Source organism: Neopsephotus bourkii, unplaced genomic scaffold (assembly GCF_033783945.1).
Source record: "Neopsephotus bourkii isolate Nb327-2 ecotype Australia unplaced genomic scaffold, CSIRO-AGI_Nbou_v1 NB_678, whole genome shotgun sequence".
NCBI lineage: Eukaryota > Metazoa > Chordata > Aves > Psittaciformes > Psittacidae > Neopsephotus > Neopsephotus bourkii.
In genome coordinates this window covers 671635-815813 of record NW_026901177.1, presented here as the reverse complement: position 1 = coordinate 815813, position 144179 = coordinate 671635, and the positions used below count along the sequence as shown (strand labels likewise).

General features: G+C 39.1%; 3 protein-coding genes and 2 long non-coding RNA genes across 14 annotated transcripts; 3 read left to right on the top strand and 2 right to left on the bottom strand.

Annotated features, from left to right (window-relative positions):
- The first annotated feature begins 45342 nt into the window (after window positions 1–45342).
- Window positions 45343–118114, top strand: ATP11B (ATPase phospholipid transporting 11B (putative)). 8 transcript variants are annotated; one of them, XM_061353492.1, is made up of 31 exons: window positions 45343–45612; window positions 61591–61707; window positions 62534–62623; window positions 64852–64932; window positions 69396–69503; window positions 69675–69803; window positions 69950–70053; window positions 71500–71547; window positions 73540–73604; window positions 74167–74248; window positions 75513–75663; window positions 78258–78455; window positions 78721–78879; window positions 79173–79345; window positions 79743–79811; window positions 80627–80700; window positions 80783–80886; window positions 81029–81210; window positions 81922–82125; window positions 82394–82547; window positions 88090–88192; window positions 89815–89960; window positions 91106–91165; window positions 91464–91591; window positions 92399–92537; window positions 95924–95989; window positions 96263–96366; window positions 97008–97173; window positions 101171–101256; window positions 108937–109070; window positions 112723–118114. In XM_061353492.1, the coding sequence occupies exons 1-30, from the start codon at window positions 45586–45588 to the stop codon at window positions 109037–109039; spliced, it is 3420 nt and encodes a 1139-aa protein (XP_061209476.1). In that variant the 5' UTR covers window positions 45343–45585; the 3' UTR covers window positions 109040–109070; window positions 112723–118114. The 8 variants fall into 8 exon arrangements, with proteins under 8 accessions (XP_061209476.1, XP_061209477.1, XP_061209478.1 ...); XM_061353493.1 differs by having other exon boundaries at window positions 112656–112788; XM_061353494.1 differs by lacking the exon at window positions 112723–118114 and adding an exon at window positions 105681–105803 and having other exon boundaries at window positions 108937–109064.
- On the top strand, window positions 84486–85289 carry LOC133212272 (uncharacterized). Its single transcript, XM_061353471.1, has one exon. The coding sequence runs from the start codon at window positions 84588–84590 to the stop codon at window positions 85287–85289; it is 702 nt and encodes a 233-aa protein (XP_061209455.1). The 5' UTR covers window positions 84486–84587.
- A 1330-nt stretch (window positions 118115–119444) lies between the features above and the next one.
- On the bottom strand, window positions 119445–121036 carry LOC133212276 (uncharacterized). The gene is made up of 2 exons (XR_009725442.1): window positions 119962–121036; window positions 119445–119930 (listed from the first exon to the last, which is right to left on the bottom strand). It is a non-coding gene; the product is annotated as an uncharacterized LOC133212276 (long non-coding RNA).
- A 656-nt stretch (window positions 121037–121692) lies between these two features.
- On the bottom strand, window positions 121693–140188 carry DCUN1D1 (defective in cullin neddylation 1 domain containing 1). 3 transcript variants are annotated; one of them, XM_061353478.1, is made up of 8 exons: window positions 140040–140148; window positions 130521–130584; window positions 130173–130389; window positions 128743–128911; window positions 128045–128175; window positions 124024–124106; window positions 123687–123783; window positions 121693–122258 (listed from the first exon to the last, which is right to left on the bottom strand). In XM_061353478.1, exons 3-8 carry the CDS (start codon window positions 130345–130347, stop codon window positions 122179–122181), a joined length of 735 nt encoding a protein of 244 aa, XP_061209462.1. In that variant the 5' UTR covers window positions 130348–130389; window positions 130521–130584; window positions 140040–140148; the 3' UTR covers window positions 121693–122178. The 3 variants fall into 3 exon arrangements, with proteins under 3 accessions (XP_061209462.1, XP_061209460.1, XP_061209461.1); XM_061353476.1 differs by having other exon boundaries at window positions 130526–130584; window positions 140040–140147; XM_061353477.1 differs by lacking the exon at window positions 130521–130584 and having other exon boundaries at window positions 140040–140188.
- A 326-nt stretch (window positions 140189–140514) lies between these two features.
- LOC133212274 (uncharacterized) lies at window positions 140515–142575 on the top strand. Its single transcript, XR_009725441.1, has 2 exons — window positions 140515–140892; window positions 141593–142575. It is a non-coding gene; the product is annotated as an uncharacterized LOC133212274 (long non-coding RNA).
- The last annotated feature ends 1604 nt before the right edge of the window (window positions 142576–144179 follow it).

Genomic DNA, 144179 nt, shown 5'->3' with positions numbered 1-144179 from the left:
AAACTGGACTTTTTTGTTTCAAATAATAAGAAACGGTGAAGACCATGCTCCTTAATGTTCATATATGCCTGCAGCTAAGCAGTAACAGAGAATTCTCCTATTTCTCCAGATCCTTGGCCCATTTTCTAGTGTGTTAGAGAATAAAGCCACCTGGATATTTATTAAGTGACTGTGCTCCTGTGACGAGCAAAGCAATGTGATTTTTATTATTTTTTTTCCTCTTTTCTGCAGTTACTTTTCACAATTTGCACATGTACAAACACTGAGCTGCCATGTGCTACAAGCTATCACGTTAACTCTGCCTGCAGGCTTTCATTACAACTCTTCACAAACCTTTCTGTATGCAGTCTCCTTCTGCAAACACTGAGCAGTCGATAAGAAAAATGTTTCACTTTTATTGATGGGGTTGTTGAAACAATGGAGCTTGTGTAGATAAAAAAAATGGTGCCCTGACATGGTGTGTAGTCTGAGTGACACAGCTCCAGTAACAGTGAGATGGCTGTTTGTGTAGAGGTGAGGATGTATACCTTTAGCTTTGCTTCTCTTTTTTTGGCAGCTGTGCTGCTTTGCAAATCCTACAAGTGCTTCACAACAGAGTACTTTATGTATTAGTATACCTTGGGCAGGACATTTTCTTTTAAGAGCTCACTGTTGTCCTATCAATGTTTGATTTCATGCCAGGGATGAATGGTTTTGAAAATCCCCCTCTGAACGCATATGGCTGTTCTCTATAACATGGATGTAAAAATTTCTACTTCTTATACCAGAAGGCTAAATTTTTCTCAAAGCAGAACAGCAAGGATCACATTGGTCTCGTCAAAATAGCAGCAATTACAACGTGCAACTGTTAAGTAGGTTACTTATGTGAATGGGATACTCTATAAGTACCATGTTTACCACAAAAGACTCAGGAGCCAGTCCCCTATGGTGGACATATAAAAGTCTGCTGGTCTGCTTCAGTTCCCACAGAAAAGACCTTGGTTTAAATGGAGACAGATCAAGGCATATGCATCATGTATTAACTATGGATGTGTCTTTTTCCACAAGGGCTTACTGAAGTAACTGGGGCTGTCACGAAAGTCCAAAATTAATTGTGTAAGTTCGCTTTCAATCTTCACAAGCCATCTGAATGATCCAGACATAGCTCTCCAGAAACTGCAGGGGAGGGGAAGAATGCATGTGGCATCATTAGCCCGGGACATTGCTAACTGTTCAAATCTTTCAGGTGACCTGACTCTGACCGTCTTAGCAACTTTTAAGGGACACAATTGTTTTTTATGTTTCTGTCTTCATTCTCCTCTGGCTTTGGCAGGTCTGCTCAAAGTTACAGGGAAGATGATAAAGATAAAATTCCTAACTAAAGCAAAGAAATACTGGAAGTTGTGCTGGAGAGGCTGTAATTTGGGCAATTGTCTGCTGACTGCTTTTGCTAATGGAGCACATTGCAACCAACAGCCCCACACCGGGAAAGGAGCCACAAATCTGGGCCCGGGAACTGCTAAGCTTCTCTTCCAGTGCTGTGCATTTTGGCAGCACTGGAGAATCTCCCCCCCATGTGCAGTGAAATTCCATCTAGGGAAGGGTATGACCCAACATGTTTAAGTTCAGATTTGACATGGCATATTTGAGGTAACCTTTGACTACAAGGACACAGGAAAGTGCTTGCTGGAGGAGTCATCCAGCTGAAATCCCAGCACTGAATTTGCTTTCCTGTGAGTTTTGAAGACTGTGACTATCATTAGGAAGTGCCTTTGGTTTCCACAAACACCTCTTCTCCAAGAGGATAGAAGTCAGGCTTGGGTGGCTAGTCAGAGATCAACTGTGAAAGCAAAGACTCCAACTGTATTTCTTTGGAAAACCATAAAGGAGACAGTGTCATCGTTAGTTGAAAATCATTTACAGTGCTGATAACATGACACAGAGAAAGGATTGGCACTGAGAAAAGATTGTTCTTCAGGGACAAGTTCTTCTACAGTTCTCATTAAGAAATTGCCTTGTTCTGGAGAAATGTTATTCAACAGTAAAGTACAACATTTTCAAGTGATTAGGGAAAAAAAAAAACAACAAACAACAAACACCAGAAAAAAAAAACATCCCTCTTTGCATTTTGTATAATTGCATCTCTTACAGTCTGGTCAGTCAATCTAAGGTAGAAATGTTCAGCAATTAACAGAACTGAACATGTCCAAACTGCCTGGCACTCTGCAACTATTACATTTTTAAGGGGCAGGAGTTGCATGTGGATTTATCCCCCTGAATACCCAGAGTTATCTCATTTCAACCTACATTAAAAGGAAGAAAAATTATGTGCCTTATTAGGTGCTCTGTATATGCCTTCCTGACTAGATCCTTACTTATCATTTAGTTGTAGCTCTCCCTACTAGCAGTACAGGTTTCATATAGGTCTACCTTTTGACCTTGCTCTTCGCATAGTGCTGAAAAATCGTTCTGGTTAAGGTGTAAATTAATTGTGATTTTATTCCCCTTGGCTGGATCAAGATACTTCACTTCAAGAAGCACCCTTTAAATCTGTGTATGGGAATCCTGGGTGCCATCACCACAAATACTGTGTGTGGTGCGTTATAGAGCAGGAAAGGGTGACCAAGACCTTCATTAGATGGCAGATTTCCACATGAAAATGAATATTAGCAATTTCAGCCTCAAAAATGCTTCTTCTGAGAACAGTTAAAAGGCACTGAGAGCAATAAAATATTAATCATTGGCAGTTTTAAGAAGGTAAAAGCATTTCCCAGGGGGCATCTTGTGGTGCTACAGCCTTGCCTTATGCATGGTTTCCTACCTCTCACTTCCTTCCTCATTAGGTTGGCATTGGGATAAAAGAGCAGAATGGGTCAGGAGGTCCCGTTCCAAGTAATTAGAGAGTTGCTTCTTTTATCTAAGTGTACCTTGTTAAAGTATATCAGTGTCAGACAGGTTAATTGGAACTTTAATACATAATTGATGCTAATTTATGGCCTTTTTTGTTCCAGGATGCTCATGCGGACCCCAAAGTCAGGATACAGTTTTCTTGTTATTAATCATATACTGAAAACCAATATCCTGTAGGGAGGAGACCCACAACTTATTACAGTTGCGTAGCTTTTCTGCCCCTAAACCCCTTGGTTCACTAGTGCTTCATGTTTTTTTAAAAAGCTCCTGCTTAGCCTCAACATAAAATAAATGTAAATGTTTATTTTTGCTTTCACCAGTCAGCCTGCCCAGCTCAATGGAAATGTGCTGCTGTGAGATGGGTAGGACTCCAGCTCTGTAGCTGGCATTATTGTTCCCACAGAATGCTCTTCCTCCTCAAATTGACAAAAATACCCAGGAAGAGAGAAGTAAATGCTATCACTGCCTTTTAATGAATGTAAAGGGTGATCTCAGGACTGTGCATTACTTTTCCAGGAAGAAAAGCACTCCTGAGAAGAAAACACCTAGGAAAGGCAAATGAGGGCTGACTACTTGTGTACCCTTGGGGCATGTTGTTTTCACTCTCTGAGGTTTTGACTGCTGGACGCAGATGGGGTGGGGCTGGGGATGATAGGGTAGCAGCTTTCCCTGAACAGCAGTATTTATTGTAGTTGGAGAATTGAGCTTCTCATGGTGACGTTTCATCTGAGGCACCTGGAAGCCTGAAACTTTTTCCTTCAACCCACAGTGACCAAGAAGTGTGGGTTGATCTGTAGTTACCATGTAAGACTGGGAGCTGCTTAAGAAAATCACAGAAGATCTAGGATGGCTAGACCATTTCCCGTATGGTCTGCACATCTCGAATACAGTGTCTATGGGCTTTTAGTGCTTGTGCAGAAAAATCTGAGGAATACTTTTACTGCTAGTCAGTTTAGCTGAGATTTTAGTCAGATTGCCTTTTAAAAGGGTTCTTCTAGCACTTAAGTATAGTAGGTGTTGCACAGATAATACAGTGTTACAAGATGTCCCTGCTTAGACATATCTAAAAGTAATGCCATTTCTGGGGTTATTGATGGTCCTACATGTACATTGGAAGCTCGCTTGCTCCTGTACAATTACCATATATTTGAACTGCTTCCAGTGTACTGGTTCCTCCTTTAATTTGCCCCAGGTTCATTTTGTTCTCTGGAAACCAGATGTGCCATAACATTATAACATACCTGTAGTAAGTTATGCTGGAACATGACACAACATGTGTCAAGTTTCTTTTGAACCTTTCTGAGATCAGGTATCAGTCAAAAGGAGGTCATTTTAATTATCAATGATTAATTAATTAGATGATTGTTGGACAGACGAATCCAAAGATTATATAGCACTCTTGATCAGTGTCTGTAACAAAAAAAAAAAAAAAAAAAAAATTTAAGTTGAATGAATGGAAAGATTGGTGCTCAAAATTTCAGCTACTCATGTGACACTTGTGTAGCATTTCAAAGGGTTGAAAGTGATGAGGTTTAGTAGCAGCTCTCAGTACAATCTCGTGAACAGTGGCAAATAATTAGGGAACACTCTGCATTTTAGAAATTACTTCTTGATTGAAATATATTCCTGCCCCATTTTGGTTTTAAGGTGGCCAAACTGAAGTATTTTTATTCATACTGCTATTTATGGATTGAGTGCTGTGCAAGGCTGGGATGTGCTAGCAGTACTTGCCCAGTTATTTTGCTGCTTGCAGGATTCTCCTGATGAAGCTGCTAGCCAGTTTGGCTAGGGACCTGTAGGACAGAGTGATCCTGATCAAATCAAAGGAAGCACTGATCACAGAAGGCAAGGCATGGGCATTGGAATGGGGATGTTTTGGCAGCAGAAAAATTCTTTTGGTCAGATCTGCTGTTTTTGACAATGCATTGTGTATTCTGCAGTTCTGTATATGACAGGGCCCTGAAGGCCACCAATGGTCCTTGCTGGTCCTGAGCAGGCCAGTAACCCCATTTCAGCTCACCTGTGTGTGCACAACTCACGTGCTCATGCACCAAATATTGTACACAACTAAAGGGTGGCCAAATTTTGATATAAGATCAGTGTCTTTGATAGGACAGCCTTTTGGAGACCAGTTTACGCAGGGAGGAGCTAAGGTGATGATAACAATTTGCTTTCTTCAATATTTTAGAACATGAAACATTCATGTTAGATGAAGGTCCACTACTGCCACAGGTGCAGTGCAGTTCATGATGAAAGGCAGAGTGAGAAAAGCCTGGAGGTCAATCTGTGGATCCCATCAGGTACAGAGAAATATAGAGGTACCAGTGAGCTCTAGCTGCTGCAAAGTGACAATGAGTTTGGGCCTTTCAGTACAACTGTATTTGCCAGTGCCCACTCAACAGAAATTGTGTTGGCAACTGTGGGAAAGAGGAAAGAGGGTTTGGCAAGCTGATCAGGCCTATTGTTGCCTGAATGGCTCCATGGGCCAGAGCTTAACACATGAGTCTCCATGTGACTATAACCACTTGAACTAGCTTCCTTGCACTTGATGCATTTTTGGGTATCAGGCTCTACAAGACAAATCTCTTCACAAAATTTTGGGAGCTCTAGGTAAGATAACATCTCAAGCAGTTCTGGTAACTGACATGATGTTACACTGATATGATATTGCATGTATTTTGCTATATAGCTTTTCGAATGTGGCACAGATTGGGTGGTCTTGGTAAATTAAAGATGCAGCTCAATAATCATGGGTTGCTTGGGGTTTTTTTGTATTATATAAGGAATAGTATGAGTATCTAGAAGCATATTTTCCAAGGAGGGTGAGACTGAGACAAACACCATAAAAACTGAAGCAATCTTGAGGCTATAGGAACTGCATTAAAATCTCCCTTGGCTTTTTTTCTCCTTATTCTTTCCTGTCCAAGGACTTCACAAGAGGGCTGAGTGGAATCGATTAACCTCACAGAAACTCCAGCAAGACTTAATATTCTCAAAGGAAGGTCACCAGGTTTCAGTCTGTGCCAGCACTCACTGTCCTGAGGTATTGAAGGCTGGGGAGCTGGAAGTGAACCTTGGTCTCCAGCAAAGGAACTAGGGAAATCTGCCAAGAGATTTGAATAGAAATTGATGTGGCAGTAATTTTTTCTTTTTTTGGAAGTTGCTTCTGTTTTCAGGACTGTGCTCACCTCAGAAAGGAGGCTGGGGAATAATACTTCACACAGCTGATTGCTACGGCTCTGGTGGCACAAAATAAACAGAATGGGGAAGGCAGCAAGTGCATTAGGGCAGGGGAAATAAAGAAGCATTTCTAACCTTTCGCAGCAATAGGCAGCAGGGCACATAATGAGCTCTGCACTAGTGTGAACTAAAGAAGTTTTTTCTTTCCCCACTTCCCTCCTGATGCCGCATCAACCCATGCCCCATGCGGATCAGTCAGCCAGGGTTAGCAGCAGATAACCCTATCTTATTAAGTGCAGGGTCTGTGATTTTGGGGGCTTTATTGGATTTGATTGGAGGATTTTATTCTTCCTAATGGGTGGCTGAGAAACCTGCAGGCCACCAACTTGAGTGGAGTTGACTGGGTTTTTGTCAAAGTTGGGAGAGAAACTGTCCCTTATCTTCATTGTAGCTGTAGCATTGCTTCTCAGGTGAGGAGCCAGTGCTAGAGTAAATAGCCCTTAAGAGAAACAAAGTCCCTGTTTTCCTGTAAATATCTGCAGGAGCTAAAAGCAAGTGAATCATGAGTTGTCTGGCATACTCACAAATTTGTGTCTATACGGTCACGGGCTTGGCATAACAGACAGGCTTGTGAGGGGAATTTCCATCCTCTCAGACATTTCTCAGCTCTTGTTGAGACTTCCTCCTTGTTTCTACTGCTTTGTGCACTGTACATACTTCTTTGCATTAAATGAATAAGGATAATGAAAATATTATTGACTCATGAGCCACTTTCAGACAAAGAATGTGCAAAAAGTACCTCAAGGCAACCTGTTTCTGACCAACACTTCCAAGTCCATGGATTTTTATTTTTATTTTAGAAGAAAATGTAGAAAATGGGATTTTCATTTTTAATAAACAGTTGACTCCAGCAGTGACAGAAAAAGACTGGCTAACCAGAGCTCCCTCAGAAGAGCCAGCAAAATCTGGGAAGGGCACCACTGTTGGTATCACGAAAGCAGCTTCTTCTATAGTTTTATCCCCCACTAGAAACACTTCAACAACATGTAGAATACTCTCCTGCCTGGTCCCCAGCCCTGGATGCAGCCTTTCTCAATTGTTGCACTGCCTGTGGAGATCCTTAAATGTTTTGATTTTTTTTTTTTCCATCAGGGATACTTAAATTATGAGGCTGTGGTTGCCACATACAGTAGAAGCTCCTTGAATTTTAAATTACACTGCTGTTACAAACCAACTAGGGCTTTTTGAGGGGGCTTGGGGGGCTTTTTTGGTTTAGGTTGGTTTTTGGTTGTTTTGGTTTGGGGTTTTTTTGGCATTTTTTTCCTGGTCACAATCCAGTGGATGTTTCTGTTTGAACTGTCCTATTTATCTGTTGCAATATATTAGTTCTGATGGGCCCTGATTGCATTGACAATGCTACAGGCATATGAAACTCTTTTTTGCTTTAGTGTGAAACTGTGATTTGCGACTCAGCTTTGTAACTCCAAAATATTCAGGTGTAATACATCACCCCTTCAAAGATGTTCACATTAAATCAGTAGAGATGTACTTTATTGCAGACTTGCATGTTTCTGTTTTAGGTATTGTTGCGTGTGCTTCATAGCAGTGGTTTTAAAATCTTACTCATCACAAAGAGATGAATGGGATTGGGGCTTATTGAGTCTATATTGACAAGCTTAGGCTATAAGTACTTTAGGCTATATGTACCTATGACTGTTCAGTTCCAAAATAAAACGTATCTTGAAGACATTCCCAGGATACCTAGTGATACGCTATAGAAGCCTCATGCTCTCTCAAGGTGCTAAGTTCCCAAAAGAGTTTGTAGCTCCTGTATTGCAAACCTAAAGTTAAGGAGTAGAATTACATTTCACAAATGTCCCTGTAAATGCATCATTAAGTCTATGTACTTAGTTACTGCAAGAGGATAGAAAACGTTTTTAGTGACATTTGCTTAAACGGGAGCCAGTGCCAGGCTCTGAGCCTGGAGCTCCCTTTAGCGGACCGACGCGTGTAGTGCACCGCATCTTGTTCTTTGGCTCCTGGCGGCTTTACATCGCAGCAGCTTAGAGAATATGAAATACTGCTGTCCAACCCATTTCCCCGTCAGTGTAGAACTGCTAACACAAATCTCGTTTTTCAGCAGTGTTGACATGAATCTTGTCTTGGTTAAAGATAGGGATAGATGCTAGCTCTCCCAACTTCCACCTCATAACCAAAACACCAACCTTTCCTTCATTTGCAATAGTCTCCTGAGCAAAAAGCTAAACTCCTTTGTTGATTGCAAGTCTGTACTTGAACCCCACAGCTGAGCTGGTTCTCCTGACTGGAAAGCAAGTTCTTCTTTAAAGCTAAGCTAATAGAGCTGGGACTGCAGAGACTTGAAACAGCTCTTTCCTTCCTTGGTCAAGTGGGGTACAAAATCAAATGTGCTCTGTTACTGTGTGCCTCCAGCCCAGAATAATGGGACACCTCAAGACCCAAGTATTTATCTGTGGAGAGTAAAAAAGGCCACCTGAGGAGGTCATGGGTGGAAGGGAAGGAATTGTCTCCACTCTCACTGGGTGTGAATTACTCAGTCACTACAAGGACACACTGTAGGCCTCTTACATCTCAAGTGCCAAGTGTGTGACTTGCTTGTTTCACCTTCCCTCTCCCTGCTTACTGCAGTGGCTGCATCTTGGGCATTTGCAGCACTGTATCATGTGGTCTCTCTCCAACTTCTTGACCTCATGGGCAGACTGTACTGAGTTCTCTGGAAAAGCAGGACGGGATGTAGGGCAGTAATGTCAATGATGAGTCCTTGGAAATATATAGGCTATCGCTGGCACATGACCTATGCTGTCCTGAGCCTATGCTTTGGAAGCAGATGTTATTCAAACCTCTCCTGCACACCACAGCTGTTTGTGGTGAGGTGCAGTGGTGCAGATAGCAAGTTTGTACGTCAGCCTATTCCCAGCAACTTGTTTATGCTGTCACCAAGTCCTTGATTTGATGATGTCCTTTTTTTTTTTTTTTCATACAGCTGAATACTGGGGGGAAACTGTGACAAGCCTGATCCTTGGTAACTTACCCTGCCTACTGAGGGCACTTAGAAGCTCCCAAGTAGTCCCCTGCTGCTGCAAAGCTTTAACATACAACTTACAAACCATGATACAATTCAGGAACTAAAAGTGCATGTTAAGAGCTATGTGAATGACCAGAGCAACTGTGAATGGAAATATTGACAATGAAAACCTGACTGAGCTACGCTACAGCAGGTAAAAAGCTTGATTTTCAAAATCTTGGATTAACTTTTTCAGGTTATGATAAAAAATGTCCTTCTAAGATTCTTCCCCCTTCCCCCCCCCCAAAAAAAAAAACCTCAAACAAATTTTAGATTTGCATCCATTACTCATGGGAACTTTGAAGTTCAGATTCCCCATTAACCAGTAAAAAACACTTCAGTGTATGGCATCATAGATTTTTAAGGAAGTAACCTATACCACTTACAATAAATATTCCAAGGCCACTGATAAGTCATTTCCCTGAAAGTATGTCTTCATAATGAGATTGTAAGCCTAGTCTCTATATCTATTCAGTACACATGAACAGAAACCAGTGGTCTGAGTCACTGGCAGCCTATATCGAGTTTGGGCTAGTGGCCTGTGTGCAAAATGTTTGATTTCAGCATCAACTGCTTTGGCTCTCTGGCCTCCAAAAGGTTTTCTTTGCCATTCTTCACTGTGGTGTGGTGGAAAAATCCTGATAACACATAGGCGTATTACAGTAAACGTGAATTTGAACACCCCATATTATAGAATTTGTTGCATTTTAGAAGCAGATAAAGAATTTATGGCTTCCTTGGAAGCAGAAGCCAGCGTCTGTCTTTAAAGGAGAATCAAAATTTCCTAAGTTCCAGGAGTGATCAGGTCTTGTGTCAGAGCTTTCAGCTTCCAGTGTGTCACAGCTTTTTGGCTTTCAGTTAGTCTTTGGGGAAGACTGTGTGCAGTAGCACATTCAACAAATGTGCAGAAAATCTGTAGCAACTGTAATTGGTGACTTTATAGGATGGGTGAGCTGGAAGGACAGAGCAGAGGATAAGATCTTGACAACGTTGCAGCTTTCCATAAACTTGTTTTGTTTAATTCCATGGTTTTGAGCATATGGTCTATCGAGTCCTCATGAGCATTTAAATTACATTTCCTAGTGACACTGAGGGATATGTTATTCATGCAGGATGGTGGGAGGTGTGTTCACAAATCCGTTTATCAGATAATGGGATTAACACGCATACCTCCTGAGTGCTGCTTTAAAAAAATTACTTTTAAATCTACATATTCAGAGACTCCAGCAGCCACATTACAGCACAACAAATGAAAGTGCTGGACAAGAGTTTTGAAGGCCTTCCCTCGCAGTTCTGATAACATGACAGTGGCCCAAAAGGGGGAACAAGCTCTCATGTTACCAAGTCCATCGAAGGATGTGAGCTCCTAAGCTACTGATAAAGTGAAACAAAAGCAGAGGAGACTGCAGCTGTGTTGGAAGCAGAAAAATGAAGCACCTAAACACTGAAGCATACTGTCCTGGCTGTACCAGCATCTCCTTTGCTTTTGAATCCAGCAGGAGACAGAATGGGCCCAGGCAGAGAGGGTGAAATAACAAGAGGATCACAACTCTGCAGTTAACTTTTGCCATGTTCTATATAGGTCTGCCCATGCCAGAGCTGATATGCTTTCATAAACTGGTATATTATGGCGTTTTGTGGTTTAATTTCCTATCACACCTAAATTCTGTACTTTTCTCCTACTTTCTCCTGTATTCTTTATAAAGGTAACTGCTTTTTTAATATGTACATTTTGTTTTGATGTGTTCTTTTCCTGCAAAGTCTTCTGTCTCAAAAAGGTTCTTTGAGTTTAGAATACAATCAACCACTGCATTTTTATTATTACAAGCATTTTACTTTTAATATAAAATGAAAGTGCAGGAAAATGCATCACAGACAGGTTCTCTATGCAAATTAGCAGAACAATATTCTGTTTTCTACAGGGACATGTACCTTACTTAGCATGAACTTCTGCTTTGTATTGGGCCAACCACAAAGATTACTGAAAAGTTATTTCCATAGACAAATACAATTTAATTTAAACTTTATAATTTTTCTCTTTAAAAAAAAAAAAAAAGTCCTTAAAGAGTAAAAAGTATGGGTTGGTTTAGGGGTTGGTGTTTCGGGAGCTGGTTTTTTTTGTGGGGGGAGGGGATTTTTTTTCAGGAAAAGAATGTCAAGTTTATCTTTGCTGGTAGAGACGTGAACAAAACTCACTCTGTCACTGCTGAATCTGTAAGTGTTGTAAACAGAGCCTGTGGCATTGTAGAACCAGCCTTTCTAGTTCTCTCTCTGTTTCATTCTTGTAAAGCAGACACAAAGGAGCATTTTCAATATGCAGAGAACATCCCACTATTTGCAGAATTAGCTGGTTTCTAAGACATGCTGGTCTCTGTAACCGTAACAACCTGGCTTTAGCAGGAAAGCCTTGCTAAAAATTCCCATTCCCCACACAACCTGCTCCATCTTCTTACTCCCCTGCTGCAGTTCCTACCCCAGTGGTGCTGGTGGGGTCAGCATGGGTGGAGGAGATACGTCTTACCCTGAGTTTACTGCTGAAGCTAACACATCCAGCATACTCTTTAATACTCTCACAGTGCATGTGTTAATGTCCACCTACTGAAGAACATGCACAAATTTAAAGATTAGCAATAACACAGCAAAGTATATTGTGAGATAGGATAGGGAGTTTTATGGAGGAAAAGGATTAGTAGATATTGTAAAAAGCTGCTCCAGTAAAAGAAGTGCTGAGATTTTAATAACCTAAGGTATTAAGTTTTTATCTTCATTTTTCTAAAGCTCTGCATCACAGGGTTTTTTTGAGCCATAGAGAGGATTTACACACACACATCATCTATTAATGAAATCTGGAAGCCAAGCAAAAACTTGCAGCATCTTGAGACAAGGCAGGTCAAAACTTAGTGGTGGTTCTCATCATACAAGTCCAGGGTATCAGCTGGGCCATGGCTTTATTAGGAGTCAGTGTTCTGTCGGCTCCTAAACTTCAAATGGCAAGGTAGACTGGATCTCAGAGTTCAGCACATGCATTTCCCCCTTTGGACCAAGCACAACATCAAACAGCAGACAGCATTTATTCTTGCTGCTGTGAGGCCAAAATAGGAAAGAATCAGCCTGGCATCAGTATGGGATCCAGAAGAAAACATCTTTGTTGCAAGCTCTCACCTTGGCTGTGGCACTTGAAGTGTGTGACTCTGTTTCCCTTCCATAACTCTTCAGGGATCTCTACCTTAAAAAAAAATCTGATGTTGGCACTAAAAAGGTGCAGCCACTGGTGTACACTGACCTGCTGTTGTCCATGTTAGTGATAAGACTTCCCTTGCTGACTTGTCCTCAGGAAAAGCCTGTACACAAAGTAAGAGAAACATGTTAAAAGACTACAGTTTCATGACCCAGTGCTGAAGAAAACTGCTCTGACTTCAGGAGTAAAAGATATGTAGGATCTGTGACACTAAAATACAGTAACCTACAGATTAATTTGTTAATCACTGGTTTATTCCCTGGTACACATGCATTCTGTGTCCAAATAAACCAATAAGAAACATTTCTGGGGAAAATATTCTTGTTTGATTGGATTTTTTAATTGAAGGTAGACTCTCTGAACTAAGACAAGTAATTGAGATTCTTAGGTGTGTAACTGGGCCCAGTGAAATAAACAGTGCAGTAGTAAGCAGAGGTAACAATAGATGAATAAACAGGGACATGAATATTGGCTATGACTCTGTTGGATTGGCTCTCCACATCTCCCTAGTACAGCCAGGTGCTCCCAATGCCATCCAGCAGCATCCTCAGAGATTTCCATCTAAGACTCTGTTCTGCCAGCCGAGCAATGTGCTAGCTGCCATCCTGACTGTGTCTACTGAAAAACCCAATGCTTGCTTATAGACCTTTGTACCACCCTCAGAGGAGAAGGACTGTTCAATTCACGTTGTCCTTGCTGGAAGAGCCCTGGCTATAAAGTGACACATTCAAAGAGCCAGTGGGACCCCAGTGCTGTTGGACTCTGTGTGTGCTGGGAGAACAAAGCTTGCAGAGACTGCATCACTGCATATGATGAAAGGGTGGTTTACCACCCTGTTACGATATGGTAGCATGGAGCTAAACTAATAAAATCTTTTCCTTAAACCCCCTTGGTTCTGCTTGCATGGTCAGTCTGTGCCAGCCAGTACATGCCCTCTGATGCGGGATGAGTGTAAACAGCAGTGAGAGCATATGAGAAGCTCAAGATGGATATGGCAGAAGCAATGGAGAGTGAAATACACAGGCAGGGAATTTAAATCCTTAAATCCTAATAGGATTTTTTTCTTTTTTTATTTATTAGCTCCAACTTGTTTACTCAGTTATGATTGTACCCTGACTCCCTCCCAGAGGGAAATGAGAACATTTCTTCACAGGGAATCAAGCCCATACCCGGGTTTGTTTCTTTTTCCTTAGGGCATATCACTCCCAACAATCCGTGGGGTCTGTATAAATCTGACCTTACACAGATTTATTTTTCTTTTTTCCCACTAGATGGTGCCTGAGCACCTCCTGACTGCACGGCCCTGCTGGTGCAGCAATTCTGCCCTGGTGATCTGCTCTCTGCCCAGGTGTGCTCAACTCGGGATTGGAAGCAGAAGCATACAGCAGTGCAGGTTTGGCTCTTGGCCTGCACTGTTGGCATCGTGTTTGCCAGGCCATATCATTAATAATACATTTCTTTTCCTCTGCTGAAAAAAACAGCGACAACAAATAATTGCTTAGTGAAAAGCCAGAGATCCTGTGAGCTACTTTCTTGTGAGAGGATTCCTGAAGTCACACACCTGTTTGCAGAGCATCATCATGTCGTATATATAATGGAGCAATTTGCATGTCTTCGAGTGTTTTGATTTTGGAAGTTTGCAGTGTAGCTGTGTTCAAACATAAGCTTTGGACTTATGGGAAAGGGTTTGGGAAAGTAACATCCAAAATATGGCTGAACCTGTTCTGGTACAATGCCATCAGATGGTGGATAGTCTGAATCTACAGACCTTTAGAGATAATAGTGTTGGGAGAAGGAACAACACCTGCTAGTCAGGCTGTGGTGCATGTTAGCTCTGAAGCTCAGTTACAGTATGGTGCATGTCAGTAGTAAAATTCACTGCAAACTGTTCTAGATGGATATGAAACCTGCTCTGTAAGAGGCTCTGTGAAGATCAAACAGATGGTCATTGATATTTCACTGGAGCCGGAAATTAGAAGTTCAACAGCATTTCCTGGGGAGAATAAATGAATAAACAAACAAACAAATAAATAAATAAATAAACTGATTTTGCTGTCCAAGAAGAAAAATAAATTTTAAAACATCCCTTTTCCCGTATCTTCTGAAAATCAGCAGTAGGCCAACTGTGTATTTTTTCTGAGTTTTTAATACTGCGTTTGTGTCCTTCTCAACCTTGGCATATGCTAATTTCAACTGCTTTTATACTGTGCATTTGGACTTCCATGAGTGAAAACTTAAAGTGAAACCGCTCATTTTCCCAGGCCTGGGCCTCTCTATATTGCTGAGGAAACAATAAATCTCTTAAACAAGCTTACACAGGAGAAAAAATGTGACTGCTTCCTTCTTATATAGGTAAAAGCTGAGAATTTATTATTTAGCTGAAATAGTTCTCTCCTTAACATTGTTTCCCCAATACAGTTAGGAAAAACTGTGATATTAATCTATTAAATCTGTGATGTAATGGTAAGAGAAAGTGAACCTTCTCTAATTTTCAACAATTCAGACTATAGAATTGAACACCCACAGCAGGACTGAGCCCACCTGGATGCTTCCTGTAAATCTGTACAGAATCCAGCTCAGCCTGAATAGACCAAAATGTCTTGTAAATCACAGTAATACTAATGGGGAACGTGCATAACTGCAGGTTGCACTAATCAAACATGACTCCTTAGGGAAAAATCAGATAGTAAATGTTATTTTCAGACAATTTTGTTCTAAATCAAAGCTTTAGATGCCAGACAATCTATCAGCTTATAAATTCAAAAAGCTCCTCAAGCAGAATTTTACTCATCATCAAACTCTGTAGAAGAGGTATTTTCCCTTCTCCTAAACAGGAGCTTTGGAAACTTGCTGTTGACATAGCAGTTATTCTGCTGCAAGTGAAGACTTCTGCCAAAACTGCATCAGACATCCTTGCAAGCACAAGCATATCTGCAAGCTTGACAAGCTGCTCACCTCTGAGCTTTCAGTAGTCACCAGCACAGCTCTGACTCCACTTGCAAAGTGCTTAATTGTGACTGAGCCCAAAATGATCAGCCTATGGTGCACTGTCCTCCCCAGCTCCTGTTACCTTAGCTCCCGCAATGTACTGATTACAGGGATAAATAATATATGTTAGGAACTACCCAAAGTGATGGGTGAGCTTTTTAGAGCCTGCCTCTGTCGCAGGCTTCAGTCACAAAAGGCATTGCCGTTTTTAATCTCTTGTTCTTTGGTTATTTTGAAAGCGCATTTGGTTTCCAAAGCTAATGGCAATATTGTTTGCTTGCCAGTCAGCTGATTGGCCATTGTTCTTTTAAATCAGAGGGATTTAAACTAATGCTCCTTAACTGTTCTGGAAAAAAATCTAACTTTAGAACTGGACTCAAAAAGATAATGGCAGTGAGAAATCTAACTTGGTGTTGCAGTATGGCTGCTTTTAAAATGGTCTGTGGATGCAGTGGAAAAGAAGGACTGACTGGCAGCTGGTAATGTACTGATCCACCTGATGTTTTGATTATGCTGGTTTGCCAAGGGCACCTGAAGAGTCAGCTATTGCACTGGAAAAGCAAGAGAAAAGTCATCCTGCAAATGCTCAGAAACAAACTTATCACCCTTTCAGGGTCACATCTTCCTTCCCCTCCCCCGTGTTGCTTGTATTTCCAAGACTCATTTCTGAGGGAGAAAGTAATTGGATGATATTGCTCAACTTTGGTGTTTCCAAAGGCACCTCAGTGGGTGAGGTCAACAAGACTGAGGCTGGCCCCGTATGAGTTAAGCATCTTTAAGTCCTGCCTGAAAGTTGGGGACACAAAGCACATTTAGAACAGAAAAAGTCCAAGATTTGTTCAAAGGGAGGTAAGAAATCTATCACATACCCAGAACACATCCTCCCCACAGAGTGCAGGAGCTGTCAGACATCTCCGATGGGACTACATAAAGCATCCTCACACTCACATTTGTATGCTGGAGAGGGACAGAGAACGGTGTTTCTGTTTTCAAATAAGGTTGGATCTAGAGAGTAGTGTGTCTAGTGCTTCCAAACCCTTTTTATTTTCCATCTTTTCATATGCCTGCCTTTTCACCTGCAGTAATGATAATATCCACAGGGATTTGCACCTCCAAGCATGGGGGGGAGGAGGAGGCACACAATTTCAGAAAATACCACAAATATAACTGCCAGGCTCAGGGGAGCACAGGTTGGAGATGCTGATTTGGAGGTAGAAGGTGAGGAGCAATTCAGCTCAGCTACAGGCCAACAGCAGTGCTAAGGATGAATGTGGAAGCTGGAAACAGTGTAGAACTTGTAGCCAAAGCCACACAGAAGGTTCTTGGGTGCTGGGTATGTTTTTTTCAAAGACTGATATTTCCTCTGGAGGAGAGCACTTCATCTTGCAATCCTTACGATATTTTGTTACCCACCTTGACACCTTGCCCTCCCACGCTCAGTAGTGACCTTCTGAACCCTCTGATGCTCCTGTTTTCAAAGGTATTTCCTTATTATTTTCCCCAGAGATGAATCTCTCTTGTCACTTCACTTCAGGTTATGCTATAAGTAGTTTTTCTGTTCTGTTATTCTCTGTAAGTGCTGGTGTGTAAGTAACTGAGCTGTCACAACAACAAAACCACAAAAAAATTACTTGTGATGGGGTATTCACATCATGTAACTGCCAGTGTCTGGCAGAGATATTTAAACTACCCAGAAAAACTGCTCTGAATCACAGAAAGGCCTTGATTTTTTAATGTGTCATAGATTTTGTCATAGATTTAGTTACCTCCCCACATCTTGTCTTGCCCTCAAGGTGCCACTCCTAACGCCCCCCCCAAGTTTGGAGGCAGGTTTTGCATTGCTGCTGTGTCCAACCTGGAATATTTACTGAATCGGTGAAAGATGGAAAAGAAATCGTGACAACTGTCTCAAAACAAGCCTTCCTCTGTTCACTACCCATGGCCCTGCTTAGTGGTTCTAATTCACACCTGGGGACAGGGTTAAAGATTTGATTTAGGGGTAGAGTTACAGCTGCTGGCTGTCCACTCACCCGTGTTGCCTGGAAGCTGGGATGGGTTGTGGGTTAGCTTCAGTCGAGCTGCAGTGCCCAGCTCAGCAATTCAAAGCCATGCAGAACTGGTAACACTGAGAAAGATGTGAGAAGCTGCACTTCTCACGTGGGCATCTTAGGCACAAAAATTAGGCTGATTACATGCTAGCTTGTAATTTGTCCTGTTCTTTCTCCCTTCACTTTCATCATAGAAAGACTGAATTTTATGAAGTGTGTTCAAGTATTTAACTATGCAATTAGACAATCTGAAAGTCCCACTAATTGCCTGTCTGCACCATTAGCCATTTAAATAGTTTAAAAATCTATCGCCTCAGTACTTGACCATTTCATAGAGTAACTTCTACTTGGGCACCCAGTCAGTGCTCTGAGTGTGAAGGCAAACGAATAAGATGGTGCAGGGGATTCTGCCTTTAAGAAAGCAGAGTTTCTTTTGTGCCACAGGGTTTCTTTCTCCTCCCATTTCATCTGCAGCCACTGCATCCTCACTTTATCCTGTTACAGACAGACTGACATGAGTGAAGGAAATACGTGGCAGTAACACAGAGTATACCTGTACTGGAAGGGATGGTTAGGAAATAGAAGCCCTGAGGTTCCTTTCACCCCCAGCTTGCCAAGTTCAGTTTCAAAACTACTGCTCTGCAGAATATCCAATAATGACATAACTACAATGTCCTCACACACTGCCTAAAACTGTCATCAGATTATAAGGAGGATTCCCTTACTGTGTCCCTTATTGTTAGTCTCCTTTCCTAATCTAGTCCTGGCTATTTTGAAAGACTGATTCAGGCCAGCTGTTCATATGTATGTATTTATATACACAAATATATTTATATGTGATAGCTTTATGGCTATCCTAATTAGATTCAAGAAAGCCATCAACCTCAGAAAAAGTTTATTAAAGGTTTTCCATTAGCAATTTTGTTTAAATAACATAATTGCTGTTAATAGTATATATTGATGAGGAGAGAATTGTACCCAAGGCTCATGTATAAAGACATGCAATTTCAGAGCAGCTCAAAATTTGTTGTTAATATCATGTATAAAGAGAACGAAAGATTTGTGATCTTAGGTAGACTTTAGCACTAGAAAACTGCAAGGTACTAGCTAATTATCACTCATTAAATGTCTGTCTTAGTGCAGAATACAGCTTATGAGCTTTAAAGTTTACACTAATCAAGAAGTAAGATCAACCACTGATGTAGGTCACTTACAGCTCAGCTGATATGTAGCTGCTCCTCATTAATATTACCACTTAATCATTTATATTGATGGAATAAAAAGTTACAGTTCTAAAATCTGAAATACGGGAATAATTACATTGTAATTATTGAGGATTCAGTCACTTGTCCCATTTGCACAAACACTCAAGCAGATGAAAGGACAAAAAACTAAATGTATTCAATGATACATCATCTGAATTGTATCACATAAAAAGTATTGAAGCTTCCATGTAAATGTCTTAATTGATGTAATATTGTAATTTTAACCATAGTTATTGATTTATATTGCAGAAGTACTTAGAGGCATGTAGTCACTGGGCTGTGGGCTAGAGAGGGAATCCTAAATCTCTCATTTGTTTATGAAATGCAAAGATGGTCCAACACTTTTATGTAATAAGGACCTGGACACAAATCTCAAGTGAGTGTCCTAACCACCATGTGGTGTAAATCAGCCTCTTTCTGTCCCAGTGATTATTTTTTTCATTCACTAAGAAAATGTTTCAGCAGGCAGGCTGCATCCCACAGGACACTGTTGCTTGACAGTCAGAGCTTTCATCTAGAAGTGATGTAGATTTGGGTCTGCATTTCAGTCCCGGATCAGGTTTCTAAGGATATCTCCTGTGAGGTACTTAACATGCTTAGAAGAGAGACCTTGGATTGAGGCATGGAAATGAGTTAGAAATTGGAGTGTGTCAGCCAACTTTAGGGTAACTTTACATCCTTCTGTGAGCTACTAAACTGCTAATTCCTACTTATATTGGTTTCCAGAAAATGCAACTGCATTATTTTTATGTACTCTTCATATTATGAAAACTGTTGCCTTAGAAGTTTACAAACTTTTATACATTAGTCATAACTAGTAGTTGGTATTTATATCTTTGTTTGCCTTTCATTTACACTGGTGTAATTGAGGAGTGGTTTGGTAAGAGCTGATCCAGTATGGATGTAGATCAGTACAACACTACTGATTTATAACAGTGCTTCATATCTCATAGTAACTGTGGTTCTTCCCCAGTAGAGTTATACCAAAGTAAAGCACTACAATGCAGTTCTTGAATTCAACACCATAAAGGAGAGATAAGTACCCCACAGCTGTGAGGCCTAGAGTTACTTAGTATAGCTGTAGAATGAGAATATCACAGGAAAAATATAAAAGGATTGAGAGTTTATTAAAGCTTAGGAAGTCATTCACACTCTCTCCTTGGATTACTGGGGCATGTGTTTTAATTCTTTCTCCTTTCTAGTTTAATGTTCAGGTCATGAACCAAAGTAGCAAAAGCAAGAAAGTTCACAGTTAATGAAGACATTGTCCGTAACTTACCCAAGAGCTGGGAAGGTGTCCTCAGAGCACAGCAATGTGCTCTGAGGACACAGCTGCAAACTCAACACATTTTGCCTCTGGCAGTATACAACACAACTGTAAAATAACTTAAAATAACTTGTTTTCAGCTGAGAAGCAGGACCAGTGAACAAATGTCTGACATGAGTTACGTTTGCCTAAGTGAGTAGCTCCAGAGAGGATCCTTCAGCACCGGAGCGAGGGGAAACACCACGCCCAGGAGCCTCAGCTCTGAGAGGCGAGAGCTCGCGAGGAAGCCTCAAGCACTCGCCACTTCTTGCCCAGCGGCCGACAGCTCCGCTGAGGCGAGCAGCAATCACAGGGGGCGGTGCCAGGGGGGGCACGGCCCCGCCCTGAGCTGGTAAAACCCGCCCCAGGGAGTGGGAGCTATCAGGAGTACTGCGAGCCGGGTGCGGTGAGCCGGTTGGCGCTGGCAGCTGGAGCGGGCAGGTAGGGTGTATTGCGCGCGCGCGCGCCTCAGAGGCAGGGCCCGGTCTGGGAGCTCTGCTCTGACTGCCCCGGCGGTGGCAGCGTCGGCACCAGAGCTGATGAGAGAGGAGGCTGCAGCGCAGAGTTCGGGGTGTAGAGAGTGCCTGCACTGCTCTCTTGAAGCGAGGGTGCACAATGGGCAGGGCTGCACTCGGTGCGCCCTGGTGGAGGTCCTGCTGCAGCAACCGCTGAGCTGCGGGGCGCTGTCAGAAGGCTCAGAGATGTCAGGGAAGCTGAGGGAGCTAGGCTGCTTGCTCCAGGCCCAAACTGTGTAGGGGCCACAGGTGCCCACCATGACGCATACAGAAAAGGAAGCTGGGAGCTAGTAAAAAAAAAAAAAGGGAACCAAACAAAACCAAACAAACAAAAAACCCAAACAAACCCCAAAACAACCAAAACAAAACAACAAAACACACACAAAACCAAAAAAAAAAAAAAAAACAAAAAAAAAACAAAGAAGAAACATCCCCCCACTGGATGTCAAAACAGATGCAGATGGAAAGGACAATTAAAACCAAGGGGCTTCCTCCAAAATCCAACCTCCCCACTCAGAACTGCTTCACAGTTCTGCAGGGGGTTAATGCGGAAACACCACACCAAATGAACAACCTGCTGATGCACCAGTAAAGAGGATTAGTACTAGTACCTCCAGGAAAAAGCAGTGGGTCATAGTAGTAGGTGACTCTACTTTGAAAGGCACAGAGGCACCCATCTGTTGGCCTGACCCAGTCTCAGGGGAGGTATGTTACCTACCAAGGGCTCCAATCAGGGATGTTGCTGAGACACTGCCTGGTTTAGTAAGTCCTGCTGACTATTACGTGCTTCTTGTGGTCCATGTGGGTGCTAGTGATATTGATAGCAATAGTCTGGGAATCATCTAGAAGCACTGGGAAAGGCAGATAGGAGCTCTGGGGCTTAGATAGTTTTTCCACCAATCCTCCAGGTCAAAGGGGAGGACCTTGAGAAGGCTAGGTGGATTTGGCAGGTTAATAAATAGCCATAGTCAGGGGTTTGGTTATTTAGAACATGGGACTCAATCTGGGAGGCCAGGTCTCTTGGAAGCTGGTGGAGCTGGTCTGACAAAAGATGGTAAAGAGCTGTGTTGGTAGGAGACTTGCCAGGCTTGTCAAGGCAGCTTTAAACTAGATGTGGTGGGGGAGGGGGGCATCGATCCATCCCAGTGCTCCCAGTCAGTTGCCAGCACCTGTAATAAATAGAGTGATGCAGAGCTGTTTCAGCCACTCCAGCCAATGGGCTGGCTTCGTTTGGAGCTTGGCTCAGATGCGTCTCTACAAATGCCAGTAGTATGGGCAATAAACGAGGAATTAGAGATGTGTGTATGGCTACAGGGATGCAATATCATAGGCATCACAGAAACATGGTGGGTCGGCTTCTGTGACTGGAGTGTTGGAATGGAATGTTATAGGCTCTTTAGGAAAGACAGGCCAGGCACACAAGGAGAGGAAGTAGCTATTTATGTCAGTGATAGGCTGGAGAGTATGGACCTCTGTCTGGGGACAGGTGATCAGTCAGCAGAGAACTTGTGGGCCAGAGTCAAAGGGAGAACAACAATGGGGGACATTACTGTGGGGATCTGTTACAGACCATCCGATCAGAGTGACTCTGTGGATGAAGCACTCTATAGACAGATAGGAGCAGACTCATGCTCACAGGCCCTTGTTCTCATGAGGGACTTCAGCCATCCTGGTATCTGCTGGAGGGATAGTGCAGCCCAGCACAAGCAATCCAGGAGGTTCCTCAACTGTGTGGAAGACGACTTCCTTCTGCAAGTAATATTGGAGCTGACAAGGAGGGGTGCCATGCTTGACCTCATGCTTACCAATAGGGTGGGGCTGCGTGGGAATGTGGCTGGTTGGGAATGCTCCAGGCCAGGCTTGGCTGTAGCAATCATGAGATGCTCAAGTTTGAGATCCCCAGGACAGTGAGAAGGGCACGCAGCAAGCTCACTGCCCTGGACTTCAAGAGAGCAGACTTTGGCCTCTTCAGGAACTTACTTAGTAAGGTTCCATGGGATAAAGCCCTAAAGAGCAGGGTGGCCCAAGACTGCTGGTTGATATTCAAGGATCACCTGCTCCAAGCTCTGGAGTATTGAGTCCCAACTAGAAGGAAATACAGCAGGAGGGCCAGGAGATGTCCATGGATGGATAAGGAACTGCTGAGGAAACTTAGAGGGAAAAAAAGAAGCTTACAATAGATGGAAGCAAGGACAGAAGCAAGGACAGGCAGCCTGGGAAGAATACAGGGACATTGTCTGGGAAACTAGGGACCAGGTCAGGAAAACTAAGGCTCAGTTTGAGTTAAATCTGGCAAGGGATATGAAAGATAACAGGAAGGGATTCTCTAGGTATGTAGCAAATAAAAGGCAGACTAGGGATAATGTGGGCCATCTCCAGAAGCTATCAGGAGAACTGGCTACACAGGATTTGGAGAAGGCTGAGGTCCTCAATGACTTCTTTGCCTCAGTCTTCACTGGCAAGCACTCTGACCACAGCACACAGACCTTGGAATGCAGATGCAGGGACTGTGAGAATGAATACCTTAGGGCCACTGTAGGAGAGGATCAGGTGCGAGATCATCTTAAGAACCTGAATGTGCACAAGTCCATCAAATCTGATGAAATCCATCTGCGGGTCCTGAAGGATCTGGTGAATGAAGTTGCTAAGCCACTGTCTATCATATTTGAAAAATTGTGGCAGTCAGGTGGCATTCCTGACAACTGGAAAAAGGGAAAAGTAACGCCCATTTTCAAGAAGGGGAAAATGGATGACACAGGTTACTACAGACCTGACTATGCCTGTCAAAATCTTGGAGAAGATTCTACTGGAAAACATGCTAAGGCACATGAAAAACAACAAGGTGGTCGGTGACAGCCAGCATGGCTTCACTAAGGGGAAATCCTGCCTGACCAATTTGGTGACCTCCTATGATGGGGCTACAGAACTGATAGATAGGGGCAAAGCTGTTGACGTCATCTACTTGGACTTCTTCAAAGCATTCGACACTGTCCCACACAAAATCCTTGTCTCTAAATTGGAGAGACATCAATTTGATGGATGGACCACTCTGTGCATAAAGAATTGACTGGATGGCTGCATACAGACAGTTGTGGTCAAGTGCTTAATGTCCAGTTGGAGACCAATAACCAATGGTGTCCCTCAGAGGTCAGTGTTGGGACTCATTCAACATCTTTGTCCGTGACATGACAGTGGGATTGAATGCGCCCTTAGCAAGTTTGCTGGTGACACTAAGTAATGTGGTGCGGTCGTTATGCTGGAGGGAAGGGATGTCATCCAGACAGACCTGGATACACTTCAGAGGTGAGCCAATGCCAACCTCATGAAGGTCAACAATGCAAAGTGCAAGGTCCTACACCTGGGTCGGAGCAATCCCAGGCACAGCTACAGGTTGGGCAGAGAAGAGATTCAGAGCAGCCCTGAGGAGAAGGACTTGGGGGTGTTGGCTGACAAGAAACTTAACATGAGCCGGCAGAGTGCGCTTGCAGCCCAGAAAGCCAACTGTATTTTGGGCTGCATCAAAAGGAGCATGACCAGCAGGTCGAAGGAGGTGATCCTATCCCTCTGCTCTCGTGGGACCTCACTTGGAGCATTGTGTAGAATTCTGGTGTCCTCAACGTAAGAAGGACATGGAGCTGTTGGAACAAGTCTAGAGGAGCACCACAAGGATGATCAGGGGACTGGAGCACCTCCCATATGAAGACCGGTTGAGAAAGCTGGGGCTGTTCAGCCTGGAGAAGAGAAGCTGCATGGAGACCCCATAGCAGCCTTCTGATATCTGAATGGGGCCTACAAGGATGCAAGAGAGGGGCTCTTCATCAGGGACTGTAGTGATAGGACAAGGGGCAATTGGTTAAAACTAAAACAGGGGAAGTTCAGGTTAGATATAAGCAGGAAGTTCTTTACTGTAAGGGTGGTGAGGCACTGGAACAGGTTGCCCAAGAAGTCATGAATGCTCCATCCCTGGCAGAAGTTGTGAATGCTCCAGCCAGGTTGGATGACATGGTTTAGTGTGTGGTGTCCCTGCCCATGGCAGGGGGCTTAGAACTAGATGATATTAAGGTCCTCCTGTCCAACCCTAACAATTCTATGAGCTGCTAGAGACAGAGTCAGCTTCTGATCCTCAGTTCTTTACTTGGTGGTGTTATCATGGATTTGCATTTCTGTAATAATTTGGCCAGGGTTAAAGAATCATGTGAACGCTTGGTCTGCCATTCTTTGTGCTTACCATTGATGGTTTTCCATGGAGTGCAGCGAGTGCTGGGTTACACCCAAAACTAATTAATTTTCCAATAGCTTGTTCTAGAAGTTATTTTTACTCATATCCTGACCTAGCTACATTGCTAAGAGCACTTCGATAAAGTAATTCAATCGAATGTACTACTACACAGCAGAATTCATAAAGCAACGTCTTGTGTAACAAGAGAGATGTAACAAGAGTTATCAGGTAGGAGCTAGCATTTTCATCTGTGGTTTTCAGCTCCGTGTATGAGATTCTGGCTAACATTAAATGATCATGTTTTATGAGTTGAAACAATCCATCAATGTGAAATTAAACATTCACCAACGATGATAAACCTTAATTCTTGCTCTTAGTTGTCTCTGGTGTAAGGGCATGTTTCCATCTTGGAAAGCCCTGCCCCATTTTCCAAGCCTCTAGACCAGCAGATTTGCAAAGCAGTGGCTGCCTGAAGATCTTGCCATGTGGCAAACAGCCTTTTCTTTTTCACAGCTCTGTTCTTGGAAGTGGTTGCAGTTGTTTAGAGAGAGGTCTTTCATTTTTTTTTCTCCCCACAGTACTTTCCAGATATGGAAAGTTACACCAAAAGTTTTAAGGTGGAAATTTCAGTATTACTTATCTTAATGATTTAAGCCACAATTTTCAAATCAGACTGCCTAGATGTAGCTCTCTAACATATGCCCTTTGAATTCATCTACAAGGTTTTAAAAAATTGATATATATTTTAATACTCTCTCTTTTCTAGTTTAAGTAACACTGAGGTCATAAACCAAAGGAGAAAACCCACTAAATTTTATAGTTAATGGTGACATTGTCCTTAACTTGCCCCAAGCTGGGAAGGTTCCTGCATGACACAGCAGAGTACTCTGAGGAGACAGCACCAAATTGAATCATGTTTCACCTCTGGCAGTGTACAGCACAAGTCTAAAATAACTTGCATAAAATAATAATAAGGGCCCAGGTGTAGATGTGGGCTCTCTGACAGGAGATACCATATATCAAGGAGGGCACAAGCCCCCAGTTCAGGGGCTCCATTTTATGCTGTCATACCAACGTAGGCAATCTAAACTGATTTCTGTTGGATTAGCAGCAGGAATAACAGAGCTTGAAGTTAAGCATCTACTTGAAGTTATGCATGATACCAAATCGGACCCTTAAATCTGCTCTGAGACCTCTTAGCATAAAGCTGAGTCCCTTGGCAAGCTTATGTCCACATTAATAAAAAATCCTAGTGACACAACCTCTTTAAGAAGACGAGTGAGAGCTGAAGCCTCCTTAGCAGAAGCAAGCTGCTTTGTACTGTTTCCATGCAGCCAGAACACTTAGAAAATCTATTTTATTCTGTGCTCTCTATTATCAGAGTTTCTAAAAACAGTATAGATCAGTCAATATTCATTTAACTAACTTGTTACTTTGTCTGGTTACTAATTTTTAAGAACTATCCACTTTCCTAGGGAAGTCTGTGTGTTTTGATTTTATTTTTATTCTGAATGACTTCAGTCATCTGGCTGTTTACATGAATGATTAAAGCCTTTAAAAGCCCTGATGGAATTTTTTACTCCCTTGCTTTCACTACATACCAGCTTTCTGCAAATGCAGACACATGTGTTACTTTGTTAAAACAAAGGCTATTATTAAACAGCAAATAAACTAAACTTAACTGGACTTCTGTTATAATGGCAGAATAATGATCCAAGTAATTTGAGTGGTATGAATAAGGAATGGCCAGAAAGCGAGGGAGGCTATAAGACAATCCCTTCTAATAAGAGACCGAGTTTACTGACACCTTTCAGAGCAGTGATTATTTTCTAAAGAGCCTTATAAGCAAAGGTCCTAGGCTTGTACTGCTTGTACCTCTCTATTGCTCCTAACAGGTGGACCCTGTAATTTTCAGTGGGGCCTGGTTCTCCTGCATTCCATTAGAACCAGAAGGAAATCTGCTCACGCCACTCCCTGGTGCTGTCTTTTGACCTGGACTCAGGATGATTTAATGTGAAAGAACCATCACAGAAGTTAAATGGCTCAGACCCTGGCAGTGGAGATAGCAGTAGTGGAAAGGGACTCCCAGTTTGAAGCTGTACTGCAGGACAAAAGCACCACTTTAATGTGAGAAGGTAACACAGGATTCAGGGGAGTACCAAGATGTAACTGGAAGTGGGAGGCTTGGTGGAAAGACTGTATCAAACTACCTTGTCTCTAAAATGATGCAATATGTTGCATTTATTATATGTGTATATACATCAGTTTTACAGAGCTTGCTGATAGATTTTGGAGCATCATTATAGGAAATAAATGGTAATACACACTGGAAATGACACTGAGGGTATAGTAACAGATGAGCAGGACACATTAGGGATTTCTGTCTATTATTTGAAGAAATGAATGGATCTCATTCCACAGTGCCAAGCCCTTTACAAACATATTCCCGGACAGAGAAATGTTTCTATTGCATCGGCTTTGGTAACAAACAGATAGAATTTGTTTATGGATATCTTTAAGACAGTGCCTTTCTTGCAGAGTAGCGTGATGTGATGTGAGACACTGACCAAACTGGGAAATCCTGCGAAGGTGCGGATATATCTAGAATTTCTACGCACATAGACCGAGCTGAAGATGTGCTGGTAAAGAGTAGTTGCTGCTATCCCCACATGAGCTCTTCCTCACCCAATGTTAAATATTTTTGTAGTATATTGGCTGCCAACAAATGGCAAAAGATACTGTACTTTTCACTCCTGTCTTATGCTTTGCCAATGATAATTTTTGACTGTCCTTACTTGTGTCTGTGTTGAAAGACGACAGTGTAAATCAGAGAGTTTTAGCTGTTCCGCTGTATAGTACTGTATTCAGTTTTTAAATTATTGTAAGCTCATGCTTAAGTGTAATTTCTGTCATGAACATTTGGCTTCCAAGCTACCGAAATTTACAAATATTGTGCAGCTTACAGATGCTTTATGGAGATTTTTGAGGAACTGTGTTCTCCACAGGCTTTGAAACTGAGACTGTATTTCAGTGGAAGGGGTGTTCATGGACCAGAAACAAACAACAGGGAGAGTAAAAGCAGTTTCTTGTGAGCGGAATGGCTGGAACTTTAAAGCCATCTAAAAAATGGTGGAAGAGTCTCCTCAATTATTGCAGACATTGCAGACTAAATGATCATGTTCCATTTGTACAGTATATGACATGGCAAGAACAGAAATTCATCACCTCAATCCCAAGGTGTCCTTCATCAGGTTGATGCCATTAACATTCGTATTACCTTTTCTGTGTGCCACTAAGGGCCATGAATCATACAGTGATAGTGAGAATGGTCCACAGAGAAGGACCAGTAAATGTCAAACTTAAAGCAAATGTTTCTTTGGGTTTTGCTTTCCCCCAAAGCTGAATATTGTGTCATCCTCTTTTACTTAGATGGCAAATGCCACTAAGCAACGGTGTCCGCTGCACGCAGGAAGTAGACTGTCTTCCCATGACATTTCTGAGTTCTCAGAAATGACCAGAGAGCTCTTGGGACCTTGTTGGGGCAAGCAAATAGGCATCAATGCTTTTACAAAAATACATATGACTGGCATTTCTTTGTTTCTGATTCTTCATTGTGTTTTAAACTAAAAAAGAAAAAAAAAATCCTTGTAATATCTTTCAAATATTTGTAGCAAATATCTGAAAATGTAGTTTGAGAAATGCTGATAATGCTGATTAGTCCAGCCAGTAGTACCACCATGTTTGTACTTCACAAATACTGACCACTTTTCTCTGGAGTGGTTCAGCTTGGTTTTGATTCTGTTTTCCAGCCACATTGAATTTTTCCCTGTAGCAGGTGCAGATGAGTATGAGAACTGAAACAGAGAGCAGTAGTGTGCTTCTTGGGGAAATGGCAAGTGACTATATAATTTACTCAGCAGTGTATTTCTACTTATAATTATTGCTAATTAAAAAAAATCAGCAGAAATTGCATGACAGTACTGTGTAAGATGACTGTAGAGATAAAACATGAATACAACCCATGCCTTGTAGGATGACAAATTAAGTGTAAAATGCTACTGTTTATTTACTGACTGCCTAAGCATGTGATGAAGGATTCTGTCTGCCTCAAGAGGTAGCCCAGGGTTTCCAGTGGTATCAATCTTCTTGTTTGTCATTCATCTGGGCACCCAGTGGAAAGCTGAGCATATAGTCATGAAGGCAATTACCAATTACTTCTCTGCCCTCTAAAAATTGTGTTGCATTCCCCTTCAAAACTCGGGGTTGCACTTGAGTGAGCCCAGGAGGGTGAGCCCCCCTCCAGCCTGAACAGAACAGGGCAGGTCCAGAGTCAGTCATGCCTGTAAACCTCTCTCCTGGGACTTGCTACTTCCTGGCAGCAATAGTTTTCTAATGAGCTCAGGGGCAGTGGGAGGAGAGCTAGATTTACTGTGGTGCATCCAGGGCTGCCAAGGGCAGAAGCAACCTGTTGTCCTCTCTGGCAAAGGTTGCATTTATGTATGCATCAGGAGACTGTTGCACAGGGTTGGTTTTAGGGTGTGACATTCTTCTTCTGAGTCCTGCACAGAGGCATAAGAAGCTGCAGGTGGTGAGGCTTTGCCCGAGCTCGTACAACGGCTGCAAAGGCACCTCTGAAAAAAGTGAGGCCTTGGGCCTGCTCTTGAGTCTCCATATAATATGGAAGCTGGTCTCAGCAACAAAACTAACCAAACAAAAAAAGGCAGGTGTGAGCCTAATGGGTGTCTGAGTCCTCTTCCAGCCCGGTGGAAGGTGAGTGCAAAGCAGCAGTGCGTCGGGGCAGCTCCTGCTATTTTAACCCAGCTGCAAAACCACTGCACTATGCTCATCCCCAGGGGCTCAGTTTACAGCACTTCAGCTGGCCACTTTGGGAAGAGTCTCTCTCTCTCTGTATACCATGCAGCACCCTGAAAGACTATTTCACCTCTGAAGTGTTTTGGTGTGAGATCTCTGGAAAACCCCCGTGGCAGCATGTGCTGCATGGAAGCTGGGTCTCGGCAGCATGAAATCCCTGGGTTTGTTGGGATGTGCCAGGTAACATTCCCATTTTCCCACACCAAGCAATTCTGCTCAAGCATAGTTGTCTTCACTGGTGCTTCTTTCTGATTTTTATCTGTAATATTTTATTCATTCTGCTTCTGACCATCCGATTCTCCATGAAGCACTGCCTGTCTGCAAACTAAGTTTGGGAAGTGGACTGACCACTGGAAAATAAACAGAACTCACAGTGAAAATCAGGGGAAGCTCAATCTGTTTAGTGGATTAACGCAAAGGTGAAGTAGCAACTAGACAGAAGTTTGTAAACATTTACATCAATAAGACATCTGAGAGTATTGGACTCTCTAGACCTTAATGTACAAGGGACTTCTAAATCAAGTGGGTACCTTAAATCGGATTCAGGGTAAAGCCTTGCCTCCATTTTTAACATAGGTGATTGGATAGTGCAACAGCTTTGTAAGGAAAGGCTGGACTCTTCCTCATTTGAAGTCATTAAATAAACAATTGGTTCTTTTTATCTATTAAAGACTAAAAATACCCTATTTCATCAAAAAGTAGGATCTGCTATATGGGAGTGAAACTGCCTGGCCTGTGGGAGGAGAAAGTTTAGACTAAAACATCTGACTGGCCTGTGAATCTACACTATTGTTAAACATTAAAATAAATGCTCTAAAACTAACTTAGCAATTCCCCAGCAGCTCTTGAAGAGCTGTGAACTATGGAAATGTAATCAGAACAGCACTACAAGAAGGCATAAAGCCCTGTTCTCCCAACTCACCAGGCTGTTGAAGACTCCAAGGAGAAGACTGGAACAGATAATTTTCTTACAACCTGCAAAATGATCAGTCACTTCTTGATGTATGAGAAGTACCTCAGAAAAGCATCTCTATGTGGCAGATATGTTCACTGGGGCAAATAAAACACCAGCGATTTAAAAGTTTATTCTGTATGGTCTGTATCAAGCGTTGTTAGTTCTTGTCAGACCAGAGTTAAATTTTATCTGCTATTTGAAAAAAAGTGGAAAGCTGTAGGCATAGGTGACAATAAAATCATAGAGTATTTTGAAGCCAGGTTGTGACATTTATAGGAACATTCTGCCTTTACTGTAATCAGAGCACTGGAAAGGTGGGGACTAGTTGTCCCTTGGGAAACACGTTGGTGCAGCCAGCTCACAGCCCTGTGGACTAAATATGAACAAAAAATACAAACAAATACAAGTAATTATTTGACCATACTAGCTTTCTTCTGGAACTTGGTTTGGGTACTAACATAATGTGTACCACATTAACTTCAATTACACTCCTGTTTGACAAATCCTTGCTTGTGTTGCTGAGTGCCTGCAGGAGCATCACTGGAGCCTGAGGATGATGGAAAGAGGTTAATTTCCATGGACCTGGTAGGGCTGGCTGTCTGTACCCACATATCAGTTCCTTCCTTTTCTCTCTCCAATTCAAACACTGTTGTTCAGCCTGCATTAAAATGAAAAAAAAATAAAAAATGAATTATTCTCCAGGAAATAGGGATCTCTTGTGGGACTTCTTCTTTGGTTTGTTTGTTTTTTAATATTACTCTTAACCTAGCAGCATCATTACCTTGCTACCAGAGTGGAAATGTATACACTACAGGCTGCAACCTTAGCTAACTGATCTTACATAGTACAGTCTATTCATGTACCAATTTGTAACATGTCCAAAGCCTTGTGATAGCATCCTCACGTGTAGAATTACATTTGTGTCATATTTATTTAATGATAGATTTGCTAATACAGCACCTGCTAAACAGAATAGCAGACTACGTTGAAACCGATCACTGTCTGCAAACTGCTTCTGGCAAATGGGATAGGATATCAGCTCAGATTATTTCTAGTCCGTTAACTATAGTTTTAACTATGCATATCTGTGTGCGTTTACTCATCTTTTTTAACATAGCTAAGGATCTTGAGTCTAAGACTTTTTGGACATATGGTAAATGTTTTTCTGCTTCTACTACATTTAACTAAATGAAAACTGGTACCCTCTCTATATTTAGAACTAAGCTATTGGGAAGTCAGTGAGTGTCAGCAGTCAGGGCCTCTACGTAATTAAGGAGAAAATTCAGTTTTCAGCTAGACCTCTAGCTAAGCCTAGAGTTTCTTCTAAGTCTTTCTGTACATATCCTTGGAGATGGATTTAGAGAGGTTTCAGCTTGAAAAGGCCATGTTGAGGTTACCGCCTTCTGGCAGTGACTATCTGGGATGCTTGTGGCAACTATGAATTATTGCGGCTCTGACCCTCTGTCAGACTGGGGTGCATTCTTCTCACCCTCTGCATCAGATATGCCTTTGGGCACATGCCTAAGAGAAGGAAATCCATTTCCTCAGTGGTGTGTTGGCCTAAAACAGCTCCTGGGGAGGGATGCATGTCTGGGAACCCAAGGGCATCATTCTCATCCCATTTACGTTCCTATTGTAACCCCACTGGCTTACCTTGACTTCTTCCTGGATGACTGCCACTCCTAAATACCTCCAAAATATATAAATAAGCGTTTGTCTCTATAAACTTCAATAGTTTACTTGCTCTGGAAAACTGTTTTATTTGATTTGGTTTTTTTAAATACTGACTTGGAAGCTGGAAGTACTTGAGCTATAAAAGAACCTTTGTGCGCTTGATGCAGCTGACTTGATTTCCATCATGAAAAATACACTAATCACCAGTTGCAGGAGTATGCCTTGAATATTTCTGATTAAAGTGTCCCCCAGATAGATGTGCTAATAGTTCAGGTAACCAAAAGAAATATCTTTTGTTTTTTAAGGCACTGGTATGAATTATAATGTTACATTAAATTAACAATGGTAATAAATGATTAATTATTTATTTGGTAAAAAAACTAAAGCTTCTTTATACTATCAGTGACTGACATGGGGCTAATTTTGGCCATCATTGGACATGGCTATCTAGCCATGGTTAATACTAATGCCTTTTCTTCACAGTTCTGGATGAAAAATAAAGTGGGCATAAAACCTGAGAATGTTTCTTTAGTTTCAGAGGTAACTTTCATATTGGTGTTACAGGCCCTTGCCATCATAAATCAAACAAGATGGTACATCAGTTTCTTTATGAATACAGTTCTTGTTTTTTTGGTTAAAAGACTATTTTTAAGACCTGCCAAGACAGAAAGCTTTAGCTACTCAAATACTGGAGAGCTTTAATAACTGGAGATACCAAGAGAAAAAATGTTGCTCAGCTGTATGCCATAATTGTCACTATAAATGGCACTGGCAACTGAAAAATATCTGACAAATTGACAACTTGACAGGGACACGAGATGGTGAATTTATCTACCTTGGCAGAAGGCTGTTGGTGAATATTTAAATAGGTTAATAGTCAACATTAGAACCCTGAAACCAAATACAGGGTGGCAGCAGAAGACAACAGGTAAATCTGACACCTAAATAACACTGTTGTTTGCTTCAATCTCAGAATGAAAATCAGAGTCTCAAATATGAAATAAAAGAGTTGATAATTTTTCCTTACAGTTTCTTTTCTAAGCAACAGCCTTTTCTATCAAAAGAAGGATTTTTTTCCTTTAATTTATGTGTACCTTTACACAAGCAAACTCCCAGTTCTTTATCCAGCTCAAAGATACATGTGTTCCTAATAGGAAGATAGGTAAGTTCAAGAAAGAAAAATCTATTAAGAGTAAATAAACCTTACCTGGATTGGTCTCCATGCATTTTTAACATGTCCATGAGTCCCTCAGTTTCCCTCGGCTTCCTCCCAGAACATCATGAATAAAGTGGATAAAGAACTGGCTGGATGGCCGCATGCAAAGAGTTGTAGTTAATGGCTCAATGTCCAGCTGGAGACCAGTAATGAGCGGTGTCCCTCAGGGATCAGTGTTGGGACCGGTCTTGTTCAACATCTTTGTCAGTGACACAGACAGTGGGATTAAGTGCGCCCTCAGCAAGTTTGCCGATGACACCAAGATGTGTGGTTTGATTGATACGCAGGAGGGAAGGAATGCCATCCAGAGGGACCTTGACATGCTTGTGAGGTGGGGTGACACCAACCTTATGGAGTTTAACCATGAGAAGTGCAAGGTCCTACACCTGTATTGGAGCAATCCCATTCACAGCTACAGGCTGGGCAGAGAAGAGATTCAGAGCAGGCCTGAGGAAAAGCACTTGGGGGTGTTGGCTGACAAGAAACTTAACATGAGCCAGGAGTTTGCACTCACAGCCCAGAAAGCCAACCGTATTTTGGGCTGCATCAAAAGGAGCATGACCAGCAGGTTGAAGGATGCAATCCTGTCCCTCTGCTCTCATGAGACCTCACTTGGAATATTGTGTAGAATTCTGGTGTCCTCAACGTAAGAAGGACATGGAGCTATTGGAACAAGTCTAGAGGAGTGCCACAAGGACGATCAGGGGACTGGAGCACCTCCCGTATTAGGACAGGCTGAGAAAGCTGGGGCTGTTCAGCCTGGAGAAGAGAAGGCTGCATGGAGACCTCATAGCAGCCTTCCAGTATCTGAAGGGGGTCTATAAGGATGCAAGAGAGGGACTCTTCATCAGGGGATGTAGTGGTAGAACAAGGGGTAACATATTAAAACTTAAACAGGGGAAGTTTAGATTGGATATAAGGAGGAAGTTCTTTACTGTAAGGGTGGTGAGGCACTGGAACAGGTTGCCCAAGAAGTCATGAATGCTCCATCCCTGGCCGTCTCCAAGGCCAGGTTGGATGAGGCCTTGGGTGATATGGTTTAGTGTGTGGTGTCCCTGCCCATGGCAGGGGGGGTTAGAACTTGATGATCTTAAGGTCCTTTCCAGCCCTAATTATTCTGTGATTTTATGAAAAATGACTGCTGGTCTGACCATGTGTGACAGACAGACCAGAACACGTCTCTTTGGGGTGGCTTTCATGGTGGTTTTACAGCTGAGATTTGTATTCTGGAGGGTAGTATAAACCTAACACCAGAGCTGGAAATGCAATAAAATGATAAGAAGTGAAAAACTAGCATAAGGAAGCTTAGCAATTGTGTAGATGATCTAACCTCAGCTGTAAACTGCTGTACTTTCTGGGTCACCTGCAGTATTTTTTTTTGGAAGTATGCATATGGGCTAACTCAGTTGGCACACTGTACATTTATCTTGCAGAATATTGTTAAAAATGTACAAGGTGGACTTGCACTTTACCCATATCATTTTCACGTACTTTCAGGTGGCATTTCTCCAAAGGGCTAACACAGTTCAATAACAACTGTTTTAGCCATCTGTGTGCTCTGTAACGAATTCTTAGACTAATCCAGAATCCTGTTTATCTCAAGAAAGGCTCCAGGGTGCACTGTTTTCTAGGGATAACTCAAGTCTAGGTTAATAATAATAGCTAATGATGGTCAAAAGCATTTTTATTGTGAAAATGGAAGCATGGTTCTTCTGGGAATCTGTTCTGGGTTCAATAATAATCAGTATTTTCCTTAATCATTCAGATTTTGAATACTCTGTTATTATATTTGCAGATGATACCAAGCTGGGAGGCAATTTGAAGGAAGTCAAATCCAAAATAATCTTTGTAAACCAGGTGAACAGTCTGAGTGGTGCTAAAAAATGAGCGACAAAAAAAAACAGGAATTACTTAAGAATAATAAATTTCATGATTATTAGTTACAAAATGACTGATTTGGCCTGCGGGAATAAAAGTTAAAAATGTCACAGCAGAGCATACCCTGACAGTAGTCAACAGTAATAGTGATAGCTATGAGGGAGAGGGAGTAATGCTGTTTGGGGTATAAAATTTATGCAAGACAAGTAAAATGATTTTTCCACTCTGTGCAGCACAGATAAGGTCTCAGTTAAAGTACTGGCTTTTGGTACTTGGGAATTTGTAAAGGAGGTGACCAAATGGTTAAAGTCCAGATAAGCACAACAAAACTAACCACAGATTTTATGGACAGAACATGGGTAAACTGGGTGTTCTTCAGGTAAAGGAAGGTCTGTTCTCAGTACAAAGATATTGCTCACTATAGTTCCTCATATTTGGGGTAGGATAAGAAGCAAAAAATTTACCTTCTGGTGAAGGAGATCTAGGTTAGAGATTCAGGAAAATTTAATGCTTTGGGGAATGCTGAGCCTTTGTAATTGATTTTTAGGAGCAGCTGGATGACCAGGATTGGCTGGTGCAGCAGGTCCCGCCTTGGGCAGGAGTGTGGGGGTGGAAGACCACTGCCCATTTTATTTTCTAGAAAACAGTTACTTAAATCACCACTGATGTAAGAGATACTGAAAAATCTAAATATATTTTTGTGGAATGAGCAAAACTGGGGATGAGCAAAGCAAAAGGAAATACAGTTACTTGAAAAACGCGCAGTGCTATTGTTTTGCTTGCTGTTGCTTGTCGTCTAATAACACACTTAAGGACTATTTGCTGAGCTGTTGGCTTACATTTTAGGATGGGATTGTAGTACCTTGTGGAAGTAGAAAGAGCAGTAATTAAACCAATCAATATAACTGGAAAAGAAGACAGGCACCTGAGCTCTTATTTCCATTGACAGGCACTAAGTTTTTTACTGCATGTGTTCTTTTAGCCTCTGTACAGGTAATATGTAACCAAAGGTTAGTTATGCAACTTTACTTAAACAGAAATAATTACTATAAGTTTTAATTTGTAAATACATTTACAGTGATTGTGTTGGGTATCTTCTACATATACTTTAGAAAACACATTCATGGGCAGGCATGATAGTAAAAAAATAATAATTAAAATTGGAGAATATTTGCAGGATTCACCAACACACCGATTTATAAATGTGCATATTCTCTACTTAAGGATGATTTCTGTTACAGCAAGCAAGAAATAGAAGGAATAATTCATCAAATGTCAAACAGCTCATACTTTCAGTACTCCCAAAGAATAACTTTGGTAACATTTACAGAATAGAAATACATCTCCAGTGGCCTAGCACTATTGCCACTCAGGTCAATGAAAAGCCTGCTCTTTATTTCAGCTGGACGATCTCACAGCTCTTTTAGCAATTAAGTTTATGTAATGAATTAGTTACATAAAATTATAAGCAATTTGTACATGAATACAAAGAAATTAAATTAACTGGATAAATTATATGCTTTAAGACACTCAACTTTAATAGTTATCATTTGCTATTGTTCACCTTTAGACATATTCTAAATAAAAGATACAGTTCAATAAAATCTACTTTTTGTAAAAAATAAGAAATGTAATTGTCATAAAATTATTTAATTGATATGTGAATTATTTCATAAAGTTTTTGGTGAATTTTATGAAGCTGGTAAATTCCAAAACATCTCCTAGAAATATATCACAAAACAATCACTAGCACACTCTCCCTTGTTTTTCTGAGTCCAGCATTTAAATCTGTACAGGATCCTGGCCCTTTTTCACTGAGCCAGTGAAATAATTTCATATTATACCAGTGGCACAAATTCTAGGGTAAAATCAGAAACAGGTTGCTGTTTGCAGCAACAGGTTGCCCACAGAGAATTTATTCCTCAAAATTTAGAACTGATTTATTACCAAACTAGATTGTTTATAGCTATCTTTGATACATTCTGGCTACTTTGAATTATTGCTGTTGACATACCTTCAGCCAACTGATACTAATAAAACACTGAAAACAACAGATACCCAACTAAGGACAGAGTAAAAAAATGGTTAAAGACCTCTAGATTTTTTTCCAATAGCTGCTTCAATAGGGTGAAGCTTAGCATTTTATAAGATAGTATAGCAGTAGCATCAGTAAAGTGCCTTTGCTGTGATCAAATGTACAATAAGAAAACTGGTAGAAGACTGAAAACCAAAACTCTCATTCCATTAGAACCAATATTAACTAAAACTATATGCTTTCAGAAAAAGACAGGAGATTGGGAAACAAAAAAGTATGCAGTAAAATCATGAAATATGGGAGATTTATAGATTTACAGATGCAGTAGGCATAGATGGGGAAAGTGAGACATCAGAAAAGGGATTAGGATTAGGATTGCTTATGTACTTATATAACATTTGTTCTAAATTTGATTACAGTACTCAGTAAAATGAGAACTCGGTATTCATCAAGCACAGTAAAAAATTTCCCATGTCAGCATCATCATTTACATTTGCAAGAATAATTAGGAATCATTTGTAAAAATGCTTTAATTATGTTAATCAGCCAATGTTTGCTACATTTTGAAGTCATAAATCATTGTAGGAATTTCAGATGGAGCAGCCATATGTTTCTTTATCTCATATTGCTGCAGGAACATCTTCTGTCATGTTCACAGCTATGTATTTTGTGTGCAGAGACCATGGACATGCCCTACATGGTAGATTATTGCATCCTACTTCCAGAATACTAAGCCACAAATGGATTTTTAAATTAAATAAGTAAATAAATGCATATATGAAGAGAGACACCCAAATATTGAGTATCCACCTTAGATTTATAAAACTTGAGTTTAAGAAGTGCTGAACAGTTCCTGTGATTTTAGTAATTCCTGTGATTTTATTAATTCCTGTAGTTAGTTCTGAAGTTTGACTGAAATTATAAACAGGTTTTTGAGCCTATGTGACTTTTTGAAGTTTAGCGAAGTGAAATGTCGAACTGTTGTGGTATCAGTAGTACCATGATCTGTCGTTTAGACTATATACACTCATGCTACATGATATACAACTTGTGCTAAAGAATCATCTTTTAGTTGTGCTACTCTATCCTAAAGGCCAGTAAAATCTCATTCCCCAAGAGTAGTGTATATATAACCCTCCTTTACTCTGTTTACCTGAAAATAAATAGGGGTCAAAAAAACCCAACCAAAAAGGTTTTTGTAATTGCTATTCAAAACTATCAGTGCTAGCCTAACCTAAACTACAACGTGCTGGGTCTGGGGGTGAGGAAAGCATTACTGATGTGCATAAACCAGCAAAGAGTGCAGCATGGGACAGGGGCTCACAGGGGACCAGGGAGCAGTGGGGGATCCCCTCACAGGCTAGGATCTATCCCACCACCCTAGTGAGGAAGCAGGGCCAAGCCTGGCCACATTCAGTCAAGAGACCAGCTCACCATTTGAAGGTGACGGAACTGAAATGAGGGCAGGGTCTGAACCAAAAGGTCCATGGCCGAACTGGACTGGAGACTGGCATTCCAGGGTGCAGCTGGGGCAGGATGGGCAGCAGGTGGAGTCTGTTATTAGCACAAATGTTAGGATTTGCTTTAGGTAGGAAGGATGGTGCAAGTTTATTTGGTTTGGCAAATGCTTTTGCTACACCCATTTGCTGCATAAAATGCATCTCTGTTAGAAAAAAAAATGCTTTACAGCTTGTGCTAACGAACAGCCTCAACAGTAAGTGCAAGCTACTGGGTTTGTCTTGATCTGTGGGACCTTCTCATACTCATTGATACATCTGAAACCTGTATTCATGGCCAATGTTGGCAAAGTTCTCTTATTTTGCCCTTTACAGCCCAAGGTGGCTGTATCAGTTTTAGATGAGGCACTGAAATTTTCTTTACCATTCCAAGGTGTCTGTCTTGGCCCTCCAAGCTGTCTGTGCCTTGTTTGCTGAGGCATTTCTGTAACCCAGACACACTGGAGCCCTGTGGTTTGTCATGGGCATACTTGTTCAGGGGAGTAACCATTACTGTTTAAAATACCTGTAAAAAGCAGGTACAGAGGTGGAATCACCATCCACCAGTTTATTCTCTTACACTCTTGAGAAAGGTGCAAATTCACCAATATGGATAATATCTTGTCAGTTACTATTGATGCACATGTTTAAATGGCGAAGAGTTGACTGAGTGCTGCTGAATTAAGGCACTCCTAAATTGTTTTACTTTTATCCTTAGATGAGTTGAGAGAAAGGAAGACCCTCGAAAAGGAGCTCATTGTTACTCAAAGTGGTAAGATCCATAGACACCCAAGTTAGGTTTTCAGCATTCAAGCTAGCTACAACCCAGCCAATAGCACAGGAAGGGACACCCTGAGGAATATCTACTTTGTAATTTAAGTGCAGTATAGGAATATCTAAACTAGCTTTATATGAGCTAGCCTAAATATTAGAAAGCTGAGCCCTGGAAACAAAAGGTAGTTATACACTTAGTTATGACAAGCTTACTTCATATCTAAATCCACTGAAATTGAGTAACAAAGTTTTTTCCTGCTTACATAACTTGTAAAGTCTGTACTAGAAGGTGCTCTCAGAAAACCTCTATCAAATTCAGTAGTTTGTCATACAAGACATGGGAAATGGAGGCTCTACACGAGGCTGTTTGAAACCCTACCTCCCCCTACCTGAAGAATATCCCATATAATACATGTTACGCTATTTTGAAACAAACTATTAAGCCAAGAGAGAGTGCATACCGCAAAGAACCAAATTACTATGCTTATTTCCCACACAGATCTCGAACTCCTTTCCAAAGTAACATACATCATTATAAGTCTGTGTTACAGTTGTCATGGTAGTGTCCTGGGAGACTTAATGTCAACAGACCTAGATATTAGTCCCTGTGTTTATTCTCCAGAATTCAATCTTTCATTATCTATTCAGTTGCCTTAACTGAGGTGCTACAAAGTACAAAACCCTTCCCTGTAGAATACATTAGGAGATGAGCATCTATCAAGAAATCCCAACATCCTTTTCTGCCTGGCAAATTTTTACAATGGCTTGTCATGGTTTAAGCACAGCTGGTAACTCAGAACCATGAAGCTGCTTGCTTACTCCCTACCCTTCTGCCTCCCCGCACTCCTGGAGGGAGAACCCAGGACATGGCTAACAATTAGGTGTTTTATGACTATGTCCAGTAATCACTTGAGCATATAAATTAGAAAAACAAACTGTAATAACGGGGTGAGTATAAGTGAAATAGTTGGAAAAGTATATTTTTATAAATCATTTGTAGATAGGCTGAGAAAGTTGGGGCTGTTCAGCCTGGAGAAGAGAAGCTGTGTAGAGACCTCATAGCAGCCTTCCAGTATCTGAAGGGGGCCTACAAGGATGCTGGAGAGTGACTCTTCATCAGGGAATGTAATGATAGGACAATTGGTTTAAACTAAAACAAGAGAAGTTCAGGTTAGATAAAAGAAAGATACTTTTTACTGTGAGGGTGGTGAGGCAGGGGAACAAGTTGCCCAGGAAGTTGTAAATGCTCCATCCCTGGCAGTGTTCAAGCCCAGGCTGGGCAGAGGTTTGGGTGACATGGCATATTGCGAGGAGTCCCTGCCCATGGCAGGGGGTTGGAACTTGATGATCTTAGGGTTCTTTCCATTCTATGATTCAGTAAAGAGTCTGGAGAAAAATTCACATTTTATAAGATATCCATATTTAAAATGCAGAATAGCAAAATTATGTCACTGTCGAGGATATAATAGCAATTAACTGACTAATCTTAACACATTTCCTGACAAAATCCTGTTTTGAAAGATTATGAGTCCAGTTTCCATCAAACAAGGGGCCACTGGAGATGTTCCAAACCTTATGAGCTATGGGTTCAAAATTTAGTTCTTCTGTTATAAAGAAGGAAAAGCAAAAGAGGAAAAAATGGGAAAAAAGGGAAGAAAGGGAAGGGGCAGGAACAAGCAGAGTTTTATTCTTCATCTTGGTTATACTCAACTTCATGAAGATAAAGAATGGCTTTGAAACATTTCCTGTTTCCTCTAATCTTGGACTGCTTTCCTAGGGAGAAAAAAGCAGTTCTAGAGAAACTCACAAGCCAAACATTTTGGCTTACAGGCAACACATAACTAAAAAGTCAATAGTGAGGCTGAAAGGGAGGATGAACTGTTTTTTCCAAAGCTCACCGTTTTCCTGGGGCTTTGCAAACTGGGTAGCACTGACCATAAACTCTCTGACTTGCATTTAGCCCACCAGGCTATTCCACAGCCAGGTTGCCCAGAGAGGTGGTAGATGTGCCATCCCTGGAGACATTCAAGGCTGGGCTGGATGTGGTTCTGAGCAACCAGGTCTTGTTGAAAATATCCCTGCTCATTGCAGAAAGGTTGGACTAGATGACCTTTGTAGGTCCCTTCCACACCAAACTGTTTTATGGTTCTATGATTCTAAGTGCAGAACTGTTTTTTGTGGAGTGTGGTGCAGTGCAAAATCCACCATGTGGGTGCAAGGAACCTCATAGGTTGGCCTTCCAATTGGTGCTCTGGGATCTGACTCTATTGAGCTTAATGTGTTAGGTAGAAGTTGAATCTCTACACTGTAAACAAAGCCTTCAAGTGAAAAGAAAAAAAAACAGCAATAAAAAGGGGAGGTTTTACATCACAATCCAGGTTTAGCAACTGAGGGAATGGGTAAGAAGAAGAAATATATGCACTATTGTGTAGATCCAGTAAGTGTCTTGGACATGTCACCTTGTGCATCCTCTAATTTAATCTCATCTTTCTTCTTGCAGGGCACAAGAAAAGAAAAAAAAATACAAACTACACACAAGGTTTTCCTTTAAAAAGCTCAGTACATTTTCCAGGTCTCTTACTTTTTCCCTGAAGACTGCTTGCTCTAGGCAAGAATCCACATGTGTGGTTAGATGAAGCGCCTTGTGACTGAAAATCAGCCACTGATTATCTATATATAATTGGTGCTTCAACCAGTAATTGAATGCCTGTGGAATAAGATGCCTTGAAGAAACCCTGTGTCTTGCAGGCAGCTTTCTCTCTATGAATTAGAGAAAAAACAGGCATTTTTATAGTTTATGTATATTTTCAATTAGCACCGTAGTTACTTAAATAAATAAGGCATAGATTAAAATACTAATTTAAAGAAATTACAACATATTTAATTATAAACAAAATAGTAAGTGAGAGGAATTATTCACCAGGAAAACAGTGTACTGTAAGGACCTATTAGTAGTCCTTTGCTACACAAACCTACATTGCTGCTCCACTCCTCTTAGGCTCTGCTGTTTTTCTGCTTGGCCTCGAAGGACAGAGGTGCTTACTAGATGCAGCACAAGACCTGGGCTGCCTCACTGCCAGTGCATCAGAGTGCACCAGCCCTCTTTGCTGTCACATGCCTTGTTTACACTGCAGCAGCAGCCTGTGATGTAGCCGGTGCACCCAGGGATGTGGCAGGTGAAAAGATTCAGCTACCAAGTGTCCCAAAGTTTCAAAGGCAGGAATGCTGGAGGCAGCCCACCCTCTGCAATCAGTGACACACTTCCATCTCATCTTATCATAGATTACATGTGGCCATACAGCATGACAACACTTCACCAGCTCCTGCTGAAGAATGCCCCCCAAAAATTATTCCAAGAATAATGGAAATGCTTAGGGCGTAACACCAGGAGCCCCAGTGTCAATGTGACGTTACATGTTCAGGCAATGATTTTATAAACCTAAAAGTAGTAGCATTGATTACATAAGAATTACTGATGCACATATAATTAAAAGCTTGCTGGACCTAACATTTACATGTGTGCTTTTATGTTTGTGTACATATTTTTATATCAGACATTTGTGTCCTCATCTTCCTAAACAAACATCTGAAGTCATTGCTCTCATACATACTTAACTGGAAAGCTTGGAGTCTCATCAACAAAGCCTCGGTGATGGGCTAAATCTAGTATTCCTATCAGCAGGGGACTTTTTTCTTCAGCTTTTTCCATACAAGCCAGCTGTGCAAATTCAGGTGGGGCTTCAGGGCAGTATTTTAAAATGGGATCTCTGATATGGGCATCTTCATTCTTAATACAGTTGATCTTTGATTTCAGAAGTGCTGGAGTTTCATTGGCTAATCAATATCTAGATTGGCTGCTCAGCTTCAACTTTTCTCTTCTGAAAACTATTTATCCTTCAAGGGTGAAATAAAACTTCACAGATGTCTAGCATGGGCTTTTGAGCAATTTAAAAGGTGCAAAGTTTTACCAGCCAGAATGCTAGGTAAGGATGTTATTCTGGTGGAATTTTTATGTATACTGGCAAACTAATGCAGCCAGAGCCTTCTGCCACACATGGCAAAATAATTTCATCCTATCAATGTACTTTCATCCACTAAAATACATACTTTCTAAAACTGAAAAATATAAACTGCAGCGTTCAAGAAACTTGTAAATTGCTTACAAATTTTTGTCTGGTGAAATAGTATCATTACAGCAATGTGGAACACAAACTGTAAAGTAGCTTTACATAACGCAACTGCAAGCCATGCAAATAGAGGCTTGCAGGAAGTGCAACTCATACTTGAATTCGACAGGGTCACTGCAACAGATACACTTGCACTTCAGAGAAATGGCATATGACTTTATCCTGTAGTGGTCAGGACCCTGGTTTACATCTGGTGATAAAGGAGGAACAGAAGAATATTGAGTGCATCAGTTAAGTTTCTGGCTTAAGGCCACTCTCCAGGCAACATGCCATAGCTATGAAATCACTGTTATTTTAGACTTCATATTAGATGAATAGGGTAGTGCAAGCTGTTTGAAACTCAGCTTTGATGTATTTAAATATTTTAAAATAATGCCTAGCATTTAATAGTTGCGCTAACATTAGCTTTCCTAAGTGCTTGATAAAAATAGTTTTATTCCCTACTGTTTTAAACTTATTTTTTTTATTAAATGGAGATGCCTAAACCGTCGGTATTCACCAGAAGATTCAGTTATTCAAATATTGTATCATCCATCTTAAGTCCTGAATTATGTTCTACATTTCTGATTGAAAACTACATTAGCTCTATAGCAAACACAATTATGATTTGTTGCCATGTATCATATTTACCTGAGAACTAATAGGAATGGCAGGAATAGTCCTCTGCTCTCCACATGCAAAAAGCCTTCTTTTTAAGTCAGTGTCAAAGTTGTCATTGACTTTACTGACAACACTATTTGGTCACAAATACCCAGGTCTTTACTGCTTAAAATAATCTCCTTTAGTTCTTATCCACACAGGCCCAGGAGCTGCAGAGTTGTATTGGTGTGCCTATGCTTGAAGCTGAATACTGTTTTGTTTTCATAAGCAGCAGCTGTTTTCAGAGCAAAGTAGAAGATTTCAAAGAGATCATCGGCTGACATCAACACATTTCACCACCCAATTGTAACCAAAAAGCAGTTTAGCACCATACCGCCAGTAGCAGGAAAAGAGAATGGTACCAGATATCCCAACATGTGTACCTTACTTTGGGATACCTGTGGGCTGTGCACTTGCTTTTTAAGTTTAAATCAGTAGTTATCAGGCCTCTTTTCTAAGTCTTTATTCCAACGTGCATGTTCTGCAGCTTTTTACAAGAAAACAAAGGTAAAAACAATTAAGTTGTGAAGTCGCTTCACTTCAATAGAAAAGGCGAGTCTCAAGAGCCGCAGACGCCCCCGTTCACAGGCTGCGGCTGAGGCTCCGGTATGGAGGCTGGCACCTTTTTTGGCCAACCCTGCCCAAGACTCTGTAGGGGCTACCTAGACTCAGGTTACTAGGCAGAAGCAGCACCTCGGGACAATGAAGAAAGGGGGACCAGCGATCCACCCCACTCACACAGCTCGGGCGGATCACTGGCCTGACCGCACGCCCCCCCCCCCCCTTCACCCTGACCCCTGGGCTCCCAACATCTCTTCCTACCTCCCCTCGCCCTAATACGTCACTTCCTGGGGGCGGGCCGGAGCGCCGCCAGCCGCGGGGTGTCAGCGGCAGCCCAGTGATGGCGGCTCTGGGGCGCTGGCAGTCGCGGCGCCTGGGGGCGCCGGGGGGGCTGTGCTGCTCCTAATCGGCGTCGGGCCCCTGCGCCATGGGGAGGAGCCGCGGCTGGCGGCTGGCCTGAGTCGGCGGTGGCGGCGACAGCGACAGCGGAGGGCGCGGCATTGCCAAGGGAGACCCGCCGCGGGGGCCGCGACCTGTGCCTCCGGGGATGTTGCGGTGGGTCCGGCAGCAGCTGGTAGGTGCTTCCCGCCGCCGCGAGGTGGGGAGGGCCCGGGGCCGGGATCTGGCTGGGTGCTCATTCTCCTCGTTCCGGCCTTCCAGGATGGCCACGTCCTGACGTCTCTGGCCGGGCCGCTGCCGCCGATGGGGATCCCTAGAGAAAGTGGGGTTGCGGGCTGGTGGACGGATTGAGGGGGCACAGGGCCGGAGCGTGCGTGGGAGGAGAGGTCTTCTCCCGCCGGGAGCGGGGAGGTGGAGGCTGGAGAGGCCTGCAGTTTTCATTTGGATCTTGGGATCACGGAGTGGGTTGGGTTCGAAAGGACATTAAAGATTATGCATTTCCAAACCGTCTGCTACGGGCAGGAGCATCTTCTACTAGACCAGATTGCTCCAAGCCCCGTCCAGCCTGGCTTTGAGCACTGTCGGGGATGGAGCGGCCACAGTTTCTCTGGGGAACATGTTCCAGTGTTTAAGTTTCCTTTTTAACATGTATTGGAATTTTCGGGGTGTTCTGTGTTTGTCTTTGTGGTGGTGTTTTGGTTTTTGGTTCGTTGTTTTGTTGTGGTTTTTTTTTGTTATTTTCTTTTTCCCTTGAAGCCATGTTGACACAGAAAAGGGCATTCCCTTACCTCTGGCCTCCGTTGGGAGAGGCACCCCAACTTTTTTGCACGGAGCAGTGACGGTGCCGTTCTGTGGACGGACACTTAGATTTGCTGGCCTCTCTTCCTCCTTCACGTTGCGAAATCTCTTAAGGCTTTCTCACCCGATACACGCCCGTCTCGTGTATTTCCCTGTACCTGAGAGCTTTGCAGATGTTGTCTCTATCTGTCTGTTAGGGCTTTGAAAGTGACGAGAAATTGAATAAAAACATCTGTGAAATGCTTTTCGCGGAGGAAACCAGTTGAAAAAAGGCTGCAGTTAAGAGTGTCTGTCGCCTGTTAAAAAGGCGCTGCTTGTAGTGCTTGTGTTACAACGTGCAAGGGAACTAAGCCGTCTGTGACTGCAGTGTCTGTGGTACTGTAACCCAGAATTACAGTAGGTTTGGCTATTGTGATTTGAAGTGGTGGCACACTTCCTGCCCTTTCAGAATTATTTATCTTGCCTTTTCTGAAACGGAAAAATTCCTTCTAAGTGATGTGTTTGCAAATTTACTTTTCCCATTCGTTGGAGTTACCTTGCATCACAGATGTCCAGATTGATACAAGAGCTTACATTAGTTAAAGGTTTTTATATTTTAATGATTTAAGCTTCTGGCTTAGTAATGATTTGTTTAATTTGTTACATCACTTTTTACAAAAAATTATAAGCTTTTCTTCCCCTACCTCCTTTCCCATGGCCTGTAGATTTTCCCATATCTGTGTCTGAAGTACAGAGCTTGCGTTGATAGTCTCAATGCCAGCTTTCACTGTGCTCACTAGTTGGTTTTGACACCAAGAATTACTGACCTGGGAATTAATTGCTCTGTCCAAGCTCTGACTGTACTCTTCAGTTCTGTTTGTCATGCATATCTTTTTTAGAATAAAGCATGTTTGGTGTAATGTAGCTATCATTTTTATCCCTTGAAGGTGGCTTGAGATTTGTGTATGTGTTTTTTAAAGCAGCATTAAGTTGTCTTCTGCAGAATCTAGATTAGGACTATATCAGTGGTAGGAATTCACGTGTCAAACACGATTGCTTCTCTCCCTGTAAGTACACTGACCAGTTTGTCAGAAATCTGTTTGCCATTAATAGAAAGTAAAAGCTTACTGTAACAAGATGCGCAATAAATCTAGCACTAAGTGGTTTTTGTTCTTTTAAAGGAAACTGTTTGATGGCAAAATAACTGTTGAAAACTTGCACTAATTTTGCCAGGCAAGGATTACTGTAGTAGAAGAATGGAATAATAAATAGTCAAGGTGATTGAACAGACATTTAAATATGGAATTAAGGAAAAAATACTGCAATTCTATATGTTTTGTGCTTTCTATAAACCTCACTGCTGTTAATGGATTAGTAGTTTCACAGCTCATAAAGATGAAAAATGGCTTGACAGGTATCACACAGCATGTGTCTTCCAGGGACACTCAGACAACTCATCCTTTGCGTAATAGTTTGTTAAACGTAGATCCCACCATAAGTTTACTTCTTCATATGTCCATGATGTTAAGTGTCTGAAAGAATGTCCAAGGGCCAAAAACCTGGGAAAAGATGCTGAGAAACATTTAGAGAGAGTGGGAAGAGTGGGGTGGCAGCAATATGTGAATCAAAGGGTGGCAAAATCTGTGTCTGATTTATTTCTGATAGGAGAAGACAATAATGTGCGGTTGGATGCCTTTAGAGTGTGTATTTGTACTAGAGGTTGATGTTGCAATAGGTTTTGAAAACAGTGTTCTTATCCATACAGGAGGGTTGGAATCAGGCAAATATGTAGGACTGATTTAAGCGGGATGTTTTTGTACTACTAATACAAAAGAAAAATGTTGATGTGCAGAAATGTTGGAAACTAGTTATTGGGGAAAGGGGGGACAGACTGACTGGTACTTTGCTGAAGGTGCTTTTAGGTAATTATTAAGTACTCTCTGTATGAAACCTACAAATATTTTGCAACTTCTTGTTTGTCTAAGAGGGCAGTATTTTATACACCAGTTAATGAGGTCATATGGTCTTGAGAACTTGCATTCTCAAGAGTTGTTAAAGGGGCAGTGAAAATGAATTAGGTGGTCTTAGAGGTAAGTAATAAGAGGGTCTGGTAGGGAATTCAAACTATTTCAGCTCAGCTCTTTTTAAGAACAGGAGACATGCTGAAAATGTAGTACTTTCTTCGTCTTTATCATGGTCGTACAGGCCCCAAATGTTTTTCTAACTGAGGTATTATTTGTTTTTTCCATGATATAACAGAAACTGGTGGTAGTGCTAATGTTACTCAGTCTTCAGTGCCTATGTGGGACTCTGAAAAACTGTCAGTTTGGTTTGGTATCTTGGCCTTCAGTCTGCTTTGTTTGCGCAGAAACAAGTAGCACCACCCTACACAAACAGTTTTTCAGTTTTCCTTCATCTAATGCTGCCCCATGCAAAGTAAGCTGCATATCAGGTCATTGACAGTGTGCATCTATGAAGTTAATATAATTAGTTAATAGTTGGAAGTACTGAAGTTTTAGTTATATCATCATGATGGTAGAGTTTTATATATTTTGTATCTTATTGTATGAGATATGAGATCTGTGATAAAGTTTTATAGTTGTATCTCACTATCATGAGATAGTTTTACCAAGTTTTAGTTGTAACTCCTTTTGTCCCTATGGTTTTTTTAATGAGTCATTGTTTTTAGTAAAATGCCCTGATGTATTTCAGAGAAAAGCTTTAAGCAGGAAAGATGCCTGCTTTCCAGTTCCAGCTCTGTTACCTTGAGATCTCAGGGATCAGTAGGCATGTGGATTTGCTGAGGGTTGCATAACACCACAGGCACAGCCAGCTCTGCTTGAAAAAAGCAACCGGGTAAATAATAGTTGATAGGAAGAATCATTAATATTCAGGAATAGTACAGTGCATTTTATTTGCGTTTCCAGATATGAAGGCTTAGACAACATAGCTCTGTGTACAGCAGAGTGCTGTTGTGGCCCTCCTGGTCAAGTGTGTGCAGTGCTAACACGAACAAGAGTACAGAGTGGCATTTGTAATGCTCAGTGACTTTCTGTACCACTTCTAGTTTAATAGATTTATGACACTGTTTGGACTGTGCTAATGTCCTGATGGTGGACATGGAGTGTTAGGAGCTGTTGCAGTGGTATTAAAAGAAAGTACTGACAGCTTCAGTTGTTTGGCAAGGAGGTCTCCCAAAATTGTGATTGAACACCATTGTATGTATGATCTTAGCTGCATAATTTTGAAGTGTTAGTCCTGTCAAGTGAAGAAGGGTCTCTGGATTTCCATTCTAGTTGCTGTTATGTAGAGTTTGAGCACTTTGATCTGTTATCTAACAGTTCAGTGATGTACAATGATATAAAAAACCTAAGAGCTGTCTAGTCTCTCTTTGTTTTGTTTTTTTTATGATAGTTCAAGAGAAGCAGAATTATGCTATATTTGGCAGAGTATCTTCTTCCTAAAATTTAAGAATCCAAGTGCTCTTGTGCACTGACAACAACTTTTACGCTACGCAGAGCAAGGTATTCAGGCGCTTGCAGCTTTGCTGTTTAACTGGAAGTAGAAGACAGAATATACGAATCAATTCCTAAGGTCCAGTTAGAATTAAACTTGGCTAGGAATGTTAAGGATAACAGGAAGGGATTCTATAGGTACATAGCAAATAAAAAACAGACTAGGGACAACGTAGGCCCCCTCCGGAAGCTATCGGGAGAACGGGCTATGGAGGATTTGGAGAAGGCTGAGGTCCTCAATGACTTCTTTGCCTCAGTCTTCACTGGCAAAGGCTCTGACCACACCACCCAAGTCTTGGAAGGCAGATGCAGGGACTGTGAGAATGAAGACCTTGGGCCCACTGTAGGAGAGGATCTGGTTCGAGACCATCTTAAAAATTTGAACATACACATGTCCATGGGACCTGAATGAAATCCATCCGCAGGTCCTGAAAGAGCTGGCTTCCAAATGAAGTTGCTAAGCCACTGTCCATTATATTTGAAAAATCATGGCAGTTAAGTGAAGTTCCTGAGAACTGGAAAAAGGGAAATATAACCCCCATTTTCAAGAAGAAGAAAATGGATGACTCAGGTTACTACAGACCAGTCAGTCTCACCTCCGTGCCTGGCAAAATCTTGGAGCAGATTCTCCTGGAAGGCATGCTAAGGCACATGAAAAACAACAAGGTGCTTGGTGACAGCCAGCATGGCTTCACTAAGGGGAAATCCTGCCTGACCAATTTGGTGACCTTCTATGATGGGGCTGCGGAACTGATGGACAGGGTAGAGCGGTTGATGTCATCTACCTGGACTTGTGCCTAGCGTTCGACGCTCTCCCACATGACATCCTTGTCTCTAAATTGGAGAGACATCAATTTGATAGGTGGGCCACTCGGTGAATAAAGAACTGGCTGGATGGCCACATGCAAACAGTTGTGGTCAATGGCTCAATGTCCACCTGGAGACCAGTAACGAGTGGTGTCCCTCAAGGATCGGTCTTGGGACCAGTCCTGTTCAACATCTTTGTTGGTGACATGGACAGTGGAATTGAGTGCGCCCTCAGCAAGTTTGCCGATGACGCCAAGCTGTGTGGTGCGGTTGATATGCTGGAGGGAAGGAATGCCATCCAGAGGGACCTTGACAGGCTTGTAAGGTGTGCTGATGCCAACCTCATGAAGTTTAACCATGAGAAGTGCAAGGTCCTACACCTGGGTCGGAGCAATCCCAATCACAGCTACAGGTTGGGCAGAGAAGAGATTCAGAGCAGCCCTGTGGAGAAGGACTTGGGGGTGTTGGTCGATGAGAAAATGAACATGAGACAGCAGTGTGTGTTTGCAGCCCAGAAAGCCAACTGTATTTTGGGCTGCATCAAAAGGAGCATGACCAGCAGGTCAAAGGAGGTAATCCTGTCCCTCTACTCTGCTCTTGTGGGCCCTCACTTGGAGTATTGTGTAGAATTTTGGTGTCCTCAACATAAGAAGGACATGGAGCTGTTGGAACAAGTCCAGAGAAGGGCCACGAGGATGATCAGGGGACTGGAGCACCTCCCATATGAAGACAGGCTGAGAAAGCTGGGGCTGTTCAGCCTGGAGAAGTCTGCTTGGGGACCTCATAGCAGCCTTCCAGTATCTGAAGAGGGACTGTAGTGTCAGGACAAGGGATAATGGGTTGAAACTTAAACAGGGGAAGTTTAGATTGGATATAAGGAAGAAATTTTTTACTGTAAGGGTGGTGAGGCACTGGAATGGGTTGCCCAAGGAGGTTGTGAATGCTCCATCCCTGTCAGTGTTCAAGGCCAGGTTGGATGAAGCCTTGGGTGGCATGGTTTAGTGTGAGGTGTCCCTGCCCATGGCAGTGGGGTTGGAACTAGATGATCTTAAGGTCCTTTCCAGCTCTAACTGTTCTATGATTCTAATTCCTTAATTCATTTAATCAGTTTCTTCTGACTGAAGAACCTAGTTGCTATCCTTTTCCATATAATGGTTATAGGAAGGTTCGGGTTGTGAGGAGCAGAAAGGGTTCATCTAGTCCAGAAGCTGTATACAGCCTACATTGAGAGGTGACCACAGGGAATGTTTTCAGCTGCTTTGTGTTGGTTGTCCCTGTCACACCCCATGCATCAATAGCCCCCAGGGCAGTATCACAGCATTGTTAGGGTTGGAAGGGACCTTTGAAGATCATCTCATCCTGCCAATATTTGTAATAGTGTTCTTCATTTTTCATTCTAATAAAAGTTTTTTCGACTAATAAGGGAAATGTCCTCAAATAGATTAGCACTAGAGGACTGTATGTTTGGGATGTTCTTCCCTTTCCTTTCAGGTGTTGGTGTCTGTTAAGGTGTTCTGAGAGGGCAGATGCTGTTCTGTGATAGCTTATAGTGATTGGTGTTCTGAACAAGGTGGACAGTGTTTGATCTCATTATTTGCATGGATGTGTTTTATTTTCACTTAAACATTTCATAGAATTGAGCCAATGCAGTTACTACTACCTCTCCTACATCCCTCCCAAAGTATTCTCTGTTTTCTTTGAATGTTGCAAGTACTTTGAACTGATCCAGACAGAGAGTCCTAGTCTTGAAATCACATTGCTTTTCTGGTGTACAACCTCCCCTTCTTTCTTAGTGGTCATTGAAGTCTATTCCCCTTTTTGGCTAAAATTGGGTATTTCTTACTGTATACTGGATAAATACATGCATATTTGCTCAGAAGAGGTCCTCTCGTTCAGACTACCCAGCTCATACATTCTGTATTGTCCCAGAAGGATTAGTGAGATGTGTGTTAGAACAAATGAAACTACTTTGGTTAGAGTAATTTGAGAACTGGGGGTTAATGACTCCCCTCTTGTAACTTCATACAGGAGAGAGTGTGGCCTGATTTTTTATTTTTTGTTAGAGATACTCTCTGATATGCTGGACTAGTCCTTCTATTGTGTTTGGGTCTTCTAACCTTATTTTCTTCTTATATTCTGCGACTGCTGAAGGGTAATATATTTGTAGCACAATGTGTTCCAAAGCATGCAGAACCTGGCCCTGTCTTCAGCCAGCTGTCTGTTCCAAATGGAGACATCCATTCTGTCCTGTCTAATTTTTAAAATCTTATCATCTCATAAAAAGTTAAATTGTAAATTTATAAATTGCCTACCAAAACCTAATCAAATCAGTCATAACACTGTTTCTTTTAAAGATCATTTTAAAAATTGGAAGATCAGCTGTCTTGCTGTGAGGCTTGGATGCTTGACCTATATCTTGTCCTATTCTTTTCTTCTTTTTTTTTCTTTTTTTCCTGGCCATGAATTTTTGCAGCAGCAGTTTTTTATTGTGCCAGATTTCTACTCGTCATGCAACAATATGACCATTTAATTGACTGTATGATATTCCTGCAATAACAGTATCCTGCTCCCTTAATACCTACTGCCTATTTATGTTTTATGTGACTGAGTGAGAAAAATACTACTTTCTTGACAAAGAGCAAAAGCTTTAAGTGTTCTGGTTGGTAGGTAGATGGTCAGGGTAGAAGCTTCTATTTATTACTAAGAGGTTGCCTGTGAACTCTTCATCGGGAGGTAAAAATAATCTAAGGCAAGTAAAGATGTGCTGAATTTAATAACATTCAACATGTGTTTTGGATATCATTGGAATTGTTTTTCTTGTTTGGATGGGTTGGTTAAATTCATTAAAATTTGCTTGCTTTCTTCTGCAGTGGAGAGATAGTAGTTACGAGAGAAAAAAATCTGCGTTTGAATTTAATTAAAAACATGACTTTTGCCTTTCACTAGTGATGTCATTTGGTTTTCTTTATTGTATTGTCGTGTCCTCGGTAGTTATAACTGGTTTTGTAACTGGAGAAGAGTTTCAGAGCAGCCCTGCGGAAAAGGACTTGGGGGTGCTGGTCGATGAGAAAATGAACATGAGCCAGCAGTGTGCACCTGCAGCCCAGAAAGCCAACTGTATCCTGGGCTGCATCAAAAGGAGCCTGACCAGCAGGTTGAAGGAGGTGATCCTGCCCCTTTATTCTGCTCTCGTGAGACATCATTTGGAGTATTGTGTACAGTTCTGGTGTCCTCAACATAAAAAGGACATGGATGTGTTGGAACAAGTCCAGAGGAGGGCCACGAGAATGATCAGGGGACTGGAGCACCTCCCATATGAAGACAGCCTGAGAAAGTTGGGGCTGTTCAGCCTGGAGAAGAGAAGGCTGCGTGGAGACCTCATAGAAGCCTTCCATTATCTTAAAGGAGCCTATAGGGATGCTGGGGATGGACTCTTCATTAGGGACTGTAGTGGTAGGAGAAGGGGTAATGGGTTAAAACTTAAACAGGGGAAGTTTAGATTGGATATAAGGAGGAAATTCTTTCCTGTTAGGGTAGTGAGGCACTGGAATAGGTTGTCCAGGGAGGTTGTGAAATGCTTCATCCCTGGTAGTGTTCAAGGCTAGGTTGGACGAGGCCTTGGGTGATATGGTTTAGAGCGAGTTGTCCCTGCCCATGGCAGGGGGGTTGGAACTTGATGATCTTAAGGTCCTTTCCAACCCTAACTATTCTATGATTCTATGAAAAAGGTATCTACAGTACACCTCTAGAAAAACTCCTTGAATTTCTAGCACAAAATCTGTTTGTAAGAGCAAATAAGAGCTGCAGCAAAATAGATCTGACAAAGTGCCTCTGTAAACACAAGGTCGTATTTTCCATCAAAATACAGGTGACATTTGCAGCTAGGCTTTTTTTTTTTTTTTTCTTTTATATAAACCTTTTTTCAACTGCTGTTGTAAAAAAACACTTAGCAACAGTACAGACCATGGTAGAAAAGAGATACAGTAGGACTGACAACTACACCAGGTTTTAAAAAACAAACCTCTGCAATTCCCTGACTTTCCGCATGCTGTGATTTAAATGGAATTTTTTCTTGTTTACTTTGAGTAAAATAAGAATGGGAATGGAGAGGCTTCCTGTAAATGGGAAGGAGAGGTAATGATGGAGGCAAAGGCAAGCTGTTTTCATCCTGAAATATTTTGCCAGGGAAAGAACTCTTATAAGGTTTATACCTAAAAATATGCGTTGTTACATTTTGTTACCTGTTTCCTCTCCCTTTTGCCCCTTTTTGGTCTGGTTTTACGTGTGACTCTGGTAATTTTTTCCAGATCTTTAGATTGCAACAAAATAGAAAGGAAGCTTAAGATTTAGCAAGCTTTGAGGATAAACTGGTTTGTAGACATGTCTGAAAGCAGAGCATTAAACTGATACTTAATTCATAAATCATGTTTGTAATGGGATTAAACAGTAAAGTGATATTTGCATGGATTAGACTAAAAACTGCAATGTTATTTTTACAGAACATGCTTTATCAAAGCATATTAAAAGGAAGAGCTAGACAATTCTTGCTATAACTAACTAAATTATCTTCCTGGGAAATTTGTTGAGCACCAAAAGTCAGGGCAACTGTCAGTATAATTTTGTCACGTATTTTGAAAAAGCCTTAAGATTTATTATCTAGGAGTGCTTTGGGGGAAGAATTTTTTGAGAAGTGTTTGTTTATTGGGTTTTTTTTCATTCTGAAGGTAAATGTGAACTAACATAAGTAGCTATAGCCTGCTGGAACCAATATAAATATGGTGGGTTTCAATATTCCGATGGGATAATTGTCACGCAAGTAGCCCAAAACAGGAGTCCTTCACACTTGCAGAAAATAGTTTTATAAATGACTCAAAGCAGCCGGTAAAGAGCATTTTGTTTTAAGGTAATATCACATTGTATGCAAGCACATGAAGAAATACATAATTCCTTTGAATTTGTCCTTTCATGGACTTGACATGTATATGGTGAAATTACTAGCTACAAAGTTGAAATTGCTTTCTAATTTTAAATGAAAGTTCATAACCTGTCACAGATTTGAATGTCGTATTTAATACTGAGAATCAAAGAAAAGTATTTCTGCTATAAAATAACTTAAATGAATCCAGGGGCTATGCAGAAAGGATACAGTTAGGGGTTGTATTTTTGACATAGTGTGTTTTTTCAAGGTATGGGATATGTGTGTTGAACGTTTCATTTACTGTATTGGTTCTGTATTTCTTAGTGTAATTTTGTTTAGTAACTGCTATTTCTGTGTGATTGATTATTGCAGAATTGTAGCACATTCCATGCTCAAGTACCTCATATATTTTGAGCAGCTTTCTTTATAGTGGCTGTTGATTTTTGAGATCTCAATTCTTATTTTATCAAATACAGTTCTCATGGGTGTCTATATAGTTACGTTCTCATGGGTGTCTAAAGTCACCCTTCAGCTTTGAAAATCTTGCGTATGCTCTGTTTGTGTGTGTCTGAGAGGGAGATGATGTACATAAGGATAACTAATTGCTGGAGCCCACAGAGGAAAATTGTTAGTTGTGAAATTAAAGCTGTGTGGTTTGAACTTCAAAGGCATCTTCATTCCCCCTTCTTTAGAGCAGTGGGCTACTTTGGGAGTCATGGCAAAAGACCAAATGTTTCAGATGCAGATACAGTCAAACTTCAAGTTCTCTTAGACCACTTGTGCTTCATCATAATGCTTTTTTAAATCTCTCTCTCTTAGGAAAAAAATTAGAGAGCACTGAATGGCCTTGCAAAGTAGTTTGGGAGCCACTAGCCCTTACTTTGAGGCTAGCTTCCGTAAAATCTGAATGTTAATTAAATTTGTTTTCTTAATTGAGTTGAAGACACATTTATTGTAAAGTCTGTTTTATGTCAAAAAGCATCTGAGAAAAAGTATCACAGGATCTGTTCATTATTGTTAATTTTCATAATCTGTGTGTCTGAGTATGAACGAGAGCATCCTGAAATAAAGCAACGAGTGAGGAAGGAATGTATTATTGGCATTTAGTTGATTAAATACATTGAATGCAAGAGGTTAAGAGTTCTAATAATCCTGTGGCAAAAGTGCGAAGCTTGAAATTCTGTTGAAGACAGCCACAAAAGAATAGGTTTGTTTTATCATATGAAGTCCAAAATGGATTATGCTTTGTAAATACTGTGATTTGGTTTGTAGAGGAGGATAAGAAAGATAGTTCCTTAATTAATGCAAAGGTGGACTATTTTAAAATTAAGCAGTATACCTAAATCTCTTAAAATTCTTAACTACTAAGAAAAACTGGATATGTCAGAACCATTTTTGAGAGTGTTATGTTAGAAAGCCTAACTTGCCTGCTCAGCTTGCTTTTGCTTTCTGATTTTATTGATGTTACAAGACCAGTATGTTTGGGATCAGTCACCTAAGTAGAAAAACTGGCACAGGGAAGTATGGTAGCAGTGGATGAGGCCAGTTTAGCTTGCTTGTTATTTATGCAGAAAATAAAGAGAAGATAGATGTTGTTTTGTTGTGTTTTTTTAATAGGGATTTTCCCATGTTATTTTTTGTTGGCATTTTGGTAAAATAAGGTAAAATCAGAACAACTTGAGCTGTATATATCTAGGATTTTATTCCAAGCACCAGTATGACTGTTCTAATTACAGTACTAAGCATATTTTTACCTTTGTAAAAGGAAGGATTATTGCTTCATGATTTCTTAGCCCTTATTTCCTTGAGTGCTTGTTTTCACAAAATAATGTAGTTTGGTCATGAGTCTTTTAGGAGGTTGCAATATAATTTGTTGTCAGGTATTTAAAAATGACTGTAGATACAGTAAGATGGAAGAGGAAGTTGCATGGTGTACTGTTTTGTACTGTTTTATCTATTTACTGCAGTGATATTTCAAAGAGGAGGAACAAATTGCATGGCACTATGTAAACCTCAGGATGCTTCAGCTGATTCACTGCTTTAATTGTTAGAGCAGTGTTTAAAATCGCTGTGAGAGGCTGTTTCTTCTTTCACACTAACCTTTGATACGACAAATTCAGTTTGACTACTGCCCAGTTACATGATTGAAAGAATTATTGGCTACCTGTTCTGAGTACAAACTTACACAGACTTCTGAAAATGGGTATGGAGTGTGGCTAGATAACACAGGAAAAGTATTCCATGCCTTTGGGGAAGCTGATACTTTCTTTAGCAGTGTTCAGTGTGGTGTTTGAAAGGAGGAAGAGGATGTAATTGAGGCTTCCTTCTTTCAAATGCCATTTCACTGAAAAATGGTCACATAACAGAAGTTCTTTTAGCAAATGTAATTTTGCCCCCCCCCCCCCGAAACTGTGAATGATAAAAACATTTGGGAGATCATGTTAAAATATACTAGCTTTATGCAAATCAGAAGCAAAATCTGCTTGTCACATGATTTGTAATTATCAATGCATATCTTGTAAAGCTTGAAGCACTAACTGATTCGTTGTATGCTGGTCTCATGTTGCTAATTGTAGCTGAAAGACTTGTGGATTTTTTCTGTCTTACTTAACAGTGTTGAAGTGTGGGGAGGGTATATGTACATGCATGCTGCCATAAGTTAATAATGGTATTAAAGAAATAAGGAGTCTGTAGTAGATGGGATATATTACATCAATGAGTTGAGTATTCTGGGATTCTGGAGTTCTGTGGGATTCCGTGAACAGGGTATACACGGGCGTGGAAGGGAAGTTCAGCTTGGATACAAGGAAGAAGTTCTTTACTGTGAGGATGCTGGAGCACTGGAACAAGTTGCCCAAAGAAGTGGTGAATGCTCCCTCCCTGGCAGGTTCAAGGCCAGGTTGGACAGAGCGTTGGGCGACATGGTCTAGGGTTAGCCATCCTTGCCCATGGCAGGGGGGTTGGAACTAGATGATCTTAAGGTCCTTTCCAACCCTAACCATTCTATGATTCTATGATTCATAGTTACAGACTTGAAACTTAGGAAATCTGGGTTCTGTTCCCATCTCTGACTCAATTCCTGCTGTGATTACAGTCAAGTGACTAAGGTTGTTATGGATGTGTCCTTTTCCACACACAGCTCTGATAAATGAAGAGGTTTTTGTCCCCAGCCTGCCTGGCTTGTGCATTGCCATCTCCATAGATCTGCTGACTGCACAGCTTCTGTGCTTACTCTGTGGTAAATTTCAGCAAAACAGAGGTCAGTGTGTCTAGACTGAAATTTTAAGCTGTTTTAACTGCACAGCTGCACCTGTAAACTCATATGACCAGAGATGTGATTTGGAAAATAGCTTCCTTGTTTTTAATCAATTGAGTGTGCTTCAGCAGAGATATTCCACTGATAGAAGTTCTTCTGCAGTTAGGCTTGAGTTGTATGGAGCTCTACACTATTCATAACAAAAATGTCACTAAACTCATCAACTTTCAGGTATATAAAAAGTTCAGTGATACACTAGTCACTCTGAAAGTGATGTGGAGATTAGTATTTATCACAAGTGACTGCCTGTTGCTTTCTTTGCTTTGTATGGTTTGGTTGTGTTTTTTTTGTTGTTGGTTGCTTTGTTTTGGTTTTTTCCTTGCTTTACGTGCGATTTAGAGTAGAGGGTTTTCAGGCTGTAGAATATGACTTTCCAAAGTGAGGATGTCTAGCAATTTGTGAGTGAGACATTTTCTGAGAGAAGAAAGAGCTGTGTATGTAGCCTTATTAATTAAGCACATTTTTTCTTGCATGCAAAACACTTTTGTTGTGGCATCATTTGGAAATAATGTGTCACTAATGTCAAATATCCAAAATTTTAAAATTTTGTGTCAGCATTTAATAGATACTTTAAAAAAAAAACCACCTTATTTTCATTCTTGCATCTCTTCTTTTAAAGTCATGAGCAGTTCTTTTCTTCCTGTGTCTGATGTCTATGTATATTTTTCCCTTCCTTTTCCATATCTACTTTTTGTCTCCTTGCTCCACTCTTATCTTTAAACAAGCTTTCACATTGGAGCATGTGACCAGAGCAGCCTTCCACAGCTTGTCATCTAAAGTTTATTCTCCTTCAAATCTCTTTGAAAAATCTCCTTTCCTTTCTTTCTCCCTTCTTTCTTCTGGACCTCTTCCTTTCTGAAGGAGAATGTTTCTGTAGTAATGATGCAAATAAAAAAACAAAGTATTTGAGAGGATTTTATGATTAGTCATTTGCTTTAAAATGACACCATCCTGAATGTGACCATACTTAACAACCTGTATTAGAGATAGTCATGAATTAAAGGAAATTCATGGTTGGTTAAACCAACCATTTTTTATGTAGCTCATTGTGCTTGCTGTTCATCATCCTCTGTAGTTAACTGGTACAGAAGTATCTTCCGTTGGAGTTCTGCAAAGTGTCAGTTTTTATTTGATACAGATCAGGGTCTGAGCCTGGTTTCACAAGTGGAGCAACACAACTGCAAACGTAATTTCCTCACCTCTAGCAATGAAATTGGTGATGTCCATTCACTTGGCATCGAAGAACAAGGAAATTGTATACAGTACAGAGTTGGTTCTAAGATTAGGAATGCGTGATGCTCACACTGAAATTCACCACTTTCTGGACAATCGTTGATTCCTTATCAAATAACTTAATTTCACTAGTTTGTTACATGTCTTATAGCTTTTTTTTTTTTTTTTTTTAGTTTTAGTAGCTTTTTTTTGGCCTGCATTATTACTGGTTTACTGTCTTGCTTATTGTATTTTGCCATCACCTGCTTCTCCAGGTCAGTACACTAGAGCTTGGAAGAGTTCTGGTGAGTCATGTAGCCCCAGGAAAGGCTCAATTAAAGATAGACTTGAATGACCTAGATAGAAGCCCTTGTGTTACAGAGACATTGCAACCTTCCCATGTGACTTATTTTGGTTTTTAATTGTTTCTATAAGGAAGGATTTTTTTTCTGTTTTTTTCAATATCCAATCTTAAGTTTTCCTAGCTTCAACTTAAGCCTAGTTCTTCTTTCTTCAGATCACCCCTTTTCTCAGTGGAACACTCTTTTATATATCAGAAGATGTGCTAGTATATCCCAAGTTTCCTCTCCTCTAGGGCTAAATGATCCAATTTGATTGCACTTGTCTTTTTAGATTGTTCAGCCTTGCATTATGTGTCATGTTTTTAGACTCTCCTGCGGATCATGGTCCACTCCTCTGGATACTGTCCAGTTGGTTCGCAGTGCTTCAGTTGTGGCTCCCACTCCTCCTCCAGCCTCCTTAGTACCAAAGACCTTCTTCTTAATGGGATGACATTACTGACTCACATTAAGCCTGTAATCAGCTGTAGCCTTTTGATTGCCATCTTCAGAACTGTTTATACAGGCTTCTACTCTCTTTTTGTAGATAAAGTCAGTTGTATCTAACTGCTGCATCTTTCAATGTTCTGTGTGTGTGGTTGGTCAAGGTGATTTTGAAATTTTTCTTTTCATTTGGAGTTCTTGCAGTCCTGAGGTGGTGTCATCTGCAGATTTAACACCTGTATTCCCCTTTCCCCCACAGAGTTGATGAAAATACTAACTAGTAGACCTGAAACAGGGCTTTGGTTCCACGGGATCGTCTGTTTTGGCAAGAAACTATTGATCAGTATTTGTGAGGTGTTTTTTTTTTGTTGTTGTTAGGGTGTGTTTTTTTTGGTGGGGTTTTTTTGTGGTTTGGGTTTTTTTTAATGTGTCTTCTGGTGGTGATGTTAGGAAATCACATTTGACATTAGACAAAATATTAGTTCTTGGAGATAGAACTTGTTTGGAAAAATACTGTTGTCTAGGCACATGCAAATGCTTTTTTGATTTTAAGCTGGTGGGAATCTTCAAAATCCAGTTACTGCAGCATACTAGTATGACTTTTTTCTTAATCTTTTATTTTTATCATAATCTGTTTCATTAGGGTTATCAGGAGCATGGCTGTGAGGACAGTGATTTACATGTTAATTTTGTTTCCTATTCAGAAGCCACTATTCTAAAACTGCTGCTTGGTATCTGGATGTCATTTTTCAGGACAAAGATAATTTTATAAAACTACAGTTAATAAAACAGGTTTGGTGTTGTTTTTTTTAAATTTGTGTTTTAGGGTTTTGACCCACCGCATCAAAGCGATACAAGAACTATATATATAGCTAATCGTTTTCCCCAGCATGGCCATTATGTTCCTCAGAAGTTTGTGGACAACAGAATAGTATCATCCAAGGTAAGGAATAAGTTTGGCATGGGAAAGCCGCTTGTAATTAAGAAGTTGTGTGGTGAATGTGTGCATGTGTGTATTATGTCTCATAATGCATTGACAATATTAAAAATGAAAGAAACTAACCTTTTTTGAGGAAAAAGCTAGGTTGTTTCCTGTTTAGTTTTTCTGCTGCTCTTGTGCCTGTTTCCTCAGACTTTCACTAAGTACAGAACAATTAAGCATGTTGGTCAGAATTTTGTAAGAAAAGTAGGTTTTAAACCATTGTTAATTGTGTCTGGATGTGATGCACAGAACCACTTTTAGAAGGAAAGATGAAGCTGGTTGCGAAGATTTATAAAATAGCCAAAATGTAAGCTAGTACTCTGCATAAAATAAATCAGCAATGGACTGCAATTGCAGATTCCCTCCTAGTGTGACTTTGGATTGAAATCAATAGAACTGATGGTGGGGATGTGTGTTGTCACTGTGGTGTAGGACAAAGTTACAGATACAAGAATTAATTTGTCCTCTGCTAGCCAGGATGCAAGCAGACAAATAACTCCAGCTGCTCCTGTCCTAGTTGGTAGGAAAATATTGAAAACTTGTGACTGTAAAGGCAGTTGCTACCCCTACTTCCCTGCTACCTGTATTTTGAACAAAAAAACAACCAACCAACCGAAAGAAAACAACCTACCCAGAACCCAAAGGGTATAGTAGTTTTCTGTGAGAGTAGAGCAAGACCAGATGGTTTGAGGGAGGGGATATGGAAAATGAAAAGATTTAGCTGAATTTCACTGAAAAATTGTTCAGTATGTCATAACTGTTCTCTCTCTCCCTTTCTCCCCTTCAGTATACGGTGTGGAATTTTGTTCCAAAAAACTTATTTGAGCAGTTCAGAAGAGTAGCTAACTTTTATTTTCTGATTATATTTTTGGTTCAGGTAAGTTAAATAATACTCCGGAAATTGCAATTTATGTTGTAAATTCTGCTATTGATTTTTGTTCTGTGAATTTAACTTCTCTACTTATGCATTCTGTCTCTAAAAAAAACCAGCACATTTGCAGTTTCCTTTGGAAAAAAGCGTAATTTAAAAAAAAAGTATGTCCAAAATTATGTACTGTCTTTAGGTTTTATCTTCATGAATGCTAATGTTTTTAAGTGTGCAGCTTCTAAGTCCATTGCATGCCAGCTAGGAACTCAACTGTCTGCAGTTTTTAATCCTGTGTCCCTTGCTCTTTCATGTTTAGAAAGAATTAACTTTATAACAGGCTGAAAATTCCTGTGTTGGGAGTTACTAAAATCATACAGTTCTAACTTAGTTGAACAGAATGTGTTGCCCATTCCATCCTCCTAGTTAAAAATACTGACTTTGTCATTCCTGTTACGATGTTTCGTGCTGTTTAATATTATAACTTGAGGAAGATGGGGGTATGCTGGAGATGAAACATAAATGTTACTTAAAGTAACTATGGACAGTGTTGCGTTTTTCAGGCTTTTATTTCTTTTCAGTACAAATTTACCACTTTAGTTGATTTTTGAGTCATATTCTCTTCAAGCTGTTAGACTTCAGTAATTTCTAAATGATGCCCATGAAAAATTCAGATCTAAAGGCAGAACTACTCAGAGTGTAATCCTTTTATAGCAGTTTGTAACTCAAGTGAGTGCCCTAATTTGTGTGGGAAATGTGTATATGTCTGTATTCTTGGAAATTAAATGGGAGAAAAGCTGTGTTTTTGTTCATTTGTTAGGGTGGAATTCTGGTTTTATTGAAATCCTGTTTGGAAGTTCATTAGCATCTAATATTCTTTTCTTTTTATGAGGCAAATGTACCTTTAAAAGTTGATCACCATGGTATCTTCTCTGTCATACGAATCTCATGTGACCAGGATGCAGTGTTTGTCATTACCACTGTATTCCACTGTGGATGACAGACCTGAGGCAGGTTTTCATTATATGATTTAAACATGCAGCACAATTCAGTCCACGTTATTTACCACACTGATGCATGCCAGAAGCATGGTGACAGACTGCATTTTGGTCCTCTGAGGCTCCACACCAGTTGTGTGGTGGATGTGTGTCCAGCTATGTAGCAGACAAATGGCCATGGTGTTCTGGTGAAAGAGGCAAAAGGAGCAAGCTGCCATGACAATTCCACTAGCACAAAACTTGTTCCATTTTCATATATTAGCCTCCCTTGAGAAAGGAGGAGAGTGTAGATGGCAAAAATGGCATGGGAACCCTATCCAGCCAAAAATCAGATGCTTTTGGCATGGATTTTCTTGGACAACATGCTGCCAAGCTAAAATTGCAATGCTACAGTTGAAGAACAGACAATATTGCAGGCTAGATCTGATTTTTTTGCTGTGTTCTATAAACAGTCTCAGTGAAGAAAAAAACAAGCTCATTTGCATGGTCAGATGGCATAATCTGTGTTCTCTCTGAGGTTCTTGGCTCTTAACAGAGTAAACTTCATGTATGACTGTTGTGTTTTTTTTTCTTTAATGGTTCCCAAAGCAATGCCACAAGTCTCAGGTAAAGTGGATCAAATTGATGTCTGTGGTTTTGAATTGTTATTGTGTATATTTTCTTTACAGCACTTGACCATGTTGGTTTCTATCTGCAGCAGAGGCAAACCACTAACCTCCCCCCCGCATACAGAATTTTAGTGTACACAATGCACTTTTGGCATGCCATCAGTAATAGCACAAATTGAAAAACTGCATGTTAATTTGGTGGAACCGGACAGGAGCAGTCTAAGAAAGTGTTTTCTAATAGCTAAGCTGTTGTAAATTACTATTTTAAACTATTTTCATTTCTGAAGTGGATGTTGTTATACTCTACATTGCTCTTAATCAGTAGATTGTATAGAATATTGAAACAGCTTCACAAAATCTAGGTTTCCTTCCTTTGTAATATAATTTTGAATTCATCTTTGTAGGACGAAAACATGCTAAGGACTCTTAAAATTGGCACATGTGCTATAAATGTGACCAAGCGTTCTCTGCCTTAAAACCTTTGTTTGCATCATTATTAACATCATCAGGAACTGAGTTTTGCTCCAGAAATACTGCAGAACATGCAGTAAAAATAATCATAATGAGGAGTTTGAAAAAATTACAATTATAAAAATAAAACTGAGTCTAATTTTTATATTTTCCTCTCTTCTAGCTCATGATAGATACCCCTACCAGTCCTATTACCAGTGGATTGCCATTATTCTTTGTCATAACTGTGACAGCCATAAAACAGGTAAAGGGAAAAAAAACTTGTAGCACAAAGACTTTCTAAGGTAAAATTAGTTAACAAAGTTTGACCAACGTATTGTTTAGATACTAAAAATAAATAAAAAATGTGTCATTTTTACAAAGGGTTTTGTATTTTATGTTTCTTGTTAGATGCTTGAACTTGAGCATTTTTTTAGTTGTCAAGCACTCAGTGACTGGTACCCTTAAATGGACAGTGAATGACTTGTCAGACAGCATTTTTGTCTAAGCGACGTTGTAAGACCTTTTCTGAAAGCTTGTCACTTATTCTTTTGGCACAACTCGCTACGTATTAAAACCAGTCCTCACACACTGAAAGCTTGGGTAGATTAAGCAACCCGTGTTTGTCAGTAGTTAAAAGGCAAATTTTGCCCAAGGAGTATGTTTCATGATATGAAATGTATATTAAGTGTAATCCTGTACCAGGTAAAAATCCAGTTTAGAAAGCTTCTGATTTTGTTTTCTTTTTCTTTGATTACATAAAACATTTTGGAGTGCTTTATAGCACTTGAAATAACAATAATCTGCTGACTTTAATAGAAATCTGATTCAAGCACCATACCATATCCTACTAAGACCTAGGTGCCCCGGAAAGAGAATGTTAAAAAGAAAAACAAAAAGGAAGAAAAAACCAGAAAAAGAAAAATCTTCTGTTTTCTTTAAACCCTTAGAGCAAGAAGAGAAAGAAACAAGCACATAAATAAAGAGGTGATGTGGGTAAAACTATAACTTATTCTGCAGGGAGGTAATTTTCAGGAATTATCCCTTTCCAAGGGTTTGACATTGCTGTCTGGGGAAAAGATGCAGTCATAGCAACTGAAAAGTAAGCAGGAGACTGTTAAAGACCTGCAGCTGGAATTTCAATTTGGTTTGTGCCAGTAAGACCCAAAGACAACCTGAAATAGGGCAAGGTAAAAATAACTCTAGCTTTCAAGTGGATAGAATGATGTTTGGGGAAGAGGGAATCTTAATGCTGGAGTAATACTTGAATTAACATTTCCTCTTGTTTCTGTGCAGTTTGTATGTATAGAGTGCCCTAATCCTGTTCAGTTGCATCATCACCCCCAAAAGTCACATGTTCAAGAGCTGTGGCAATAAGTAGGCAGTAGAAAATATCCATTAAAGCTGTGTGAACTGAAAGGTTGTGCAACTTAGTCAAAAGGGTTTGGTGGTTTTTTTTCCAGAAAGAGGTTGGACTTGTGTGAGTCTAAAATAGTCCAAAATAAGCTTATCATTACCTTGTTTCCAGATGTGCACTCTTGTGTTTAGGTATCTTACTGTTGACTGTAAAGAGCAGATTCTGACATTTTTTCTAGAAGTTTCAAATCATTCATGACTTCCTAAGCATCACAGGTTTTTCTGACTGTCTTAATGTCTCTGCAAGGATTATTGGAACCACCTAAATTGGTATAATGGACTCTAACCTTTATCCTACCTGCTACAAAGTAGGCAAACAGTATTCACAAGCTATTATCTTGGAAAGACACTTCACTGTGCTATTTCCAACAGGCTGTCCTGAGAAAATGAAGAAAGGTAAATCTGCTGTTGGAATGCAGGAGGGAAAACACCCAGTATGGTCTCAAAACCAGCTCCCAATTCGTCAGACCAGAAGTGGAATAGGAAACAGATCTTTAGGGGAAGAAACTCCTTCTGAAAGCTGCGGTGCACTGGTTCTGTATAAAGTTTCAGCAAGATAAATGTTAACTATAACCTTTTAGTATCTTAAAAGATGAAGGGGGAAAAATAGAAGCGTTAACTGTATGCAGGTTTGAGAAGCTTAGTAGTGGATATAAAAACTCTCCTGTTTCCAGAAGGCTAGTTAATGTGGCACCTCTAGGAAATCTCAGCTTTACTTTAATCTCAGCCAAGGTGATTGAACTTTCTCTTCTTATCAGTGTAATTGCACCTTGGACAGAAGGACATACAAGACTGCAAAGTGGTGCAATTCATGCTGTGTCATTTTGTCGATCTTGTCAGCCAGAGCACTTTCCTCCTTACACTTGTGAAGATGCCTGTGCAGTCCTCAGAGGAGTCCAAAATTAGAAAATAAATAAAACAAAAATGAAAGTTGAAAATAAAACCACAAAACAAAATTGAACAAAATAAAGGTATTTCCTAAGGAACTTTTGAAAACTTAGTCCATTTCAATAGTTTCATAGGCATTTAGCAAATAAGCTGATTGGGCATAGATGTTTACACAAATGTCAGGTAAACTGCAAGTTTTGATTAAATATAGACCTAACTGAGAATGAAAAACCTGCTAATATAATATGCAGGCCTGTTTGTTTTTTTGTTTTGTTTGTTTTCCTCTAAGTACATTGAAGCAGTTATTCAAGTAGGAGTTAAGAATATAACATAATTGAGGGTTTTAAATCTTTTGTTTCTGTTCATGCAATTAACCAGCATTCCCTGTACTCCAATTGAATATTTCTTTTTCACAGTGTTTTTGCAGTATTTGCCAGTGAGGATAAAACTCTCAAAAATGCTGCAGTAGGTAATTTTGGGGGAGATTGAAACTGACCAGAGTAAGTTAAGAATTCCCTGGTGTGAGGTGTCACACTTGTGTTTTAGACAATAGGGGTCATATGGAGAAAGCACTGGAATCTGTACTTTCTAAAGAAGATTAATTTCAGTTCTTTGCCAAATGCCCATATTGTGCAGCTGTTCAGGTTTATGAGACAAATGCCTCAAGGTTACTGGATGTTAGTTAAATCCTTGTTTTCTTCTGTCAGTCACCTTTAACAAGGAGCTGTAGGTAATGACTCTTGCTTTTTCATATTGATCAGGAAAGATTCTGGAAAGAGTGGTAGGGGTTTGAGGATTCTGACTTCCCAGTATCTCTCTGTGTGACTGCTGTTCCTACACACTTAATTATTTATTTTTAAGCAGTTTGCTTATAAAGCTTAAAAACACAAAGCTAGAATTGCAAAACTATACTGTTAACATGCTAAATTCATCATACAACTTTCCTACAAATTCCAGTCAACTGCAGGATTCTGTAAACTCCATCTGCATTAGTACTCTATGTGTTGCAACATTAACATAATGTTTGTAACATTCTAGGATGAATTTGAATTATGCACACTTCCAAGGAAGTGGTTTTAACTCTTTCATGTGTTTTTATACCTGCAGAAAAGCATCTTGGAAAATGTCTTTATAACTGCAAACATGTTGCAGGACCCTTGACAGGATGTAAAAGTAGTTAACTTCCTGCATAGGCTGATCCACTTTTTGTACTTCCTCATGGGGCTTTCTAAGCAGTACCGAGATTATTACTGACAATCAAGCTACTAGATTAAATAAGCAATGTATTGTTTAGGAAAATTGGAGAGGAATAATATTCCTGGATTCACTCATAAATGTTTGCATGTGTGTGAATGGGGAAAAGGGTGTTTAAAGACATGCTGGCTATTGGGTAAAGGAAAACTGCTTAACTTATCCCTTGAAAAACTCACTTGCTAAGAACTGTTGCGTTAGGACTCAAAAGAACTGAAGCCTTTTCAGTCATTGTCTCTTGCTGTACATCATGTTGTACAAGATTAAGAAATCTTAAGATTTCATGCATAGGCCATGGCAGTAACTATAGCATTATATGGTATGATGTGAGGAAATAATTTCAGTCTGTTATTTCTGTTAAAAAAAACCCAAAACACCACAAAAAAACCCTTAAAAGTCACTATTGCCAGTTTTGTATTGTATTGATCCATACAGATAAAAGATTGAATTAATGCCTGTTCATCTTGTCTACAGAAGATGTTACTGCCTATTTGTTTTGACAGAACATGGGACTGTTAATTTTTTTCACTACTTTTGCTACTTTATTTGCCTTTACTTGTGTAAAGTGAGTGAAAACTCACAGTATCACAGTATCACAGTATGTTAGAGATTGGAAGGGACCTCAAAAGATCATCTAGTCCAATCCCCCTGCCGGAGCAGAACACCTAGATAAGGTTACACAGGAACGTGTCCATGCGGGTCTTGAATGTCTCCAGAGAAGGAGACTCCACAACCCCCCTGGGCAGCCTGTTCCAGTGTTCCGTCACCCTCACTGAGAAGAAGTTTCTTCTCAAGTTTAAGTGGAACCTCTTGTGTTCCAGTTTGTACCCATTTCCCCTTGTCCTATCATTGTTTGCCACTGAGAAGAGCCTGGCTCCATCCTCGTGACACTCCCCCTTTATATATTTATATACACTAATAAGGTCACCCCTCAGTCTCCTTTTCTCCAAACTATAGAGACCCAGCTCCCTCAGTCTTTCCTCATAAGGGAGATGCTCCAGCAGGTCCTAAGAGGTTTCCCATATTCTTGAGTAACTAGTAGAAGCTCAACAGAAATGAGTAACTGTATTCAGGCTGTCCAGGAACTACTTTGAAGAACATTTGTTTAGAAGATACTTCTTATTCTTCATAGGTTTCTTGTTTAAAAAGTAAATTTGTGTGTGTTTTCCACAGGGTTATGAAGACTGGCTACGACACAAAGCAGACAATGAAGTGAACGGTGCTCCAGTTTATGTTGTTCGAAGTGGTGGCCTTGTAAAAACTAGATCTAAAAACATTCGGGTATGTGCCTAAGGACAAATTGAAAATTGTGTTTCTGTTGCATAGCTAATGTTCTTCTTCCATTACTAGTCGTGGCCTGTTTCATCATGATTCAGTAATGATGCTGAAATGACTTATCTTTTAAAACTCTATTTGTATTAAAACCCTTCTTTTTTGTATTCACTTTATTAGGTGGGGGACATTGTCAGAGTAGCCAAAGATGAGACTTTTCCTGTTGATCTGGTGCTTCTGTCATCTGATCGAGTGGATGGTTCATGCCATGTTACTACTGCAAGTTTGGATGGAGAGACCAATCTTAAGGTCTGGGTTACCATTGTGAAATAGAATGTAGTTAATTTCCTATGCCATTTTTATTTCAGACTGTTGAAATAACTGCCCGCTCACACACACCACCCCTTCCAGCCCCATGGTCGTTTATATTTAATTTAATGGACACTGTTTTACAGACACATGTTGCAGTCCCAGAAACAGCAGTGTTACAATCTGTTGCCAACCTGGACAAACTTGTAGCTGTTATAGAATGTCAGCAGCCAGAAGCGGATCTATACAGGTATCACCTTATTAGTAAATATTTTGAAATTAAATCAAAATGAGGTGTTTAACAGTAGAAATATTATGTGTCTTGCTGGGATTAAAATAGCTTTGTATACCTGCTTAAATTTTAGATTTTAATAATTAGCATGTTTATACATATGTACTTGGTGAAAATTGCAACTGAGAAGTTAAATTTGAGGATTTCAATAGTAAATCAAAATCATGGGATAATATTTACCTTTTGTATTTTAATCATGACACTTAGGTACATTTCTGTTCTAACCAGTAAACTTGTTTCCAGATCTTAAAAAAATAAATGGCATATGAATCTGAGCAGGTTAGAGAAAGAGCTGTATAAGGTTCTGCCTAAGCAGTATGTTTTTCTTAATAGAATTCAGCCAAACTGTAGCAAATTCTTGTAAGCTTATGTTAATTCTAAGGATATGTGTTTGTCACATTTATTTTGCTTATGGTTTTCAGCAGCAAAACTTTAGATTAAAAACAGTGGTATCTGACTGTGCTACATTCCGCCTTTTAACATCAGCAAGCAATGACCTAGACTCAATAAAAGAGTGTTATAGGTAAAGAAGTTACATTCCCATCGAAATTTCTCCTGAATTGTATAACAGAAAATGGTAGAAGTCAAGTAGCAGTTTTCAAGATCCAAGTATACCACAGCAGCAGTTCTTAAGTAAGCTTTCAGATCTTTGAGAAGTATTAAATTCTTAAAAGCCAGGATACTTAATTTGAACAGCTGTTCAAAATTTGAGGGGTTCAATTTTTGATAACACCAAGTTAAGGTACGGTGACTATAGAAGCTGGGGTCATGCTAATGTGCAAGTGTCAGATTTTAAAAGCAAGTAGGTTAGCTTTGTTAAATGAAAAATTACTATTTCTGATGGCTAATATGCTGACTTGTATTTGTTGAAGAAGTTCAGGTTAGATATAAGGAGAAAGCTCTTTGAGGGTGGTGAGGCACTAGAATGGGTTGCCCAAGGATGTTGTGAATGCTCCATCCCTGGCAGTGTTCAAGGCCAGGTTGGACAGAGCTTGGGTAACATGGTCTAGCATGAGGTGCCCCTGCCCATAGCACAGGGGTTGGAACTAGATGATCTTAAGGTACTTTCCAACCCTAACTGTTCTATGATTCTATGATTATTTGTTATTGAAACATGAAGAAGTCACAATGTGTTTTAGCAAATAAATGTAATCTTTTGTGGCTTTATTAATGAAACCTAATCGGCTTCTCAAATGGTGGTTCTTTTGAGGGATAAATGTTTTTGTTGTTAAATATCTTTTGTAAAATTACTGCCAGTGTTGCCATATTGTTTTAGTTTGATTGTTAATAAAAGTTGATTGTTTTGTACTTGTGAACCACTAATGACTTTTTTGTAACAGAGGAGGTTTTTATATTTTTTGAGTCTTTGTGTAGGTATTTCTAATGCATGGCCATCTTTCATAGGTTTGTTGGAAGAATAACTGTAAGTCAACAAACTGAAGAAATTGTAAGGTAATTAAAATTTTGTAAGATTAATGCTTAGAACTGATGGAGTTGATTAAAATGACCATCATAAGAAAGAATTACTATTGAATATATGAAAGGAGGGCTATTTTTACTGTAAGTATCAACTGTAGCTGCATACTTAAATGGAGATGAAAAAAAATTAGTCAAGGAAAGTCCATTACTACATTTTGTGCAAAACTGTTGTTTATCAGAGTCACTGAGCAGATTTTTTGCAGTTGAAATTCCTAAAAATGTATTTTAACTAAATTTCTGAAAGTGTTTTAAGAAAGTCTCTACTACAGATGTCTAACTTTTAGTATATATTTCACACTACCATACTAACTGGACTGTACAGTTAAGTCCTTACATCTGTAATAGTCAACACATAACTGCATGGATTTAATCATATGCTCACAACCTTTCCCTGTCAGTCATAGCAAGTAGCATACACCTAAACACATGTGAAAATATAAAATACAAAAAAAGATGTGAAGCCACTTACAGATCCATTTATGGGCTTCCTCAAACATTGCTAATTGTGGTGGGTTGGCTCCAGCTAGCAGCCAAGTATCCACACAGCTGTTCATTCACTTCCCACCATCACAATAGAACAGGAGAGAAAACAGGAAGAACAGGAGTAAGAAAGGTCATGGTTTAAAATAAAGACACTGAAATCACTTGGAAGAAATGACCAGACTTTCAGGAATATTTAGCATTCAAGTTAATTAATTGTTTTGTATATTGGGTTTTTCAGGCTGTTTTTACAAACTCAAAAATACTTGAATCCAAAAATACACATATAGTCCCTTTTAGTTCAGATTTTTAGTTAAAGTTTGAGTCTTGCCTAAACTGTTCACATACATGCGTGTAATTTAAATAGCCTGTGATAACCTGTGTGCAGAATTGATGCACACAGTATTTGTAGTGGTAACTGTCCCATTTGTGGTGATGCTTAAGTTAAATATTTAACTGTGGGGGGTGAAGTGTGGGTTTGGGTTATTTTTAGTAACTCTGGGTTATGCTTTCGAAGAAAATTCAAATAAAAGTGCTTTGTTAAGATAATCATGGACTGCTTGTGGTACAGCTAATGGAAAAGTAAGACAAACCCAAGGGCTTGTATGCTGTAGCACGTGGTATATGAACTTGAATTCTTTTGCTTATACCCAGTATGTCACCCTGGCAACCGCAGTTCAATTTCTGCTTTCATTTGAAACCCTGGCAAAAATACTGATTTTTTTTTTATTATTTTTTTAATTATTTAAAACTGTCAGTTTCCTAAAGATGATACAGCCACTGGAGTACAACAAATCACTCTAACCTAGTATGAGCCTGATTCTACCTGGACCTTTATTTTCACATGATTGTTTACAGCTAACTTGGCAAATGGAATGAATGTAGATTATGATAAAATTGTGTTGTGGTAGATCCCCCCGATTCGCCCCCCTCCCCCCCGCCATGTTTAAGAAATTTTACTCTTGTATTCTAAAGCAGCACTGTTGTGGTGGTTTAGTGTCCATCTAGTTGTTTCTCTGGTATGAACAACTTTTTTAACTTGTTAGATCATTTCAGTTTGACAAAGGGGTAAAAGTAAGATAGATAAATTAACCAAACCTAAAACAGCACTCCTGCACTGTGAGCATGAATTTTATTTTATTTTTTTTTTAATTCGGCTGGCTTCTCAAGTAACTTTCAGGTCTCTCTAACCCAGCCATTCGTTATATTTAGCTCAATCACTAATTATGGGATACTGAACAGTGGTGGGAGAGGATGGCACTGACCAAAGGAGGCATGAAAGGAAACAGAGAACACTGTGGAGATATGTGGGTGAGATATGGTAAAAGGGGTAAGAGCATCGAAGATAGACCTAAATGAGTGTGAGGTTATAGTTGTTACAGTGGAAATTCATAGAGGATATAAGACAAATTTGCATAGGAAACTGGATTTCATGTAATGTAGAACAACTGATTTTTAAGTGCTGATATTTCTACTTCTTTTTAGACCTCTTGGGCCTGAAAGTCTCTTACTTCGTGGAGCAAGATTAAAAAACACTAAAGAAATATTTGGTTTGTAGACATCTAACTATTTAAAGAGTATTCTCTTTTTAAAACATACTGATGAACTGTGGTTTAATTCTACTTGCACTGAAAAAATTGCCATAATCTTGCTGTTACCTGAAGGGATATGATTATAGATGAAAGTAATGATACTACGCTGAAGTATCGCTAAGGATATAAAGTTCTGGCTTTGCTCTGTGAAAATACTTGATGTGGTTTGGTAAAGGAATAACTTAACTACAATGTGTAAATGACTGTTTTTACTGTTACCTATTTTTCAACACTTTCTCCTGAGACTTGCCATTCTGATTTCCATAAAATACAAATTGAAGAGCAGTACAGTCATAATAATGAACAGCATTTTTGTAGGTGTTAAAAATAGTTCAGTAGTACTCTTTTACTATAATAGAGCATTGCAAATACTTAATACTGTATCACTATTGTACTGAAGTAAACACAAAAGTAGTATCACCTCTTGATTTTATCCTATGTTCCTTAAAATGAAAAATTAAGCAAACTGTATATATGCAGAAAATAAGGTATAACTCTTTCCCCTCCCATTCCTTCCCAGGTGTTGCAGTGTATACAGGTATGGAGACAAAGATGGCATTAAATTACAAGAGTAAATCTCAGAAACGGTCAGCAGTAGAAAAGTATGTTTATGTTCTAATATCTTTCTTATTTGTAGAGTTTAACTTAGATTTTGCTTGGTAACTTTAAAACCCTGATGATCTTGTCATTGGGTTGTAAGCAAGGGAAGAGAAGCTAATTGCCTTCAGGAAGCTCTAAAGAGCTTCTTGATTTTTCATCCTTTATTGATTCTTTCACTAGCATATGAAGTTGAAATACCCATACTTAAAGGAGGACTAAAGTGGGAAAAGTTCTGGTTTATTTTTTAGATGTGGAGATTATTTAATGATTGGTGAAATGCTTTTTGAACTAGATGCTTAGAGATAGTTTTCACAGCAGGTCCCAGCCTCCGCTCTTCTCTGCATCCTTTACTGTAAAACTGCATCATGCCTTTGAAGAGGATGGATTGAAATTAAGTCTTAATTACTTAAAAATCTTTGTTCTGAATTGTAGTGTTTGATATAATGGAAAATAGCTTTGTTTCATATAGTCCAAAGGATATATAGCCTAGCCAGATACATTTTGCAATGAATCTTGCTTCTAACCACAAGTTGAGGGTTCGGTTTAAAATATCTTTGTGTGTAGTTATGGGATAGGTGTTATTATAATAGAGATTTATATATTGAACCTCATGAAGTATGTTAAGAGGAAAATGGAATTCTGGTGTGTTGCTTTTATTCCAATTATTGAAAAAACTGAGATAGCCCTCCAGCATTCTTTTGCAAACACAGTATTGAACTATAGAATGCACAGGAAAAGTTAAGTCATCAAAGCAAGGAGTGGAAATGTGGTCTGGCTAGCACTACAGAATATAGAGGCAAGTTTGACTATATCCTGGTATAGTAGTGCCTGGGTTAAATAGTCAGATGCACATGGCAGTACTTTTCTAACTGAAGAAAAAGGTGCAGCCTTGGACTTGCAGTGTGTTGTTTGACCTGCCTTCACAGCCTTGCTAGATACTTGTGGAAGAAGAGAAGGATAAGTTACTCACGAAACTCTTGGACAAGTGTGACACAAGTCAGCTGCTGGGGTATTCTTGCACCTTAATCTAGTCTACATATTGCTGTGTGTAGACTATACCTTAGTCGAATGTAGGATTTCTTTTTCACTTCTGTCGCTTGCTTGTGGTGCAGAAACTATCCATATTGAACACAGGGTACTTATTAATATTTTTTTAATTGTCCAGTTAACCACAGTATGTCAACAGATTAAGTAAAATAAACTGAAATTGTTTGGTTTTGCGTTTGTTTTTTGTTGTTGTTTTTGTTGTTTTTTGCTTCTTTGTAGGTCCATGAATTCCTTTTTGATTATTTATCTAATAATCCTCCTCTTTGAAGCCATTCTGAGCACTATTTTAAAGTATGCATGGCAAGCTGAAGAAAAATGGGATGAGCCTTGGTATAATGAAAAAACGGAGCATGAAAGAAACAGCAGTAAGGTAATGTAGTTCTAACCAGTTGCATATCGCAGGAACCCTCAACCACTATATACTCAATGCGATATTATATCTCTGTTCCTGGATTTAGACATAACTGCCACATAATCCACTTGCAAATTTGTGTCCTGTTGTCTCAGTGTTTTTGAGAGAGTTAGTCTTATGTAGCCTCACTCTTGTGTAGAAATATCTTACCTGTGTTAATGGTTGGACTTTTTCTTTCTTTATGAAAAGATCAAGCTTTTTGAAAATTTTGGGTCTTACTAGGGCATATTTCTGATGTTCTTATTATAGATACGTTCTTTTGGGTATCTCCTGCCATTCCTTAAATAAAAAGAAGGTGGTTGTTCTTGTGCGCATTCCATTGCAGTGATTTCACAGTCCAGACTTTCTGTGATGTTGAGCTTGTTCAGACAATTTTGTAAGGCAATTTTATTCAAGCCTCTTCTTGCCTTCTCACTTTTCTGTAAAGACTGGAGGGACACTTTGAAGAGTTCCATTAAGTCTGCAGTTCTGAGAAGTGTCCTTTTTTTTTTTTTTTTAATTTTTTAATTTTTTTAAAATCGTTCTGTATTTTCCTGTATTCTGCATTATTTTTTATTTCTGTATAAGTCTACCTTCTTCCAAAGCAGTTCTTGAGCTGGCTGGAGCAAATTCTAGGAAGTAGAGAGGATTTTCAAAGCACAGAATAATGGGAAATCCAGTTTCAACATGTGATGTAGTTTCAAATATTTTAATACCCACACCTTCTTCTTCTCCAAGAGAATGGAGAATTGAGTGTGCTCACTAGGTGCCATGTGTGCAGAGAGGTCCAAATCCCAAGTCAGGAGAGTTCTGTTCTGCTTCCCAAGTAGAGTGCAATTTACAGTTAGTACATAGTGGTCCAGGAAGGAATAAAGTAATTTGAGAATGTATTTGATTCGAGGAGAGTTAAAAGTTTACTGGCATTTTTGTAAAACATGCAACTTTCTCAGAAGCTTTGTCATGCAGAGTGTTTTGTGATTAAACCACAGCATTGAGATGTTTTTCCAGTTAATTTAGAATTACTAATTCAGGTCATCACTACAGTTACCAAGTACTTTTCAATAGAGTCTAAAATTATATTGTCTGAAAGGGTCACTGTTGAAAAGTACTAAATCAATTTAGAAGTTTTCAAATTGTTTAGTGACTTTATTTTTAGTACCTCCACCCATCTAACACGTTCAACTACTGAAGTGGTCAGTAAAGTAAATTCTTGGTTTCTCTTGATTTGAAGTAGTTTCTATGTAAGTTAGACTAGCCTGTGTAGCTTTTTCAGTTCTGAATAGAATGGGATATACTCAGTCTTTCCATTCCTTTACCTTTGCCTTTAGGAGCACGCAGAGCCATCTGTGTTTCTGCAGTGTCACTCTCCTTCTACCATGTCTTTGTTTTTCTCCCTTCCCTTGTTCACTTCCACAATCTGCTTTGCATTTCTCAATATGCTGACATCCTCACTTGGAGTGCTTTCTCTGTTCATCTCTCCTGTATCTTACAGATTGCTGTTTAAAAGATGGTGCTTGAAGAAACTTGCTAACCTTAGTAATTGTCCTTTCTTCTCTGTTTATCTTATCTTAAATGAATAACTGCTCTTTGTTTGTCTTTTTTATTTAATTTGGAAGATCTCTCAAGGCACAAAACTTCCTTAGTTTTTGTCAGACACCTTAATTACCGGTACTGACTTTTACTAAGTAATTATAGCAGTGTTTTAACTCAGAAGAGCAGACATTATTTAGCTTTGCAGACTGCTGACTACCTTTATGCACCCTTTCTTCAAAATGTTCTCCTACACTAGTATAAATCTCTTCCCAAAGTACAATTTAGATAGAGTTTTCTTTGCAAACCAGAGACTTCAAATAGATTAATATTGCATTTCAGAGTTTTTTGAAATTATCGTACCTAATAAATAGAAATTTCTATCCTATTATGGAGCCTTTTACTTGAAACATCTATGTTGTACACAACGATTTGAAGAGGCATAAAAGAAGACTGTGCCATTGAAATCCAGTCTTTTTCTTGTCATGTAGTCTGGATCACCCACGTCACTGGGAAATGCTAGTAGACGGGAATCCTCTCATCTCTTTGCTGTCTCAAACCAGTACAGATACTTGCGGGTTCCTCTGACAACATGAAATGATAGTTGTTTGCCTTCACCAGTTATGGTTACTTAGAAAAGCCTGTGAAAGGTGCTGTTTGATGGAATGGGGAACACATGAGTTTTTTCAGACTGAACTCTTTCTAGATACCTGTCTCAAAACAGAATCACCATGACAGGTAATATTAATCAGCAGCCTTCCTGACAGATTGAGTAGGAAGGACAAAAATTAATGAACTTGAGAATTGAAACATCCAGTCATAGCTTAAAGCAGTCTTCCTGCATCAGTCTGAAGGCACAATACTGGGGCAACCTTGTCACTGTGTGCTGTCTTTCTCATGTATATATGGCAGTTGGTCTCCTCCAGCTCTGTTAATTTGTCATTTTTCATGCATATTGAAACTTAACTAAATAACCATGTTGCACCACATCACTTTAGTGATGCAGTCTTTACATTTTCTCTTTTTTTTTTTTTTCCTTCTAGATTCTTAGATTTATTTCAGATTTTCTTGCTTTTCTGGTACTTTACAATTTTATCATACCTATTTCACTTTATGTGACTGTTGAGATGCAGAAATTTCTTGGATCTTTTTTTATTGGCTGGGATCTTGACCTCTATCATGAAGAAACAAACCAGAGAGCACAAGTAAATACTTCAGACCTCAATGAGGAACTGGGACAGGTAGAGTAAACAATAAACTGTTTCTTTTTTTTTTCTTCCTTCTATTTTCTACTTTCTTAAAATTTGTTACTGAAAACTTTTTAATGGTTGCACTTTGATTTCAGATTAATTTTAAAATAAGGGATAAACATCTGATGGCAGAAATAAAAGATTTTAAATGATCAGAAAAAGGTGTCTTGTGGAGACTGTGAGTTGAGATATTTACTTTTTCCTTCTAATACATGCATGCAACTCAAAGTCTGTTTTTTGTTTTATTTTACAAAAGGTAGAGTATGTGTTTACAGACAAAACCGGTACATTAACTGAAAATGAGATGCAGTTTCGGGAGTGCTCCATTAATGGCATAAAGTACCAAGAGGTCAATGGTAAACTAACTCCAGAGGGGTTTTCTGAAGATTCACCAGATGGAAATATACATAGTTTGGTAAGACTTTTTTTGTTTGTTTGTTTTTCCCCCATTAGAAATCCTAGACAGAAAGTGGTTTATTTCAGAGAAATACTCTTCTAGCGTCAGCATTCTAAGAAAAAAAAAAAAAAATTAGAACTTATCAACAGTTTCAAGCACTTAAGTATTACCAAAAAAATATCTATTAAACATGTTGAAATGTGATTATTTAACACGGAATACTTGGCAGATTTTAAAGTAAAAACATTTTTTAAAGTATATTGAAAACTGGGTTGATAGGTGTTACAAATTAACTTTCATCTTTTTTATAGATGAAAGAGGAGGAGCTCTTCTTGAAAGCGGTTTGTCTTTGTCATACAGTTCAGATCAATGCAGATCAGACAGATGGTGCTGATGCCCCCTGGCATGCCAATGGAATAGCATCTCCGTTGGAGTATTATGCTTCTTCACCAGATGAGAAAGCTTTAGTTGAAGCTGCAAGCCGGTGAGTTGTAGTGACAAATCTATCTAAGGTAGAAAATGCCTACTAGGGCAGGCAATTCATGGTAAAAGCAACCTTAAAAATTGCTCAGAAAGACCTGTAAAGCCCAGAGCCTGGCAATGTCAGTTCTTCACTATGAAATCTTAGAAAAATGAAATGCACAAAACCCTAGGCATATTAAAAAGTGAAGATTTAAAATATTTATGGAAATTCTTTATTATTATAGTGAATTAACAGTCCCAATAATGGAGAAATTATAGTTTCTGTTTAAATAGTGCAGAAAGTGTGCATTTTTAATTGTCTTGAAGTAAAGAGCAGTAATGGGTTCTCTCCTTTTTTCCCCTCCTCATCAACAGACATTATGTTTGATGATTAAATATATATTTTCTTTTAATTTTAGGGTTGGAGTTGTATTTACTGGAACTACTGGGGACAGTATGGAAGTAAAAAGTCTTGGAAAACCAGAAAGGTAGTCATTTTGATTGTTTCTTTTGAAGGACAGAACAGTAGCGAAAATTAATGTTCTCTTAATCCTCTCTGTTTATAAGAAAACTTTGCCAGTGCACAGCTTGCTGTTTTTAATGCTTTTCCCTTAATATCTTCACGACAGCTCACATGTTATTTCTTACCAATTGAGACTGAGATGCAAGAATTTTGTATGCATTAGTTGCTCTGTGTAGATGTGTATTTAGCAGTTTACCTTTGCCCATTCCTCAAAGGTTGAGACCGTAGTAGAACTGGAAAACTGGATTGCATATTCAGGTCTTATTATTTGTGCTTTCAGCTCCAGAAGTTCTCAGAATCAGTCTCATACATGCATACTCTAATTACATATTTTAAAATTTCCCCAAATTAGTAAAAATATTATTGATAACTGTATAGCTGCAGTATGTCATAACACCTTGTATCCGTTGGATCTGTTTCAGTTAGTTGGCAGTACTTTAAACTTAAATGTCTGAAGTTAATTTTCGAAATTAGTGGTAACATAACAAAAAGTAGTCGAGTTATAAGGGAACATACACTCTCCTTTGGCTGTGTAGGTTGTTAACAAGTGTAAGAAACAAATTGTAGTTTGCAAAGTTACAGCTGAAGGAATGATAGAAGGGTAAAGGAATAGATGGGAAGTGATGTAATCTCCAGATGCAAAGCTCATGTTCAGAAAACTATTCCTGTTGGTGGAAGAACCTTACAGTATAGAGTATATTTATGAGTAACTGACTCTGGAAGTTTACTTCTAAAAGTGTTTTATTCCTTTTCCCCCTTCTGTTGAAACACAAAATGCAGGTATAAATTACTTCATGTTTTGGAGTTTGACCCAAATCGCAGACGAATGAGTGTCATTGTAGAGAGTCCCTCAGGTAAGTGATCAGAAGTTGCACAAACTGCAGTGGAGAACTTCTTAAATAGTATTCTTGATTTCTGTTCCATTTTACTTTTTAGGGGAAAAGCTTTTATTCACAAAAGGAGCAGAATCTTCCATTCTTCCTCGTAGTAAGAGTGGAGAAATAGACAAAACAAGGATACATGTGGATGAATTTGCTTTGGTAAGTGTAAATGCTTGCCCAGCTGATCAGAAGAAAATTCTGGTGAAAGTTCTCTGACTTGAAGTGAAGAAATGGCAGGTGGCACCTTTTTGTTAGATCAGAATCTTATCTACTCTGAATGTGTTCTTATATTTTCTCACAGAAAGGACTAAGAACTTTATGCGTAGCCTACAGAAAATTCACACCTGAAGAGTATCAAGAAATTGGCAAACGGCTCCACGAGGCTAGGACTGCCTTACAACAACGGGAAGAAAGATTAGCAGATGTATTCAACTTCATAGAAAGGGATCTGGAATTACTTGGGGCTACAGGAGTAGAAGACAAGTATGCAATGGAGTTTCTGCTAATTACATTCAAAGCCATATTGAATTTAGGTTTTATAACTGATATATGATGTACAGCGTGAAAAACTCTTCCACAACAACTGGAAGTTCTGTGCTATTCTTGTTTAGTATGTTTACCGCTCTTTGGATTGAGGAACATTCAAAACACATGTTGTACTACCTGTTCATTGGCTTAATAATGATGTCATACAGTAGTATTCATCAGGAAAGATTAAATGTATGTGAAATAGAATAGTTGCAGTAAATATTTAGAGTAATTGCTAACTTCTTGGAAAAACTTATGCATAGCTACTTTACAAAGCATTCTGCTTGCATAGTATGTATTCTGTAAGTCAGAGGGTGTATTGTACACTGGAACATACAGATGAAACACTTAAAAGCTTTTCATGTACTACAGAAGATAGTAATTATTGTGGGCTGTTTAAAAACTTCTCAAATGCAGCAGTGGTGCCTAGTTTAAGATACAAATTTTTGATCACTTAGCAGTATTGAAGTTCAGTTTTATTTCATCAAAGCCTTCATTTTATTGCTGGTAACAGAATGTCATCTGCCAGACTGTGATTCTCTGAAAAGCAATGTAACACTGGAAATGCAGTCTCAAATCATCATGACAGGAGTAACATGGAGTTACAGCATGAGCTCTGTTTTTGTAAAGTCTTTGATAAGTTATTTAAGATTTTCTTCTTTCTAGACTGCAAGATAAAGTCCAAGAAACTATAGAAGCACTCAGGTTGGCTGGTATCAAAGTGTGGGTACTCACTGGAGATAAGCATGAAACAGCTGTTAGTGTCAGCTTATCATGTGGACACTTTCATAGAACCATGAACATCCTTGAGCTTGTGCAACACAAGTCAGACAGTACATGCGCAGAACAACTGAGGCAGCTAGCCAAGAGGTAAAATACCTGAGATGTCATTATCTCAGTGGTGATCTTAGCTTTGTTTTCTTTTATGCTCAGACTTTATGACAATCTCTTTGATGTATGTGCCAAACACATGAAGTTACCTTTTTAAAATATTTAGTAGTATAATACCAGATCTGAAGAAGCAGTCTTTCTGACAGGCTAACTTCTTTATCTGTTGTATGGGCAACTGCATAGTTCATAAGAAAACTTAAACTTTTCCGTCTCAGTGATACAAAGCCAACTTTTTTGTTGCCAATAGAATAAAGGAAGACCATGTTATCCAGCATGGACTTGTTGTGGATGGGACCAGCCTCTCTCTTGCACTCAGGGAACATGAAAAACTGTTCATGGAAGTTTGCAAAAACTGTTCTGCAGTGTTGTGCTGTCGCATGGCACCCCTTCAGAAAGCAAAAGTAAGTGAGAATATAATCAGGGTTGTCTTGTATTTTTATAATGCTTTGCAAGAGGCAACGACATCAGGAACTGCTTTGTTTCTCTGCCCTTTTGTGTGACTTTTTGAATTCTTTTAAATTCTGTTGCTCTATAGTAGTTTGCTACTAAGTTTCTAAGTGCATTTGTGAAAATTTGCAGGTGAATCGAGGAGATAGTCAAAATACTGCTACTCTGCAACAAAAAGGCTAATCTTTAATCATCCTCTTAAGTTTTCTGTAAGGTGGTAGTTATCCTGATCACCTGCATGCTTTGGCATTGCCTGTTCCATCACTACTCCAAACCATAATTGAAAATTCATGAAGCTATATGGAAAACTGTGCTTCTTTAAAGATTTAAAAAAATACCCAAGTTTGAGGAGGAAGTAGAAGGGAAGGGAAAAGAAGCTGGGGCCTAGTCTCCAGGAGGTTTGCTTTAATGCTGTCCTCTGAGGCCATTTTTTCTTCACGGGTGCTTAATTTTACTTAAATACAGGTCAGATAAAATTCAAATTTAGATTGTGATTTTTTTCATTTTTATTAACTCTAAAAAGCTAAGCTCTGAACAGCTATAATATTCTTTTTTATAATTTTAAGATTAATATTATAATATTAATATTATACCTTTAGCTTATCTATATGCTTTAAAGGCTTTTTGCATGTAATTCCAGTAATATTAAGACTGTGAAAAGGCACTATTGTCTACTCTATTTTTACACCTTGTCAAAATGAAAAGGAAAAAAGACATCTCTTCACCTTAAAGACGTAGGAGATGTGAGGTACTAGATTTGCAAAAGAGGCTGTTTTACTGTAGTACGAGTAACCTGTTTTGAGGTTGGTCTTCCTTCTTCCAGCGTCTAGTCAGGCACTTAATGCAGTCTTCAGAATCACTTCATTATAAAACTATTCAGTGGTATATAAAACTTGGTATGATAGTAGTTTTGGTAAAATGTTAAAAAGAAGTTGTTTGTAACTACAGTAAGAAAAATCGCTTGTTGGCTATGTCCACTCTATATACACTCTCTTAGGTGAAATTTTTGCCGTCCTCTCTCTTTAAGGTATAGTTATTTGCCTATGTTGTGTCCTTGTTCTTACTTTGTCATTTAACTTGATTTATAATGTGTTTTTGTACTGCTAAATTTGTCAGAACAGCAAATAGTGCTTTCCTTAATTCTTCCCCTGTCCATCAGATAATCTCAGTTATTTCCTGTTTTGTTGTAAAGTACAACAAAACCTAATTTTGATGGTAGTGGCTTTAAACACTGAAGTAGATAAAGCACTGAGGTAAATGCTGCACAACATAGGAGGGAAGGGTAGGGAGGGAACTGTACAGCTATTTAGTCCTTGGTTTTGATTTTGTACTTGTCTTGGATTCAGCAGTAGCAGTCAATTTTTTTCTCCTTCTTAGTAGTTGGTGCAGCACTGTTTTTGACTTTCGGCCTGGGGACAGCGTTCATAACACCAATGTTGTTAGTTGCTGCTCAGATGTTTAGTCTGACCAAGGACTTTCTGAGCCTCTGTCAGGGAGAAGGGGAAGCTGGGAGGAACCGGAGACAGGACATCTGACCCAAACTAGCCGAAGAGGTATTCCATACCACAGTACATCATGCCCAGGAGGTAACTGAGAGTTACCCAGAAGGGCTAGTGCACTGCTGGGTTGGGCTAGGTATTGGTCGACGGGTGTTATTGTATTCTCTTCCCTTGTTATTTCCCTTATCATTATTATTATTGGTGGTAGCAGCAGTGACTTGTGTTATACCTTAGTTACTAAACTGTTCTTACCTCAACCCGTGGGAGTTCCATTCTTTCAGTTCTCCTTCCCATCCCTCCTGGAGCGGGGGGAAGAAAGCGGGGTGGAGTAGACTGCGTGGTTCTGATTTACAGCCTGGGCTTAAACTACAACAGTTCGTTTTGGTGCCCAACATGGGGCACAAAGGGTTGAGATAACGACATATCTGACGGGAGTGTGTCTAACTGTATTTGTGATAAGCATTCATTGTTTCGGATTAGTAGTCACTCGTCAGAATGCTGATTTATTGGCTCTCAATTTTGTTGCTCTTGATCTCACAGTTTCAGCACGTTGTGCCTTACTTGCAGCCAGTATTTTCTGTGTTAGTGTTTATTGGCTGGGGTCCTCTGGCTAAGGTTCCTGTCTCATTGTACTTTATGTTAATCACTTGTAATACGGGCGGGCTACGGCAGCAGGGCAGGATGGATGTGGCTGTGGACTTGTACCTGGCCGTCCCGCTGCTCTTCACCGTCCTGGCCCTCATCCTCACCTCCATCTTTATGAGGCTGCGGGGACCCAAGGGGGAGCAGCCCTGGGAGGTGGCGGCGGCCAAAGGGGCCCGGGAGAGTGGCTCCAGCGACCACGTGGCGGCAGGAGCGGGGCCAGAGGCTGGGAGGGTATGGCTGCCGGTGGAGGAGCTTGGGGCGGTCAAGGAAGGGGAGAAGGCCGCTGCCAAGCAGCGGAAAGAGGCAGCAGAGGAGCCTAGCCTCACGGCCGAACCCAGTCCCACAGCAGCCGAGAGCATCCCTCGGCAGCCACCTGCCAAGCCCTGTGAGCCTGAGCCCCAGGAGGATGCGGAGAGCAAGATACCACCTTTGGGAGCCTCAGCTGGGTCCAGCCTCGGGCACCTGGAACAAGTGGAGGATGCAGGAGACCACACAGCATTTACCAGCAAGGCAGAAGAGAAAGATCTGGACTCAGAAAAGAGAAGCTGGTGATGAGAGAGCTGGCAAGAACAGCAGCTACACCAGCCCCAGTGACAAGTGCAGCAGCATGATTTGAGAGTTCTGAAGATTTTGAATGGCCTTTGGTTGCCCTTGGGACCTGCCTGCTGATTGTGATGGGGATCAGCATGTTGGTACACATACAGAGTGTGTTCTACCCACGACCATTTTGTCTGATCTCGAAAGTTAAGCAGAGTCAGGTTTGGGTCTTTTCTAGGGTTAGATGATGATATAGGAGGACTAAGAGGCTTTCCCCAAGGCTGGACAGTCATGAGTGGGAGGGTGTGTGGGACAGTATGGGCAAGTATCTAGTCCACTGGGCCCCTCCAGTGCTTTGGAAGCATCAGAGATGAAAGGTAGCTATATGGAGTCCCAGACGACAAGTTGCAGAAACTACTGAAGGGTAGGGTGAATTATTCTGAGCCTGGTGGGCCCATGACACTTCAGGCCATCAGAGCAGAGATGTGACATACAGATGGGCTTGTGATCGAGGGGTGGACTTAACAATGGACACTATTACCTAGGTTATTCATGAGTGTGAACGCTGCACACAGCCTCTCCTGCTCTGAAAGACTGTTACGAGAGATGGAGCCTGACATCATGGACCGGATGGACTCAGCAGCTTTATAGGGATTGGTCCATGCACTAAGGAATGATCTCTCTTTCTCTCTCTCTCTATGTGGGTATATATGTATATATATATGAGTGATGGTATATTGAAAATGTGGGATCTGAGCATGACATGAATGGTATGGAATAAGGGGTGGATACTGTCCTGGGTTCAGCAGTAGCAGTCAGTTTTTTTCTCCTTCTTAGTAGTTGGTGCAGCGCTGTTTTTGACTTTAGGCCTGGGGACAGTGCTCATAACACCGATGTTCTTAGTTACTGCTCAAATGTTTAGTCTGACCAAGGACTTTCTGAGCCTCTGTCAGGGAGAAGGGGAAGCTGGGAGGAACCAGAGACAGGACACCTGACCCAAACTAGCTGAAGAGGTATTCCATACCACAGTACATCATGCCCAGGAGGTAACTGAGAGTTACTCGGAAGGGCTAGTTCACTGCTGGGTTGGGCTAGGTATCGGTCGACGGGTGGTATTGTATTCTCTTCCCTTGTTATTTCCCTTATCATTATTATTATTGGTGGTAGCAGCAGTGACTTGTGTTATACCTTAGTTACTAAACTGTTCTTACCTCAACCCGTGGGAGTTCCATTCTTTCAGTTCTCCTTCCCATCCCTCCTGGAGCGGGGGGAAGAAAGGGGGGGGGTGGGGGGGTGGAGTGGGCTGCGTGGTTCTGATTTACAGCCTGGGCTTAAACCGTGACACTGCTGTAGGCACCCTTTTTGTGAGGTGTATTCCAAGGTTAAGATGGAACTCAGCTTAATATTTCCCACATATTTTCCTGTAATTTTAATCCTTGTCAATATATGGCTAGCAGTCTCACTACTTATTTTTCTATGTTTTATGGCTCAGAAACCTTTTCAAGCATCTTTCATGTCAGTAATTCAGAGTTGCTGCTGTTAATATTTGCCAGAGGATTTATCTTGACACTTTTGTGTAGATGTTTGTCTAAATTACCACAGTGTTATCTCATGAGGAACTGATCTGGGTGACATACTGCAGCCATGCAGTAAGGCTGCTTAATAAGATCTAATGCTAAATTTACTTGGAATAATTACCCTCAGGAATGGGGAGTTTTAAAACTTGAATAATACCTTTAATTAAGGAATGTGTTCCCACAATGAGGTGGATTTAGCTGAATTGTGGACTGTGTTTAATCACTGTTGTGTTCCTTGTGTGAAGCATTACTGGTCCTATGAATGAACACAGTGACATACTAGCTAGAACTCAATTGTTTGAACTGTTCATCTACCTCATGCAGTTGTTGCTCTGTTGATTGTTTCCACTTTGAGTTTTCTGGAATTTGGGGGGGAATATGCAGTATTTTTTTTTTACATAAATATTCTTTGTTTTTAGAAAGCCTTGTGTATCTTCATTCTCACCTTTATCTCTTCAGCCTGTTTATGACTGAATTAGTGAAGCCTTTACCTTTAGTTAGAGCTCTGGGAGGTTAATGAATTACTAACTAAATCCTTACCTAAAAGCCTCATCTAACTAACTCCTCTCTATTAAGAATGTTGTTGGCACTTACATTAAAGATTTGTCTCCTTTCTGCAAAGAGCAGATATAACTGCTCTTCTTTTGAGTATTTTAGAGACTTGGTATGTAAACAGTTTTTTACTCCATCTGTCATATCTTCTTTGTGAATTTTCCAACTGAGAATACCCATTGTTGATAATGGAGTTGCTTTAAAAAGAAGTTATTTTTCTGAATAACAGTATGTATTGATCTTTGATCTAATATATTAGTGTTTTTTTTCAGATTCCTCTTGTACAATGCTTAGTTTCATTAATTGAAAATGTGAACTATCTGGGCACATCTAGTCAAGGATGTTAAATCTGGATCGCTTCCTAACTAAATTTTCAGTTCTGACTTTTACTTGACTGTCTTGTATTATAAACCACCAAATTAAGAGTTGTAAAAGTACATCTAAATAAGAATGCAAAATAAGCTGAAGGCAGTCATAATATTTAAATAAGGCTTGTGCCCCAAAGAGGGAGCTTTTCTAAAGGAGCAGTGAATTTGCACATGTCATGTGCCAAAGATGTGTTTTACCCATGTGCATATTCATAGAACATATTAATTATATTTACAGGTAGGTAACTAAAGTACTTGGGAATTAGTGGCATGCTTTGTTGGTAGACTGTCTAATCTGTAAAATTTCTTTTTCTCCAGGTAGTGCGACTGTTAAAAACATCTCCAGAGAAACCTATAACATTAGCGATTGGTGATGGGGCTAATGATGTGAGCATGATACAAGAAGCACATGTTGGCATAGGTAATTTTCTTTTGTAATAAAAAATAAAGGCAAATAACATGCAAATTTCAGTAGAGTATTAGATCACAAATAGTGTTTATAAACAGGTAAACTTATAAAGCTTTTGCAGCTGTGAGTGACAGGGTGTTTATCTGAGTCATTCATTGTAGCAGAGTTTTAATGAATATTAAAATCTAAGGCTGTTTGCTTTCAGAAATCTTAGGTTTATTGTGTAGTCCACCAATAATCAGAGGTCCTGTTTTGTGCTGAGGTAAAAACACCAAAGATTCTTTCTAACTAGAATCCCAGAAGTACCCCATGTCAGGTGTTGGAAGTGGTTATGTCTAACTTCAAACATCGTCAGGTTCTAAGTTCCTGTGTAAACTTGACCTTTAAACCTTTCTTTGTGCTCAAGTGACACTGTCTGCATGACGTCTGTATTACTGTAGAAATGCCATTTGTGTCTAGTTTGGCTTTGAGGAGAAGAATATCTTTCTTGAGAGACTGTTACTGATTCTGGTAAGCTTGGTAGATTTCTGTTATTTGGCCAGGACTTTATTCAAACTTTTTTTTTCTGTGTTGCATAACTGAATTAACAAAAACCAAACATACATAAAACTGAATTATTACCCATTATGAAGTGTTTTGATATTTCCTTTACTAACTTTGTTGGATGGTGTTTGTTACAGTAGTAAATCTGAAGGTATTACCTAAGGTGTTAGTACATAAGTATATTCAGTCTGTCACCCTGTGTGATTTAAAAGGTGTACGTAATGTTTATCATGTAAGTCACATGCCCCTGATTTTTAAGACCATGGGTCTTAAAGACAATGGGTATAGCCTGCTTGAGAAGGTTACAGCCCAATGGCATATGGTGCTTTATGCTACAGCTAGTTTGTCAAATAACTGAAGCTTATTAAAAATTATCCAAGTTTTTATTGCCATTTATAGCATACATGTACACTGGTCAGAACCAGCAAGTCTTTGCTTTTGAGGGTGACTGGACCTTTTAAACTGTTTTCTGTTCAAAAGCAACTAGCACTTTCAAATGTCTGGTTTTCAAGAGTCCCAGACTATTTTTTTTGTATAAAAGAGCAGTTTGTCTTCTCTGTGTATTCTTATCCCAATATTAGTAATAGTTTTTTAGAAATTAATTTGTGTCCAGCTGTGACAAGTGGCAAGCACTTTCAGCCCACCAGACTAAGTAAACTCTTGCTGCAAGAACAACACTTCTTTTATTCTGCTGTTGATACAGGTCATATTATTCCCAGAAGATACTGTAAGAAAAACCTCTTTGAAGTAAGACGTACTAAGTAAATTGGTGATTAAAGATGGTTAGATAGTGGTTTGCTTGGTTTGGGAATTTTGGTTGTATATGAGTATTGTTGTTTTGTTTCTGCTAATAAATGGTTTCTTAAGTATAATGTATGGAAATAGTTGGTGGGTGAGTTTTCTAAATGATTTTATTTTTATGTTCAAAGTGTTAGAAATAATGACTTCTTTTGGAACTGAAAGTTAATGAAGCCTGTAATGTTGAAGTGCAGAAAACCAGAAATGTAGCTTCAGTTTTTTGTCACTGGGTTTTTTAAACTTTATTTTAGAATGTTTTACCTGTTTTCTATTTCGTTTCCCAAATATTGCAGGAATCATGGGCAAGGAAGGAAGACAAGCTGTAAGAAACAGTGACTATGCAATAGCACGGTTTAAATTCCTCTCCAAGTTGCTTTTTGTTCATGGACACTTTTACTATATTAGAATAGCAACCCTTGTACAGTACTTTTTTTATAAGGTAAGTCTTTAGAGAGTGCCAGTGAAGTTCATGGAAAATGTGTAACTTCTTTCCCACCAATAAATTTATTTCAGATCTAAGATTTTTTTCTGGCAACAGATTAAATACCTCTTTTCAGACGTGATTTTTCAACTTTCTTTTTGTATAGTTTACAACCCAATGCAGTAGCTTCTCTGTGAAATTGTTCAGTACTTCCACCTAGAAATAGGTTTTAAATACCACAATGAGTTTGCCTAGGCTGAGAGGCAGACATGTTTGCTCTCTGAAAGCAGCATTACTAGCTCGACATTAAATGCATTTTTTAGCAAGATGTAAAAGTATAACCTTTTCTGTTTATTGATTTAATATGAACCAAATCTGTTCATCTATCTTAAAAGGAAAACGGAGCATAGGAAGTAGTTGAGAGAGGAAGTAGGAGGTGTGTGGGAAGAGAGCATGCTCTTTGCTGGCAGGCTCACCTTAAGAAAATTCTAACAGTCTTCACTTCAGAAACATTGCAAGGGACTGAGTTATATCTGGATACCTCTCAGGGATCTATGGGTACGGTGCAGCAGGGTGAGCTTAAGCCAAATGCTAGAAGGAGTTGGGGGGCATGGGCTGGGAGGTCAGTCATGGGCTGGGGTGTTGTCTTTGATCTTACTTGAAATTTATCAGAGATTCTAGCATTGGCCACCAAGCCACGTTTTGTCTTCGATTGTTTGCTTTCGTTTAAAGATCACAGCATGGTGTTAGGTTTTGGTTTCTGTCTTTCCTACTCCCATGCAGAAAGCTCACGAGCAGGGCACATGATTTCTTGAATGAAATGTAGAAACTATTTCACAAGGAAATTACTAAAAAGGAACTAAGGGGGAAATGAATGTGTTTCTCCTCGTTTAATACTATTTGTACGCCTATAAAGAGTTGTGTTCATCAAGCACTGCAATTAGAGTTTATATTTTTCAGGTTCATTGTCCTAAAGGACAAACAAAATACGCTCTTAATCAGAGCATATTACTTCACTTCACCAAGTAAAATGCTGAAACAGCTTTATATCCTCCCTGTGTATTTTTGCCAGCATCTAAGAGTTAGCAGTTTCTTTCAGTATAGTGAGACATACGCTGAGGATTAACTGTTTAACTATTTTCTTTGCCTTTTTTTTTTTCCAGAATGTGTGCTTTATTACACCACAATTTTTATATCAGTTCTTCTGTTTGTTTTCACAACAAGTAAGTATTCTGTGCCTTACATCATGGTAAATGTGAATTAAACACTCAGGATAAATAACTGGGAAAATGGGAAAGAGCTAGACAGGAATGGCAAGATTTTACACTTAACACATATCCAGCTTCATTTTTTGTATTTGATAGCTTGATGTTCCCTAATGGTTACATGAGCATAGCTTTTTTTCTAACTAGTGAATTCAGATAATGATTTGTTGCTGCTATAGTGTGCTGATAAATTTTAACAAATATAAACAACTTTTTTCTTTACAAGACTCAAAATGATTTTTGTTTCCATTTTCAGACACTCTATGACAGTGTATACCTGACTTTGTACAATATTTGTTTCACTTCCTTGCCTGTCCTCATATACAGTCTTTTTGAACAGCATGTGCATCCGCATGTTTTACAGAGTAAACCTGTGCTCTATCGGTACGTATATTCTAATATTGTCACAGTAGAACATCACTTAGACTAACAGCAGCATCTGCAGAAGTCCATGAACTGTGCATTCCTACAGTATTTTTAGCTGTAATTTATACAGTTTTTAGTAATTATTTTGAGAGAGAACTGCAGCTACAGTTTCCATCCTAAAAGTTAATTAACATGAGTATTTTAAGAGAATCATCTTTCTATGTCAGTCATGTTAAGACTGGAAGAGAATTGAGTACTTGGTCTGCTTACACGATTGGCAGCTTTCCCTTCCATTACATGTAGGAGGTGAAAATCAATCAAACACACAAATGAATCACTAGGACACTGTGGTTGAGGGAATCACCACAAGATGTGCTTTACTGGGAGGGGAAGTGATTTCATGTAGAATTAGATGTCCTCCCAGTGGTAGCATATTGCACTGCATATAGCTTTTTGGACAAAAAAAAAAAAAACAAACCTGTATTTTTGTTAAAAAGAGATGTCTCTTAGATGTTTCTGTTTTCCTGAAGGTCTTCTAAGCAGAACAAAGGGCAAGTGTCAGGAGATCCTGGCTTTTTCTTCCTCTTGTATAGTTTGTGCTATCCTAACTTGACGCATTTGAGGTCCTTGCCATTGGCGATTCCTGCATAAAGCAGAGGCAAATCATGAGTTATGTTTGGTTTTTTTTTGTATGTCAGCATTTGTTAAGTGTATCTGGGTGCAGCTGAAAGCTGTATTTATAAAAGGAGTAGCCATCACACAATGTGAATAGCTGATGGGTGCATAAAGGCAATCTGAAATTCTAAATCTGTTTTATTTCTGCAGAGATATCAGTAAAAATGCTCAGCTGGGATTTAAACCATTTCTTTACTGGACCGTCTTGGGCTTCTTCCATGCATTTGTTTTCTTTTATGGCTCGTATCTTCTAATGGGAGAAGATACTTCTCTACTGGGAAATGGCCAGGTACCATATCATAAAAATTATTCTACCACTGTATTTTTGGTGATATTTCTTAATGTTTTTTTTTTATTTTTATGAACTACATAATTACCAAGGATACTTTGCCAATATTGATGTGTACTCTCAAGAGTAACATTTCTTAGTGTGGAAACTGCAACATGTTATCAGAAAGTGTATGTCCATGAAGAACATATCTTTCAAGATAATAAGTGTATTATGTTTGTCTTAAACTTTGTTTTATTTTTATACTGTTTTTGTCAAAATCATATGTTATAACTTCAGTAAATGAGAATTTATGTTCAATCATTTGAGAGTCCTTTGGAGTTGGACTTAATTGCTGTGTCAAACAATGGCTTCTCTTTTAGCATCTCTTACGAAGTTAGGCTTAAACTGAAAGTTGGCAAAAGTCTTAAAGCTTTTCCTGAAAATTCATTATTCTAGTTACTCAGAATTTTAAAAAATGAAGTGGTGCAGGCTGCTCTTAAATTACAGTTTTTATACAAGAAATATTTTTAGGACAGTAACTTAATGATATCGTCCACTACTAATTTAGCACTTTCTATTTTAAAGATGTTAGAGTTCACAGGAAAAATCACATACAAAAAATTCCTAAAGCTTGGGTAAAACCATTACAAGTCTGCTTCCTCATTTTCCCCCCGAGGAAGGTTCAGAGTTAGTTAACCCAATTTAGGACACTTAGATACTGAGTTTTTCTCTCATAAAACTTACGGAGAGTGATGCAGGAACACATTTGCTTCTGTCATTGTGCCATTCATACTACTGACATGAAGTGCTTGCTGATTCTTGTCTAGTGCTTGTTAGAGTTGCATATTGTGGCACAAGGTACAAAAATAGCATTATACTGTATTCACAGTGGTCATGGGGGAATTGGAATGGGCATGAGCTCAGGAAGTTTAGCCAAAAAAAGAATTTATAGTGATGTACAGACAATGGCCGGAATTGTCTTGAGTGACTAAAATCAGAGAGCATGTGAAAGGATCAGTGAAGAGGGAGTGGTGCAGCTAGCTGGAGTATGTGTTTCATTTGAGAAGAACGTTAAAATAGTTGTGCTTTAGACTAAAATATCTCTTACAGCTGAGGTATGAATCTGCCCTCTCCTGTCATTATTTTTTACAAGGTTTGTGGACTTCAGAGTTCCTGTGAATTGATAAAGGGCCTTCAGTACTCTTCTGATGAAATAAGTTTGCACTATGGAAGTCTGTGCATCCATCTTAGTTGTCAAAACACCTTGCTTTAAAATTGCTTAGTTAAATGTTCACAGGGCAGAAACAGACTTTTTGCATTGTACTCAGTAACAGATGTTCAGTTTAGGGAACAGATTTTATTCTTTCTCTACACCTGTATGTTAATGTGGGATTTGTGGAGAAGGTTAATGATTTCTTCTGTAACTTAACCTCAAGATTATTTAAATACACTTAGTGTACGAGCATACTGGACATAAAGCATTCAGATGCCCTTTGGCTTCTCATGTTTCCTGTGATGTGACTTTAAAAAGTCTTAGAATTTTTTTGGAGTTACTCTGCACCTCTCTTCTGAAAGATGGTTATTTGAATTGGTAGAACTGTATTTTTGTTACAGTAAAATATCTGGAGTGCATAAAGTATGTTGCAAATTTAACATATGCCTGAAAAAGCCAGGTTAAGGGCAAGAGAAACTGATATGCTGCTGACATGCTTTCTTGTAGGAAGTCTTCAAGACTTTGTGATCACTTTGTGCAAATGGGTGATGCGGTGTAGTGTTTGTGCAAGGCTTCACATTTTCATTCCAAGTTGCAGTTTGAAGCAAAGCAGAATAGAAGAGATTGTAAATAATTTGTTAATGTTGGTGGTTTGTTAGGCTTACCTCAACATATTGTGCAACAACTTGATCTTTTAGTTCTTTTTCTTTCCCCCCCTTTTTCATGCTGTGCATGTCGTCAGATATTGAAACCTAACAGGCAAATGGTAAGAGTTTAGAAGAGGAGGAGATACAAAGTATTGTATCTGTACTTCACAAGATTAAAGGATGCAGCATCAACAGTGTAAATGTGTTCAAAAATAAAATGGTGGCAAGAACCGGTTCATGTTTTGCATTCTAACTCTGTGACCTTTGAGAGCAGTGTTAGCAAAGACACTTTCTTTCACAGGTCACTCAGAAGCAGTAGTCTAGTTTTAAGATACTGTTGCAGCAGTTTACAGCAAGCATGTTGCTTGTTAAGTATTACTGTCAGTATGAAAAGTAAACATAAGGCTTCGGAAGATGTGTTTTAACAGCATCTTTCAAATTATCAGCAAGTCCAGAGACTCGTGGCAGCCTCATTTTTGTACCTTGCATAAAGATGAGAAAAGCAGTTGTGAGATCTGTCATCAGGCTGTTGGGATTTTTTGTTTGCTTTTGTCAGAGCTCTGTAACAAGGACTACAACTGTGCGAATCCCAGTTCCATGCCTTTGTGCTGTACTAACAAATCAGCTCTAGGATGATTTTGATTGCCTGTCTGCATGTGGTACCTTTCTCCTTGCTTGCTTAGTTTGCTACCGGTTAATAGAGTTAAGGACTTGGTCATTATTTAGTATCGTAGTGGCACAAACAGCTACGAAACAGCAATGTCTTCTGCTTCAGCACCCAGACTGCTTCCAAGGGCAGAGCAGTTGGACCTGTTGAAGATTCATGGTGTGTGTCTGAGTAGCATGTGTGTAGATACACTTACAAACTTGGCATCCCTGCTTGGTTGTCAGAGCTGAGATTTTATTGTTGTAGAACTTGTTCAGAGTTTCAATAGTTTAATTTATATGGGCAAGAGAGTATGGAAGTAACAGATCTTGCATTGTAGAATCAAAGTTTCACTTTGTGTTTATTAGCCTTGAAACAAAGTGTCTTTTCCTTAGAGTTTTCTTACAGTGACACCATTATTTTTGAATTTTAAATTGTGTTTGGGGTGAAATTAACTTTCAGGTGATGCTGCATGTTGAAAATGATCTGGAAATTTTTAAACTCGGCATGGTTTGCACTTACGTTCAAGTGCATACCTTTCACCCAGTATTTGATTTCTATTGGATGCTTTTACTTAATTGATCAAACTGGTATCTTCATATTCCTATCATTTTATGTTACTGTTTTGTACTTTCTTCATATTTCATGTAGCCTTTGTGGTGATCTGTTTTGAACCAAGGAGAAAGATGACTTGTGGGCTGTTAATTTTGCTCTTAAAAGCTGTATTTCCTAGTAGTTTGTGTTGTATCCTTACTGTATTTTCAAGATGATTAGTTGTCGTAAGCTTATGTCCACAGACTTCTTTCATTAGTGTAGCTGACTTGGGAGGAATCTGACTTACTGTGAATGCTCTTAGCTAATATTTTTTTTTTTCTTCCATGACTTGCTGTTTTCTTAGATGTTTGGAAACTGGACATTTGGTACTTTGGTCTTCACTGTTATGGTTATAACTGTTACAATGAAGGTATGATGTTATACTAATTACTTTTTGTGTTTGGATATATAGGCAAATATGTAATAGGGCAGTAACTGAAAATTTATTCGAAAGTTATACCGAATTAATTTATTCTTGAGGATTCTAGCTAAGCAATTTTTATGTTTGGTTTCAATGGTAGTTTTTGCATGTTCTGATGTTTAGTGTTTGAGCTGGAAGTTCATAAGCACATTCAGACTGGTATTTATCATTTTCTGTGACATGAGGGGGAAAGGAAGTTCACTGACATTATCTTTCTTATAGATGGCACTAGAAACTCACTTCTGGACATGGATAAACCATTTTGTTACTTGGGGATCCATTGTATTTTATTTCCTATTCTCCTTGTTTTATGGGGGAATAATCTGGTAAGTGGTTCCTTCCCCCCCCCCCCCCTTCTATAGCACATATGATAGATGAAGCTATGAAAAAAACGTTGAAATATTATGTTCTGCCATCTTGCTTTGAATTTTGTGACAGGTGTTGGAAAACAAATTTTTAAACCTAGAGTAGCCACTTGCTTTTGGTGGTTCTTTTAGATACTTGAGCAATGCTCCTAAGCTGTCCTGTGCACAAGAACAGGTTTTATTTGTCTCTGACAGCCTGTGGCTGTAAAGGCATTTTTGTTTTTAAAAAGTAGCTGTGTTCCCAAAGGTGTTTTGTAATAGGTAAATGTTTGAAACAGAAATAAACACACTAGAATTTGAATTATTAAGGGGATGTATTCCTGTTTGTATTTTGGGGTCTTGGAAGGATAGGATGGCAACTGATTTCCTGCAAGGCAATTGAAACTAATCCAGAACGTTGCCCTCCAAAGTTCAGTACCCTCCTTCCCTAGAGTTTCTTTGCAGGTCAAGTCCGACATATTGATAGTCTTCATGGACACCATGCAGTTGTAGCTGCATCCTGAAAGACTTGCTGCGTGATGTAAAATAGGATACACTTGAGCCTGCCTACTTCTGTTTCTAGAAGTTTCTTCTAGTAATTGCCACTTCTTTTAACTTTTCAGGCCATTTTTACATACACAGGACATGTACTTTGTATTTGTTCAGCTGTTGTCAAGTGGTTCTGCTTGGTTTGCCATAATCGTCATAGTAGTTGCTTGTTTGTTTATTGATGTTGTGAAGAAAGTGCTGTACAGACATCTACAACCAACAAGTACTGAAAAAGCTCAGGTAATGTTATGCCTTTGTATCCAACTTTATCAATAGTTAGAAGATAACATTTTTTAAAATCTGTCTTATAAAATAATTAGTTTCCTGTGATATTTAATCATCCTTTTATGTTTGTCATGTTTAATGCTTAAAAGAGTTTTAATTTTGAAAGATAACTATTAATTTAAAACTATAAAAATGAGGACACCATTTTACAAGGAAATAACGTTTATGTTTAATTGGTATTACCAGTAGCATAATTATTTATAAAGAGGACTGCTGAGTCTTTGCATCTCAACTTGAAACTGTATGAGTATCATATTACACATTTTTGCACTTCTTTAGAGATAGTAACTTATTTTCCTTTTTGTCTACATATCAGAAGCTCTCCAACTACAGTTGGCACTATATAGTTCTTAAAATGTGATGAAAACAATTTTTAAAATTAGTAGGACTCAGTTTAGTTAGTATTTCTTAAATCTTGATCGTGCCATATGCCACGTATTTGATTGTTGATTATGTAATTATATCACCCATGTGGCGTTTTCAGAAATTCATAGAAGTCAAAAGATACACTGTGATAATGCAATCTCCCTCTTACCAAATAGAGGCTACAGAAACTCCTTGAAATCATGTTGCAATTAGTCTGTCTGTCAGGTAAATATCTATGTTTGAGTGTTTTCTTTTGACTAACAACTATGGAGAAGTCATCCTGACCCATTGTTCTAATAGTTTCTGTCTATGGTTTTGGTTTTCAGCATTTTATCTTTTTGTACTTCTGCTAAACTGAAAAGGCTTCTATTAACAGGTTTTTTGCTTTGTTCACTGTCAGGTTTTTGATCAAGTTAATTTTCTCACTGATGAATAAATCGGGCTTGCATCTTTTGTCAAAAAGGTTATTTTCCTCTTAATCATTCTTGTGTTTCTTCTGTAATCTTTGCCATTCTTCAACCTATCTTGAATTTTGGATTTCACCAGTGGGCACAATATTATAACACAGCATACGTCAATGCCAAACATGGAAATAAAGAATCCCCGACCACTATTCAGTTTATGAAATCATATGCATCAATAAACTGTTATCTTCTGCATCTTTCTCATCTGCAGGTGATTAGGTTGATTTCTTCCAGGTCATTGATGAGAGGTCAATTAGCATAGGGAGGGAAAAAAAAAAAAGAAAGTGAATGAAGAATCTATTTGACAAAGATATCGTACATACAGTTATGTTCTGATGCCTGCTGTCAGTTTTTAGTCCGTTTGTGTGCCGTATTGACTTTGTTGTGTCCTAGTTGCTTAATCCAAATTACGCTGAGCTGTGTGCCCCACATACGTCATAACTACTTTACATCAGTAGCTGACTTTAGCATCTAACCTTATAATTATTTGACGTACATGCATGCTGATGTACTTAAATTATATTACCCTTCTAATCTGTGTATTAAAAAAAAAAAATCTGTGAGACATTCTCTTGATTTGCCTAGGATTGACATCATTCAGAGAAACCTGTTGCAAGCCAAAATATACCCTTAGTCACTTTTCAAAACTGGAATACTAGCAGGTTTTTCCCATTTTTGAATTTAGTACCTAAAAGCCAAGGTAAATAACCACTAGCTTTCAGAAAGCTGTTCAACTAGACTTGATAAGACTCCTGATTGCATATTACTGCACTCTTTGGATTAAAGAGTCTTAATTTAGGAAAAAATCTGTAGGTAAGGAGAGTAGTTACTTACCTTTCTTTCCCCCTCCCTTCCCTCCTCGCCCTCAAAAACTAGTGGCAAGATTTATGGAACACTTCCCTCTCCTTCCGCCCTGTACATCAGCTGTTTCGCAGTGTGTCAGTATGGTTGGTGAGGTTTCTCATGTTCTTTAGTTGCTTCAGTTAAAAAACAAAAAGCCCACATCATTTTTCCCTAGCTTGATCTATATGCTTCTTTTTTGCATTCTGCTGTGTTATGAATCAATTCTAAACAATTTCTGGCATCAGTTTGCTTCCATTACAGTTACGTCATCAAGGAGATAGTTGGACTTCTTTTTTTTTTTAAGAAGGAATCTTGATGAATGTCTAACACCTTTCCTGTGGCTATTGCTTCATTCATAGCCACAGGATTTTTCGTTGCACATATCTGTTAGTAATCTTTTTTCTTCTTTTTTTTTTCTCTCCCCTTACTCTCATTGTGCTTTGGCATTCGACAGTGTCAGGATTTGACAGTGTCAGAATTTGCATCTGTGTTTACCAAAATACTGTCTCTTTCTGAAAACATTTAGTTCCTGATATTGCAAACCTAAACTCTAAATCCAAATCTAAAAATCTAAAATCTGGTTTGACCAGAAATGCATCAGCAGCCTTTAGGTGGTTTCTGTCTTTGCGTCGGATAGTGAAATCATAGTTTAAAATGTATTTGCAAAAAGAAGGCACCTCTTTATTCCTTGTTTGAGGTTTTATCTGTTGAGATTTTCCCACTCTTACTTTAGATGGAACAATCAGCCCCACTGGATTTCATCAGCTGTTCCTGTAGTGAGAACTAGACATGAGGAAAGACAAACACATGACCACTTTAGCACATTCATTGTCAAGAAGTGACAGAATGCTTCTTTCATTATTATATCTCATTAGAGGTACCTCATTAGGCTTGTTTAAAATTTCTGGTACATATTTTTCTTTCAGTTTCAGAGCAGAGGAGAGGACTCATGACTTTCAGATAGAAACACATGGCGTTTGGAGAATGTCTGAAATACTAAGGATATTTTTTTGAAAGTCATTGAAAGACTGAATATGAAACTTTGTATATTGCCCCTTTAAATGCATTTTTTGTAGTGTAGGTGCACCCTCTGTGTAAAGGAGTATTTTTAAATGTAAGGCTAAATTAGTGTACTATGGGAAAGAAGAAGTTTAGTTTACAGTTACTAAGTGTTTATGAGGGCAAGATAAATTGTTACATGAACGAGTCAGTGATTTTTAAATTGCAGTTATTTGTTTCTGTCCACCATTACTGAAATTCTAAAATATTCTCAGGAGCAGTGAGCAAAACACAAGTTTCTCAATGGAAAATGCTTGCTGCCATTGTTTGAATTTTTCAGAAGCTAAGAGCACACTAGCTGTGTGAGTTGCCCAACCTAGTTCTCTGAATTCACTCAGAGTACAATATGCAATGCTTGGGTAGGCCTCTGCCTTACTCAGGAACTTGATTTTATATCTTTTATTTAGTTTAAGGTTACAGTATCAACAGTCAGCCTTCATCTCAGCAGTTAGATGTTACGTGTAGCTAAGTTATTCACAAGAGAGCAAAGAAGTTTAACTGGTATGAGAGAGAAATACTGAGATTCTGCTAAATATAAACTAAAAAATTGTTCTGTCACAGCAGCTTAAAATAAATAAAAATCTCTGTTCCATGTAGGAAGTCAGTATATAAAAAATTCTAGAGGCAAGCATGGGTTGACTTTTACAGAGGGATGAATTTGGTTAACTTTATCTTCCTTAAAGGCACTGAAAGTGCATGTATGTAGAATTTCTTGTTTTGTTTGTTGGAGTTTTTTTCTATGTTCCCAAGTGGTTTTTGCTGGTCTTAAAGAAAATACATCTTATGTTTGACTTCAGTTTGTTGCCCTGAAGTGGCTTCTAGGTAATTTCTGACTATAGGTCACTTACAGAATCATATAAGAGGAAGTGGACAGTAAGATAAATCTAAATAAAAATATAAATCTTTGGGTAAATACAAATCACAGCACTGCTGAGGAGAGAAGGTAATACTATATAAAGATGTCTGGTAAAGTATAGATGTAAAAGTGTATAGGCCTTTTTTCTCAGTATGAAAACTAAGATAAACTCAAGAATGGTCCTACGAAAGAGTTAACTGGCTGTGATGATCCCAGGAGCTGTCCTGAAGGTACCAGGCTTGTGTTCTGTATATGATGTGTATTCCAGATAAATAACAATGTCTTGTCCTGTGTCTTTCTATTAGAAAATTACTGCTGCTACTTACTGACATGTATGTTCCATCCCTTCTCTGTCCAATTGTAGATGTACTCCAACAGAGTTGCTTTAAGTGACGAGTTCATCGCACTGCAGCCATTGTCCAGGGCAAGGAATCAGCTGAGCAAAATTAGGTAGAGTAGGAGGGACAGTTCCTCATCAACTCTTATGCATGCTGAAGGTGAACTAACCAGTGCTGAGAGAGATGGGAAGAGGCATGAATATTAGTGGGTTGAGAGGGCAATGCCTCTAGTGCAGAAACGTTCAGTTTGGTTATTTCTTGGCTTTGCTCTGTGATTTTGAGCCAAATGCTTCTCCTAAGTAGCATGCGTTGGACGTGCTTTTTTAGGAAAAAACATCCCTAGCATGATGCTCAACTTTCAGAATACAAATCTAGCTCTTCTTGCATCCATTTATATATCACAGTTTCTAGCATGGTTAGAATGCTTTTGATTTCATTATGATCAAAATTAACAGTGCTTTTTGCATGTTGGATAATTTCAGCTTCATAAGGCTGTGACAGGAAGGTCCATATATTCTAGGCAGCAATTTTTGTGAATTGCCTGCCCATTTTAATTTGCTTTCTCTTGTGTTGGAAGAGCAGAAAATGTTTTATGTTTGGGTACGTACATACACTTGTGTGCCTAAGGCTTTTTGTGTTTGTTTTGTGCATCTGTAAAGTAAGTGTTGTTTGTTTTCAATGTGTATAGATACATATTCCTAAAGGCATTTGGCTATGAAGACCTAGAACATGATTTGAAAACATGAAAGTGTACATGTGTCTGTGTAGGTGAACCATTATGATTCTGAAACTCTTGAAATGCACAGAGTTCAGTACATGAAATGCTATTAAATGCTGATCCTCCTTTGTGAGGCTAAAACATTCATACACATCAGTAATGTTGTAACCTGTTTGATGTTTTATCCCACCCTTTTTTACTTCTATAGGAAGAATTAATGTGAAGAATTATTATTTGCCTTTTAAAATATTTTTTTTTGTTTAAGGTGACTTGCATTATTTAAAAATGTGAGAATAGGTGCTAGGAAAAACCAACCAACCTGCATTTTTGGGACATAATTGCTGTTTAACTGAGGAAAAGTAGGAAGCTGACATTGTAAATTATTAGCAGAAAATTTTTAGTGGCTAACTGAAACAGATGATACAAGTCTTTCTAAAGAGAAAGGAAAGAAGTGCTTTGTATTTCTTCTAAGAATGTGCTACACCTTTGCAAGGCAAAACTTGAAATGTTGTCCCACTGTGAAACCTATCAGCTTAGATTTCCAAGCACCTGAAGGAGGTAGTAGTGGGGTGGGTTTATTTTGGTTTGTTGGGGTTTTGTTTGGTTGGTTTGGGGTTTCTTGGGGTTTGATTGGTTTGGTTGCTTTGTTTTTTTCTTAATTTAGCCCTTACTAACTTTAAAATCGGCAAACTGCAGTATACCCCTTGAATTTTAGTAAACTTAGGAACATATTGGGGAGATTCTGCTGTAACAGCTTTCACAAACTAGCTCTTAAAAGTCTTAGTTTATCAGTGTCATGTAAATAAGTTACCTTTTTAAAATTCTGGTATAAATCATAGAATCGTAGAATTGTTTGGGTTGGAAGGGACCTTAAAAATCATCTAGTTCCAACTCCCCCTACTATGGGGGTGGTTTCCAGTAAAACTCTCTTTTCTAAGTGAATTATGTGGTTTATGATATCTACACCAAAGGTTTTATAAGAAAAGATTGTTAAACTTTCCCAAACTAAACACATTTTAAGGGTTATGCACCTGGATGGGGGGGGGGCCCCCCCCCAAGCACTGTCATTACTAAAATACTAAAACCAGAACACTTGCTAACTTGAGGGGATTTTCTTTGTATTAAGCTTACTAAAATGGTTGGGAAAAAAATGGAAATTTGTTCTGTCCATGCATAACAAATAATTATGCAAATCCAATTCTCTTGTATGTCAGAATTTTTGCACTTGAATATCTCGTAGTAAGATACCTGGAATATAGGCACTGATTGCCTTATGCTATGAAGTTGAAGTTGTAAAATGTGACAAGGAAGAAGTAAGGATTTGAGTTTCTCTAGCTCTTTATTTTTAGTCTTCAGACGCAGTTCAGAAGCTGTCCTGTGGACCCTAAAACACTAAAAAAGAAAATTGTTTAGTAGACAGAAACTACTTACTTCACTATACAAAATATAAATAAATAAATAAAAACAAAACCCAAACCGAACCAATTTGGAGTGAAGACTATGGATTAGTCTCTGTAGTTGTCCAGGGCAGCTCTTTTCCAAAAGTAGCAGAGCAGAGGAAGACTGTAGGAACATGAAACAAAACAGCTGATTGGTGAATGTAGCTGTAAGCTAATTTTGTCATACCCCTTTTGTACATGCCCACCCGGTAGCTTTGTGACTGCAGAATGTATGTATGTTGATAAACAGACTTTGGCAATTCGTTGTTGTTTGTTAAATATGTATTAAAAACCTCAAAATTATTATAGCACCAGCAAGTTATGTATCCTTCTGGAAATGTGCTTACTGTTCTGTTGCTACACAAAAGGACACCTCTACGAATGCAAATTAAGTCTGTTATAATAGATTTTTAATGTCTATAGGCTTCAAAGTGTGCAAAAAATGTTCAAGTTTATATTAAGTATATTTGTGCTGTACAGTCAAGAGCCTTGAGGGGGGAAGTGTGGAGGGTCTTTTAAGTGCCCATGTGATTCCAGTAAGTCAGAAATGCAGTCTTGTGTGTGCCTGTTAAACTCTTGCCTCTAAACTTTTCTGTCACTTTATTAACTTGGAAGGAAGAGATCAGTCAGCACAGATCAGGTGCAGGGTTTATGCTTAACTGGAAATTGTCTCAGTGCTTCTTCCTTCCTCTGTAGCTGCCTGTACTGTTCTTGAAACGTGAAGTGTGTATCTCAAGGTACTAGCTGGACCCCATTGTATCTCATTTCAGTTTGTTCTTTGTAAATGAAGTTTTGTGTGTATATGTATGTATATATGTCTCTGTGATTTATAAGAACTGTCAGAAATCTTAAGCCACATGTGCTAGGTGTTGCTAGGACAGATGTTTTTATTCTACTTACAGATGGGATTAACTGTGTTTATAGAGTTTTCACCTTTGGAGAGTGTGTTGCAAGTGTACACAATACTAGGGAAGCATAAAACACAAAGGTTTTTGTTTACAGGCAAGGCTATGACTGCATAACATTCTATCTGAGACACTCAAACTGTAGTATTTGCCTTAGCACAGCCAAGACCCTGTTCTTTCTCCATCTGCAGGCCCATGAGTCGTTGTTAGCTTGTTTTTCCTTCGTCTCTGTTCTCTGCTTGTTTTAGCTGTCTCCAGACTCCTGGCCCTGGCTTTACAGCCTTCACTGCTTGTTTGTATTTTTTCCTCTAGTTACTGTGTCATAGGGTTCCCCTCCTAATAGCCTATGTACCTGATCCAGATATGAAAGCTATACAGAAGTCAGGAACAGGTTTCTGTTCCTTTTATACATCTGTTTTCTGTAAGGAACGTATAGTTTCCAAGAGGACTGTTTAAGAGCAAACTTGCATTTGCAGTAGTGGAATATACCAGAGCATCTGAATATGTTAAACTTTGAACAAGGGTCATCTTCCTTTACAGGGTTGTATATTGTGTGTTAGCACAGTTTGGTGCTGGTCTGTTAGCTAGTCCATAGACTATCCCAGCAAGAGGGAATAAATGAGAGTAGACTATTTTGTGTTTATCATCAGTCACAAAAGTGCACATACTTACTTACCTTGCAGTACTTTTGTCTGATGACTTTGAAATAATGAAATAGGGTGGCATTTTTAGGTATACTTGATTCAAAGAGATGAGTAGAAAAATGTTGAAAACATAAGTGCTAGTGAAGTTGTTAGATGTCAACAGTCATATATTTTATTTTAAAATTTTAAATCAAATTGTTTGTGATTTTAATATACATTATATTAAGGGTGAAGAAAGTAAGCTTTACAGTTGGGAGCAAGGTTTAATTTAATTGTGGAATAGTAATAACCATCTCATATTTTCTGAAATAATCCGTGTGGCTAGGACGTGGGCTCAGGAAAATATGCTGCAGTGTTCTTACCTTGATGTACAGGGTTAAATATGTTCCCTGTTCAGCAAAGTCCCAACTGTATATTTCAGTGTGATTAAATGTTTAATTTAAATGTCTGTCTTGTGGCATGCAGAATACCCTGTAATAAGACAAACTGAAATTGCCCTTCCTATTAGAAGGGAGAAAACCAAACAAAACTGCAAAGTCTGAAATCAAAAAATGAAAAGTTGAAATAGATATCAAATTTGTTGAGTTCTTCCCTTTTGTAGTCTATGGTGCACAGAAGGAAGAGACACTTCTAATACTTGTGCACTGGTAAACTGTGTTTGATCCACCAATGAACCTGAAAAAAAAAAAAAAAGCCTTTTTACCTTGTGAATATGCCTTGTTCTCTCAAGAACAGATCTGTGAAATGAAAGTTCGTGTGAAAATGGTAACTGTTTTAAAGCAATGCAAGCATGGAGCTTTATAAGACTTGTTGCTTTTCTGTCCTTCTAGATGGAAGAAGATAAGGGTTCAGTCAGCTCAGCATGTGACTTTGCTGAAAGCAGGCACAGAGGGGAGGACAATAGGCAACTGCTAGATCCATCTAGCCTACCCGACAGTACTTACATTCACTAGGTAGTACTCCTGCTCTACCCTAATGTGTGTGTATATATATTTATACGTATCATATATAGACAGTCATGGAGCCATCTCCAAAATACCCATATTTTTGGTATCCACAAGAAAATTTGCATCATAGTTTGTGGGTTTGATTTTTATCCCCCCCCCCCCCCATTAAGTTGAACCATTCCTTAATTCTGCGCTTCAGTTGCTTTTTGAGTTATTGCATTAAATGGGTCATTATCATATAAAGTGTGATGTTTGTTGCGATCCTGTATCTTGCCTTATGAAAATACTTGATTTGCAGCCCAAATATTACTAACATAATAGATTTCTCTATACTTACTATTTGAAAGCACTGTGTCTTCTGCTTTTTGGTTTGTAAAGGTTTGTTTCAGGTCTTCAGAGACCATTATGCTGTACTGCCTTATCATGTGAGATTTTACTTTTGATTTAAAACTATGATCATGGCTGTCTGTCACAGAGAGAAATGAGAGAAGAGATTCTTTAGCATAATTTAAGTACCTTCCTTCCAGGTAGTGGATATAAATGTAAAAATCCATGTTCACCAGGCAGAGAGACAATATATATCTATGCATAAAATCAAACTTATTTTTATGCTGTCCTTAATGCTCTCTCCCAGTGTTACATTACACTCTGTGAGTTTGATAAAACATAAGTGTTGTTTCCAGACTTATGTAAGATCATTTTTAAAATGACCCATTTAGAAAAGGTTAAAAATAACAGCTTTTCCATAAATTGTGGTTCAAGCATGGTCCTAGATTTTTATGAGTATCTAACTTGGGAAGAACAAAGTTGATACTAGAAGAGACACCAGACCTCCAGAATCCAGAGCTGAGGGTTCATTCATTGAAAGATTGTTTGGGTTACTCTTGGTTCTTCTTTCTGCCAGTCTTTGAATATCAAGGAGTGCTAGCTTTCAGGTCAGCAAATTCTAGAGGAGGCGGGGAAATGTCTGATCCATCCGATCCTACATACATCCAATTTATTATGACCTTTAACAGAACTCTAAAGGTATGACTTGGTTGTCTTCAAAGATAATGGATGAACTAAATATTCTTCTCGAAATTCCAAGTGTAAGAATGTTGATTGTTTTGTATTGCTGGGAACACAACCACAAAGATCACTGCATACGCAGCAGGGAGTTTGTTTTCTGACCTCCTAATAGGAATTCCTTCTTCCCTGTGCCCTGTGTAATTTCTTGTCTGATACACTGGTGAGCGCAGTATGAAGTGGCTGTAAAGGCCATATTTGCTAATATTGCAGTGCTACAAGTGGTGCTATTCCTAATTATGTTATCTTACTGACAGTGCAGTTGTGACCAGGTGTGATGGTCATCAAATAAGGGCATTCAGGGATCCAAGTTCTGTTGGAGGTGAATTTTGTTTTAACCGAAACCCTCTTAGTGTAATGTTTCTGCTCCTGTCTCTTATTTTTACAGAAGTTCATTGTGGTAGTAAATGATCATTTTGTGTCCAGAAGACCTCTCAGATGAGTGTGAGTTAGTCAGAAGTGTGTGTTCTGACTGCACTCATTCATGGTTTTTGAGGTGCAGCAGCTAAATCAATGGTTTCAGCTTGTATGCTTTCTGTAAGTTCATCCAGTTTTAACTGACAGTCCTGTAAGCACCACTTTAAGCAGTGTGATGGGAATATCTGGAGGGACCATGGGGAATGCAGAGCAGAGCTGATGGAAGGAGGAGGCAAAGTAAAAGATGCATGGAAATACTAATTCAGAATCCCTTGATTGTGAGTGTGCTCCATTCCTGTCCTACCATTTGGTGTGTTTTCTTGGATTTCCAAATGCCTCTTGTTTCTTTTAGCAGTTCCTTCTTTGTAGTATAGGACTCGTTCTGCTACACAGCAGTAATTTGTCCAGTTGCCTGTTTGGGGGTATGAGGAAGGAATGTGTCCACTCACAGTAAATTGTTCTCTAGGAAACTCTGAGGTTCTTTGCTTCCCGTACAGTGTTGGGCAAGTGGAGATGTCATGAAAGAAAAAGGGGTTGGAAACTGAAGTCTTTAGACCAACAGCCAGTGACCTTCATGTGATGAAAACCTGGGGGGAAGCTCTTAGGTGAGCTATGTCCTATCATAGACTTAAGATGCCTCCACACAGTTTTCTTCATTCACTGGTGTCTGAGAGTGAGCAGAGGATAATGAATGAAGTGTTCAGCATTTGTTTGACAAGATGCTGTCATGGAGAGGTTCAAATTAACTTAAAAGCATCCCCACACTCCACATTCTTTGTTTGCTTTTGGAAAGGATACTGAAGTTGGTTTTGGATATTCTCTCTCCAGCAGTACTAGATTTCAGTTTAATCTGTTTATGTTGTGGTTGACTAGTGTGAAGAAGTAATATAGAGGAGCACAGTGATAGATTACAATTAACTTCAACCATATATCCCTGTATTACTACTTTCATTTTGTTTGGGTCTTTTTCTCACCTACAAAAAAGGAACAATAGAAGTTTATTGTGCTGATGTTGAATTATTCTTCATGTGGTCATGAACATGACTGTACCTTTCTAACATCACCTTTGTTTGCATTTAGATAAAAGATACGTGCAAAATCAGGAATGTGCTTTTGTTCCCCATCAACCTAAGGGTATCTGTGGTGATATAATGTAAATTATTATAGGAAGTTACATTTTACATTTCCTGAGGAAAAAAGTAGTACTTACAATCAGGTTTCTGCGTTGTATTCTGTAGCCCTGGTCTGAGGATTTCTTTTGATAGATTTCCCTTAAAATAGGGCAGACCTGCAGCTTGTATAAATTGTTGTAGCTCTGCTGAGGCGAATCAAGGCATCACGGCTTAAGCTGCATGACACTGTGCTCCACAGATTCATTATAGCAGCTTTATTTGCAGCATTAAGCAGAGTTGGTGCTAAAAGATCTCCATATGCTCACCAAGGCTGTATTCAACTCTTGGGAAGATCAAATTTTAGGAAGGGAAATGGTAGCATTATTGATCACTTTAGTTCTGTATAAAAATTGAAAAATATTCAACGCTCTAAGAAAACCTGTTTTTGCTACATGTTTTCTGATAACATCTTCATTGCTAAAATCTGCAAGTACTGATTTTTATTTTTTTTTTTCTTTTTACTTTCTTTTTTTCCCTCTTTCCAGCTTACTGAGGCAGGTTCAGGTATCAACTGCTTGGACTCCATGTGCTGCTTCTCAGATGGGGAAACAGCATGCACATCTATTAGAAGAATGCTGGAACGACTAATGGGAAGATGTAGTCCAACCCGGGTCAACAGGTGTGGCATTTCTCTCAATAGCCTTTGCTGCAGACGATTCTCCTATAAACTGGAACCTGATGAGCCTGCAGCAATAGATGTCTAGCAAACAAGTTGCAGGTTTTGCTTATTTAAGTAGGAAATGCAACTCTTTATTGTACTTTCTTCATCCTAAAATATTAGTTTCTTGTTTGGTTTTGAGTGTTTTCTTTTGGGATGGGGAGGGGGGAAAAACAGTTTTCAAATTATTTCTGTTAAAATTTAGTTTGGCTTACTGCAAGTTCTTGTGTTGTATCAATCCTAATTTCTCTTGATTTGTACATTCTTCACTTTAGAAAATCAAACCTTGCTGCTGTTTTTGTTCATCTTTTTATGATTTTTTGCTTTTCTTAACTGCCTTCACTAATCAGGAGTTGTTTGTAAAGTCAAAAGACTTCTCCCTTTTAGTTCTTGATGTACAACCTCTGAATATTTTCCTTGGAGCTTGCATGACTCCTGAAGATATACAAAAGGCTCACACTCCCCCCCTTAAATATAATTTTATTGTTAGCAGGAGAGTCTTTAAATCTTTGAGCCATTGATTGATATGAAGATGAAATATTTTTGTAGTCTAACTTTTATAATCTATTTCTAAAATCAGAGTAATTGACAGAGCAGAGCCTTCAGATTATAAGAATTTTAAATGTTTTTTTTTGTTCTAGAAGGTATGTTGTCAAAATTGTGTGTGCCATTCCAAAGTATGTGCTAAATAAATCTTTTTCCTTTGCAAACCACATATAAAACAAACTTCAGTGGCATAAAAGCATGTTAATGTAATACATTGAAGGAGCAATACCGCTCTTGTAGTCAGCATAACCGTGAGAGAAACTCTTACTAAATGTGCTGATGTGCCATCACCCTATTTCCAGTTAAGATGGGTAGCTAACAAGCATGGAAATATTTGGGGGTAGAAATAAAAGTAGTCTTTTGTATATCACAGTCTCTCAGTCCCTGAATGATATCATGGTCAAAAGGCAAGCGTGAAAAAGTTGCACTTCATACATTTTCAAGGAAACTCATTTTGTATTTGAACAACTTTGTCTCTTTTGGTTAAAGGTTGTGATATCATTCATTCAGTATAAAATCTTGTGTGGGTAACTTCACTGACAAGCTTTGTCAGTTCTGATTCTGCCTTTAGGTATTGACTTGGTATATAGTACATCTGTTTTGAACTCGTGTTGAGCACAGTGTCTGTGGTTTCAGTAAGTTTCTTCTGGCTTGCTTGTGAAATTAATTCAACATTTCTACAAATTCTAGGGTACGATTATGCAAAATGTTTCATTTCATATGAAAAATGAAATGTTATGATTAAATACATTTCTAATTCAGACTCTTGCTGTATAGAAAGCAGGCATGATGTAAAAAATAAACAGTTTAATAGCATTTTTAATCTACAGGGTGAGCATTGAATTGGTCTAAAAGAAATCAACATTGTGGTAGCAGTGAGGTTTTGGGTATTTTCCACTTCTCTACTTTCCTAAGGAGGAACTTCTCATGCTACTTTTCTATTTACTTATTGTTATCTAATTAGGGCAGATATTTAGTTAACATTTGCCTTAGTAATGCATAGTCTTATAAGGTAGGCATGCTGTATTTTGTTTTCCTGCAGTGCATTTACATTTTTACAATGTCTTCTTTTTTCCCTTCTGTTTTTCTCTTTGAGAACTTAGAAATATTTATTGAAGGTAACTCATATTTGACAGAATATTAAAACACTTTTTGAAGACTGCTTTTTCTCAGATTTCTTGTCTGCTTACCTCATGCAATTTTCAGATGAAGTTCCATCAGGCTGAATAACTTTAGAGTTGTTAAAATGCAAAAGTTAGTATTATGTTTAAAGTATACACAAGATTATCTTGGTGCTACATTAAGGGCTTGAAGTTCTGTAGTTTTTGCTTCTGCCTGTGGTTGAAGTTACTCTGAACCATCTTTTAGTTACACTTTATGTACAGTACAACTAGAAAAAAATCTCAGTCTTAAGTGCTTTCTTCAATGACTTTGGTTCCTTCCACTAAGCATTGACAATTAAAACCTAGTTTAAAAGTCAAGGTACTAAGACTATTTTTATCCCTGCACTTTCCTGGAAATATGTGGAAGTCTTTATTTTTTTAATGTACTAATTGCTTAAATCACATAAGGCAGTTACAAGTTGTGAAATTCTGAAGGTACAGTTAAATTATTTATTGATGTAAAAATGCTTATAAAACTGTTCAGCCTTTGTTCACACGCTTGAGCTGCCTTGATTTTTACCTAAATCCTCACAGATTGTGCAGTCACCAACACGATGATCTTTTGAGTGCTTGTGCTTTATAAAACAGCTTCTTACTCAGCCAGGAGGTAGCTGCATATTATTTTTCTTGAATGAAGTGATGCTGATAAATGTCATTTGTGAGAGTGCTGTAGAATGACGAGCACTGTTTTAAATAATGTTGCTGTAGCTAGCATGTGTTGTATTTTGTGCTGTTGATACTCTGTCAAATATGATATTCTGTCAAATACAATAACTGAATATGAAATAAAACATGGTATCAAATTTTGATAGAAACTTTGATGAATCAAAGTTGTACAAATGCTTGGAGTAGTGGGCCACAGGAATATAATCTCTTGTACTTAATTTACTGCTTGTAAAATGTATTCAAGAAGTATTTTCTATAGCTTCAATCACCAGTTAGAATATAAAAAGTGTGGTGTGGTATGATAAAATGCATTTTGTCTGTCTGTTCCATTAAATTGTCTGTCAACTTGTCAGTCACTAAAATATTAAGAATGCCGGATCACATACATTTCTTGTACAGTAGGATTCATTACTGAATTGTTCAGATCTCCCATTAGTCGTATTTGTGTCAAGGCATTGCATGTTAAAGTTCCAAAGAAACAGCAGATTTCTGACAGAGGCAAACTTGGAGGGATAAGTTCATTATATGTTTGATTTCTTGCCTTCCAACCTTATATTTTTCGGCTTTTCACATACAGTGCTATAATATCATTCAACCAAGAAGAGTATTTCTTCCTAAATAATAATTAGTTCTTAAGAGAAAGACTTCGCAAATGTCATCCAAATCAAAAAATGACATGTTAGGTAGCTTTCCTGATGCCTTAAATTTTAACTTAAGGGATTAAGTAGATTCATGGTTGTAGATAAGTTTTGCCTACCTGCAATTTTAGACATCCTGGGTGTTGAACATTAAAACACCAATATACAGGGTTACCACAAACAGACTGTGTGTTCCACAAGGATTTACTTAGAATGACTTTAGGCTATATCAAACTGAAGCATTCACAGCGCCTCCGTTTACACATGCAACATTAAGACTTTCCTTGAGGCATGATATTAAAACCTTAGTTGTAAACTGGTGGATAAACCTCTGGTCATTTTCATAGTGATGAAAATATCTGTAGTTGTAAGTTTGCCAGAAAGGTAAACGTGGAACTGGTAATTACATAGTTGGCATGATTAATTGTAGTCTATGTTCAAAGGTTTGAATGAATTACAGGTGCCTACATGAAATTAGTAGATGGAGTTACATTTACCTAATCTCCTAACACTTTTATCTTTTGCTTTCATAGACTTTTCTCCTTACCTCTAGATTATAAGTTCCCAGTCAGCCAAACTTTTCTTTTATTGTTACTTTAGATCATGGAGTTCATCGGATCCCTTCTATGCCAACGACAGAAGCATCTTGACTCTCTCCACAATGGACTCACCCACTTGTTAACCAGGGCGTTTGTAAATGCCTTGTGGAAGCTCACACACCTATGCGAGTTCAGTGCTACACCCCTGTCCTAGGAAATACTAGTATCACTGCTAAATGCAAACTGTGGCTTGTCTTGTGGCCTAGTATAAGTCATCTGGACAGTAATCACTCCCAGGATTTTTTTTTAATTATATCCACAAATTGCTAACTATATATGTATGTATATCTCAACATATATATATAATATATATTTTTTTTTAAGGAACACTTTTACTTCTGACCATTTAATGTTTTTTGTTACTGTATGAGCAGATTGGAATTCTGCATTTGATACTTGAGACATCGCTGTAGCACAAAAACTCCCAAATTTAAGTGACCCAGTAGAACTGAATTTGCACAATTAAACTTTAAAGTTTCATTTTCCATGATGACCCTTCATTCTAACACACATTCACTTTGACTTCTCTCTTACAGATGCTGCCTTAGCAGTTTGCAGATCAATTTTGTTATTTCCATGGATGGTTACTATGTTCTATAAGCAATCCGTTTAGTAATTTTTGAGAGTTAAATACAATTCAGATATTTATGCTGGTTGCTGGTGTACAAATCTCAGTGGAAATATGTAGGGATAGAGGGCTTTGGTAAAACACTGTTAACTTTGACAAATCAATAATTTGGAGTAATAAGGGATATAACGGGTAAATGTTTTCTTAAAGTATAATCCAGAAGCCAGTCATCTTATGCCCTGTGTGTTTTGTTAACAATTCTTGATCCTTACATGGGGAAAAAAGCATGTAAGAATCAGTGGATTGTGCAGAAGTCTCACTAGCATAAATACTTTGAATTATTAACCCTTTTAAAGTTGGGGATTTTTTGCATGTTTTATTCTTTTTCATGTGTTTGGTCATATTGTACTTTGAAGATACAGTTAATGCTTAATTATCTTCATATATCTGAAGAGTCTGAGACATTGATATCTATGTTTTGATACCTAAGTATGCCAATAAAAACAAATTGCACAGATGGAGCTTGGCATGGTACATCTTAGACATAACATCTGTTGTCCCAGTATAAATGTGCATGTTTGGGGCTGGGTAGCACCATTTGCCTGTTGGACCAGCCGGGATGACTAAACCTATGGTTGTCTGTGTATGTGGGAGATAAATTAGATATCCAAATGTTGGCCCAGAAGCAGCAGCATTTTTACCAGCCTCTAGCCATAAAAACTGCTATACCTAAGGCATGCTCTGTGGCTGTCCCTGGGGGCAGCACCTGCATTTCAAATCAGTCTTTGACACTGAAGTCCCATCAGTAACTGGCAGAATCTTACTATCAAGAGAGTAAAACATGTAAAGCTGCGTATTAGGATTATCTCTGGGTGGCATAAACTACAGATCAAAGACAGACTGTAAATACCTACAAGAATTTCTTTAATAAAGATGTGGTTAAGCGTAGGATTTGAACAAAACCAGTACTAGCTGCTTTCACCCTGCCTCCACAAGTTTCCACTTTTGGCTTAAGTACTGTCCCCCAAGCAAATTACATGGCAAATACTCTTTATTTTGTAATTCAGGCAGCCACATCTTATCCTTCTGGTATGACATCTCAGTGGGGCCTGGCCTGCTGCCAGAGGAGTGTATCCCTCTTATTGTAGTCATCCCAAATCCTCCTGACTTCAGTGAGCTGCAGGAGAGGAAGTGTTCAAGAGGTATTGACTTTCTTTGTATCGAATGTCCTGGATGTTCCTTACCTATAAACAGCTCTGCTATTCCTTATTCTTGTTAACGATTTAACTGGTATTATTCCAGTTCTCTTAATTCAAAAATAAGTTTCAACAACTGGAAGCTTCACTCTGAAGTGAAGGCTGCAGGTACTGCTGGATTTTCAAGATCACATTGTTCGAGGCAACGTTTGTGTAGTACAGAAATTGTTACTGCAGCCTTGTTTTGAAACTTGTAGTGATTTGAATGTGCAGTACCTGAGGTTTTTGTCTCACTGCTATAGATGAAGACAGAGCAGTTCACAAATTAAAAAGCTCTTAAAAGTTAATGATGAAACAGAAAAAACAAAATCAAAATATAGCAAATTTTCCTTTTAAATAACTGTTTAGTTTGGTGTTCATAGCTCATATCTGTATTATGCCTTCAGATACATAAGTGCAGTGAAGTTTAAGCTTGAGAATTTCAATTGTACAGCAGATCCCCACATTGAGTGTCCAGACAATGAAGATTCACTGAAAATTGTGTCTGTTTCATACCTGGTTCCTATGCAGAGGCTATAAACTGATTGTCAGCTCTCCAGTCCTGAAGAGGACTTTTATCCACATAAGCAATAGTAATGAGAGATACTTGAATTTCTTTCATCTTCTCCTGTAACTTAACTTTATATATTGTATATATAATATTGAATCTGTTTTTTAAATAATTATTTTCTTCTTAGTTTCTCATTCTAAGTTTGTACTGCTATGGGTGCCTAGGAATAATTCTTCTAAGTACCCTAATCAGGTATCTGCTGTTTACCTGTATCTTTTATGTTGAAATCAGTGTTCCATGTTTCAGAAGTACTTGTTTGTCCAAGTCGAACACAGCATTCTTATCATCCCTTCAATTTGTGTGCCATGCAACCTCATCACTCTGTGTGGTTAGTGTATCACATACTGAAATATAAACTGCCATTTTATGTAGTAGAAGGCAGAGGCTTTGGATATATGACCCCACTCCAAGCATTGAGACTGGCTCGGCTCTGTACATAGATAAGCTTTAGGCTTTTACCACACAAGTGTGTTAATTTTATTTGCACACAAGAAGCACCATCATGTATTTGAAGAATAATTTATGTTCATTATGTGTTTCTTTAAAACCTTCCATCTTCTCCCTCTCCCCCTGCTTTCCCTTTTCCCAGTGTTTGTAAGGTCACCGAAGAAACATGCATTTAAACAATTCAGGAAGAACTTAAGAATCCATCTGTCTGCCAAGGTATATTTTTCTATTTGCAGTAAATCTAAATCCATAATTTCTCATTTAGTAAGAACATAGGAGTGGTTTGCATAGGACCAAATTTCTTGCTCTGACAAATATTTTGGATGCAAGAAGTGACTGTGGTTTTGTCCTGATGTCAGAAATCTTTTAAACTTGCTTCTAGTAAAAAGACAGATTTTGTGTATTTCTGTGGCAGCTGAAGTGTGTGAAACCATTCACTGTGTGTTGGGTACAGTGTAGAATTCATGAAGAAGACTGAACAAAAGGCAGCTAATTCACTAGCATTCATCTCACTGATTTACAGTAGGAATGGATGAGGAAGAATTTGCCGTAGAAAGCAAATGTTTTAGAATTACCTCTTAGCCTCGAAATCTAATGTACGGCAGAAAAGCCTGGAGTAGATGTTTTAACAATGATGTGTCGTCACTTTACTATGCAGTCTCTTTAAAGAAGCACCTTCTCCTTCACCCCCTTCAGAATGGGACTGAGTTCTCAGCATATTTTAGTTCTTGTTCTGTGAAAAGTAGGGTTTGGGTTTGTATACACAGTTGCCAAATTTATGCTTTTTTAAAAGGTGCAGTGGAAAAGATGAAGTACAAAGATGCTCTGAATTGTTTCACAAACTAAAATGTAAATATTATGCTTAAGATATTCTGTGTAATTTTTAAGGTTATGAGGAGAAGTGGGAACAAAAAATGCAAATGAAGGAATGCTGAAAACTGGCTTTACATTTGCAGAATGATTGCTTGTTTTTTAGTGCAAAAGCTGATTTGAGGAATGATTATGCAACTTAGAATGCGTATTAGGCAACTATAATTTCTTACTGGAAAACTTTGGTAATACTTTCAAACAGGGGTTTTTTTTATGACAGTACAACTTCTATATTGAAAAAAAAATCTCATTTTTCTAGTGTTAGAAATGTCTCAAAGCTGTAGTCTACATTATTTTTAATAGTTTTATCTGATTGTTCTGTACTCTAAATATTAGTAATTTTGGTGAAATTTGGTGTTCAAAAGTGTTTGATCATAACGTGCTTCTGAACCATTTGAGAGTCTTGTTTTCTTGGTGTAAAATACCAAGTAAGTAACTCCCACCAGCACTGCCATTTACAGCCATCACTGCTTTAAAAGAATTATGCCTAGAGCTGGGTGAACCCATCATTATGGACTGATTTTAGACTTTTTTTCTGCTCATGTTTTTTTTTTGGTTGTCCTTCTGTATGCTCTTTGATTCTGTTGTTTGCTTCCAGTTGCATGATTTGTCTGGTTTCTGCTCTCTATTGGAATGACTCAGTTTATAACAGGAGGAGGAAAGATGGGATGCTCGGGGCTGTATCAGCATTGCCAGAAGCACAATTGCATCAGTATTTGCAAGGCTTCTGCTTTCCATAGATTTTTTTTTTTCCTTCACCTAAATACTGCTCACAGAGGCATCTGAAATAACTCGGTAGAGACCTTGTGTGCTGCCCAAGCTTCTGTGGCTTGTGTTGAAAGGAATGTTCTCACCACTTTGAAGTACACGCCCTTTCTGTAGCTGTTGCCACACTATGATGTTGATTACAATAAGTACATACAATTGTCATTACTGTAGGTATGACTTTTTTTGTTGTTGTTTCCAGTTAGTATAAATGCATAGACATGAATAAAATCTGCAGGGATGAAATGTTAAAGACCTCTGCATCTGACATTCAGGGGAAAAATTGGTTATGACACAAAGTATGACTTGACTTGTCTGAAAGATACCTTGAAGTGCACCTAAATGGCCTGTGGTTTGTATTGATTTTGCCTCAGCCATTTTTAAAGAAATTACAAGCATGTTCTCCACCTTTTTATCTTTTTGCAATGGGATGTAAGGGCCATAAGAGTTTAGGAAGGGGAAAATGGTTAAAAATGAGACCCACTTGCAGGTATAAATAAGGCCTCAGTACTGCAACAAAGAATAGATTTTTCCCAATTCCTAGTTACGGTCCCATGAGAGATTTCAGGTCCTATGCACGCTAAAATAACAAAGTGTCTAGACTGCTGGGTTGTTGTTTTTTTTCCACTGAAGTGTGATCAAATTCTGCTTCCTTTTTTGAATTAAAAAAACTTGAACGATATCATCTCTGTAGGAATTACCTTTTAAAGAGGTTGAGCCTTAATTTTAGGCAGATAAGGGGCATTGACAACTGGAAACTGTAGCAATAATTAGTACAAGGAATTTCGGACCTCTGACACTGTGGCTGCCTGATGTTATTTTTGATTCTCTTGACAGCAGGTCTGTGTGCTTGCTCATTGTACAGCTTGGTCAGTAAAAGTTGCTTTAAAAATGGTTTATGAAAATTATATTTATTAAATAAATCTTTCGCTTCTGAGTCTGTTTTAATTATGTATGTGTTAGAGGAAAATACTCCAGAGTAACACACTGCTTGCTGCTCCATTTAAGAGCACTGACATGAGTGTGGAGGGTACCTCTTGCCCAAGCTTGCTGCCTACTCTGGCTGGAGAAGTCAACTCGTAAGGGGTGGGTGGGAGGGGGATCCCTGCAGCAGCTGTGCTTGGCCACTTTGACCAGAAGCACCAGCTCACAGTGGAGACAACCATCAGGTTTAGTGATCAGTTATACCACAGGCTTCATTCTTCTGTCTTCAACAGCACATGGCAGTGAGCCTCCAGAAGGCTGCCCAGCCTCTCCCCACACATCTACAGCTCAATTATTTCTCCCCCTTGCAGTCTTCCTGCTCCTTATTTATCTATAGGGTTGTCACTCTGGCTCTGTCCAGTTGTCCTTTGAACTTTTCAAGGGAGGGAGGGTTTGAAATTTAATGTTCTGAACATACAGAATTGTAAAAACAGTTGTAATTTCATGAAAAGCATTCATGATATTTGTTAAATTGAGAACCTGAAGCCAATTAGTGGATGCACTTCCAGACTGGGGGAGGAAGGAAGGAGAATTTTTTGTACCAGTTTAAATGTCCAGACTTCTGTTTGAGTTACAGGTGTCTGAACAGTCAGGCTCAAAGTGTTTAATCCTGCCAATACTGCTACATATTGGTACCAAACCAGTCAACTAAGCGTTTCAAAGCTAAGACCTATTTATGACAGATAAGGTTACCAAGTATTCAATGGAAAGTCTACTCTTTTGAGAGCTCAGAGGCCTTAATGGCACCACAAGTTTAAAACCCAAACTTAGGCAGTGTACCATACTCAAAATCTACAGAGACTTCTGGCAACATTATTCAAATAAAATGTGAATGACAAGTTTTATTAAATGCATTCTTAAAAAAGTATCTCTTTCTTAAATAAGGATTTCTCAGCATGGATTTCAATGTAAAACAGTTTTGAGTTAAGTCATAATAATTAACAGGATCAATAAAAACATCACTTATGTACGGTAGTCTTCAATCATATTTAAACATATGCACTGCGTGTGGTGTCCTCTTTCACATGCTTGATGATGCCTGTGCAGCATGGCTGGACCAGATCAGCTCCATTTTGTACTTGCACACATTTAGAATAAGCAAGGGGTTGTAGCAGCTCTTAGAAACTCCCTCTCCCCCCCCCCAAAAAAAAAATGGCTTACCAATAATGTGTATTTTATGCAGAAGAGTATGCCATGCTGCTTTTTTCCCCTGCTTAAAAGCACATTTTAGAACTGTCTTACAAATAATACACTGAAACAATGCATGAGAAGACTTCACCATGGCAATTTCACTGGAGCTTTATTGCCTCTGTTGGTAATGAGAGGGATTGTAAGAAGTTACATTGGAACTTACAGAGATATGTAAATGATGGGGTTTTTACTAAATATAATCTTGAAGTTAAGTGTTTTGTTTCAGGGCACTTCTAATTTTGTACATATTTAATGTATAAAAACAGGTTACAAACATGATGCTTGCCTTTTTTTTTTCCCTTGACATTTGGCAAAATTAAATTGATTCCTTTAAGGGGAGATCATCAAATTGAAGACATAAGCACTTACGAATTAAAGCAATCCAAGTAAGTAACTGGCTGAATTCTTAAAAAACAAGAAAAAAAACACACAAATATAGAAGGAAAAAAAAAAAAAAAACAACAACACATGGCCACATTGAGCACATTTCAATGCAAAATATTATCTGTAACCAGGCATTTTGTCCTTAGAACAACACCCTGTTAAATCAATGTTTCTTTCAACTTCAGTCACTTGTTCTGAAAAACTTTTAAGATGCCATCATAGCACAAAATAACCCTTTTCTGCAACATAATTAGTCAAAGTTTTATGTATTTCTTTATAATTACACAGTAATTATAAGCATGTAGTACCAAACTGATGACAACACTATTTTGTTGAAAAGATCTTGCATTCAAAAGGAATATTCTTTAAAACACCACGGCATTATGCCACTACCCAGTCTCAGACTTTTTTGAACAACAAGTCTGTCCTGGGATGAAAAGCAAGTCAGTTCTCTCCAAACACAGCATACTTGAACTAATCAATCTGAAACTGTACCAAAACCCTCAAGACATAAAACAGCACGTATATATACCTCGTAGAGCTTTTCCACCCCCCCACCGCCTCCCCCTCCCCCCAGTTTCAAGTCCCCATTTATATTTACACAAAACTGAGAAAGGAAATACTGAAAGCAGCAAAACACACAATTTTTGGCATAGCCAATTCCAGTAGCTGGAGAATGTTTGCAATGCTTTTGTGGAACAGTATTCTTGAAATAAATGCACAACTGGATTTTCTTAACAGGGCACTGCTGCAAGGGGAGTTCGCCTTATGCTCAACTTCAGAGAATACAAATATTCTTTTAGCAGTTCTTTTAACATCTGCATAAAAGCATTTGCTGTTCAGGGGAAATGCCAATTACTCATTTCAATTATAATTCTGGCCTTATCATGGGACTGTTTAGAGTATGGACTTAAACTTATCCATCCTTACTTGTAATGATAGCCTATCTTCTCCTGGCACCTGTTCTTTTCCAGCTTGTTTTACATACCAGTATTTCTCAAATACCTTCACAAGTAACTAAGTGAGGCATAAAAGACCATGTTTAGCACAAAAGGAGATCTCAAGTTCTTGTAATATTAAAGAATGGCAGCTGATAAAACCTGTTTTGAAAAAAAATGAACTTGATTTAGTTAAATGTGATAAGAAAATAAGAAGTAGGATGATCCAAATAATTTAAGCAAACAAAGCCAGTATAGTATTTTATATCTACCTGATCTGTGCTTGTTTGGGAAAGTTTGACTCTCAATTTCTATATTTGGCAACCATAGCGATAAGTCAATTTAGGGAAAACTCAAAAAAAGAAAAAGGATGTCATCCATAATGGCAGTACCTCTATGTTATAAAGAGTTAACTTGCTTCTCAGGATAATGGGTTTGAAACCTAGATTCACATCAAACTCGCCAGCTTCTTGTAACAATAGGGCCATTGTTTCATCATACCTCAACCATAAAAATTACATGTCTCAATTTAAAATACTGTATTGTGTAGCAAACATTTAAGACACAAATTCAGTATATTCAAGTTTTAAGATTTCCACAGAAATGAAAAACCTTTCTTTGACAGACAGATAAGAATTTCAAAACTGTAATGAAATCTGATTTCTTAGATAATAACCTAGAGAATATTAGATTCTATCAGGACGCACACAGTTTATCTCAATGACACTCACTGAAGGCTGACTATAACATTAAACACGGGTGCTTTAAGTGCACAGTAGTTGAGTCGTACTTCAACTGTACTCACAGTCAGCTGATGTACAATCAAACCATTCAAATAGGCACCTAGATACCCCAGTATCAACAACCTTGGGTTTTCTTGGTTATTTCTGTAATTCTTTTTATCAGATACTCAAACTCACTTAGACAATACCTGTACTTTTCCAGAACAGAAAAAAAAAGTTGTCGGACCCAATACACTTAAATATATCACTCTTACAGGAAGTGCTATCAGTAAGTCTTTGCAACTAGCCCCAAGTGTATATTTAAGGATGCTTTTAGAAATTGTTTTTATGTTGGTCTGTATAATTCAGATGCCATACAACAGTTGCCTGATGATGACCAGCATTGTGCTTTATGTGAAACCAGAAATCTCAAATAATTATAAAGCTTCTAGGATTTATGGGAGATGAAACCAGGATGGTCCACCAAAAAAACAAAAACCCACAAAACAAAACCCACCAAAAAAAAAAAAATTCATGATGAAATCCACACTGTCGGAATTCCAATGGGCAAGAGCGGTCCAGACTAGAAGAAAAGCCCAAACCACTGGTAGAAGAATGAAATATGATATGGTCCAAGATGTATCCTTAAAGGTTTGTCTCAACCCTCAGCCATATTGTGAGGATTGATCTTCAGTTCAGTCCAGCCAGCAGAAATTGACTGTGCAATTTTCCATTTCAGGTATTTGTACAGACTATGTACACTCTAGAAGGGTCCTTTAGTGCTACACTGTCGTACTTTTTGTCCCAGCAATTTGAGGGCGTGCAAATTCCACAAAGTCATCAATAAGCACTGGCCATGCCCCTAAAAGAAGAAAAAAACCACACCATAAGAACTAAGTTCAACAAGGCATTATTCTTAAAGCTTCAGATCTAAACAAGCTATTTACTTCCCAGTCTTATAAGCACAGTTTTCAGGAAAAAAACAAAACAAAACAAAAAAACCAACAACCAACACTGTAATTTGGTTTTCTTGCTTAAAATTTGACAGCTGGTAAAAGACTTCTACTTCCTTTAGACGCAGTTAATATACATCCCTTTTGATGGTCAAAATTCCTTCATCTTTCTGAAAAAAAGACAAAAATTCTAGCTTAAAACTGTCCTGGGTTTAGCACTAGAACTCAAACTTGACCTCCAGGATGGCAGCAGATGCTTGAAAAAAATGTCGAACACTAGATGAAGCAGTCTACATTGTAAGCAGCAGCACATCATAACATGCATTTCCTGCAGCACTGTACAATGTTGCATGAATACAATGCTCATCTGTTTGAATCAGCATACTTAGCCATACCTGATCAGCAAAATGCTCTCCAACAGCCAGCAAGAGAGTATAACACCCTAGAAAGCTGGTGTTACACTATATACTCTTTCGTATTTCTTATCAAGAGGCAATTAAAATTCCTATCAATATTTTACATATTACAGGCAGCCAAAGATGTCCCCAGCCATGTGCATGAATGTCATGTGAAGGTTAAAAACAACTGTGGGTTGGTTTACACTTTCTCAACTATTCATCTATTGTGGACAGCAGCCCATTTGCTCAATGCTAAGGGAATGAGAACTGCCTGTATTTATGAAATCAAGTTCCAGAAGCTTGCTCCCTCTGCTCTGGAAGTGTCAGAAGTTTATAGCTTCTTCCACTCACTGAACTGATCTGCCACCAATGACTGAGGGTAATTAGCTGGTCTTGGCTACAGACTGACTGGAAGAGGAAAGATCAATACAGAAATTTACAAGAAACACATATAGTAGGAAATAACAGCTTTAGCAATCTCTCTATGCTGCCACCTTAACTTCTACGTTATGTGTCTTCACACAAACTGAAGCAATCAAACTTAAAATATATCCTCAGCTAAGAAATGCAATAGCCAGAAGACCCTATGAGGAAGTATACAGGCCATGAACCAGTTACTTAGTTGAAGATGCCAAGAACTCTGCTGACAGAAAATCTGCATTTTCTAAATAAACAATAGCAAGGTTTGCCTAAATAAGAATTAGAGTCTGAGCTCAGACAGAAGAAAAAAAGAAAATGGATTTAAGAAAGTTTCAGCATTTAGTTTTTAAACCTGAAATAACAAACAGATGACAACATGCATTAAAGTAGCTCTATCCAGACATTACATTACCAGTGATATTTTAATTATGCTATTAGACAGGTGTGCCAAAGCAGATACATAGTAATAAATATAGTATAAAACAGAGAAGTTAATGAAAGAAAATGGAAATGTTTTACCTTCCTCATCATAGTTAGACATATCATCTGCTATCATTGTACTAAAGTCTAGAAGAAGGTTCCAGGTATCCTTAGGAATTGATCTTTTATGATGTTCCTGTTTGGAGGGGTGGAAAATTAATATTAAAAAAAAAAAATAAAACCCCTTATACACACTTGTTTTTACTATCTTGAACACATTAATATTCCCAGAACATATCTTGTTTGTACACACTATGTAAAGTGCAGTATCTGGGATCTGGGTCAAAACAGTCTATTTCATCTACTTGGTAATTTAAACGTATCTTCAAAGTTTTGAAAATACTGCAGTCCAGTTTACGTAAAACTTTAAACTTACCAACAAAAATTTGTTCCACAAGTCTAGAAATTTAAATCTTCCATTAAGTACTAGATTCCAGTACGCAATGGCCATTTCTAAATCTGTAATATCAAAATATATTACTTTTAGAGATACACGTTTCAAATATATCAACTCCACAGGCATCAAACACTAAGATGAACCATATATTCATGAAGATGAAAAGATTCATAATGCACATATCCTCATGGACCCTTTACAAAAAAGCAACCATAAATAAAGCATTATACAAATATCTTCTAGATTTTTATACTATCACTTGAATAAAGAAGAACTGAAAATTGCCTATATTAATATCTAACATATTCAAAATATGCAAGAATGTCATGTGCCTTTTGTACTGTACAAGCAGATGGCTGGTTTGTTGTTGGTCTTTTTTGGTTGAGTTGGGGTTTTTGGAACTGACATAGCTCAGGAACAAGAACAACCTGCTTCTGGTCAGGCAACTGCATGCTGTTGTCAGCAGTGGGTGCTGTTACAGTGTAGCAGTTAGAAAAAGAGACTGGTTAGTCTAGCATGTAAGGAAAAAAAAACCCTCACCTCCCTGGTACTTGCCAAAGGCTAAACTGACATGCATTTACTGTTTATTAGGGGCATACAGCAGCTTGTTAGCTGACAAAAGAAACTTACATATCTGAGTTCTAAATCTTTACCTAGTATGATCTCCCTTACCAGGAATTAACAAGGACCTCTGACTGTGTAACAAAATGCTGCTGTGATCTTACTGAATTCAGTACCCATCACAAGTACGTATAGTAACTCCAAAAGGTTACCTAATCAAGTGACGTCTTTTTTAACAAAAGCTCATAAGCAATCCTCTCGTGAGAGCAGAGAGAAGCACATGATCAACTGCACCTCAGGGAAAAAAGAAAACTAAAAAACCTGACAACCCAAGATGCTGGAACTATTTCAAAAAACAGCGAGGTGGATCTCAGAGGTGAAATCAACAGCAAACAAAACAAAGCATGAACTCTGCGTTGCTGGAGGGAAAATAGATGGTGACGGGGGGAGTTCCAGAACTCTCTACTAGTTTTGATATTAAAAGTTCTTCTCAAACAAAATACTCACATTATAATGCTTCCTGGCCAAAGCAGAAAATAAAATTACTGACTGATTTTCCAGCAGCTAAAAAGGGGTGTGATTTCAGACAAAAGTGTAAGCAATGTACACTAAAAAGCGTAAGTTTCAAGAGCAGAAACAGAGTCACTACTCCCCAGGAAATGAGCTGTATGTGAAAATGAGAACTTCCTAAAAGAAGTGCAAAAACTAGGTGTCCCTTTTTAACAGAAGATTCAGATACAAAAATACGCACTTCAGCTTTCAACTGAAATGACTTTCTAAAATTTTGACATGCTTATACAGTTTTGAGATTATTCTTCCGCTAAACAAAGGCCTTTAAACAACAGATCTCAGGATGCTGCCACCTCAAACTCATTACTGTGAATCCATAAAATATACGTAAAGCACAAAGACATAATGCCTTAGGACAAACTACATGTTTTGAAGAAATTTTATGAAATCACAAAATTGGAAAGATAAAATTGTACATTTTCGTATGTGAATGACTACTCAGGGAAGTCCTCATAAATCAGATATGAGTCTCAAAATACGTGCTCCATTTTGAGTTTTATCCAGAGATGCAAACAACGTTTGAGAAGAGTATCAGCTAAAAGGTATTCTCAACTGATACGCAAATATCACAAGAACTTTTAAGACAACCCCAGTACTTACAGGGTAGTAAGCAATTATGCAGAGGAAACGCATTTCCAGAACTATGCCTCAATTACTACAAAGTGTTTGGATGATTAGAGACCAATATAAATTAAAATCAATTTGCAAGTTCCTACAAGCTGTTATTTAGACACTCCAAAATTAATTGCCTAACAAGAAGCACGCACTTTTCAGCACTGTATTTGTCCCAATATTCTTTTGCTTCAGGGTTTCCAGAATTATTCTGCCATATTGTTAAACTCATGCCTGAAACTGTGTATTTACTGGCACCAAAAGGGCTGGTAAGCATCCAGATTTTAAGCACAGTTCTACATCACTTCCAAACCAACACGGAAAAAAAAAAAAAGCCCAAACCAAAAAAAAAGCCACACAACCAAAATAAACCATCTTGTACTATGCATATGCTATATGGATCTGAGAAAACTGTGCTTGTCTTTGTCACTGTTAGAGCTTAGCTTGCATAAAGCTCTAATATGAATGAGAAATAAAGCAAAGGACTTAGTTTTCCTGGTAAATCATTTTTACTGAAGTCTGTTCCATCTGGGATACTCAAAAGAATCATTTCTATATAGGGTTAGGGAGAAAAAATTCAAAGAATGCAAATCTTCCTTATACCTCAGAAATGTGAAGAAGAAAATAAAGAGGTTAAGTACAACATCAAATGGTATTCTGGTATTCTGAAACTTCGAGAACATTAAAAATGACCATTTAATCATGACAACATTGTAATTTCTTATTTCACTTTTACCACCTTACAAGGGTTTTGAAAAATACTCCTTGTGGTGTAAATTTGTTTAAAAATTAAAACCAACATAAAAATGGTAACCATAAAAACAAAACAAAACCCTGCAACCATTCATATTGCAGAACTGATTCTACACTGACACTCTCCAAAACCTAACTTGTCTTCTCAAAATTCAGTTACTGTCCATGTTTTTCTCGTTCTAGCAGCCAAAACAAATTAATACACCTTTTACAAGAAATAAGAATCAGCCCTTTTATTTATTTGCAGGATTCTGATCTGACTACCTGCACACACAAGTATTTTCAAAGTTTAGCAACGCTCTTTTAACTTCTTCGAAGACAATGAAACTCACAATTCAACTGAAAACAAAAACCTGAACACAGAAAGATGTTAAAAATGACAGAAAGTCAAAACTAAGACATGGAGATTTTACTTATTTACTTATTTTTCAACATTCATTTTAAGCCAGAAGTTGGTCTACGTATAGAAAGAAGACAAGAAAATGAAAACAGAATGCTTATTTTTTCACAGGACATGAATGCAAACCTGGTCAGTAGCTGTCGGTTTGAGGCTTTTTCATTACTGAAAAAAATTCACAAGCTGCCAAGTTAAGAACCTACTAGCCTTTCAGTATTTTATTTCTGCTCAAAAGTAGAACAGTTAAGTTAGCATTCAGAGAGTCATGACATACTGCTAGTTATAGGTAATATCTGAACTACTCTGTACATAAATTAATATGCATTCTGGTTGGTTAACATTACTGCTTCAAAGAGATTTTTGTTCCCTCATTTTTGCTCTTCTGAATAGACAGATCTACAGATTGTTCTTTCAGTTCCATCAGAACTGTGTTGTGCCATTATTTTTAACAAGTGATTCTTTCACTTCACCTGTTACACAAATCAGAAGCAAAATCACTAGAAGAGCCATGAAATAATGGGGAAAAAAAATAAGAACCAGTGAGCTGAGGAGAAAAAAAAAAAAAGGAAAAAGGCTGTAAGGCTGTAGGGAGGCACCCATCACCAATGGCACAACAACAGGCATCAAGACCAGGATACAGAAATTTATTTTGTACTATTCCACTTCTATTTTGCCAAGACATCTGCAAGCATCTTTGGTGATACAAGAGACTGTACTAGTGTACTTAGATGGAAATCAGTTTTACAGCTTAAATCTGTCTTAAAAGTGAACATTCAATTAATCTGTTCAGTGCTGCAAATTCTAAGTAGTATAATTATGCCTTTAGTGTAAGGCCATAATCCTCTGTGCTTACTGAGAAATGCACATACTCTCTGTTAAAGAATAAACCTTCTCTAATAAAATTTTGTAGAATATAGTAATGATGCAGATATTTCTATCAATTTTAACACCTCAAATTGACATCTCTCTTTCACAACAGACAGGTGTATTTTATCCCAAAGGTGGTAATCTTTTGGACTCACTGGATCACAGTAATACTTTCCCTTACTGCTTTAATAAGTCATTTCCCATATTTATGAACAAGTATTTACAATTAAGAATACTTACCTAAACCTTTCTGCCCCGGATTCTTTGCAAAGTTGAAAGTAAACTGATAAAAATCCTTAAATCTTCCTGGCTCTTTTAATTCTTGTTCCATTTTAGGAATCTGGGCCTTCAGTTTTTCTATGCTGTCACATCTGCATTTTAAAAAGCATGTTTATTGGTGTATTAATTCATTTTTCCATAAAGTATGAGTTATAACTTAAATAATTGCGGGGTACAATATAATTATTAAAAATTCAGGAAGCCATTAATTAGTCTGCACCTATACAACTATTTCATTTATTACACTCCCATTTGTATATTTTAGCTCATACACTGAATTCCATAATACAACTGATTTTAGAAAAATGTGATAAAGACTATTACATTTTCATAAGGCAAAGAAAACCCAGATGTTCTAGACTGCAGACTGACATCCTTGCTTTACCCACCTGAGTAGCTCTATGGCAAATAACTGAAATACACAACCAAGGCAAGCAGCACTCAAAGCTGCCTCCCCTTTTTTGGTCACTAAGCATCTAGCAACAAAGAGAGCAGATGCATTTTTACAGAGGCAGACAAGCAATGCTAGACTCCAAAAAGTCTCTGAAGTCTGAAAGGACAATGTGATTGTGAATTCCCAAAACAGGGCTGTGTCACTGTATATTCCAGTTTCTGACACTGGATTACACTGTCCATATTAATACTTGCTGCATACTTACCCTAGCTCAGTCATTCCATCCATGAATTCCACCTTTGAAAATTCACACTGTGTTGCAGCTCGGAATTTCCATGCAATGATGAGTACAGTAATGCTGGCTGGGTCAAGAGCTAGATCATCACAAAACTGCTGTATACCATCTATACCAATTTTATTTTCATCTTGAGGATCTTTGGGATATAAAAGTAAGTATCAAGAAAAACAGATTTTTGAAAAAGCTAATATATTCCATAACAGGATTTAAGATTTTCATAACAATATATTTCAAACATTTTCATGACAATATTTTGGCGATCAGGCCTTATAAGTGAGTATTTTAAAAGCAAAATTAAATTAATATTTTCAAAGGTTAAGCTTTAAGAATTGAAGCAGTTACTACAATAAAGCCTCCCATACAATAAAGCTTATGTTATTTTCATTGAGAGACAAAAGCAACACAAACATTTGTTTTCTGCCTAATAATATGCATAATACTGCGACTCATTCCATACAGAGAACAGTCGTCCTTTCCCACCAGCTCACTTAATTACTCGCATCTTTGGTAAGACTGCTGATCCATGTACCATTACAATTTTGCAGTGTCCATTCGCAAGCTGTACTGATTATGGTCAGAATGACCAAATCTGACCATACACTAAGTTAATCTTAGTTTTACGCATTTTATGGCAATGCCAGCATGCATGAGACTGGACCAATCCAAGAGGAAAGTCACGCTGCCCTATTACTGATTTCAAGTCAGCCAGGGACACTCCTTTTTCCACAAAGGAGTCAACATCTGGTCTGGAAGTGAGATGCTCACATTTCAAGTGCACTAACAAAGATCTACTAAGTTAAGCCAACAAAGACTTCAGGAAAATGGTATTTGGATTACACACACATACGAAAAATGACAGAAAGCATTCATTTTCAGATTTTTTTTGAAGTGCTAAACCACAGAATTTGTTCTACTGTACTGAGTCCCCTTTACTATTTGTGGTAGGATATCATCAGTTCAGCACTGGCTAAATAACTTTGTTTTCTTTTCCTCTCTGTTTGTAACTATTTGATAAAAAGGACAAGATGAATAAAAAGACAGAATCCATCCTTGGAATGCAACCTGTCACTTTGTCAGGATCCAGTCCCAAGTGATGGGCTTCCCCCAGAACAATCACCTAAAATCCATATTAACCATTACTCACTGTACACACAATTCCAGTTCCAAGACCCTATCCTGTATAAATGTGTGTACATTTTAAGCACGTAAAGCAATCACACATAATCCTTGTGAAGCAGAAGCCTACATATATTCCCCTTCAAACCTGCACTAATAATAGGAAAACCAAAGCTGAAAGAGTCAAGATTTCAAGCACAAGAGCACAGCTGCAATGATACACTGTAATTAAGAATACATACATACAGCTATGAAATAACCTTAAAAGTCAGGGTACTCACCTTTGTATCTATTATAGAGCTGTTCTAGCTTCTTTCTGTCCAATGATCCTTTAACACTCTCTCGTATATAAAGTTCAGGATTTTGGAAAAAGTTATCTGTTGCAACATCTAACTTCCAGTCATTTTGAGACAGACAACTCACCGCTGTCTTTTCACTAGACTGTGTGAAGACCATGAACTGACGCACTTTATCCTTCTGTGACGATTTCAACTTGTTCTAGTAAAAACAGACAACACTGTAACTAATTTTTTTTTACTGGACACACAAAAAAAAAAAAAAAACCCAATACCTAAACCCCAAAACCCAAACAAAACTAAACAATTTTAAATTAAAACAAACAAACGCACCTTACCTTCATTCTAGGTACTTCACATTGTATCCAAACTGAGTTAAATCATCACAGAAATCATGCTGGCAAAGCAATGACAGAAATAAAAGAATGGATGTTCTTACTGCGTATTTGGTGAGAGAGCTAAAAAGCACTGGAAATTCATATGCAGCTGTAGGCTGGGACACCTTTCTATTTATACCAATTTTCAGGGATTTTTTTTAATTAAAAAAACACCCAAAACATCCTCCTCTTAATAGAAGAATGCTACACCTATCAAAGGAGAACTGAGATCCCTAAATAGAACCCATGGCTATCAAACTATTGGACAGATTGTCTCAACAGATGCAGCAGATCAAGCCATTTAATAGCTTACCATCACTGAATCAAAGGTTGGCACTGTTAGTCCCAGCTGAACAGACTAACAGAAACACCAACTAGTGCAGGACCAGGCGCAAAACCATACTGCCAGGAACAGAATCTCTTGATGTCTCTTGATGGCAGCAAGGAACTAGGTTGTGTCATCCATTTCACAGAGCTACATGCTGAGCTAACTTAAGCTCCTCAACATAAAAAGGACATGGAACTGTTGGAACAAGATCAGAGGAGGGCCACAAAGATGGTAAGAGGACTGGAGCACCTCCTGTATGAAGGTAGGCTGAGAAAGTTGGGGCTGTTCAGCCTGGAGAAGAGAAGGCTGCGTGGAGACCTCATAGCAGCCTTCCCGTATCTGAAGGGGGCCTACAGAGATGCTGGGGGTGGACTTTTCATTAGCGACTGTAGAGACAGGACAAGGGGTAACAGGTTCAAACTGAAACAAGGGAAGTTTAGACTGGATAAAAGGAATAAGTTCTTTACTGTGAGGGTGGTGAGGCACTGGAATGGGTTGCCCAGGGAGGTTGTGAATGCTCCATCCCTGGCAGTGTTCAAGGCCAGGTTGGATGAAGCCTTGGGTGACATGGTTTAATGTGAGGTGTCCCTGCCCATGTCAAGGGGGTTGGAACTTGATGACCTTAAGGCCCTTTCCAACCCTGTTCTATGATTCTAAGAGAATAGATATGTTTTGAGGTTTTTTTAGAGATTTTTCACTTTGAAGCTGCTCAACTCACCTACGTGGTTTGCACAACACTCCTGTGAGGAGGCATTGTTTCAGCTCACAGGTGCAACAACTGAAGCTAAAAAAAAAATGTAAGAAGAGGGCAAGTAATTTTGCCAGAGGCAGGCGGGGGAGTGAGTAGCCAAGATGAGAGCTCTGGAATTTCAGGCCTCCTGCCCAGACCAAGACACATCCTTCTCTGCTCTAGTGTAAAACTGAATGGAGAACTTGCTGCCAGTCATTTATCAGCACAGAAGGATTCCCAAGGGTATTTTTTTTTATGAAAAGCACACTCACTATTTCAGGGCTATTAGTTACACAAAACTAACTGCTGATCAGGAGAAAGCCGTCATACAGCACTGAATCCAAACTCAGTTCTGAAGTACACTTGATATATTCAAAGCAAAAAGACTCCTAATGTTATAACTTGGTAAATAAAAGTTCTAACTTTTAACTTGGAATTAGATTTCTTACATGGCGCAAATATTTCATTTGCCGTTTACCTTCCATTCTAACCAAAACTTGGATATTTTCATTAGTGTAATTTCCAAGTGCATGGCTCCTTCTCAGGGACTATGGGGAAAAAGAGAAAAAAAATCTCTAGACATGATAAATTATCCTCAGCTAAAGAACAAATAGCTTAGGAGTAGTATGAGCTCAAGCTCCTAATTCCAAAGGATCATTAGTTTTTCATTAGAAAAAAATAACGCTTCAGAACACAAATTCATCTGTTCTAAAAGTCAAAATCAGTTTTCTGCTGCTTGATGACAGTGGATGTGAATGCTAGAGAATCACATTCGGCTTAAACTGACACCTCCATAATATACTAAAGAGACCAAAACCCTTTAACTTATGATCCCTTAAAAAGAAAAAATTAAAAAAAAAAAAAAAAAACTATTAAAAATAAACTCCCCAAAACAAAACAACCCTGTAGCTACAATACTCAGCTAAAGCCAAAATTTCAACACACACTCCAGACAGTGACATTAGGTTAGGCTATACTACTCAAGTTACAAAGTGCTGCTGCATTATTTCAGTCCCTTGAATACATTTCTCACATTGGACCTTTTGCTACAAATATATTTCTGAAACTCAGATTTTCAGAAATGGTTCCAGGTAAAGGTAAAACCATCCATGCAGGTCCTGAAGACCCACTGCTGACTACTTATGCTATTATGACTATTTCCCAGCAGACATTCAGCACCTTATAATATTGAGCTCAAGTTTCCACAAAAATCACTTACGCTCGCAAAGCCATGTGGAATGACTTCCAGTAATGACTAATGGATTTTTAGCTGCAGTTTTCAAAAATATATTGTAAACTCTGGTATATTAAAACAAACCATTGAATGAAATTCCATATGAAGATGAAACAATCCCAAGGCTAATCTTCTGTACCAGTTACCAGCTTCCTCAAATCAGTGCCACACAACCAGACTGCACATCACTACAGACACAGACTCAGCTACACTTTACAAAGCTGGTGCCTTTAATCATTAGGTTTTTGTTTAGGTTTGGGGTTTGTTTCTTTTTGCTTTCTTTTGGTTGATTTTCTGATTGGTTGCCTTTGTTTGGGTTTTGGGGTGTTTGTTTTTTTTTAAACACATACACATAAGTATACACAGCCCTTTTAATAATGAGTATTCTGTAGAACCTCAAGAGGCTTTGTTCTGCCCTACTTCTGCAAGAGTAAACTCTAAAAGCAATGACATACAACAAAAAGTCAATGACATACAACAAAAAGTCAAGGAACAAGTTTAAAATGGCTTCACAGTGGATGCTCAAGACCACAAAAAGTAGCATGTTTTGAGTACTGCCACTTAAAAGGAGAATGCAACTTATTAGATTAAAAAATTGCAGTGTAAATCATTTTTATGACAAAATTTAAATCCTATTATGCACAAGAGATCTTCCTGTGCTTAGGACCCCCTAAGTGATACTCACAAGGTAAAACCTTTTTAAAAAGAACACTGAACTTGCCAAGAGTCAAGCAGCTAATGACACTAATCAGTACAGCATTCACTAATACATGAAGATGCGATAAATCACACAGTTCAGCCATAATCTTTTGCTGAAACAACTATATTTTTACTGGTCAAATAAAAGTTCATTTTTAGTGAAGAAGTGCCAAAGCCCCTTCTTTATATTTGATGAATGTTTCCGCAGGACCTTGCCAATGTGGATGAGACGCTCCACATCCCAAGTGACTAGACAACTATTTGAAGGCCTACGACAAGACAGCAAGAGAAGAAAATACTGCTGAGTTTTTATTATGCTATTACAGCTCTACTTTCATCACATTAAAAACCTCACACTTCAAGCAGGAACAGGTTCCAAGCCCTCTGCATTTTTACCGGCTATTTCTAGAAGCCAACCTCTAACAGTCTATTATTGTTTTAAGTGTGCAATACAGAAGCCAGAGCACCCTATAACCTTTAATCCTGTAGTCATCAGGCAACAAATATCGCACACTGCAACTGTACTTGCTGTACTGCAATGCAATATATTTAAACTGCCTCAATTTTAACACTAGTAAGGAAGATAGAATTTTGACAGGTATCCACCTTGCTAAAATATACAAGTGAAACCCAACGGAAAACAAATGCAACAAATTTTCTAGTAAGTCTTATCCCTTGGTGTAAGGGGAAAAGGAAAAACTCAGATCTGAAAGCCTTTGATCAAGCCTGTGTGATAGCCAAGCTACCTCTCATAATGAGGATGTCACAGGAGACAGAAGATGAACTTACCTTTAAAACACAGAGTAACTTCTCCAAATGAACAGCTACATTATCTATTCCTAAAACTACAATAATTGTATCATTCTAATGAATGTCTGATGCTGTAACAGTGATTTTTAAATGAAAATTTGCCTCTTCCCACAAAGTACCAAATTTGACAATTCTAGTTGAATAACCTATCCTTGATCAAATACTTCAGTAAAAGATTAATAATGAAATTAAAAACATAATAGTACTTGTGCATCCCCCACCCCAAGTTGTCAGTGGCGTTTTATTTCTGGCCTGACTTTCCCAGCATAAGGAAAAAAATGGTACAACTGATGTGCCAACTCGGACTACACGGTTGTTTTTCCTTACCTTCTACATTCAATTTTTAGTCACCTCAGATTCACCAAGTGAGACCCCACTTGGAGTACTGTGTGCAGTTATGGTGTCCTCAACATATGAAGGACATGGAGCTGTTGGATCAAGTCTAGAGGAGGGCCACAAGGATGATTAGGGGGCTGGAGCCATATGAAGGCAGGCTGAAAGTTGGGGCTGTTCAGCCTGGAGAAGAGAAGGCTGCATGGAGACCTCAAAGCAGCCCTCCAGTATCTGAAAGGGAGCTACAAGGATGCCAGAGAGGGACTCTTCATCAGCAACTGTAGTGACAGGACAAGGGGCAATGGGTTTAAACTTCTAAGGGGACTTTCAGATTAGATATGAGGAAGAAGTTCTTTACTGTGAGGGTGGCGAGGCACTGGAACAGGTTGCCCAAAGAAGTGGTAAAAGCTCCATCCCTGGCAATGTTCAAGGACAGGTTGGACAGAGCCTTGGGCGACATGGTCTAGGGTGAGGCACTCCTGCCCATGGCGGCGGAATGGAACTAGATGATCTTAAGGTCCTTTCCTGCCCTAATCATTCTATGATTCTATGAACAGCTCTGCACAATGGTGATTGACATTTTCTGGATAACTAATAGCTGTATGAGGGCTCCACTGTCCTGGATAACATCCATGGGAAACAGTAACAACCTTCATCTCACACTGCCTGGACTGGAGAGCTGAAGATTCCCACCAAAATCCCATTCGTGGCCTTTGCTCAAAGGTTATATGCAGCCATCAGCCAGAAAGTGTATAAACGGTTTGAAGTATCACTGCCCAAAAGTCCTTATGGCCCCCAGAGAAGACATTCACACAGTTACTCCTCAAGGAGTAACTGATTTTCACCTTTCCCTTCCCAGCCACTGAGTAGAGGTGATCTGATTCCTGCTAGTTTCACTGCTAACTACAGGAATTTGAATGACGTGATGATACCTGTGCTTTTGTTTCTATAGTCAAAGAAAGCCTGTTAAGTTCTCATGCGTGTGACAGGTAAAAGCCTATTCTAAAATAGTATCAACCTCCACAAACTCTAGGCTTTTATACTAACTGCATTTATACTCTAGCAAGATAACTAGCTGCGGGAAGCATACTTGCACTTTTTAAGGACCCCAGTGACGTCAGTTCAAACCCAGAATAACTTCATCTCACACGCAGAACGGGCTTGTGCATGTAATAATAACCTCACAAATCATGACTGACAGTTTTGTTGCATCTTTATATGACACTAATGGTCAAGAGAATATTGTTCCTTTACATTCCATTTGGGCTGTAACCATGAAAGGAACATAAAAGACACCTGGCAAATAATGTGGTTCACTGCTTGTATTCAACAAATACATAGCTGAAGCTTAAATGGCAAAATCATGAGTGTTTTTATTAGTTAACTAAGAAAACAGAAATTCACAACAGAAGTCATGAATATACTGAATTACATATGAATCCATTATCTGTGATGGCATACATGTATACTACCAAAACCATCATAAAATGCACGGTAAAGACAAAAACAATTCAAGTAAATAGCCACAGCTGCTGTATAATGTAACCAAACATGTCCCTCAACTACTTTATATTTTCTACAGCAGCTTCTTGAAAAGAGGGCACACAAAGTAAGATAGGCAATTTTTAAGCTTCTGTTTCAAAGTCATGTGAAATCCATTTGCTTGCAGTAGAATGGAACAAAACAAAGATTTACAAGGTCTGCTGAGGTATAAAATCTAAGTAAAAAAATAACAAGGAACATAAAATCAAAGTTGCTTTTTATGCCCTCTAATGTTCTTTTTAGTGGACAAAACAATTTTAGTACTTGCATATGAGCAGAAAGTCTTAGAACATCAATATAAAGCTACCTAGAAGAACGCAGTAGTTGCAACAGTCTTTTTAGGTTATTCATATTACCCCAAGAGGTGAAAGAAACACCAAAAATCTAGACGTACTCTATTAAAAAAGGACAAAATAAAGCTGTCAGTTGTTTAGCATTCTTAACTCTGGTCCAGGTCAGAAGCTGCATTCATAGCTTATATTTGCATTGGCACCATAAAACATAAGTAAAATATCAAGAGTTACATAATACTTTTCACACCTTGTTCTCAAAGTAGTTCATATTCCTGAATAATTTTTTTCATGGCTCTAGTTAAAAGCAATTTTACAGTATAAGTTCAAAGGACTCTCTGGTAAGCTAGAAGAGGAAACAAGATCATGCACCATCTTGCCTAGCACTCTGACTACTCCATCCTAAGCGTAATGCCAAGAATCTCAAAATTTTACTACAGGATAACCAAAACCAAAACACGTAGTATCGACAAATTGCTATGGACATGAATATTCACCACAAAAACAGCCTTACAGAATAGCTTGTTGAATGAAACACTGCATAACAATGTCATGAGCTACAATACCATTACAGGAGACAGCGTCAGACATGAAATTCTTGTAATACTAAATTTTTACAATTTCCTGTCACCTGAGGTTTGCAGTAGGAAATTATGTATTTATCAGCATAGAAATATTCTTCAGAGACTATATTGTACAATATAATAGGCGATGTAAACAGAGATAAGGTTAACATTTGGCTCTGGATAAATACATGGATACTCACACACTTGCCTTGACTATCACCCATAGTCCTAAATTCATTAAATCATTCAAAATAGCACAGGTAGTGGCTCTTCTCAGAGAGCACAATGGACCAGCTTGCTGCTCTATCCTGATTCGCAGGCACATTACTTATCCTTGCAGTGAGATGAAGCAATAACATACTAACAGGTAAGGTGAAGGAGATGCTGCTCAGCTCAAAGGAGAATGTGGGTAAGAGGCAGATTGCTATCAGCAACCCAAGGAATGCTGCCAGGGTGGTGTACCTGAGCACTGGGCAGAAAACACTTTTCAAGTTTCCCAAATGGCCAGAGTGAACCTAACAGGCTGCTGTAATGGTGTCCCTCCCACATATTGGACAAAGACAGTTCAAAACCAGGAAACCTGTGTCCTGAAAACCACTGGACATACAAACACTGGCGAGAGTAAGTCAGAGCCAGAACTGCTCTAACTGGCAGTGCTACATGGCAAGTAAGAGCCAGGCCTCAGCTGCAGAAGCCTCTTCCGTAGCATTTACTATGCCAGACAAGCAATTCAGCCCCAGGAACATGCCACAGCCACTGGAAGGACTAGCCAGGGCAGTAGCGCATATGGTCAGAAAAATGGGATGTTGAATCTCAAGTGTCTGGATGGACATCTTCAAATCTCTGAAGAAGTCTCCCTACTCACCCCTAATTAAACAGAGAATTTTGACATACCACGAGTATAGGTACAGAATCCTATGCCTGGCCACTAGAAATAATTCATACCTGCATTTACTACTGCTTCAGCTGCAGGCTGTCATTTCATCCCACTTCAGTGTCTATGTCATCCTTTCACCTGGGTGTTGGAGTCAATGAGCACAACCTGGAACATAGCTGTTTGCATAGAGACTAACAACGATGCCCAGGGCCATGACTAGAGTATTCAGATACTTCCTCCAATCAGATAAATACCTATCTATCAGTATAGTATTGTTCCACAGAATTTATCTGCTACTTTTTCAATGAAGTATTTCCAAGAAGTCTTAAGCAGATAGCATTCTGCTGTTTCTCACAAAGCTATTCTGAGGATAGCATGCCTCACTATTTCTGTTATCCTGCCACTTGCTCGAGTACTGTACAATTTACATTTCTAATCACATAGCCAGCCAGTAATATCTGTCTGTACAAGACACCAACAGTGTACTTATTCTGCATACCTACACTTAATATATTGCAAGACAGTGCTAGGTGATTTTTATGGAAAAAAGTCTTCATAAAAAGTTGTGTAACATGGCTGCGTAAGTGCAATTTGAGACAGTCCCAGAACTACACGGTTACAGTAAGACACCTCTATGGTCTGAACTTTATCCAGACTTTAGTTTTAAGCTCCCATTAAAAAAAATAATAAAATAATCAAGTGAAGATCTATATCAAACTACTTAATTAAAAATTGTACTAGTAACATAGCCACAAGTTTATTATAGAGGCACCATCTAATACAGCACCACTAATTTAAATTCTGGGTAACCAAATTTTCATGCCAACATAACTCAGTTATAACTCCATCAGTTAAAGGTGACTTTTTTTTTTCTTTTTTTTTTTTTTAATACCCTTTTAACACTGCTGGCCAGAATAATATTAACTGCCGGTATAAGATATCTTTATACCACTACATATGTATCAGTGGATCTTAAAATTCCCTCCTACACCATCCTAAGACAATACAGCTGCAATAGTAAGTACAACTTTTAACTGTACAGGTGTAGCTGAAGCTGTACAACTCTTGTATACAGAGAAGGCATAGAAGTATGACTATAAATACGCTCCCTCGGGTGCATAAGACACTGCAAGTGACCAATAAGGAGCCCCCTTATTTAAAGCTAAAGAATGTCTTTTTCTTTGTTTTGGTAAACAAAATTAGCATGTTTTGTTCCAACCACTGCAGTTTTCCTCTGTAAGGGAAAAGGGAGAATGTCTGCCGATTTGCGAATCCATAGGAAATCCTCAGCTATAAGGAAAAAAAAATACTATGGAGAAAATACAAGATAGCTCTTCCTTTACAACACTTATATGAATAGGAGCCTTACCAAAACCACAAAACAATTATCCAGAAATTCTCCAGCATAATCCCAGTTCAAGCAGCACCAACATGCCCAAGTTTCCCAGTGAACTGACAGCACCTAATGGGCCCTGACCTCTTAAAATCCTGAGAAAAAAAATCCAAGTAGCCCCTGGTTTCTGGCAGCCTCCTGTACACTATCCAGTGGGATGCTGTTCACCATCCCACACAGGACACAGACAAGCTGCCCACAAAACATCTCTACTGCCTCTGTCCTGTGCAAAGGCGCCTGGACCCTCATACAAGGTGCAAGCAAGTACCTTGTCGCCGTGAGGAGGCCTGACAGACCCCCGCACGCCGAAGGCCTTCGCAGATCCCGGCGCCCCCCACCCTAGGCCCCTGCCCAGGGGCTACCTCTTGCCCGCCAGCCCCGCGGCCAGCGGCCCCGACCAGCTGCGCAGCCCCTCCCAGACCCCACACGCTCTCCCTGTCCTTCCTAGTATGAGGACCGAGGAGCCTACGAACTCAAAACCACCATGCCCCTCCTGCGGAGTCCCTGGGACCGGCCCTTTCGCCGCTCCCGTCGCGCCGCTCTCGTTGAGCCGCTCCCGGACACCCCAGCCCGCCACGACTAGGCCCAGCTGCCCCTGCGGCGCCGCTGCGGCTGGCCAACCTCGAGGCGCCGGGCTGGGCAGAAGCGAGGGGTAACCCAGGAGGACACTCACCATGTTGAGAGCTGTGCAGGCCTCTTCCCTCACGGCTCAGGCGGAGACTGAGGGCGGCGGCAGCAACGGCTTCCTCCGGCGGCAACAGCTCCCGGCTCCTCACGGGCCCTTCCGCCGCCTCCCGATCATGCGCAGTGCGGCGCATCCCCCGCGCCGGGAGCCGGCGCTGCGCGGCCGCGGCGCAAAGGGAGGGAGCCCGCACCGTGGGGCGGCTCGGTGCGGCAGGCCTGGCCCGCTCCTGGCCCCGTCCGGGTTTCCTGCGGGAGCGGCTGGCGCTAGCAGCGCGGCATTTGTGGCTGCGGCGAGAATGGCGGGCTGGTCGTCATACGCAGCTGAGGTGGGGGGTGCCGCGCTGGGGGAGGAAAGGAGGTCCTTGGCTCGAGGAGGGGAAGGGAGACGAGCCCACCTTAATGTCCTCGGGGTTGGGAGCGGGCGCCCGCTCCCGTCCCGCGGTGGGCTTGGTCGAGGAGAGGCCGCGGAGCGGGAGCGAGCAGCTGTGGCCTTAGCCAGGCGCGGCGGGGTGCTGTCGCCTTAGAGGCGCGGGCCTCCCGGGGCCCTCACCCCCTCTGCTGCCTCCGATCCCCGGGAGCCGCGGCCACCCCGCGTCCCTTTTCTGTCGGGGAAATTCCGTATTTTCTCATATACCTGAAATCAAAACGTTTTGCGAGGTGTGCACGCGCGTGGTGAACACAGGCGCCGCGCTCGCAGGAACGTTCGCGGTTTCTGTCGAGGGCACAGCCCCAGCGCATGAAGTTCCAAAGACGTGGGATGGAAAAAGCCCGTGGGGTTTTCAGGATGGATTCGAAAAGGATGCAGAAGACGTTTGCTGAGCAGCCACGGAGACCTGGGGAAGGTGAAGTCACAGGCTAACAGCTTTAGAGGCATTTTCCTACGGGACCATCTCCGTACTTGTAAGATCCTCCTGCTGGAGGTTGTAATCCCCTCTGAGCAGCTGTTGCTTCCAGGGGGCTGTTGACAGATGTAGCTTTTTCTGCAGTAGCGTAGACATACTAATAAAAGAGGTTGTAAGCATTAAGTCACAGATTGTACCAATATCCGAGACGGTTGATTTTTCCCCAAGAAAGCTTACTTTACCTACTGCAGATTTCTGGCAGCTGAGGAGGCTTGGGGAAGCAGAGTATTTGCTGATAAAATTCTCAGTAGTGGCAAACTGCTGATTGCGAAGGACGAAGGTTTGAGATCTCATTCTTGTTCTCTCATTTCCTGCTGAGCTGGGACCTATTAAAATGAGCTGCTGTATTTGTATTACATGCCTGATATGATGGCACACACACGAAAGAAATTAAGACTTCAGAAAACCATTCTCCTGATGTCCAGGGTTTATGTTTTTTAAAGAAAAGGGCCTGAATTGCTCCTCACTTATTTCACTGAAAAACAGAGCTAAGCTTAGATGGGAGTGTGAGGAGCTGAAGTACTATTTGGAGAGGAGAATGAGGCCTGACCTGTGGAGTGTCCAGTTTTACTGGTGTTCTGAAATGGTAAATTTAAGAGTTGTCTTCATATTAAGTATATGGTAATATATGTGAATTCAGCTATCCTGAGAGACGCTAGTTGCCTGGATACCTTGAATCCTACTGAAAAGCATGTTTCTTGGAATCGAGGATGGCTGCAAAATGGCCAGCGTAAACAGCCATGGACACTGCACACCAGCCCAGTCCATGTGAACCAGGGCATGGGAGGCAAAGCCAAACCTGAAAGTCTGTTTCACTGAGTTAGCTAATTGCCATCACCATAATGTGCTGTGACTCCTACAATCTGAAGAAACAATTTAGACCTGGAGAATTACTGTGACATGTAACAATAATCTGAGAGATTACCTGTGATTGCACTGGATTCCACAGGACAGAGACAGGATTTATAAGTGGCTTCTTTTTCCCTAGTATCTGTGAATCTTCCTGGTTTTCTTTAGTGCAGGGTCTGCTGGGTTGGTTTTTTTTTTGAGTGTGTGTCTGGGGACACACCATGCTTACTTTTTTAACAACTTGTACATAAGGTTATTTTAACTTTGAAGAATGTTGAAAAAGTCTTTCATTTTGCTTCTTTTGTTCGCTGAATAATGTACTAAGCATATTTTGAACGTTTTCTTGTTCAGGACCTAATTAAAAAGGTAGACCTGATTTTATGCATTCAATGTATGTTTAAAAACATTCCTTGAAAAATTCACCATTGCTACAACTTTTAGTTCAATCTATTATTTTCTTTGTCAGCCTGGGTTACTAATTAGTATTCAAATTAGCTGCAAGTCTGGTGGAATTTATTCTCAATACTTTAATGTTCAGAAATTGTTCCTGCTGTACCATTTTTTTTCTGGGAGTCAGGATATTTGAAGTCTGCTTCCAACTTTGACTGACTTGTGATTTGATCTCTCCAACTTACTAAATTACTCCACATTATGAATTCCTGTTGTATGAAATATAGAAAATCATATTTAACTGCTTTGCAGGAGCTTCTTATTAGGGCAGATAAAAGCAGATGATTCAGTAAAATGCAAATCAAATAAAACGTGTGAAATGCAGATTAATGCTGTTCCTATTGTGAATGCTACTGTTTTGTTGTTGGCTTGGGTTTTGGTTTTTTGTTTGTTCTGTGGTGGATTTTTTTGATTTGGGGGTTTGTTTGGTTTGGTGTTTTTTCAATTTCAGTTACAAGGTGAAACTACATGAGAAAATCAGTGGTTTTCTACTGCCATTTAAGTTTTAAATCTAGTGTTACTGATTTTAGTGGGAGCTACAGTAAGCTCTTCCGTCTTACTACAGTGCTTCCATGAGTACTTCTCAATTGACAAATCAAATGTAAGTTAACGTACCCAGAGCTCTTCACTACCACAGCCAGGCTATCTGGTGCCTCAGCCTGAGCCAGTTTGATTAGACTGCTTGAGTTATCTTCTCCATACATGGCACACTGCAGTAGGCATATCCTGCACAGCAGATGCTTCAGGCCACAGTCAGATGGCCCCAATTCCATTCATGTCCATATGCCTACTGGCAGGCTGTACATCTGCAGATCTAGATCTGCAGTTCAATGACATATGTGCCATCTGAATTTCAGAATTTCTGAGCAGAGGGAGATGCTTTATAAAACAAGAAGCACCATGAGGCTGCCAAAAAGTGTACGTGTATGCATTCAGAGTAAGTTGTCTAAATTGGGCTTTTTAGCTTTTGTACAACTCCATCCAGGATGGCACACCAAATCAGACCAGTGATAAACAGCTCTACTATTTGTAAACATGACACACATTTCAGCAACAGACAAGGAGGAAATATTATTCATTGTGCAATCTGCATGCAGTGTAATCACTGTGACCACAGTACATAATGACTTGTTTAGTTTATGGTAACGCTGACATGCTTTGCTTTGCTTTTGTTGTGAGATCAAGTGATGTTTTATCATCTCATGTGAACCCTAGAAAAACCAGTCAGTGATTTTTATGAATCCAGGTGTGTCAAATGCATAGTTGTGAATATAACATTGCTCTCTTTTACATTGACTTGAGCTCTCTAAAAGGCAGAGAAGAAGGTCTCAGGTGGAATTAGTGCAGAATCCATTTAGTGTAATCCCCTTGTTGAGAACTTCCAGTTAGAGCAATTTCTGAGGAAGAAGCCCCAAGCTTTATGAAGGATAACAATAACCTGGAACAGCTTGGCTTAGAAATGTCTTTCTAACCCACATATCTTTTTGTCAGCTACTTTCTACTCTAGAAAGTAAAACCACCAATTCATCTTACACTGATGGAATAGCTGTAAAGTGGTTACAACTATGGCCCTTTGCCTGCAAATGCTGACCCCATGTTTAAAAGAGCAAAGTCCATGAACTGTTCTGCACAAGGAGTTTTAACGCCACTCTAAACTCATGAAGTTCCTTAGCATCCACAGGTACAGGCACAATGGTCTGCTCCTATTCACCTGTTCAGCTGATATGGTTGGAACGTCTCTTATCAGTCTGTATTTTTTTCTGCATTGAAACAAGCACAGAGGAAGTAAACAGTCCAAGAACTCCTGTAGGTATCTGAGCAATCTAACCTGCAAACTGGAACCTCACTAATCTCTGAAGATTGTTGTTAATAGATTGCAGGGATCAGTGTTCACCTTCTACTAAGTTTTTCGTCCTTCATGCATTACA

Coding starts and splice junctions, on each gene's coding strand:
- LOC133212272 (XM_061353471.1), top strand. CDS start 84,588: ATGCTGATTTATTGGCTCTCAATTTTGTTGCTCTTGATCTCACAGTTT.
- ATP11B (XM_061353489.1), top strand. CDS start 45,586: ATGTTGCGGTGGGTCCGGCAGCAGCTG. Junction 80,887..81,028: donor ATGTGGATGAATTTGCTTTG/GTAAGTGTAAAT, acceptor ATTTTCTCACAG/AAAGGACTAAGAACTTTATG. Junction 92,538..95,923: donor CTCTACTGGGAAATGGCCAG/GTACCATATCAT, acceptor CTGTTTTCTTAG/ATGTTTGGAAACTGGACATT.
- DCUN1D1 (XM_061353476.1), bottom strand. Junction 128,912..130,172: donor GCTCTATAATAGATACAAAG/GTGAGTACCCTG, acceptor TATATCCCAAAG/ATCCTCAAGATGAAAATAAA. Junction 128,176..128,742: donor GATGGAATGACTGAGCTAGG/GTAAGTATGCAG, acceptor TTTAAAATGCAG/ATGTGACAGCATAGAAAAAC.